Source organism: Nuphar pumila, chromosome 15, assembly GCF_984573655.1.
Source record: "Nuphar pumila chromosome 15, dmNupPumi1.hap1.1, whole genome shotgun sequence".
NCBI lineage: Eukaryota > Viridiplantae > Streptophyta > Magnoliopsida > Nymphaeales > Nymphaeaceae > Nuphar > Nuphar pumila.
Genome location: NC_143263.1, coordinates 24,373,201 through 24,484,106, shown reverse-complemented (window position 1 = coordinate 24,484,106; position 110,906 = coordinate 24,373,201). Strand labels below are relative to the sequence as shown.

Genomic DNA, 110,906 nt, shown 5'->3' with positions numbered 1-110,906 from the left:
AATCTATATTCATATGTTTCAAATTTAAATAGATCTACACTACACATCCAGCATTATACTTATCTGAATCTATCTGAGTTAAACTAAGAGTCATGTGGAATATATTATTAAGTCCAAATATCTAGCTTATTACTATTCATCATAAAACATGAATCAAATCTAAATCCATACAATATATTTGATAGTATAATTTCTAAATTTGTATCTAGATTAAATTTGGGTTCATATCTCATATTTGGGTATTATACAATTTATGAGATATGTCCAATAAGAGGACCCAATAAGGAACTATCCAAAATTATACATGCATCAAACCATACATTGTTCTACATAACCAAGTTAAATAAAGTTGAATGTTATCCACGAAGCACATGTAATAAAATAATATGTAATCATATAAAAAACATTCATAGATCTCGTATGGATCCAACTCACTTGTAAATGTATGAATTTCACACCATGAGTTTTGAATCATAAAACAATTTCGAAATTGGATCTACATACTTGATATATGTTGAGTTATTTGCTCAACGTCCAAATAACCTAAAAAACACATAAGATAACCCATTTAGGTATAATAATTATACAAGAAGGTCTAATAGGTTCAATCAAATCCAATAGCTTGGCTGGATCCAAACTAATCAACTGGATCTATTCAAATCTATTTAAGTTCAATTAGATCCAATATGGATCCAACCAGGTCTATTTCACCTTAGTTGATCAAAACATTTGATCCTATGGATCCTGATCCAATTAAGCTTGATCCATCATAAAAAATGAATCAATACTAGGCATACTAGATCCATATATTAATATGATCAAAATATGATCCAAATCCTAAAGTAAAAGATTATCCACACTTAAATCCAAAACATATTTAACATGCTACTATTCATATCCAAAAAGATACCATAAAAAGCATGCATAATGAATGAATTATGCCAATATATTTATTTTGAATCTCATCATGCTAATTTGGATCTAAACTTACCCTAAAATTGGATCATAATTAGATCCAAACAAGTTTTGTATCAAAATAAAGCATCAAGAGGTTTTCAACAAATCAAACAACTTTTACATAAAATCTAAAAAGTTAGGAGACTGTTTTGGGCAAAAAGAACAAACCAAAACAATAAAACAGAATTTTCAAAATTACTAAGTTAAACAAAAAAGTTCAGGGGGGGTTCAAAAATTTTAGAAAGTTTGAGTCTATTTTGGAAAAAATCACAAACTGCAACACTATCACGGATGTTTGTCGGATATCAAACCCTTTTTGGAATTTCCAAAAAATAGAGCCCCTCTTTTGAAAAATGGAGGTCACATATGGAAAATCAAAAAAAGAAATAGGGGCATATTTGTAATTGAACTTTACAATTTGAAATTAACTAAAAATGTTGGGGGCATAATGGTAAATATACTTTCAAGGGTGTATAAACAAAAAAATTGAGGGTTCTCAATTTTTTCCCCAAACCCTAACCTTGCTCTCTTCTTCCCCCTTATCCTCCATTGTTTTTGTCGTCATCATCTGGTGGATCGTAGAGGTTGTCTGTCTGGTGGAGGGGGTGTCTGCCACCTCCTCTACACTCTCCAGTTGTGTCGCCTCACAATGAACCACACCTAATGTCGGCATGACCACAGGTCTCCTTTGCCCCTGATGCTTGCCGAAAAAATTGATGAAGAATATGGCACCTCCTCTACCCTGAGGCATGACAACGACCTCCCGCCAGTGAAGGGATCTCCTCTACCTCCTTTGTTGTTGATAGTAGGTGTCATCGAAGTCTGGTGACCCCCCGATGGTGAAGGTTTTTTACTTCCTCCCTCCTATGATATAAGCATTAGGGGTCACCAAAATTTGGTGACCTCCTGAAGAAAAGGGTTTTTCTCTTCCTCCTCTATGATAAAGGTGTCAAGGGTAGCTGGAATCCGGTGAACTCCTAATAGAAGAGGGCTCTTCCTCCTTTTTATTTTTGTTTTTTGCTTCACATCCTCTTCAACTATCACCTCTCACGGGTGGCTTTGTTAGGTTTAACCTACTATGACTCTATCAATGTTGCTGTCTCTGGGGTCTAGTATGGCTCTAACTCGAGCAACGACGGTATCGTAGGGGTTCTCCTTTGCCTCCTCTTTTTTTGTTTTTTTGTTTTTGTTGCCTCACACTGGAAGCGAGAACTGTCAAGCATGACCATCCGACGATCAAGTCCTTTCGACGCTGGGCTTCCCTCTACGACAACCAGAGTCTGCTCTTTGGTTGCCATGTCACTCTCCTTTGTTGCCAAACTTGGTCGACTGAAGGCCGAATAAACCCTGGTTCGGTCGACTAAAGGTTGAACTGACCTGAATCCAATGGCTAAACTACCTTGGCCCAACTAAGTTGGCTAAATGGTGCCAAATCGGCCTAGAACAGACAATCAAATTGCCCAGACTGACTGAGTCAGCTAATGGGCATCGAATCAGCATGGATCTTCGTATCACCATATCTCCTGAAGGTCGACCCACCCCGGGTCGAGGGCTGAATCGGCTGATCACCACAGCAAACCAAAAGAACCATCCCAGGTCACCAGATCAGTTGTAGGCCAAACTGACCCTGACAGACAGTAACCCAATACGAAAAGGCTTTCGATGACTGCAGACTTGAATACATTTGGTGATGGTGATTGGGGTGAGTAGGACCCCTCAACACTATCGTTGGACACAACTGACCCCATATGGTCACCAACGGTGGCTGGGGAAAACGTATGCCCCAGAACATCGTCAATTTCTGACTGGCCGACCGCGATCCTCTAAATCCAGTGAGTCAAGCATTCGACCTCCCATCCAGTGTTCTGATCTAAACGGCGACAATCTTCGTCCGGTGCTCGGGTTTCTAAATGAGTGACCCCCCCCCCCCCCCCCCTTTTGTCTAATGAACATAAAAGGGATGAATTCCTTTTCTTCCGGTGACAAGAGCAAGTGACAGTTTGTCCAGTCGGACGAAAGGGTGAACCCCCACCCCCGACTTTTTGGTTGTTCGTCATTCAGTCAAAGAATAAGGGAGAAGGCCAATCGGCCCTCCCGCTAGATGGTTCCATCAACTCAAAAAGTGGAGGGCCGAATGACCCTCCCTTCTGCTTTGTCCGGTGTCACAAAAAGGAGAGAGTTGAACGACCCTCCCTCCCATCCAGGTGCTACCAAATGGCATGAGGAGGGTCGAAAGGCCCTCCTCCACCCGTGCCTAACCATCGATCATAATATATCGTGCCACCAACAAAAAAAAAACATGAAATATATATAAAAAAATAAATATTTCAACGATTCAACAACAAGACGCTCAGATACCAATTGTTGGATTTTAAATCCATCAAAAACTTAATAAATTGTTAAATCGTTTGTGCTAAATCATTGAAAAGAACAAAATCTAAAACTTGATGTGGAAGTGTACCTACATCTATTAGTGCTCTGATAGATCTTCACGGGTATGATCGTCCAAAACCTCTATATGCGGCCTTGCCTTCTTCTCTAAATCTAATGAGAAAGGGATAATTTTCTCTTAATGATAATGGAAAGCCTGAAGAAAATAACCATTATATATGGTTTGGGGACCATAACTTAATTGTAACCACCTTAGGGTCTATTTCCAATTTATCCCATTATAAAATTGAAAATTGACAGACAAAGGGCCCATGAGGTCTTTGCACATAATAAGACCATACCATATGAGATATCATATGGCCCGACCATATGTGATCACTTTATATGGGCCTTAACCTTAGACAACATATAATGTGTGATTAAACATATGTAGGCCGCATGATTTATCTAGCAGTAGAACTCTCCCGACAAATTTTGTATCCCATTTACAAACCAGTCCATTGAAGAAGGATCTTCTCTTCTCATCATAAAATTATTGTAGGAAATGTATCAACATCTTACCATGGACTTCAAGTGGCAGGGACAAATCAAGGTTTGGCTGGATTGAAGCACAACCTACATCTTGAGCCCAAGAACCCACTCTTGACTTCAGAACATCAATAAGAACATAATTAGCAACAATATAAGTGCTGACATGGCTGCCTAGACCAATTGATGCCCTATGAGAAATCTGACCAGCCACAACACTTATCAAACAATTTTCAAATGACGAGTCCAGGCATTGACCCATCCCCATAGCGGTAGCATTTGACCGATTGACAAGCTGCTTCACGCAACATATGACCAATCCTTGGATCAATGTCTCATTTCCTTCAACAATCACCACGATCAACAATCCATGTTTGAACGCTGCAACAAGGATCTATCCTACAACATCCCACCAACAAAAACCTTAGATGAGGCACCACTCATGGTCGTTATGCTCGAAAGTTGCAATAGAGCTCTAGCTTGCAACATCACATCATTAAGAACCTATTGAAACTCACTGCTTACACTAACCCTTGAACATCATGGGATCAACATCACAATCTCGTCTGAACGCATCCAAGTCTTGAGAGGAAGCCACTCGTCTAACGTGATGTGCTTCCTCCAGAGGATCCACCTCCCCCATTGGGAGAGAGAAGGGGGGTAGTTGCTCGACCTCTAGTACCCTCTCTCGACCATGGCTAGGAACCCTAAACACATGAGATTGCACCAGTAGAGTGTCAACCATCAGGTTAGGGCATCAAACACCCAAGGTGGCAGAGAGCAAGCCACACGAAGGCACCTGAATGGCCGAAGGAGGGTTGTTCGGTGATCTCATGAGAAAACGACTGATGAATACTAGAGGGAAAATGACTGACAACTTCTCTCTCCAAAATATGATGTGAATTTTAGTATTTTATAATTTTAACTTTTTAGAAGTTTGCAAGATATTTATGTGACATAAATATTACGTGAATCTCTTTAATTGTATTTTAGTTTTTTAGAGGCTCACAAGATAGTTGTGAAGGTAAGAAGGTTTGTGCAAATATCATGTCAATATTCTTACTTGGATTTTAATCTTTTAGAGGTTTACATGATATTTGTGTGAAGTAAAGGAGGTTTGCGCAAATATTATATGAATCTTTTCAATTAAATTTTAGTTTTTCAAAGGTTCTTAAGATATTTATGCGAATGTCAAGAGGTTCACGCAAATATCATACTAATCTTTTTAGTTAGATTTTAGTCTTTTAGAGATTTGTTAGACATTTTTTGGTATTTGTGAAAATGGTGCTATTTTGAAAGGCAATATAGTTATTTTCTGTTTTTTTCTTTTAATATTCAACTTAAGTGATCTTATCTTGGAAAGGGTAAAAAACTCTTGACTCATGGTATGCTCATAAAAGGTTCTTTCTTGAGACATAAATCCATTGTGTAACATAAATTGAATCAAGTTATGTGTATTTACCTTATTTAAGCATGATTACAACTGAATATAATTAAAAATATATAAGCCTTTTGGATTAGACTTATGGAGGCCTGGATCAAGGAAAATGACTTATGTGTTTTTGGTTATGAGTTAGTGGCAGTGAGTTCTTTAATTTCTATATTATCATGGATATTTTATTTAGGTCTAATATGATTTGAGTATTAAAAAGTTAAGATATTAATTGGAGTCAGGCTGATTTGTTTGGTGAGGGTTTATGGAAGCTCTTATTGGAAAAGTAGGGTTTATGACTTTAATTATGTTTTGATATTTTTCCTAAACTATTCAAAATTCAGTTTTGAATTATATTATATTATATTATATATAAATGTTTATGATGGATATCAAGGTGAGTTTGATTACTATGATTATGGTGTACGGATGCCCTATTTTTGAGAAAAAGGCTCCTACATGTATTGTAATTTAGAATCGTGAATCAATTTAATTATGATAGTTTAATTATATCATTTCTTTTATGATAAACTAATTATAAGCATGTTTGAAAGTGCAAAGCATGTGGAAGATGAATATAAACATGCTGATTTTATTGCATATTGGCTATATGTGTGGTTTCAAAATGCTACATATCTGTGATATTATTGCATGCTTATTTTCTTAATATTGAAAATATTGTGATACTGCATGAATAAATTATTAAATAACATGTTGACATGATTCCTTGTTATGAGAATGCATATTATGCTTTGAGATGCAGTGATTATGAAATGCATGCAGGATGATAGAAATCTCCCAGAGTTGCATGGGCACTTGGTATACTTGATAAATTAATAATTTATAGTTTCAATAGAGGGAATAATGTGATGACAATGCACTAGCCTAAATAGTAGTTGCATTTACCTATGACCTAATTGATAAAGATAACCCTGCGATATAGTTTCAGGTGCCTTTACAAAGGTATGCTGAACTGAAAAGACTGGTTTGGTCTACCTTAGAGAGGGTAGATGGTATGAATTCTTTAGGACCTATTCTTTTTATGCTGCGAGGCGTAATGCTTTGACGATCCCCCAACCCAAGAAATTTAGAAGAGACCATGGCTGTTTCTTATATTATAAGCGAGCATGTCTATAAAGTATTTTTACACAAGTGAGTGATCATGATCATCATTGCGGTGGATTTCACGTTGCCAGGTTGATTTCTCTCATAACACACCACTACCTCTCATGGTCTGACTTTGCTCCTGGGGAATATGACTCAACAATAACTTGAGAAAACTAAGATATATAGCATAATAAATACCCGGGTAGTCTAGTCTGCTTCGAGTCGATCCTACACCGTACTCAGATAGGCCATGATAATAAAGTGAAACATAAAATACTTGCTCACTTTACTTTACTGTACTTTTATTTATGTTCATGTGATTATGTGGATTCATGCATATTAATAAACATCTTGATTTCATTTAGAATAATATTATCGATGCATGAAATTGTTAGAAAATACTTGTGTATGTTTTTCTTAAATAATGAATATCCTGTGAAATAATTTACTCAGTCTATTAGATGTTTGATGCAGTTTTTTAGTTATTGATGCATATTATGCAAGCTTTATATATTGTATCTTGCATTAGCTGTGTGAATTTTACTGAGATTTTTCAAAGTATCATGCTTTTAAAATAAAATATTTTTAAAAAATATGTGATTTGAGGAGCGAGTATAGGGTGTTGGAGATGATTGTAAAGGCTGATGATTTGGATGATCCTAAGAGCTACTTGTCGTATTTTAATTCTAACAATCATCGATTATTTAATTAATTATTTATTTAAACAATTACTTTAATAGTTCGATACTTAAAATAATGAGACTATTTCATATTTAGTTAATTTCTTTTAATGGCACACGTTGGTAGTAATTTTATAATGTAATGTGTCTGGGAGATTTAACCAAGAATCTAGTTATTTAATTGATTTCCAAAAATCAATAATTTCTACTGTGTTTGCTCACACAAGTAATAACTTAAAAAATTTGTCATTTGCGTGCTTTATTCTCAAACTTTATTCTAGAGAGCTATTAAACGCCGGTGTATGCACAAGCTTACTCCTTAAAACATATTTTGGTTAAGGTAATGATAAAAGGCTTAGATTAATAATTTTTTTTTATGTAATTGTTCAATTGGATTTGTTAATAGTGGTAGACTGAATCTCTTACTAAGAGGCTAAGACATGCTCGCATGAGCCGTGTAGTACTTGGTACGGTTGGAACAAGTCTCTTGATGAGACCATTGTATTATTATATTTTAGAAAAGAAAAAGATAATCAATAAGAGGTTAAAAAATAAAATAAAATAAAAAATTTCTAGTATTTTTGAGTTGAAATCTGTGGAGCCGTTACATATGAGGCTGAACTCGGGGTTTTCACTCACTTGGGTGAGGGTTCCTCGTCATTAAAAAAAAAAAAAATTCCTGGTTACTTAGTAAGCCAATAATCATATCCCTTAGCCTCGTCCCAATTCAATCCTCAACCTACCTTTCCTACTCGTCCATTTCCCAGCCCTGTTACAAGATGGGCCCCAACCTTGATCCACTAGCAATCCAACCCAGCTCATATTGGGTTTGAACTGAGCCTAGGTCTTATTTGGTTAAATAACTCGTTCAAACTTGTGAAATAGGATCAGCAAACTGAATACAAAACAATGAATCTTCAGCTCTGCTTGACTCGTTGGGGTGCTTTACTTCGAATAAAATATATTTTATGTCAGCTTAATCAAAGCCATGGCCAGGTCCACTCTTAGGGATGGCCTCTGTTAAACAGGTCGAACTTGGGTCGGAGTTAGGCAATACTGAATCTGACATTTTGAAGTTGGATTGGATCAGCTAAAATAGATTCTGGATCCGAATAACTTAATTTGACATTTATATGTATTCTGATTAGGATATTTGTCGGATTAGGATCTTTGTCAGACTCGGATTCAGATGCAAAAACCAACACCACCTCTGGATTTGATTAGTAATCAGATTTTACTTTGGCTACCAGATCCGACTTATCAGATTTGGATTTGTGTCGTATGTTGGATAATATCTGACTCGTTGACATCCCTATGTTTGACCTGACCCAGAACATATTGGATCCACTCAGCTGGTCAAGTTTGCTATAATTGGATCTGGATCCATAAACTCTCTCTCTCTCTCTCTCTCTCCAACTTCCCCCTCTCCTTCAATCTGTTATGAGATTTGGAGTTCTCAAATCCATATCCCAAAGGGGTAAAATGGATTCAAGTCAGCCAGTCAGATATCAAAACCAGATCCGTGACATCAGCGCCAACCGACCAACCAAAGAAACGCCCTCTCTTCTCCTCAGGGAAATTCTAGAGCCTTCCATATGCGGACAAGATTACCCTTAGAGTGAAAGATCCAACGGTCCACAATGACCCGAAGTTTCAAGAAACCCTCATCTTTTAAACCCTATTCGTCGACCACAAAAAACCCAGTCGTTTCGTCACTCGGCCGGCCACTCTATCCACCGAGAACTCCAGTCCCATCGTTTCTCAGCGGTACCCATCTCGCCCTTTCTCTCGTTTACGGACCTCTGCATGCCACTTTTCTTGGTTTCTGGCCCCAGATTCCTATATTGCCTGTATGTTTTTTCTGTTTCTGTAAATGGGATTCTCATCTTTTGGTTTTTCTTGGGTTTTGGTCGTTGTCATTGTGTCTTACTTCCTGAGACTCTGTGGGTTTTTCTTGCACTTGTTTTATAGACGTTAATTTGTCAACGCCACCATTATCATTAGTGATACTTTTCGTTTGATGGTTGTGTTGAATGTCATCATATTGGCGGGCAAATTGCAAGCTTTAAGAGAAGAACAATATATTTTGGAGAAATTTTTTATTACCCTTCATTGTGGATTATTGGACCCTAGCACATAAAGAGATAAGCTTTTCATAGTTTAGTTTATATGGTGATGTTTTCTGTAGCTGTGTGGAGGTTTGTGGATGCATGTGCTGAGTTACCTTACTTTTTATTGTGTTAAGCTGGTTCTTTGCCTGTCCTTTGAGTTGTGTAAGGTCTTTTGCTGTACCTGAACTACGTATTAGAAAACAAAATTTGGGGTCATGCAGTTTTTGAAAATTCCAGTTTTGTGGGGGAAGCGAATGCTACAGTTGCTATCTCCTGCCATTGTAGTGTACAGATTGATGGTTGGTGAATTGAAGAGTTGTGCTTCTGTTTCAAGTCTTCTCATTTGGTTTTGGTTTCCTTTTTTTTTCCTGTGTTCATCTAAAACTTCTTCCAGGCTTCACGTTTGTTACCCATTCCATGCTTTGAATTGAAATAAAACGACATGCACCAATTTATTCCTTTTTTCTTTGAATTGTAATAGCTGGTGATTTAGAGCATGAAGGCTAATATGATTGGCATTTCCGACATATAATATATGATGAGACAAAACAACTCTTATAAAATCGTGATAGATTGGATTTATCGTTATTTTATAAATTATATTTATATCTGCAACGCAAGAGATAGTCCACTTAGCCAAAGAGAAACTTATGTTTTTTTCATACTTTTTGACAATAATCTTAAGTTTGTTCACTTAAGTTTTTATTTTTCACAGAATTTGTCTTGCTTCTTGTTCTTCTTTCTTATAATTCTTATGACATTTCTTTAATAACTCGAGAACTGTTGAAAAAAAAAGGTTAAAGACCTCACCAGAATTTTACAGTAGTTTGATACACTGCCGTTTTTGCTTTTATTAATATGGTCTAATTCTTGGTTCCCGCGGACTTATGGATATTTTGTGATTGTGTCTGTTGTAGTGATAAACAAAAATGGCATCGACTTTCAGCACCATGTCCACAGTGGGATCTTTGGTGGCTCCTGGAAGCCATGGAAGGGAGAGGAAGATGTCTGTATACTCGGACAGATACATTCCGTTCTCGTCTCTCTCATTGATATCTTTGAGCTCCCTCTCCAGCAGAGGACAGAATTTGTGTACACAAAGGAGGCGTTCTGCAAAAATAAATGCAATGGCTAAGGAGCTCTACTTTAACAAGGATGGATCGGCTACCAAGAAGCTGCAGGTATGTCATTTGTTTGCCTTTCTTTCCCTTTTCATTCTTGTGGGCACCAGTTTTTCTTGTTCGGTGAAAGCCTGGTACCCCATTTGATTGTAGGCTTGTTGTTGCAGGCTGGCGTGAACAAGCTTGCAGATCTTGTAGGAGTTACCCTTGGTCCAAAGGGCAGGAATGTTGTTCTGGAGAGCAAGTATGGTTCACCCAAAATCGTAAATGATGGAGTGACCGTTGCAAGGGAGGTAAGATGTTTTTCTCTACATACTTCAAGTTTTCAAATTCATACTCTGTGAAGCCCGCTTTCTATCTACTGCTGCTTTTAAATGGTTGTTGTCGCTTTTCAAATATGGTTGGCTCGTTTTCAGTTTCTGATGTCCCTGTGTTCTGTTGAGATTTTGAGTTCTTTTCGTTGCCCATGTTGAAAATGAGTTGTTTGATTCGGTTTCAAGCAAAATTGATTTTTTCGGAGACTGTGCGGCATAACATGATTTGAGACTTTAGCCAACTTCCAATCTCGGTGTTTTAGTAGTGATTTGCTTACTCGTTGAGACATGACATAACATTGGATATATCTGAACCATTTATTGAAGTTTGTATTTGTACAAGGTACTTGAAATATGACTTGCATCTAGGCTGTCTTGGATTTCATGTGAAACAACTAATTGTTTACTAGGCCTATACAAATTAATATCAATGTAATTTTTGCTTTTTTGATGTTTTGTCAATGGAGAGTCTTGAAATCTCCAACCATTTTATTTCTCTGTTCTTTTTTTTTCCCACTTGAAGCTAGAACAAGGATGATGCTGAATCCTTTATTAATGTTTGATCCTTTGAAGGTTGAGTTAGAGGACCCGGTTGAAAACATTGGTGCAAAGCTTGTGAGGCAAGCTGCTGCAAAGACTAATGACTTGGCTGGTGATGGAACTACTACTTCAGTTGTTCTAGCGCAAGGCCTGATTGCTGAGGGTGTAAAGGTATGTGCACTGTCTTCTTCACTTTCTTTGATGGATTTTGGAACTTTACCATTCGGTATTATGCTTATGTTAGTTATGCTACCTGGTGAATTGATTGTCTGGTGCATCATAAAGGTGGTTGCAGCTGGAGCAAATCCTGTTCAAATCACCCGGGGCATTGAGAAGACTACAAAAGCTCTGGTTGAGGAATTGAAATTAATGTCTAAGGAGGTCAGTACGTTTGTTCCTTTTTCCTTCTAAAAATGTTTCTGGTGTGTTCCTTTTTCCTTCTAAATTTTTTTCTGGTGTGATCCTTTTTTCCTTCTAATTTTTTTTCTTTCGCTCCATTATTATTTGCATGCCATACAACTTTGTTGGCTTTGTTCAGGCGGCATCAATTTTTCTCAATTGCTCTATCTCTTCGGTATTTGTAGATAGATCCGTTGAAGCATGTTTCTTATCTTTGGAGGTAAAATGGCTGTTTCAGGTTGAAGACAGTGAACTGGCAGATGTTGCAGCAGTGAGTGCTGGAAACAACTATGAGATAGGAAATATGATAGCTGAAGCTATGAGCAAGGTAGGCAGAAAGGGAGTTGTGACCCTTGAGGAAGGAAAGAGTGCAGAGAACAGTCTTTATGTTGTGGAAGGGATGCAGTTTGATCGTGGTTACATCTCTCCTTATTTTGTAACAGACAGTGAGAAGATGTCAGTGGAATATGAAAACTGCAAGGTTTATTGAAGCGCTGCCTTTACTTGCTTACTATTTTGACCCACACATTAATTGCGAGGCTCCTGCAGTGAGATTCTAATGTTATTTAACTAAGCTTTGGTTTGCTGAATCTTGAAGGAATATTTTTTTCCCTGCAGTTGCTTCTTGTTGACAAGAAGATCACAAATGCTCGGGATTTGATCAATGTTTTGGAAGAAGCAATCAGAGGTGGGTATCCGATCTTGATTATTGCAGAAGACATTGAACAGGAGGCCCTTGCAACTTTGGTTGTCAATAAGCTGAGGGGTGCCCTGAAAATAGCTGCTCTGAAAGCACCTGGATTTGGAGAACGGAAAAGCCAATACCTTGATGATATTGCTATCTTGACTGGAGGTTTGTATTTGTGCAAAGCCTAGGATCTTTTCATTGTCTTATTTCAATTTGGAATCTTGAGATGCTTACTGTTCTAAGTCGAACACTGTTCTCTGCAGCGACCGTCATCAGAGATGAAGTTGGGTTATCCCTTGATAAAGCTGACAAGGAGGTTTTGGGAACTGTTGCCAAGGTTGTTCTCACAAAGGATTCAACCACCATTGTTGGAGATGGAAGTACCCAGGATGCTGTCAATAAGCGAGTTGCCCAGATAAAAAATCTTATTGAGGTTGTCTCTTGCCACTATTATTCTCCCTTTTATGTGCATTCCTATTTGTAAGCTATAGTCTGCAAGTGGTAGTGATCAAATGGCATGATTGCTTCTACTGATATGATGTATAACTAGTGTTCGCTTCTTTATCAAGTTTCTGTACATTTGCTACTCGGTCATGGCTATCTAGTCATCTGCTTTATGATTTAGCTTGTTACTTGCTGTTCTGGGCCTCTGTTATCTTTACTACCAAGTACCAACTAAGGAGCGACTGATGGGAGGCTTATTAAAAATTGTGGCACTTTAAAAACATTTTACAAAATGACAAGGTGTGGGTGGGTGGATGGTCATTTATTTTTCGAATTCTCAACATTCTCTAACACTCAGAGGTGCAACACATATCTTTAAGAAGTAAAGGCTGGAGGTGTTTTAACTCCTTTTTAGGAATGTAGTATGTACTATACCATAATCCTGATTTTAGTGGATTAAAAAAGGCACAATTCTTGATTTACATAGTTTCTTAAATTCACATGTACAACAGTAACTCTTTTTCAGTTGAAAGTGATTGCTTGCTTCTTTGATCTAAACCTTTCATTATGAGGGTGGTGTTCATGCTAGTTTTGTGTTTGTATTTTGATGGTCTTTCATGGCTGGATGATTAGGTCATACTGTCATAACTAACGGGGTCTCGGGTTCAAATCCCATGGGGTTATCCTCCAGCTTACATATCAAAAGGAAAAATTATGGACATTATTTCTATCCACAATCCCAACATCCCCTCCCTTATCATGTTCTGGTAACTGAGGATTATTTATGGGAGATAACCACATTTCTAATTTGTATTAATGGGGCTTTGTGGTACCAGTATCAACTTATTGATGTAATATAACTTTGCAGGCTGCTGAGCAAGAATATGAAAAGGAGAAGCTAAATGAACGAATTGCAAAATTATCCGGTGGGGTTGCTGTCATTCAGGTATGCCAAAATATGCTGTTGTTTCATTGAATTCCTGTTAGCGTACACAACTGAGGGGTTTCATCTATACTTACTGACTTACTGTGCATCACATGGGCAGGTTGGCGCACAGACAGAAACAGAGTTGAAGGAGAAGAAGTTGAGAGTGGAAGATGCCCTAAATGCAACAAAGGTAAATCACTAAGCCATCTTATTGAATTGGGAAAGCTGGAGTAATTGTCCTATCTAGGTCCTCACCTTTGATATTAAGACCTTGGTGGTAGCTAGAATAAAACATCCACTTGTAATTGCAAATATCCCAGGCGGCTGTTGAGGAGGGAATTGTTGTGGGCGGGGGATGCACCTTGCTAAGACTGGCTTCCAAGGTGGATGCAATTAGGGACTCACTTGAGAATGATGAACAGAAGGTAAACTCCCTGGTCTAGTTCTGTGCATCAGCTGTACAATTTTCTGAATTATTCTCGTGGAAACAAACCCATTCGCTGCTTATGGATGTCTTATTGGTGTTGCATGGGCTGTTAAACAATTGGCAGGTTGGGGCAGACATTGTGAAGAAGGCATTAGGTTACCCCTTGAAGCTTATTGCAAAGAATGCTGGTGCCAATGGAAGCGTTGTTATTGAAAAGGTATGCTTGTAAATGTGGCGTGTGGCGTGTGGCGTGTGCATGTGTGTGTGTGTGTGTGTGTGTGTGTGTGTGTGTGTGTGTGTGTGTGTGTGTGATGCAAAGAGAGGCAAGAAGTATCACACTTTTGGAACAAATGCACATAATAGTTGGTATTTCAACGATCCAGACATGCAATAGGCATGGACAGCAGAATAAACTTATCCAAATTTATGCATATCTGATGAGGCATTAGTAAGTTGGCAACATAATAGTTGGGGTTTTGCATGATGATCATAAATTCAATTGCTGTTTCATCTCCAGCTTATGAAGGGGCTCAGCCTTGGCTGGAGCTCAGCTCAAGCTCCAGCAGCTAAACTCGGCCTCGGTTTGATCAATTATCAAACCAAACCTTAAACAACGCAAGCTCTGGGCTTGGCTCAGCTTGCGGGCTATAGTAGGGAACCTGTAGAAGCTTATCGCTATCCAAATAAGCCCTTCATGAATGCAGTTGTCTTTGTTGGTGACTGCAGCCTTGCATGTGCTATCACCTCCGTTGGGATGTGAATTACCCTGATTCAGTTCTTCTAGAAACTTCCGATAATTCTTCTTGAGCGTTGGAAAATGGTTGTCTGACAAATCAGGAAGAAAGAAGTTGAATATTAAGGTGTCACCTTTTGGTTCTAAGACACATTTCTAAGAGTTACCCTCAACTCTTGGTAATTTCCTGACTGTCGCTTGACCATATACACATGTGACATGGCTATATATATATATATATAGTAATGGGTAGGTGCCTGACGCTTTTTTGTACCTACTGCATGCTTACCGATCTTTGGAAATATTGTTTCTAAAATCTGACCATATAGATGTGATCTACAGATTGTCGGATTCCAACACCAAGTTAGGTTTTTATAAGATTCAAAACTTAACCGTCTATAATTTTAAAAATTATTCAATGCTTAAAAAATTATTTTTTCTCAAAAAAACATGTTCAAGTGTGATTTTCTAGCAAATTGAACATGAAGAATTGTAGGGTCAGATTTTTGAAAAACAACCCCGAAAACCTCTATCCAAGCTTGTGAGACACACAGTAGGCACAAAAAGCATCAGACACCTACCCATTTCTGTGTGTGTGTGTGTGTATATATATATATATATATCTTGGAGTTAGCAAATCTTTGTTCTTGAAAGTTTATAGACCATCTTCTGTGTTCAGGTTCTGGCAAGCGATAACCCAAGATTTGGCTACAATGCTGCTACTGGGCAATATGAAGATTTAATGTCAGCTGGAATAATCGACCCAACCAAGGTAACCCTGACAATCTTGATGTAAATTGGGAAAAGATTTTGCCATCCACAACATAATGGTGGAGGTTCCACACTGTTCATAAACATATTGGCTGGTTCACTTGAATCAGGTGGTAAGATGCTGCTTGGAGCATGCTGCATCCGTGGCACGGACTTTCCTCACATCTGATGTCGTGGTTGTTGACATCAAGGAGCCAGAGCCTGCTGTTGCTGGAAACCCGATGGACAATTCAGGTCTGCCTAACTAATTCCTAGCGATAGTTACTCTTATGATATTGTTGGTAATCTGGCATTGTGCTCACAATGTGGTGCATGGCATTGCTGTCTTTTGGGTGCAGGATACGGGTTCTAGGCAATCACCGAGGATGTTAAGGGGCCACGGAGGAATAAGATCCATGAAATTATCCGTATGAATCCTTTTTTTCTACACTGGATTGGCTGCATGAGGTGAGGCTAGTGTAGTGGATGGTATTGTAAGAGGAAACTATTCTGTCCTGGTTAGCTGGCCAGAATCCGGCAGGGATGTGAGAATTTGTTTGTAGTTTTTAGAAAAGAAAGAAAAGCAGAGATTTGATGTCTATTTGTTGTTACTTACGCCTATATGATCCAACTGGGTTCAGAATTGGCTCATGTTGAAGCTTGGGTACAACATGGGGTCGTACCTTTTACTAATGAAAATTGTGAGCATTTTTGGCTTAAATGGATAATTTTTATCAATCATTTCCATGAATCCAATCAACCTTTCGGTTTCGGTTATTATTACATTTGACAGCTCCATCCTTTTTCATCTCTTTTGGGAAAATCATGTTTTTTCTAGAAATCATTGAGTATGATGCTTTCTATATTTACTAGTAATGTGCTTGTGCGATGGACGAATAATGTGCAGGATACACGAAAAAAGCAAAGGATTTAGTTACATGCAAGAGAGAGAGAGAGAGAGAGAGAGAGAGAGAGAGAGAGAGAGAGAGAGAGAGAGAGAGAGAGAGAGAGGTTAAAAGGGTATAAATTCAAACATGGTGCAAATGATTTAGTTTTAATCAAATATAGCTAACTACTGAGAACTGCTGACCGGAGTTCCCTCCGTTCCCCCTGATGCTGCACAAGGCAGTCGGGTTTGATCCTCCTGTGGAAGAGTGGATCTGCCTGCAGCCACCTCTTTACGGCGCTGAGCATGGACTTCCGGTGATGATGGCTGGGTTTTACCCTTTTATCACTCTTTACTCAGTCATCACCGTGCATACCCCCTGCTCTCTGATACCTATGATGAGATTAGGATTGGTGTGTATGCAATGAGTAGAAAATATGAATGTAAGAAGAGGTTTTTGGTAAATGGCCTTCTTTAAGTGGATGATGCCTGGTCTTATCCTACAAGTGCAGGGGCTGGGTGCATATAGCCCTCCCTTTGGTATCTGTTTTTCAACCTTAATTTTAATTATGTTTAATTAAAATATAATTTTAATTATGTTTAATTAAAATATAATTTTAATACGATTGAATGCATTTCAATTTATACATTTATATTTCTCGTGAATTAGAGACCACTGTATGTGTTGCTCCTTGAAATTTTTTGTGAGATTGACATGACCACACTAGATTCATTATCTAGATTCATATGGGATGAATAATCATATTATATTATAACCGGTGGATTATGTATTATAGTACTTTATGATAAACATGCACTTAATAAGCCATGCACAATTCTAAGGGTTATATCAATATGCATGCTATTTTTTTATATGTTATAAATTATTTTTCACATAATTATATGAACTTTTTCATCATTCATTTTCAAGTACAAGGTTTTTACACATGCTATGGGTTATTTCATATAGTTAATTGCAGCTTCCTTTATTTTCAACTATGATGTTTTTTTACATATTCTATAGGTTGTTTGTCACATGGTCTTTTCATCATCACATGAACCATGATTTTTTCACATATAATACGAATTTAATCATAAAATGATAATTTCATACGTCATAATTTAAACCATAATCATTAATGTGCAAAACCATATTCAAACAAATACATCATATTGTGAGTCTTATTTAATCATAAATTCTTATGCCTCTTTTACAACCATACTATAAGACATCATTATATTCATATACACATTAGTAGAATACTATGAATTTTATCAACTCATAGATCCATGATAATATATGATTTGCCAAATATAGCAAATACTTTCACTTTTCAAAAATTTCACCATAGTTAATACTTTTAAATATCCATATGCATCACCGTAACATGCAACATTTTTTAACTTTATTTGGATCGATATATCCAAATCCAAATAAACAAAATATAAATACCACTATGTTGCATAACATGCATAAAACTTTTAAAATATAAAAAATATTCATTCATGCATTCAAACAAATAAATCATTGGGTGTATGACTTATGATGATTATTTATCATCATATGCAAATAAACATCTACATTCATATATAAATAATAATTGAGCTCCAACTTTTCTAATGCATTGCAATTAAGCAATATGTGCATTAAGCCATCACAATCTAGAAGCAATATGTACAAAACTATGGATCACATAAGATTTGTTTGTAGTCCAAATCCATATCCTTAGGTTTCAAATTTAAATGAATCCATACCACATATCTAACATTATACTTATTTGAATCTATTCATGTAAATTAAGATCTATACAAAATATATTATTAGGTCTAAATATCCGGCTTGATATTATTCAAATCTATCATAAAACCTAGATCAAATCTAAATTCATGTCCCATGTTTCGGCATAATACTTTTTTAGATTCATCACTAGATACGTTCATTAAGAGGACTCAATAAAAAACTATCCAAAATTAAGTATGCATCAAACCATAAATAGTTTCATATAATCAAGTTAAATAAACTCGAATGTCATTACACTAATTTGGAACAACAATAGATCCATATTGAAATTCCACTAGAGAGGGGGTGAATAGTAAAATACGATATAGATCGATAATATAAAAATTAAAGACAATAAGACACAACACAATAAACACAGGATTTATACTGGTTCGGTTGAGTTACTGATCTACATCCAGTCCCCAAGTAAAACACTTGAGTCTTTTACTATAAAATCTGTGTTACGGGATAAATAGTATAACACCCTCTTCCTCAGAGGTCTACTTCTCTCAACAGAGAAGGGAAAACACCCTCTTCCTCAGAGGTCTACTTCTCTCAACAGAGAAGGGATACAACAGTAAACAGAAAGTTACAACACTTTTCTATAGAACCTTCAGAATGAAATGCAGAGTATGAATGCACGTATGAAGATTTTCAGAATGTTCTCTCTTTTGAAAATAGGCAGAATAATCTCTCATGAGAACAAAATGTTCTTTTTCTCTTTTTCTTTACACACTTGATTCTTTTTGTCAGAGAGCTTTTCTTGACTTTTTCTCTTTCCTTTTCTCTTTCTTTTTCTAAGCTCTTTTTCAGTGTGTCGAGTAGGAATTTTTCTCTTTGAAAGCTCACATGTATATGTTGTTTGAAATATTATTTTGTCTGTATATATAGGTCTTAAAAAATAGTCGTTTCTTTTTGAAATGCTTTTGAAATAATTGTCCTTTTGTGATGTGAGATGCCAGGTTATCTCAAAAACAACTTTTTATGGAAAATTGTGTGAAATGATATGTGTACTATATGTTGCTTTTTCAAAAAATCGTCATTCCATGAATTTAAATAATTGTTAAGTAATAAATGTTTGGTGTATTAAATAATGATAGTTTCTTGAAGTCGTCATTTCTAAATTAAATAGTTTGAGGTACAATATACGTTGGTGTATTTAAAAATGAGATTTAATTTGTAATGGGCCTTTTCTCAAATAAATGTTTTGTAATACATTGAACGTTGAAGTATTTAGAAATGTAATTTATATTGTAATTTGTCTTTACTCAATTTAATGATTTGTAGTACATTAATTGTTTTATTACAAATAGTCACTTCTTTGTTTAAATGTAAGTACAATAAATGCTTGTTTAGTAATTTATTTTACAAATGGTCATTTCTTGAGTAAATGCTTTTGAAGTACCATTTAATGCTTACAAAAAGAATGATGGCTTCAAATATAAGTCATCACTTTTTGAGTGTTTTTGAAATTCTATTTAAAGATTAAAGAATTAAATGGTTATTTCTTAAATTAATTGTTTTGTTCAACAATGAATATTTGTATATAAAATAATAGTTATTTTCTCAAATCGTTATCTCTAAAATGAATGATTTGAAGTCAATAAATGCTTTGAGTAATATTTATATTACAAATAGTCATTTCTCAAATAAATGATTATGTATTATGAACCAAAATTTCTTACGTAAATGTTTGTGTATTATGAACCAATGCATTTTTGTCTTTTCTTATATAAATGCTTTTAAAAATCATGAGCTTTTATATCTTTTCAAGTTGCCTTTTTTCATAAATACTTGTAGGAAATACAATTAATTCTTTTGAAATCATGATCTATTATGTCTTATCAAAAATGTCTTTTTCATAAATGCTTGTAGGAAGTACAATGATTTATTTCAAAAAGATGTTTTTGAAATGCTACAATATACATGACGCATCTTTTTATGAAAGCTTAACTTTTTTGTAAATAAATGACTTGTATGATTTCAAAGCATATAGTCTAATATGAAATATGCATGCTTCTGAAGGTTCTGTTATATAAGACTCTAAAGAAGAAAACAATCTTCATCTTGAAGTAGCCGATCTTCTTGGATAATCTTTAATGCATCTCTTTTGCTCATCAAGCTTTTTCTTCAGAGAAGTATGATTGCATCACATTGTTGTACTTGATCAAGTTGTCTTCACTCTCTTCAAGTGAAATAACCTTGCATCAAATACACGTTAAATACATAGCACATCATATCCAGTCATAATATAACATATCCAATTTTAAATTTGAAAGCATATCATATTTATCATATCTCATGAAAGCATATCATATATTTATCATGTATCACACACATATATATATATATATATACATCATGAAAGCATATCATATTTATTATGTATCATCAAAACATAGTTTTTTAACACATATAACCAAGCAAGTATATCTATAAACACATGCAATAAAGTAATATGCAATCATATAAAATATTCTTATATCTTATATAGATACAACTTACATGTATCATAAACAAATTTCACACCATGAATTTTGAGTTATAAAATATTTCAAAACCAGATCTACATACTTGATCCATGTTGAGTTATTTTACTCAAAACTCAAATAATCTTAAAACTCATAAGATGATACATTCAAGTATAATAATTGTGTAATTTGGTTCTACAAGTTTAACTTAATCCAATGGTGTCACCTGAATCTAAACTTATTCAACTGAATCTATTCAAATCCATTCATGTTTAACCAAATCCAATATTACTTTACTGGATCCAACTAGGTCTATTAGAATTCTACATGTTCTAACTTGATCCAACCTGCTCTCATGTCAGTTTTTTTATCTAATCCAACCTAATCCATCATAAAAATCAGATAAATACTAAGCCACACTAGATCCATATAAATTAGGATTAAAACATGATTCACACCATAAAAAGTAAAGGATTATCCACTTATATCCAATGGTAAGACCCATAGAGGAACCTCTTGAAGAACTTGAATACATCCTGGCCTTGCCGAAAGTTGCATGTGAACCACTCAATTCAAAAGAAGAAAATGATGAGTCATATTCTTGAATCTCATTCTTGAGCCATTCAATCCAATAAGCTTTAGAGGATAAGATGAAGTTGGACATAGCATAAGGCTGGAAATAAGAACTTTCGCTGCTAATCTAGGTCAGATTCAATGGGAGGATTATCTAGAACAAGAAAAAAGGAACAATCATGATCACTAAGAATGAGAATATCACTTAAGGGCACGATGGGTCCTAGACAAAAAGAAATGGCAAGAATTCCTACATCAAGCTTTCGATGATATTCGTTAGGAAATGCGACAATATGGATCACTAAGGCTATTCTTGTAGGAACAAATGCGTAGCCCACCAAAGGTAAATGAAGCAACAAAAGTCATCGATAACTATCAAGCCTAGGATGCAAGGAGTCATGAGTGAGGGCTCCTTCGTATTCTCTAAGAGGCTTTCGTGCATCATCAAGAAGCATGTCATACTCACTCACAACTCATGGATTAAGGTCCCAGACGATGAAAATATGATGCTGTGTGAGGTAGTTTATGTAGGTATATTGCACAACTATATTGTGATAAACAAATTAATCCATCAAACAAGTATTACTAACTATATTTTAATAATTTATTGTAAAAAGAGTTTGATTTAGATAAAGATATACCTGAACATCAGTGGTGTGTGAAAAAGCATCTTCAACTATCATACTAAGGGGTGCGAGAAAGTTTCTACAAGCATTACCAAAAGTTTTAAAACCATGACGTAGCAAAACAACATCCTTCAGAGGGAGTCAACTCTAAAATATGAAAAGAGATTTGCACATTTTTCACCGAAGAGTATTTGATAGTAAATATTGGATATATATTTATAAGTAAATAAATATTTAATTTTTTAGATTTTTATCTACTAATTGATCTTCTTTTGGTTAACAATAAGCATCAATGAAAAATTTGGTGAAGAGAATAAAACAGACGGTCCAACATACCAGTGAATCATCTTTATACCTCTAGAGGTATCATACGTGGGTAAGTTTCTTTAGTATAAGTTTATTTTTTTGCATACACTTATAGTGCTAAATATGCTTGATCTAATAAATTCGTAATTTTTTTATTTACAAACTAAAATAGATGGACAAGAATCGACATCGAGTGTGTTCTACAAAGAGATGTACACCTATTCAAATTACATAACAATCATATGTAGTGAAGTAGAAGACACATTTGTAAGTAACTTACACTTTGTAGTGTCACATGCATTCATTTTATTTTGTACATTATTATTAACTATTGATATATAACCAATTATTAACAATGTATAGACGAAGTTGCAATCTGTAAAAATTGAAAATTCAACATCTTCTTCACAAGAGGCCCATTAATGATGCAACGAGACATCTTTGCCAAGGTCCTCAGAGAGTGGTATAGACATGTAAGGGGGATGAGTGCATTTTTTCTTCCATCCAAACCATCCAACTCCAACCAGACCCAAATTTCACAGGTATCTTCTCAACTGGAGGTGACATAGACAGAGGTCCAACGATTAAGAGAGGAAATAAAGCGACAACAAAAAACAACTAGACATGAAATGGAGCGAGAGAGATGCAACTACGAAGCTCAGAAAAGAGATGCATGCCTTCAAGGATAATTCTTAAACTCTTTGCTTATATGAGAAGTGTATATGTTTTGATTTCTAAACTCTTTGCTATAATTATTATAATTAAATTTTGATTTATGTAAATATTAAAAGTGTATATGTTTGTTGTAGGCTTGCAAATGAAAAAATAAAGTGCACGGGGTTTGTATTTGAAGTGTGTTTGTTGTAAGCCTGGAGAAAAAGTAGTAGGTGTGTATTTGAAGTGTGTCTACTGCAGACTTGAAGAGGATGTAAGGAGGTTTGTATTTTTGAAGTGTATTTGAAGTTTTTTATTTAATGTATGTTTGAAGTGTATGTCAATAGTTTAAAGATAATTACCCTTTTAACATTTATTATTATGGTACATATAACTCTCTTTTTCATTTTAATATGATAACTAATTTTGTCTTTTTATTTTTTGTTCATTTTGTTGAATAATTGGATAAATAAGATAAGACAAACTGTTATATAGTGGTATTTTTGTGCTTTAGATTTTTGACTTGCATGTATTAAATTAAACATTGAGTAAAAACAATATATATTTACTCAAGTTCTCTCTCTCTCCAAAACACCTCTCCCACTCCCCCTTTTTTTTAAAGAATATGACTGATTTATTGCAAAGAGCTCCCGTTCATGGTTCATTAATGTCTTCCACTGAGATTCAAGGGATTATTCCTTAGTCTTTTCTCTTGTTTTTGTTATGAGAATGAGCTCCAAATAGCATCATGCCAAGTTGTTCATCTTCTTCACCTGATTCTATGAGGTTAATTTAGTCAAGGGATATAGATTTTGGTGGCTGGATTGCTTATGATGAGAGAATGTCACCAGTTGGTATCTAAAGCATGTCAAGCAAAATAATTAGTGGAGCTTTTCTTGGTAAAAGGATGCATGGTTGGTTGAAATGTCCCAACCATGTATGATGGGTTTGTTGGGGCTTTACGTGTGGCTGCCAGATATTTTCAAATGGATAAAGTTAAATTGGGTTTAATGCATGAGTAATTGAGAGAGGTGGGAAAGTGATTTTTTTTCATAGGCAAGCTGGGGTTAGGCAGACCCCTACCAGATGTCTCTTAAGCCCCATGTGGCAGAGGGATTCGAACCTGGGCCTTCAGCTTGGCACAGGACTCACTTACCACATAGGATACCACCTCAGTGGATTTAATACATGAGAATTGAGAGAAAGAATCATGTGGATATACTCATGGATTGTGCTGCATGGTCTTCAAAATGTAAGTTTTTTGTGTGGTGGTTTAAACTCACTTATATATTTACCAACGGTTGGTATGAGTTGTATTATTTGTGAGGGTCTGCCTAACCCCAGCTTTCTTCGTCAAAATAAAAAAACTCTCTAATATATATTTGCTTGTCAATTTTTTTTAAAAAAAACTTATGTATTTTGGTATAAATTATGTTGGGCAAGGTTATATTTTGAGATGGTTGCTGGATTGGTGATTTCTTCCCTTTCTTAATAGCCATAGAATGAAAATATTTTATATTGTTTTAAATTTATCAATATATTTATGATTGTCATTATTTTTGTTTCAATATTGATAAATTTATATTATTTAAACCTTTTTTTAACATTTAAGTTATCTTATAGGGCCAAGCCGTTTGGGCGGGCTGATTATCTAGTTAAAAATAAAAGCACCCATTTATAGATGATTTTTTGTATTTTAAAACACTTAAATTTCTCAATTCTGATTAACTTCCTAATTAGAACAAACTTCTAACTTCTAAATTCTAAATATAGATCATGTAAATAGATTCGATATCCAAATAAAACTTAAAAATCTAAAAAACCTAAACACAAAAATAGATCTAAATGGATCCAGTGGACCTAGATCATACCTTACTCTCAAGCTGAAGTAGAATGATAAGATTCTAATTTAAAAAACAGGTTATTCTAAAAAAAAATTAGAAAATAGCTTAATTAATTTAATTGGTAACTTGCTCAAAGTTTAATTATGAAAGATGTGTTGAGGATAGACCGAGAACTAGGGGTGGCAAAATCTGACACGACCCGCCAACCTGCTTCTTAGGCGGGTTCGGGTTTGGATTAAACGGGTTTGTGTCATAAACGGGTCAACACGCCTAACCCGTTTATTAAACGGGTCGGGTTCATGTTAATAAGGGTATGCCATTAATCCGCCAACCCGGCTGACCCGTTTAATAAACGGGTTAGGCAGGCGGGTCAACCTGTTTACCCGAACCCGTCAACCTGCAACCCAGGCGAGCTCACTCGATATATATTTATGTAATATATATATATATATATATATATATATATATATATATATATATATATATATATATATATATATATATATATATATATATATATATATATATATATATATATATATATATATATATTCCCTCTAATTTATGTGGGTCAGGTTTGGGGTTTCATTTTCTCAACCCGACAAAACCTGAACCCGAACCCGAACCAGAGTTCTTGTTATGTGGGCAGGTTTGCATGCACACCGATGGGCCAGATACCTAACCCATTGACAGCCTTAATCTTGCCGACCTGCGTCAGGCCAACCCATCGGATCTTGGCTCAGGGATCATGTATTCTACTAGAATATAAAAGTCCAAGTTTACATAGTTTAAAAAAAGAACAGGTATTATTTACAGAATTTTAGTCACATTATACTTTATTTAGCATATCAACATCCGAATAAAATGTCATATTAAGGAAACTGCATTTGTAGTTCAGTCGGGCTCCATTTTGGTTGCGTGAGCACGCAAGGAACCTTGAATGATACAAAGCATGGCCTTTCAATCAGTCAATTTTATATTGAAACGTCATATTACCAAAAGTTGGACTTATGGCATCCAACCATTATACAATTCAACTCCCTTCACAAGTTCAACAAACTTCTGCAGAAGTGTCAACATCGAATGAAGAGATTATAACGAAATTATCATAAAAAACCTGCTTTGATTCAAGTATCCATTTAAAATTAATCCCTTGTACAACAATTGTCTTTATTTACTTAAGTGAAAAGGCAATTGAAGCTATGTCATAGAGAATCTCCGTGGTTCCTATCCCTTTATATACAAGTCATATTGAAAACTTCATAGAAATGGCTGTATCCCCGTATCTGCAGCCGTATCCATGTGACAAATGCTCATGTCAAATTAGAAATAAGTTGGTGATGCCATGTTGCACTTATAGTAGACTTTAGACTTATAGTATGATGTCAATGGATCAGACCTTTTTTTTTTATATCCAACCCAATTCAACTTTGTTTAGTCTGATTTTGTAAGTTAAAATCATACCCAATTATAGTTAAACACGATTTAATTTTTTCTACTGAATTTGATGGATATCTAGAATTGACAGATATTTCAACCTGACTTCATGTAAAAAAATCAGATTTGGTATGAGTTTTTTACTAATTCAAATGTGAATTCGAATCCATTTAGCCAACATGGGATTAGTCAAATTTAGTATTGGCCATATCCGACCCGAATTTGAAGAAGGCATATCAGCTGCAATCACATTGCATACTTTGAGTGTGCCCCTGCACCTGGCTGTCTGTTGTTGGGCCCTACAACCGACAGGCTGTCAGCTAAAGATGGGGAAACCAGGTACAACGGCACAATCAAAATGTGCTATGTGATTGCACCTGATCCACCCTGCAATCTGAACTGTTTTCATCCTTACTTATAGTGAAAGTTTCCAAGGATGTGTTGCTACTTTCATGGTAAAATAAACACTCAATGCAAGTAGGGATGGCAGTGGACCGGGGGAAGGCGGGGCCCCGCCCCGCCTCACCCCGTTTGGACCGGGGATGAAGGGTATGAAACGGGGATGGAGGCGGGGACGAAGGTTAAAATCCATCCCCGTCCGGGGGTGGAGGCGGGGATGGATGTGCACTTTTCCCCGCCCCGCCCCGTCCCGGCCACGATCCCCACCTCATCCCCGCCCCAACCCGCCCCGCCTCATCCCCGTTTGAACCGGGGATGGAGGACATGAAACGGGGATGAAGGTGGGGGTGGAGGATAAAATCTTGAGGCGGGGCGGGGGTGGAGACCTTGTCCCTAAATGCAAGAATCCTCAACTTTTATAAAAGTACTTTACAAAACCAAGTAGTCTTATAGGCTTGATTTGGCGTCAAGCTCACAATCAAATAATCACTGCTTTAGAAAATGCAATGTATTTCATGTGTTGTATTCATCACTCCAATTCAGACAACAGGTTTTTGTTTATGTCACGCTTGGTTGATGAGTTTTTTCTGATCATTCTATTTTCGTTAAATTTCACTTAGAGACTGAATTTTTGCCTAAAATTCAGAAACAATACCAATTTTTCTAAAAGGATATTTCAAGACTCACCTTTTCAATCAAATTACCAAGGACTTCAGTTTGATTAACTTGGGTTGTTCACGAGTTACATATAATCAAAAGTGTTAAATTGCCTCTAAAGCAACACCACTACAAGAATTTTTTTAAAAAGACATTCCATATCCATGAAACTAACTTCAAGTCTACATTTCACAGTTTCATTCAAAAGTGGGTCTTGAAATGTCTTTTGAAGAAACCTGGTTTATCATTTTAAATATCAAGCAAAGCATGGGCCTTTAATGAATTTTTTCCTTCTGCTTATCACCGAGTGACTGCATGCATTTCATCATCGACATAGCATTTCAAGTGTGGCCTGATTTCATTTGGTGAAACCTCATCGATCCATGAGAAACCAAATGCATGCTATCATGATAATCTTTCCTCTAAAGGTGCTGAGTTCATGATAAGTAACTAGCTTATTGGGAACCCATCCCTAAATATCCTTCATGATTTGCATTGCTATTTGAGCCTTACATTAGGAGCTTTGACCAAGATGGAAAATTAAGTTATTGCAAAAGGCTGGTTATATATTTTTTTTCCTAAATTGTATTATTTACTTCTGTCAACTGGTCGAGGTCAGGCTAGCCCCAGCTTGTTTATAAAAAAAAGTTATATTTTTTAGATATTAATTTATTACAAGGATTTTTTTTTTGGGTCATCCCACCAATCCATGTGTCAATGATCATTTGGGATTCTATGATTTTATATGATGTACCATCTTATGGAAACTAGTCTTATTGCGCATTAACTTGATGGAGATTCCATAAAAAGGAGAAATCAGTTTTGTTTTGAAGTAAGAATGAACAGGTTGGTAACTGAAAATGCCAAAGAGAATAAATCAATTGCACCCAATGTCTATATGTATATCAAAAATGTAAATTTTCAATAGATAAAAGCACAGAGGAACCCTTACAGGCAATTTTGTAATATTGTTTATTTTGCATTATTTGGGTGGTGGGACAATAGTTTATTGAATATATGCTGGCTTGCTTTGATTTTCCTGGCTGTATTCTAACTGCATGTTACTCTGGTTTTGAGTTGGTCCACTGTCCTAATCATCAGACCTTTGTCCTTGTCTAGAAAAATAGATAGCCAAAGATTAACAAACCAATCAACGAATCAAGCCAGAGTAACATGCAGTCAGAAAACAAAAGAAAGAAAAAAGAGAAGCCCGAAATATTGTCTAAAATTTTCCTTCTTTAAACCACCGCAAGTTTCAAGAATAACATGGGTTTGCGCTCATGGTATTTTTCTCCTTTTCTATTTTGTGCCCCCAACTATGATGAAATGAACACAAGCAAGATTGGGAGATTCTCATGACGTCTCACGGCCAATAATGAAAACTAATGTCAGAAACTGCATCAGCTTAGTGATTCACTGATCTGGATCTCTATCATCTGACATAGAAAGTTCGGAAATTATTTATTACATCACAAGATAGTACATAGTATTGTTAATATAGGTACGTTATTATTGGTGAACATACAGTAGATCATACCGACAGAATTGGAGAGGTAAACCTGCTCTCTCTCTCTCTCTCTATCTCTAAGGTTAAAATGACCATAACACCTTTAACAATAATACTTTTAAAATTACATAGTTATTTCTCAAGGTAGAATCATTTTTATTTTTCCAATTCAAATTTTACACACAGTTTTAGCTAAGTAACGATAGATGCGTTTATAGATTTACATATATCCAACCATGTTTTTCTTGAAGTGGCATGAATGGTTATGACATAAAATTCTTACTAGAGTTATGACGCCTCAAAAATGTCAACTTGGAAATATCATAATATTTTAATCCATTTTTTTTTTGAAATGTAACACAACGAAATTAGTTAAGGTTTAAAGTTGGAACTCTAACGAGTAAGAGAAATATGAAGTCTAAGTTGGACTGGATCTAATTTTTACTCAGACTTTGATCCAATTCCACTTGAATCCAGTCGGCACTCAAAGTAGTCTCAACAGAATAACTCTTTTAAGAATCTAATCATACATAACTTAATGATAAAATCAAACATTTCTAAAATGATAATAATATATTCACAATGTAAAAGAAATAAAAAATATCTCAATTTAATTAAGATGAACAAAAGTCCCTAGGATCGACAAGGAGTGATAGAAAAAGGGTCTCTGATATCGCAACCACATCTCACCATCGCACCTGTTCACTTGCATTCTCATAAAAAGAGGTTAAACTCTTTCAAGTATGTAAGATATATCACAAATTATAAAGTTTGAACAATACAATATCATATCTTTGATAATTTAGTTGAATCATGATCTCACAAGTACAATAGTTAACACAATCATGATCTACCTTAATAAGAACTATTACATAACTCACTATCATAAACGATTATAAATGGATAAACCAATGTAAGATTTGTTTTTCTTGATTACACTTTCGGGTATACGAAGGGTGAGTCACATAATGGGTTGAGGTCACTACGAGTGTCGGTTATGCGATATGATTTGTTTGCCCATAGTGCCTAACAAATCGGGTCCTATCCTCTAATCGGGCAATTGATGATTGAAAGAAAACCCGTAAGGTTCTAACATTTAACATAGATTGCAATCCATATTATCAGTTGAGGTATATCTCATGAACAACCCCAACCTCAATAATTTTGAGTGACTGGAGACTTAAGCGAAGCCATTGCTCTCAAACAAGAGGTGCAACATATAGGTGAATCTACATGCGATCGGGTCATTCAAAGTTGTATCGATTTATCGTCTTCAAGAGACCATTAGTGTGAAGGGAGTTACAAGTATTTTTTAATTAATATGATTGTCAATCTAAGTGTCTTCATTCATGAGTCAAGTAAGGCTCATTAGCTCAAACACCCTCTTAGGGTAATAGTCGTGATGACATAGTTATGTATTCAACCTATTCATGCCACTCAGGTGCCTTTAGCTCGTCAATGAGAGTGAGAAATCAATCGAGTGTGGTACGGCCTTGTGTATCTATGGAAACTTTTTTTCGAGCTATCAAGCATAAATATGTTATTACTCATGTGCCTAATTGTAACAATTATATAAATAAGTAAATTCACACGAGTACACAGCTTTACACAAAAAAACAATCACGTAAGCATAAATTACAAACATTTTTTGCATTTATGTAAAGTTGGAGAGTAAGGTTCACACAATTTTTTAGGAGGGCTGCTAAATTCAAGAGGGCCTACTTGGTTTACTGGTGGAGTAAATGCAGAGCCAGCTATCAGCCCAGTAGGACTAGAAATCAACAAGGGAGAGAGAGGATGTGTAGGCTGAGGAGACGTAGGAGCCACCCCAACTTTTGACTAATATCCATTCATTGATCTTCCCCTCTACTGCTTTCCCTACCGACGAACCCGGTATGTCCCATCTCTCACTGCACCGCTCTTCGGTGTGGGTAAATGGACCCACACATCAACTTTTTCAATCATAAAATTTTGGTGCTCTTAAAAACACTAATTTATACATCACAACCCGGAAATCCAAAATATGTTTTCTTTTTTTTATTTAAACAAAACCATATGGTCATATAGATCATCTCAAAGGCTTGTTGCACGAAAACAATCAAGAAAATATGAGAAAAATAGGTGGTTTTTACTAGAGAACATAGGAGGTGACAGTACGAGTGTAACAAATTTACACACACGCAGCTTTTACTTTATATCCTCAAGTGTACCGTACTCTTTAGTAGTTCTATGAATTTTCACGTCACATTGAATGTTTTGCTAAAGAGATCTTTCTTCAAAGTATTTTTTTAGCGAAGAACGTGCATCAGATTGAGAGGTTTTGATGCATATACATGTTTTTTTTATGTCAATGAACCGTCACTGGGGACTGGTCACATAATGGACCTGCCCACATGCGAGGTAAATCTCGGCCCCCCTTAGATAGCTAGGAGTGTCAACCAGTTGGGTTGACTCGGACCCGTACCAAACCCTGTAGGGTCCGGGTACGGTGATGAATAAAAAGACTCGATTAAGACTTGGGTTCGGACCCAAAAGTCCGATTAATACATGGAGCCGGGTATAGTTTGTAAAATTTTATGCTAGACCCAGGCCTGACCCGAGTTTTGATTAAGACTCGTAAATTTTAAATGTAAAAATGATAAAAAATATTATTTTACCAAAGTATGGCTCGGGTCTGGTTTATGTAGTTCTTATCGGTCCCAGTATAGTTTTTCTTATGGTGAGTCTAATTAGACCCAGGTCTGGACCTGATACCATTCCCGAAAATCAAAGCCAAGTCTGATTCCACCTAAGTCCGAACCAAACCCGACCCATTGGCACCCTTATACATAGCCTACCAAACACACCCGGTGGGAGTATACATATACACGTTTTTCAAAACAAAAACAGTGCCCCAAAATTTGGTAACCAAAATATCAAATTTACATCAAAGCAATGTTTCTTGCCAAACAAAACAGTAGCAAAAGACAAAAGTGGGTTTACCTAGAGAGAGAGAGAGAGAGAGAGAGAGAGAGAGAGAGAGAGAGAGTCTGTGCTCCCCATCATCAACTTATGTAAAATGCTTCAGCCGTGGGAAAAAAATTATGTGAACACCCCCAAAGTTTCAACTTTCCGAAATTAGTGGGCCTCTAATCTTTATTGCTCCTCCCAGCAAAAGATTGAGAGAGGGAGGCCTCAGGCTCCTCTCAGCATATCATAGTCATGTTTGTTACCCAGTGGAACCCACTCTCCCCTGCTCGCAAAGTCGTCACTTTTCTAATCCCACCTTCACCCCTACCCTTAACAATCATCTCATTAGGATCATATACCCAACAAAGCAAAGCCCCATTTTCTTCACTGCCCTTTTCCTCCTCCCCTCCTTCTCATCACCCCTCATTCATTCTTCTTCCTTTTTCTTTTGTCCTCTGTACACCTACCATCCTTATTCCTTTTCCTCATTTTCCTTTCACGTTTTCTCCAGCAAGGCCATGGCAGGCTCCATACCTCTAACACCCAACAAAATTTATTACTAAGAATAACCACAGTAGAGAGAGAGAGAGAGAGAGAGAGAGAGAGAGAGAGAGAGAGAGAGAGAGAGAGAGAGATGCCTCCCTTCTTTAGAGAGAGAAGCCTTGGGGAGTCCAAGAGACACATGGGTGCTCCAGAAAACGGTGTCTCCGATCTTGGTTCACCATTTGATGAATTGGGTATCCAGATTTCACCCTCAGAACTGAGGGAGACGGCCTACGAGATCTTCGTTGCTGCGTGTAGGCCGGCCGGAGGGAAACCCTTGACTTACATTTCTCAATCGGAGAGGAGCGGCGACAGGGAGAGATCGCTAACTTCGTCGCCGTCGTCGCTGTCTGTCTCTTCCCCTTCTTCTTCTTCTTCAGCTCCCTTGCACAGATCATTGACCTACTCCGCAGCAAGCACAGTGAAGAAGGCACTAGGGTTGAAGTCCTCCAAGAAGAGCCCGCTCAAGGATGGAAGCCCGTCGAGGTCATCGAAGAAGCCGATGACTATTGCCGAGTTGATGAGGGTTCAGATGAAGATCTCTGAGCAAAAGGATGGTCGAATTCGGCGCGCCTTGCTGAGGATCGCTGCCGGACAAGTGAGTCGAAGCTAAATTGGTCTTTGTAGTGTGATTGTTTATCAAATTTGTTTTTTTTTCTTTTCTTTTCTTCTTAATCTTTTGGATTGGGTTGATGGGTTTTCTGGATTTATGATTTTTATTAATCAATTAGTTGTTTTTTTGGTAGATCTGCCTCTACTATGGTGAGTCATGTGGTTGGATCTGGCTATGTGGATCAATTCTAATTCTGAAAAATGTAGCATCTTTGTCATTGTAGATGTGTTTGTATGCTGCTTAAATATTCTCTGGCAGTAGGAAATCTGATCTCTTGTTGAATTGTTAGTTCCAGGGAAATTCTGTGTCTTTTGAATTTGCTGATTGCTGGTGACTAGTTATTGAAATTGTACTGTTGCTCATCTTAGTTGTCAATTACGAATCCAAGCAATGAGTGAAGCCAATCAAATGAGTTTGTCTTATTACGTGTTTTTCTCACAAATGATTTTAGTGCATTCGTTCCTGTTCTGCACTTCATTTACATACAACTCGTGGTTCTCTGTTAGCTTCATTAATTTCAGTGTCTATTGACTCAATGCTTATTAACCAAACCTAGCCAGACTAAAAAATAATGCAATATTTTGAGTTTTTCTGTTCAGAATTTACTTTTGCAACCTTTGTTTTACTAACCTGGTATATAGCGAAGGACATATCCAGGATGATTCAAATAACTCTCTCAACACCATAATGTTTGTGTTCAAGCCACAGAACAATCTCCTTTTCTTTAGTTATGTTGTAAATACTATTTTGTCCAATTCTTCTTGTTCATTTCAATATTACGGGCCAATAACATAATGCAAGTCTTATTGGCTTAAAAATGGTTTACAACTTTTTGGTCTATCTAAGAAAGTTTCATTCTGTTTTTCTATCAATTCTTTTCTTGAATGTTGTCTTCTGGCATTATTAGTTCTTGAACTGTGATCATTACCTGTAACAGCTTGGGAAGCGCATTGAATCAATAGTACTGCCTCTAGAATTCTTACAGCAGTTCAAGGCTTCAGATTTCCCAGACACTGAAGAATATGAAGACTGGAAGGTCAGGAATTTGAAGATCCTTGAGGCTGGTCTTCTTCTGCATCCTCTTGCCCCTTTGGGAAAAAATGATTCATCAGCAGTGAGGCTTCGTCAAGTTCTAAAGGGAGCTTCTGAGAGACCGATAGAAACTGGAAAAAATTCCGAGTCGATGCAAGTCCTGCGGAGTGCTGTAATGCCTCTTGCATGCAGATCAGTTGACGGATTTCCCTCAGAGACATGCCACTGGGCTGATGGATTCCCTTTTAACCTTATACTTTACCAGATGCTATTAGAGGCTTGTTTTGATGGTCCTGATGATTCTGCAATAATTGACGAGCTTGATGAGGTGTTAGATCTTTTAAAGAAGACATGGGTGATCCTTGGAATGAATCAAATGCTCCATAACCTCTGTTTTTCTTGGGTGTTGTTTCATCGTTTCATTGCAACTGGACAAGTGGAAAATGATTTACTGTTTGCAGCTGAGAACCAATTGGTAGAAGTTGCAAAAGATGCAAAGGCAACAAAGGATCCATCATATGCTAAAATATTGAATTCAACGCTGTCTTCAATGTTGGGTTGGTCTGAGAAAAGGCTTCTTGCCTATCATGACACCTTTCAGGCTGAAACTAGTGACTTGATGCAGAGCATTGTTTCCTTGGGTGTTTCGGCTGCAAGGATACTAGTTGAAGATATTTCAACTGAGTATCGGCGCAAGCGCAGGGAAGAAATTGATGTAGCTCGCAACAGGGTTGAGACTTATATTAGGTCTTCTCTGCGCACAGCTTTTGCACAGGTAAGCAGATTCTAAATTGTTTTATTATTCATGCTTACTGTAATACCTGGATCTGTAGTGTTTCACTATCTTAAGCCTAGATGTCTCAGCTTCCACTTGTGGTGAACCCAGCTTGCCTGTCAATGAAGAGAGAAGGGGGAGGGGGGTGTGGTGGGGGAAGCGTGGGGGAAGCTATGAGGGAAAGTCAAATGCCTTCTTCCTTTTTGTTCTTTTTCCCTTGCATAAGCCAATCTCTATTTTTTTTATTAAAATGAAGAATACCATTGCCCATAAAGAGAAAAAAGGATACAGGAACAATGTGTAACATTGAATGTATCATTCTGCCATTGTTTCCCCGTTTTGCATTATAGATTAGGTTCTGATCGTCAAAATGTTTTCCTATTTTGGAGTTAATAACATCCTAACAATATTTATTTTTGAAAATGCAGAAAATGGAAATGGTTGATTCTAATAGGCGTTCAACTAAAAACCAACCGAACCCTTCTCCGGTTCTTTCAGTTCTTGCAAGGGACATTGGTGATCTAGCAAAATTTGAAAAAGAAGTGTTTAGTTCTATATTAAAGAAGTGGCATCCTTTGGCTGCTGGTGTGGCTGTTGCAACCCTCCATGCATGCTATGGGAGAGAGCTAAAGCAATTCATGTCAGGTGTAACCGAGTTGACTCCTGATGCTGTGCAAGTTCTGAAGTCTGCAGACAAGTTAGAGAAGGACCTGGTAAATATTGCTGTGGAAGACTCAGTTGATAGTGAGGATGGCGGAAAGGGAATAATTCGTGAGATGCCTCCTTATGAAGCTGAATCTGCAATGGCTAATTTGGCCAAAACATGGATAAAGTTGAGAGTTGATAGACTGCGGGAATGGGTTGACAGGAACTTGCAACAAGAGGTATTCTGAAATAATCTTGCTGGGCTTGTGCATTCACACAAGCCTATGTATTTCATTGTATTTGTTGCTTGAAAAACTTGCATGGTTCTACTATTGAGTAATTGTTACATCTATTGTTTATAATTGTGGATAATGATAATCATACACTTGTATTGTGCCATGTCTCACCACTAATTTTGACACTATCCATCTGATAGTGTATTCCACTGTTGCTATGATACAGACAACCATCTTTATTCCTATATTGAGTCGAGCTAAAAGCCATCTATCTATTTTTCTTTTGGTTTCCTCTTGTTAGTTTTAAATATACTTTTGTACGGTTCAGTTGTATGAAGTAGGCTTTCACATGAGTGGACACCCATTCTTACACTGAACAGCAAACCAAAGACATGATTTTCTTGTGCAAACTTTAACTTGCTGGACGTGTTGTCGAATGATAGTTTACAATCTTGGTTTTTTAAATTTTTTCCAGTTTCCTTTTGTATGTGGCAGTTGCATTCTATGCTACTTCACCTACCATTCCCAAGTAAATTTTTTGTCGACAAACAATGATTCTATTTGCAGTTTTTGATGTTAAAAGATATACCCTTGATTTGTGGTTTTCTATATCTGTGAAGTTATGCTTGTGTTTTAACATAGCATATCTAGATCTAAAATTCATGTCTTCTGTAGGTCTGGAATCCAAGGGCAAACAAGGAGAGATTTGCACCTTCTGTAGTGGAAGTTCTTCGCACAGTGGATGGGACAATTGATGCATTCTTTCAGTTACCAATACCAATGCATCAAGACTTGCTTCCAGATCTGGTATCTGGTCTTGACCGAGGCCTTCAGCATTACATATCCAAGACAAAATCTGGCTGCGGTATGAACAGACTCGAAAGGTTCTTTCTCAATGTGGTTTGGAATAATTCTGACTCATTTTTCTGTGCTTTGTAGGAACAAAAAGCAGTTTCATACCCACCCTTCCAGCATTGACAAGATGTACAACTGGTTCAAAGTTGGGAGCTTTTAAGAGAAAAGAGAAGTTGCCTATGTCCCAGAAAAAGAAATCACAGGTAGGCACAATGAATGGTGATGATTCTTTCGGTCTGCCACAACTTTGTGTTCGAATGAATACACTTCATCAAATCCAGGCAGAGTTGGAGCTTCTGGACAGAAGAATAACTTCTCATCTGAGAAATGGAGAATCTTCTACCTCATCCATTTTGAATGGGAAAGAAGCCAAGTTCGAGCTTTCTCTTAATGGCTGTCGTGAAGGAATCCACCAACTCTCTGAGGCAACATCATATAAGGTTGTCTTCCATTGTTCGAGTCATGTTCTGTGGGATGGTTTGTACATTGGGGAACCAGCAAGTTCAAGGATTGAACCATTTCTTAAGGAACTAGAGCCAAACCTTGAGTTAATCGCAAGTACAGTGCACAACAGAGTACGTAGTCGTGTTCTGACTGCCTTAATGAAGGCCTCCTTTGATGGGTTCTTGCTGGTTCTCCTTGCTGGAGGGCCATATCGTGCTTTCTCTCGCCGAGATTCTCAATTTATAGAGGAAGACTTCAGATCCCTCAAGGACCTGTACCTGGCTGATGGGGATGGGTTGCCCCAGGAGTTGGTTGACAAGGCAGCAATACCTGTAACAAATATCCTCCCTCTTTTCCGTGCTGAGACAGGAGATTTAATTGAACGGTTTAAGCATGCAGTTTCAGAGGCCTATGGTCCTGCCAAATCCAAGCTGCCTCTCCCTCCAACTCCTGATAATTGGTCGCCATCAGACCCCAACACGATCCTGCGAATCCTTTGTCATCGGAATGATGAGGTAGCGACAAAATTCCTAAAAAAGAATTATGGCCTTCCAAAGAAACTGTAATTTTTTGGAATACATGTTCATCTTAGAACTCATAAGAGGTTCTCTGTATCTACTGTATTTTCTAGTTAGAAGAAGGTATGCTTAATCTCCTTAAGGGTTTATTCACCAACCTTTGTCCCACCTGATGCAGTTGTCAAAGTAAAGAGCTAGCTATAGCACCTTGGTGGGTTATATATATGCTGGGTTACTGTTGCAGCATCCACTGCAGCCTGAACCATCTGCTTTATGGGTTGATCTGATTGTAGAATGTTGAGAACCACCTGGAGTGATGATTCTTTTATTCATATGACTTTGGTGTTTAATTTGGATGTGCTCTTTTTCTGTAGCCTGTTTATGAGATGCTAGTGTCTGGTAGCATTTACTGAGTAAGTGGAATCTTTTGACATATTTTGGCTTGATTCCTACACAATATATCTGGTTACAGTTACTGAGGGTTGATTGAGGCATGTGGGAAATGACATGATATGTGGGTGTATTTCCCTTTTTTTAGCTGATTGTAAGCTTATTGTTTGCAGCATCTGTTAATGAATGCTCTTATATGTGTATGTGCCTTTGAAATTCGGATAGGTCTGTACGTTTCCTGGCTAAAGATTCATGGTTAAGTATTTCTAGTTGAATGGCCAACTAAGTAGTTGACGTGTAGTTCCAAACGTGGATACATGATTCTATTATTTCTTTTACAGCTACTACGTAAACTTGTGCTAGCTGTAAGCACGAGTGTCCATTTCTTGTGCTGGCCTCTTTCATCTTTCTTTTTCAAGGTGCTCTTTGTACTGAGCCCAATTAAGGCTGATCTAGGAAATTTCTCATTGGGTTGAACCTGAATTGCTTATAGAATGAATCTTTCTTATGGTAAATCATTTGATCAAGGAAAAACATGGCATAGAAGGCAGAGTGCTTGCTAAGTTCAGTTTGGAGTATTGCATCCCTACGGGGATTATTATGTACTGGAGTCTGGAGATGTTCTTTTGACATATGATAACTGACTGCGTAGCCCAAAGTGCATCCCTTCAAGATTGCAGTTGGGTCGTTTCTGCTCTTCAATGTTAAGGAGAAAAGGAATGGAATGTTTGAGATTATGGCAAACAATAATTATGACAAAATGCTCCTTTTTTTTTATCAATTTTTTTTTGTTTTTTCTGACACTTTGTAATTGACCATTTTTTCCCCCTCAAACCGTAATTTATGAAGATACAGATTGTCAACTCCGAAGAAAAAAAATCACTTTTTCCACCCTTCCATGCGTCCTTTCCGAATTGTGACTCCAGAAACAGTTAGGAACGCCTTCAGCCATAGTTTTTATCTGTACACAGTTTTGCAGCTATTGATTCTTTGGCTTCTGCCCTCTCTGCCTCTCCTTTTTTAAGCAGTAATGCTCCCCAAAAGAAAAAGCGCAGTTTATAAGTTACTGCCTCCATGAGGCCACCTTTTACACTTACCACGTGGAGAAAATCAACGCAATCCTGCCATCTGTTTTGTGAATCCGAAGGTCAAGATTGAAGTGCAGTTTGAGGTCACAGACACCAACATACGAGATGCATCAATGGCCATTCCTTTGTCCTTACCTCTTTGAAAGAGAAATCAACCAAAATGTCTGAAATCAAATGCGATAAGAAGATGCCCAAAATCATCATGCCAGACAATCTGATAGTTTAAAAGCTACAACACTATACAAACCACACTTCTTTCCATAAAACCAGTATACTGAACAGATATCAAACAAACGTTTAAACATCCTCCAAGGATTTCCATTCTCCTGTTTATCATCTTCCAACAACACTCACCAAATTACTGCTGGTCAATGATACTAGATTGATTTGATCAGCTCCAAAGCCATAATTTATTACATAATTTTAAAACACTAATAATGTTTCTTTTGACAAAGAAAAAAATTATGCTCCTTCGTTTTTTTTTTTTTTTATGACGAAGGAACCCTCACCGAGAACCGGGTCACTTAATGGGCCCGGCACCCTGCAAGGTAAAATTATGCTCCTTTGTTAGACAATAATGTCTGTTCAAGTGCCAAGAAGATCCATGATACGTCATCAGATTTAGTTGATCATTGGTATTCCTTTCAATCCTCATTTGAATGTTACTGACTGGACTAACTGACGAAAAGCTCAAAGTAATCTTGCATCATAGACTTTAAAAAACCACAAAATCTCAATCAGACTGTCAACCGCAGCCCAAGCAATTAGTAGATAAATGACAAAAAATGAACCTCGGAATTCCCCAACATATTTTGTTGCCAGTGCCATGGTTTCCTCTTATGATCATCACCCTTCTATAAGTGGTAGGCGGGCCTGTTTTTTAGACTCTGTAACAAGAAACATGGTAAGCATCAGGCCAACCTCGAACTTCCAGGGACGGAAACAGAGGAAGGATAGAGGATTCAAGCCATACTTGCTTGACGTGTTTGTTTTTCCTCAAATCCTGCTCTTTTGGGGTTTTTATTTTATAAATCTGCACCATCCAATGATGGGTTGTAAACACCTGAACCAACAATGTATATCAGTGAAAACCAATCTCAAATATATTGGCAGATGATAGTCATAGAATCGTGTTAATTGTACTTACGGTTGATTCTTTTGTGATGGCACTGGTGACAGCGATGCTAGTCAACTCCCTCTTATATATATATATATATATATATATATATATATATATATATATATATATATATATATATATATATATATATATATATATATATATATATATATATTGAGAGAGAGAGAGAGAGCTCAACATATTAGGCCTCATTTCTAGTTCTACCTCATAATTTTGAACTGTTTTATGGTAGATCTGAACCGTTAGATGCGATTAACATGCTCGATTAAGTGGGAATAGACTTGAATCATATTTTTTTGACAAAAAAATATATTTTTATGAGCCAGAAAAACTGGTACCTTCGTAGCCATTGATTTTGGATCACCTAAAAAAACTTGTATAAGTCAAATTCCGGTGATCCAAAAGCTGGTTCTCATTAAACAAAACCTATAGATCACATCCATCGGGTTAGATGTAAAAAAAAAAAACCAAAAATGTGTTTTTGAGGGGGTGCAAAACAGGGCAGAACGAGAAAATGGTCAGAACCAGCACATTACTCGTATATATATATATATATATATATAAAAAAAAAAGACATTGGTGGCATGTGATCATGATTACATGGCCTGCGGTTGAGTTGAAGACCCCGGATCAACCTCACTGAAATGCATGTCCTCTAGCTTTTAGAGGTGGGCCACGTAAGGCAGGGTGGTCGTGGAGCCCCACCCAGGGTTTTCCCTTGCTTTGGCAAGGGTTCTTAGTCATGCAATTTTTTTTTTTATGACAGCTTAAGACTTAATGAGGTAGGAGATCATTATATTGTCCTTTTCCTCCTCAGAGGCAGCCCATTGTTCTTTTCTCATGAAAGAGAAAGGTCTTTTAAGAAAATGCACAAATTTCTAAAAACTCCTGCCAGCTCAACTTTGCTATCAAAGTTCTTTCATATGTAAGGCACATTTGAAAGAAAGAAAAATGTAAGAAAAGTGATGCAAAACGAAAAATTAGTACAATTTTTTCAACCCTTTCAAACAAGAGCATCGTACATTGATATAAACAGCAGGACAACTGCACCTTTTCTTTTTTGATGGTCTGGAGAATTGTATCCCAATCCCAATCAACATATAACATTGGTCGCCATGCCTAGTTAAGCTAAACAAAAAAGATATTCTACCCCATACAATTATTCAATACAAATAAAACATGCTTTGATATAAATAGCAGAATAATTGCACCTCTTTTTAGTTAGTTTGAAGAATTGCATCCGAAACCCAAGCCCAGTATGCAGCCTTCCCCCAAAAAGAAGAAAATCCAAAACCATCAATCTTTGACAAAATTATAATGTACATAAAAATCACATATACCACATGAAGAAAAAGAGCTGGTTTGGAAAAAGAACAAAAAAGGACACAATCAGATCCTACAAAAACATATCAGAGTCTATCTGCTGCAGCTTCAGAAACACTTTCTTCAGAGTGCTTGTATAGTCTGGCAATTTCGCCTGGACAAATGTGGAAAGACCAAATTACAGAGATTTCTATCCAAGAATCAGAATCATGCATCATGTAAGCCTGACTTGTTAAGAAACTTAGAAAGAAACAAAACAAAGCAAATCATACGATTGCAAGTTGGGTTGGCTTAATCCATTTATGACCAAAAGTATGACCAGAAAGAAAATTAGTCATCAACCAGTGAGGCCTCCAATACTGAGAAAGTTGAACCAATGAGTCATGAATGCTAATGACAAATGCCATTTTGGAATATAACCAAGGTTGAGAAAACATACACATGGGTTATGCTCAAGGTATATGGTAGTCAGCTTCTCTCTCGAACCAGCAACTGCCAATCCAATGCCTTCCAATGAGTCTATTTGGTTGTCGTTCAGCCATAGGTCCTCCAATCTGCATACAGCAATCAGTCATACACACATAAGATCCTGTCACATGGATATGGTGGCGGATATGGGGATAAGGTCATTTTTACGTAGTTTTCAATTTGATTAGTATATAAGGGGACACAATACGAGGGCCATAAATGGAGTATCCATATGACATAAGAACAGATGAAAAATGAAAATCGATTCTACCTTGTTAAGTTCTCAATGTCACTAATTTCCGTGAGTTTATTTGATGAGACATCCAACACACGGAGATTAACTAATGTGGACAGTCCTTCCATCTTAGATATGCCGTTATGGCTCAGATACAACTCCTCTAAGGCAACACAGTCCTGCAAGACACCCATATTCATTAGTCACTACAGATTTCAAGGGACACTGTGCTTTTAAAACTTTAAAAAATATCACCAACCAAAGGACAATAAGAACAACCCTCATGTAGAGGATTTCCAGATTCAAAACTAACAAATGGAAGTGCAGAATTCATCAAAGCAACAATGGATCACTTAATTTGAAATGTTTCACCAATTGATTTTCACAAACTTCCACTGCACAATTTTTCATATCAATTCTACCTATATTGGAAAATTTAATGTGATTCAAGCCCCCAGTTTGTCAATTTCTTAATGTCTACAAACTTCCAATAATCCATGACATAAAAAAATCCTGCAAAATTTAGGAAAAATTTGTGTCATATTTCAGAGACTCCAAGTATCCATCATTTGCATAAATCCAGACCAACTTAGGAAGCTTTATGCAGTGAAATATTGATTGATCTTCACAAACTTCCAACATGTTCATGAATTTTGTAGACACAGCTTACTTCTGTAGCTTTAGCTACTACCTATATTTTTCTCCCCAGAAAAGAAGCCACTACTCTGGAAAGAACCTCAATTTCGACATTTGCACTTTGAAGTTGCAACTAAGCTTTACAACATGACTGAAAATTGATCGATTCACAGAATCACAGTATAAAATTTTCTACAGCAACAGATCCGGAAAGAATGAAGTTTATAGGCAGAGCAAAACTTTGTTGTTCAAGACAAAGCACAGATTTTAGTAACAATCCACATGAAACACAACTTGAAGCCCAACAATAATTGGGTCAATTTAACTACAGAAAAGAGGAAAAAGGCAGATACGTGAGTCGATTTAAAAAGTATGTGTCTTCAGCAAGTTCGAAAAAAAAAATCCTAGCAAAAAGAACTGAGAAAACATACTTGAAAGCCTAACATAGAGGTTAAACGGTTGCTCTGTAAGCTTAGTTTCCGTATGCACCGCAGTCCACAAAGATTTACTGTTTGAATGCGGTTCCTACCCAACCAAAGCTCTTGCAATTTTTTCAAATTCTGCAAATTCTCCATCACCTGAAATAGAAAATTAATCAATACATCAGTTTCCATAACTTGAGCACCAATCAGAAATTTGACAAACTCAAGTGATTTGTTTATGATTTTCCAAGTTGCTGGACAAAAATAAAATTGTGCAATGGCCAAATGAGACGAAAACTCTTACCCGCAGTCTATTTGAACCAAGTTCAAGAATTTGCAGTTCATGCATGTGCTCCAGCTCCTCCATTTTAGTCAATTCATTCTTAGAAACATAGAGTTCTTTGAGTGTGCCTGACACTTTAGACAATCCACTCAAGGAAGATATCTCATTGAATGACACATCAAAAACCAGAAGATTCTTGAAACGGCTGGCATCAGGCAATTTTGTGAGTTTATTGTCCCTCAGAACAAGCTCCTGCATAATAAAAATATTTCTCCTTTTAGATAAGCAATAAGGAAAACTCACTTAAGATTACAGTTTCAAGTCAATGAAACTTCACAAAAGTTCAAAGAGAAGAAATGAACCACCATCCTTTTATGGCATTGCACAAATAATCATAAAGCTGCCGATGAACAGAACGTAGCTCTTAGATATGCAAATGATGGGATTATTTATCAACTGACAAGATCTCCAAGACTGCTAATGTATAGCAAAGCCAACAATTAAAAGGCATTAAAATTACACCTCATGGATTATAATGCATTTATCATTTTCTGCGAAGCTAAGCATTCAGGCATACCGTTTATACTATGCAGACATTTCCCCACTGTTACCCTTTTTTTTTCCGTTATTACTGTGAAAATATCTCAAAAAAAGAGATAAAGTGTGCGATAAGCACACCACCACCAATGTGCACAAATGCACAAGAACACTTAGAACAAATGTACACGAAGGTACAATAAAGAAACTCAAATGCACAAAGGCATACAAAATATAAAGAATTTTATTGAGAAGAATGGAGAACAAAAGCTCCAAGAAGTGAGTTTTACAAAGGGGGAACTCCCCTATTTATAAGAGGAGAGGAGCCTTGGAGGGGCTCCACTAGCTGTTGGAGCCCCTCCAACGGTTAGAATTCTAACCGTTGGAGAGGCTCAACAGCTAGTGTTGAGCCCCCTCCAAGTTGACTTTGAGTCAACAAAAAGAAAGAAATAAAAAATGAAAAGAAAAAAGAAAAAAAAGAAAAAAAAGAAAAAGTAAAAATACAAAAAATATTACAACATATTCATAATTATGAATATGCGCAAAAGGAAAGGAAATGACTAAAATACCCTTGCGGGTTTTACAAGAAAAAAAGGAAACATATATATTTACATATATATATATATAAAGATAGATACATATACATATATACATCATGTATATATGTATATGTATCTCTCTTTATATATATATGTAAATATTTACATAAGAGAGATACATTTTAACAATTACTCGATCTTAAATTGTACCATTAGGAAACAATCTTTGTTTGGCTTGATATGGTGGCTAAAGTCAGGGATTAGTTCCTTTCTTACAGATCATTTAACCTGCGAATAAACACAAGAAAATCTCATAGTATAGTCTGGTATTGATGTAGTATTATTACTCTTGCTTGGGTCAAAGTGCACACCCTTTGAAGGCAGGTGCCACATTTCTAATAAATAAAAATATGATTTAAAGTATCCAAATCCAACTAACTTGTCCAAAAATACAGGCAACATATAACAGTTAAATGAACAACCCTTTCCAGATAACAAATATGAATGGGACAGATGCTTTCTCTAAAAATGAAATCAGAAAATAAGGCATGCAGAAAATATCATTTTGTATTCTTGCAATGCTACAGGAATGAGGGTAAGATTTAAAACAAAAGACGTGCATTTATGCACATTCCTCTATTTTGGCACATGTGCAAGGGCATAGATGGTGGACAATCATGCAGATGTTTCATGATACAAAGGCACAGTCATACATCGAAAGAAAAAATATATAAAGATACAGAAAATAGAACTAAGGGAAATTTCAAAATAGGGACCCATCTTTTATCCTATATGACAAAAAGAGACTTAGCTTGCAAAAATAACTTTTTAAGACCTGCCTCTTTGGCCTGTGTCTTAGTTTCAAAACCTCTGTATTGTACTAGGTGTGACCATGTAATGTCCCATAGTTGTGTCCATGGCCATGTGACAGCCACCACCAACCTAATTGTGCGAGAGAAGAATCATGGAGAAGGCTCCATAACTGAAAAACAACTATATCTTAATTGGAAACATCAAAATTGGCCAAAATGCTTTTCATAGCGATATGGGTCTCTTATAAAACAACATGATATTTCTAAAGGGCATCAGTTTTAAGCTTAAAGTTAAGCCATGCAATGCATTAATGAATAAGTTAAGCAAAGCACCCAATACTCATATTAGGCCATCAACATGAGAGCTAGGACATGAGTTACTAAAGGGTCTTCTACATTTACACTAATTTATTATTTGATAATTTTCCTGCAATAAAAGAAACAAGGATGACAAAAATTGTAAATACTAGGCATGATCCAGCATGGAACTAGGCGTCCGAGAAGCAAAGACTGTGACTGGACTAAAGCTTGAAAATCCAATGAGAGAATGACGTTCTGAAATGGTTTTGAGGAATACAACCATTATTCTAGTTAGGTCAGTGATAGATCGTTTAAGATTGATCGCCTTCTCCCCAAAAGTATGACAAATATTGAGATTTTTAGCTTGTAAATTTCTCTTCCCAAACTGATCTGCAGGTACAAACATCTCGATGATGGATGTCAATCTATGAAATTACAACTACCAAGAAATGCTTCTAGAGGTAATCTAATGAGATTGGTGAGCACATAAGGAGGGGTCATCAAAAAGCAAAGAGAAGACAGAGCACAAAAAACAAAGAGCAAGGGAGAGATTCAGCAAACCATATATGGCCACCCTTTCTGTGACATAATTTTGTTCCTTTTGGACTCACCGTGGTTCCTAGCAGCTTGAGGATACATTAACCAATTTGAATAGACCAAGTGTGATATATCTCACTTGGCTTGATCTGAGATCATAAGATTTTATCTCCTCATTATGGTCAAATGTTGCACTTGTTTATAGGCATAGGACATTTTAGGCCTCAAAAGATAATGGGATGGATGGTCATCATAGGCAAGACCGGGAGAAGAGAATCCTATCAGAAAGATAGAGGCAGTCCTAGACCAGATCCTCACAAGTACCATAGCCTAATGGAGACTCTACTCACATAGTGATGCCACTATCTAGTTACCAAAATGCTGGTCAGATTAGCAACGATTTAACATATTTTTTTCTGGCACCAAAAATAACAAGGTGTTTGAAGTGTGTGTGAAAGCACTCTACATTGGCCTGGATCAAGATAATTATTGCAATTACCCAAACTATCCTTAAAGGACATGTACACCAACGTTGAGCAATTTTCCACTGTAATACATAGGGAGAGACATGGCACGGAAGTAAATGAGAGTATCCCAGTGTAATAACCTAAAAGACCTTAAATATGTTACATCAGTTCTAATTGGATGCACTTTGATGTCTAAATTGGCTAAACCCAGGAAAATGCATGGATATATTAATCGCAAGTATCAGCAATATCTCCAAAGTGAGAGAGACATGGATCAATAAAAAAGGAGTCATGGTGTAACATGATGTCTGACATACTTATGAAAGAAACCTACATCAGATCAAATCATTAGAAATATTAATCTGCAAGATGTTTTCTTGAAGTTACTTGCACCACTTTCATTGAACACACAAGTTTGTATATTCAATATGGTGATGTAGACAAATTTTGGTTGTCTTAAAAAGTAGAGTAATGCTTAAACAAGTAACCAAAGATGAAGGGTGGAGGTGGAATCACAGTCATAAGAATATGCTCCACTATATTAAAAGGGAGACTAGAGAGGAACATGAATTGTCCTTGGCTGTTTTGAAATGATTCAGAAACATTTGCTAGTGTTGAAAACTATTAAGTGATTTACAAGTAATAAAAATGTAAAATACACAATAGATAGATTGGTCATATTATGCTTCAGCTAGATCTTTTAGTGACAAGTTTTTCATTTTTAGATGCCAGGATTAGGAACAAGCGTTTCAAGTTATGCACATCTCATTAGAATAACAAACTGTCGTACAAAATATAAGCGTCATAACCTCATAAACATTTAAAGAGTAATGCATCAGAAATTAATATCATTCCCACACATGCACATATATTTGTGTCTATGTGTGTAACTAAATAAATAAATAATATATAAAAGAAGTTGCCAACAGCTTAACAAAGTCAAAGAAAAGGCATGTGAGAACCAAGTAATAAAAACAGGGAAAGGGCCAGCCTTGTCATATCACTAAACAGAACTTGAAATTTCAGCAGAATGCTGTTAAATTGTACATATATATTTATATATATACTATAATACACATATATGTACATACGTATATATCATAGTCACCTATATCGTTAAAGGTAATTTCTCGGCGTTGGTATTTCTCAGAGAGATTTTCAAAAGTTGATAAATCTCAGAAATATCTCGGGAGTTTAAAAAATTGAAAAAAATATAAATAACAACAAAAAAGCTAAGAAAGTAATAAGTTTTGCATTATTTTTCTTCAAAAAATATAAATAAACATGTTTTAAAGGTTTTAAAATATAAAAGAAACAAAAAATAGGAAATGCAAACTTAAAATAAATAAAGAGTTTTTCCCAAAAATATCGCGATAATATCATGATATTTTGTCTGTTGCGTCTGCATTGAATTTACTTGCATATACTGATGCAGATTGGGAAGGTGATCTCAACAACAGGCACTCAACCACGAGTTTCTGTGTTTTCTTAGGTGAATTGTTAATCTCAAGGAGATGCAAAAAGCAATAAGTCTCTCTTTCTTCAACTGAAGCTAAGTACCAAGCTATTACCACAACCATAATGGACGTGGTTTGGCTTAGAAGACAAATGGCTGGTATGGGAATCCAACTGCTAGAAGCGTCAAAAATGTGTTGTGACAATAAGAGTGTTATCTACATTGCCAACAACCACACTTTTCACGAAAGAACAAAGCATATCGAGATGGACTATCACTATGGGCGAAAGGAATATCTTTAAGGGATCATTGGTTTGCCTTATGCCCCATCAGAGTATCAGTTGGCAGACTTCAAGTTTACCAAACCTCTCTTTGCTCCTAGGTTTCACTTCCTTTTAAGCAAACTTTCGATCATTATATCATAAGTTTGAGAGGGAGTGTTAAATTATACATATATATATTTATTTATTATATTCTTTCTTTTTATTTATTTGATTTTTTGGACTGTCTTGGACTAAGTTGACTAAGCCCCCAACGGCTAGATTTCTAGCTGTTGGACTCTCCCAACAACTAGAAATCTAGCCATTGGGGGTGGTCTCTCTTTTTCTCTTTCTTTTGGCTCTCCTTACCCTCTCTCTTCTCCTCTCTTGTGTATATATAGGGTCCTCCCCTCTTTGTAAGGTATGCTTTTTGCATACTTGTGATGTTTAATAAAATCTTATACTTTATATTGTGAGCCTTCTTGTGTATGTCCCTTTGTGGATACTGTGAGTGTGTTCCTTAGAAAACACTTGTGTGTTGTTCACTTGATCTTGGTGGACACTTTGGTTCGTAATTAAAGGCTACTTGGTTCTTTACAAATGACACTGTCTTAGACAAGATGTTTTGTGCTTGTGTCTAAAAGGGTCACCCCAAGATTCTGAGTAATTGGAGACTCAAAATGTTCAACTTCGCATCCTTGAATCCCAAGCTTCTCATACTGAACCTTACTTATCAACATCTGCATGACTTAACCACAAGACTTGGCCTTCTCTAACTAAATCTCGTTTATTGTTATTTGTATCTACTGATTCTAGTATGTACCCTAATTCCATTCACACTAACCAGGATCATGTAAGCAACAAGCAAATGCAGGAGACTCCCTACCACGTTTCCTACTTAAAGTAAGGAATATATCCCCATCTCTTATATTAAAAACACCATTATGGGCTACTCACACCAAAAAATATATCCTTGAAAAGACTAGTCAAGATTTCTTGACTAGACAGGGCACACTTTAACCAAGGATTATTGAGTTCAGATATCATTCTTAATAAAAAATTATTAAATAAACATTGAAAGCTTATTTCATTAGGTAAAGCAAGCAGGACAGACCTGTGATACGTGAGATCAGACAGGGCAGGAAGCATTTGTTGGATATGTTAACTTGTTAAGGTAAGGCAGGAGTTGTATTTCCCCAGGAAATTAAAAAAAAGGAGGAATAATATGCAGCTAGCTATGTCACATAGGTGCGGGTGCGGATGCAGCACTTTAAAAAAAACTTGGGTGCAGGGAAGATGGGAGGGTGTATATATATAATTTTTAACAGTTTTAAGTTAACACTACCGTATATGTGTGCATTTATGTATTTATATATACTATACATAAAACTGGACTTGGTTAGGGTTAACTGAATCTACTTTTGGACAGAAATAGACCTCAGTGTGGTTGACTTCACCTGACATAAAGGAAGACGTGCCCAATTGTCGTGTGGTGCCCTGCTAGAAGAGTTCGTGTTACATAGGCAGCTAGGATACACAAAACAAAAACGTCCTAATGGATGCAATATCTTTCATTGGCTAATCTAACATCAGACTCGTGAATATTCTCTTGATCCACCTTTGAAGATAATCCTTGTGATTCTCTTCAATATGTGATCGACCTAAACTAGGACTAGTAATGATATCGTTATAATTCTTCTCTGTAAGACTGTAAATTCTCTTATACACTCAGTGTAAGACTTTTATTTTAGAAAGATCCTGATGTCGGCGAAAAAAATGTCCAAATACCCATCAACAGAAACTCCATTGGATGAGCTCATCAGATAGAACTAGTAAACATTAGACCATCGCTACTATTACATCTTAGAAAAAAAATCACAGGATACTTATAGAAATGACAAATATTCAAAGTGCAAAACCACTGCTTTGCCCGGACCATTTCACCATGAATTTCCATTGAATTTCTGTCCACAAGTAACATCAGAATTTTGGGGTCGAGCTGGATGGTTAGGTCAGACTACCATAATCTAGCTGCGTCGGTTCAAATCCCACGGGGTTATCCCCCAGCTTGACTATCAAAAGAGAAAAAAACACAACCAAGACAGACATTTCACACAGCAATAGACAAGAACTGCATAAAAATCAATTAATAAAAAAAATAAAGAAAAAAAAATGCTAAACTGCATAATTAAATGCCATAAAGGCAGTCCATTGACACAGAAACTTGTTGGTCGAGATTAATCTTTAGATGGGCTATTTTTTTCTCTCATTTCTTGAATTTCTAAGCATCAAAATTTCCCCCAAAAAAATCTTATTTTTGACAGGAAAAACGAATACCCAACAATGAAAACACCATAAAAACCGCCAATACGATTAATACCAACTAAAAAGGTAACCACCATCACCAGCAGAAACTATACAACAGATTGAAAAGGACCATCAACCAAGGTATTAAAGAAAGAACATGGCTTGAAGACCAAACGTACATCAAACCCGGAAATGGCAGGCCATCGAGAGAGGGGCTCAACGCCCTCATCAGTGAAGAGGTTCTGTCGCAGGCAGAGCTTCTTGAGCCGAGAGAGTTCGGAAATTCTCGGGTCCAATTCCGAGAGCCGGTTCGCCGTCAAGTCTAATTCCACCAGGCCTTTCGGGAGCTCAACCCCGTTGAGATCGTGGAGTTGGCAGCTGGTGAGATCGAGACACTCCTCAGACGAATCGTCCACCGTCTGTTCGTCGAAATCCGACCGGTGATCGCCGAGTTCTTGGTGGGCTTCCTCCATAGATCACCAAAATGGGAGAGAAACCCGAAAAATACAAATAGGAACTAAACACACAATATGGGGTGTCGAAAATATGAATAAAAAACAAGTTTTGCCATCACAGTTATGCGTGTGTGCGAGAGAGAGAGAGAGAGACTTCCTTTTCGGCAGTGAAAAAGAGGATTCGGGGTGGCTCCGGAGAGAGATTCTCAAGCGAGATGTTTGCTTTTTAGCCTGATGGGGTTGAAATCTGATTACACGCTTTGTATTCAATTGGGAACCCGCAAGCTGTCAGCGACACAGCCTGTCAGCCCCACCACACCGTCTAAAGTCAGCACGTTGAATTTTGGTGCATAAGAAAAAAGAGAGTATTAATTATTATAATTTTAAAGTTTGTCCTTTTGTTTTATGTATTCTCAAATGTTTAAATCTTATGTATGATGATAGTTTTTCGAGATTTTTAAAAAGAACAAAATCTTTAAACAAGAAAATCCCCACGCTAGGTATGTTGTACTAGTGACGACCATTGTCTCTTTCTTTTTTTTTTTTTTGAGAGAGATCTATATATCTCAATTTTATCATGGAATTTTCAAACCCCAATGCAATATCAAGCAGCCTATATTTTTAAAACGTCAACTATATCTAATAAAATGTTGACATTTTGTCGATATTATACTTTTTAAAATGGTTGCGGTTTTTATTTTATTTTTATACATATTTCTTATATTGTTACAATATTATATATGCCGATATTTTCCTCCCCACGCAAAAAGAAGATTTATAATTTATCGTGAGATTTTCCATCACCTAGAAAATCCAAGATTTACGACGTCTGTGACAACAGAAAAAACTGTGTCAATGCACCCAATGCATGGAAAACCAGGGTCACCCTTGGAAACAGGTAAAGGTCTTTGAGAGCACAAATCTTTTATAAAGAAAACTGACCACCGGGTCACGAATTCACTCTCCTGCAAAAAGCATGATACTTTTTTTTCTTTTTTCTTCTTGAAAAATGCAGGCAATTGCCACTTGCCAGAAAAAAAAAACTTAATTGGCCTCACCAAGAAGCTTCTAATTCAACGAACCATTCATGCTAAAGTTAAAGTTGAAGTCTAAAGTATAAAGTTAGGCAGCAATGCACAGGCAACACATGGAAGGTTCTGCCAAGATGTCCCTCATAGCCAACTGCAGGTTAATGCCTGCGGATCTTTGGGACTTTGGAGAATATACTTGTCATAAGATACCTGTATCTAATGAGGTCTAAAAACTGTTCAAAGGCACCATAGATGCTTTTCATCGTCAAAGTGAAACAACACCCAAAGAGAAAACAAAAACAAACAAAATGTTGCTCAAAACTTCCATTGAGGTAGTGAAAGCAACTTAAGTGCCAAGCATCATATCCATGACTCTTGACAGCACAGATTTGAAGGTGAAGCAATTGCACCAACAGAATAGCCCTTATTATCATAGGCTTGCAGGTAATAGGGATGAGAGGAATTTTTCATTGGACTCAAAGCCAAGCTTCTCTCAGATGACTGTGGTGGTAAAATCATGAATCCTTGAATGCTGAGTTTCTTGTTAAGAAACTGATGCAGGATTGGATCCAAAGCTTTCACTCCAACAGTGAGAAGACCATTTATCTTTGCAAGAGCCCTTTTAGCATCAAAAATGGTTCTGCACATGAAAAGGGAAAATATTCTCACAGATAACAATAAAACGCCTCCAAATATTTGAATCAGCATAAGCAGCAAACTGAGGATCAGGTAAATCTTTACTGGGAAAGAGATACTATCTGGATATGCATATCACCAAGTAAGAATTTGGCAAGTCCACTTTATTAATAAGTTTAATTCAGCGTGTTCCAGTCATTAAGCAACTCTGGTGTTCAGTAACTAAGCACCTACCAGGGTTCAACCTCCATACAACAAAAGCTCTAGAACTTCCCTTACCAGGATACCATGCCGCAATTATGAGGACAAGCAATGCTAAAACAAATACCCAGAGGCAAGACCCCAAGACAGTCGCATGAAGCCTCTGAGTAGGGGTGTCAACCGGTCGGATCTGGTTCACACCTGACATTGAGGTGCAGGTACCAGGTCCGGATCTGGGTCCACTCAGGTGCATCATGAGAAAAACCATACCTGAGTCCTATAAAGATTACATGAACCAGACTCGGTCCATATGCAGTAAAATAATAGTTTTTATATTTTTACATTGAAAATTCATGGATTTTACTCGGAACTCGGATTGAACCCGGTCTGATATGAAATTTCACAAACTACCCGACTCCATATACTAATCAGATCCTTTGAGTTCGTCCCAGATTATAATTGGACCTTCTACTGCATCACCAAACCCTGACCCTATAGGCTTTGGTACGGGTCCCGTCCAGGTCAAACCAGACTCATTAACACCCCTGCCTCTTATATGTAAGCCTCTATACAACTTAAAGAGGCTCTCAAAAATAACCAACAAATAGTTGTTCTGAAATTTTTATCACATCTTTACTTTTTTTAGGAAAGGGTAAAGAGCTGAAAAAATATACCCAGGCTTCCGATAAAATGAACCAAACCGAAAAAACACATGTAAAACTGTTTGGGATATAGAGGAGGACCCGAAGGGCTACAAAGAATAGGGACACCTTTTCATCTTTTAATGAATTACAGAGGGATAACCTTTAGTTGTTCTAACCCTAATTTTTATTTGAAATAGTATTATTTATTCTTCTTTTAGGGTTTATTTTTTGTCATTCTCTAGGGTTTCTTGTTTAATTTATTTTTACATTAAATCTACTAACTTTATTAGTTATACAATAATGAAGCATTTCTTTTCTATTTTATATTGTTATACTCCACTAAGTTTCTTTTATTTTGTCTCATTATCATTGAGACTCCTCATTGTGTTTATCCCTCTGAGACAAATAGTTTCCAGAGACAATCCCTTCTACAAGCATCATTCCAAGTTTCCAAGCCAAATTCTTCAGATGTCAGATTAAATTCTTATTAAACATATACAGTATTATATGATGTTAGGCTTACAAACAAAGAAATTCTTCAATGTAAGTAATGAAAATCTATATCATTCAAGTGTACAGAAACAAGCACACATGCAAAGCGCATTGCTAACAAAACATGATGAAGATATTCCACATCATTGAAAAATATTATCCTTTAAACAGGTCCAAATGAGAAAAATTATAAAACATATATATTTATGAATATCATTACAAGCATTATCCAAGTACTATGCTCAAACCAATAATTCAAACATGATAACCTTGCAAAGATAAGCCATTCTAACTCCCAAAAACAGTAAATACATGTATCGAATTTGCACGAGAAATCTACAGATTAACATGCTTAAACTCAAAGAAAGCTAAAAAGACCAGCAGAAAGACGTACATGGAAATGACATCGACATGAAATACAAGGAAGATGCCAAAAACACAATATGTGAGAAACAGGTGTTTACTGATATTTAAAAGCTATAGGCGTGAAAAAAAGTAACTACATCCTCATACAAATCCAGACCCACCTTATAAAATTTCTCAATGTCAGCGCCAGTTACACTAAATTTAGTAAAATAATATGCAAGAATAGGATCTTTGCATAACAAATTGACATTGCAAACAGGAGCAAATAATCGAGTTTATTTTATTCCCGAAACTCAACAATGGAAATGAAAACCAAGAGCAAGACCGAGATGACCAACAATGCATTCTCATTGCAAACAATTACGGGCAATTAATCCAAGCATGGAAAACCGATGTTAAGAAGAAAAGGTATGCTAAAAAAGGCAGTTGACAACAACGAAGCTCTAACGACAACAAAGCTTTGATGACAAGTGTTTCTTAGGATAATTTTTTGGCAAAAAAAGAAGCTCTAATGACACCTTAAAGAGCTCTAATGACAGCTTAGGTTGTCATCAGCGCTTTTAGGCAAAAACACTAACGACAACCAGATTTGTTGTCAGCAAAATCGGGTAAAACAGGTCTGACATGTAACTTATTTCAGCCGAACTTCCTATCTGGATGTCTGTTTTAGGTGATTTTTGTTGCGTTGAAAAGTTAACATTTTCAACTTTAATTTATCTTTGAAGTGCAAAGAAATTTAGATAATTTTGATAGTAAAAAATATGATACAGTAAAAAATATGATCAAAGTAGGTCATACCTGAAAAATAGTTTTTTTTACTAAACAAGTATCCTTGTTTTGGTTGTAACTTTCTACTTTGATATCGTATTGACCTGATTTTTAGCTCATTGAAAAGCTGAGATCCTCTAGTTTAATTTATCTTTTTGGACAAAAACCTTGAGGATGCCATTTTAGATGTCAAAAATGAAGTTGAAGCTATAACAGAACCTTGAAATAGGCTAAAAATACTGGATTTTGGTGCGCGTCTCAAGACATAAAATGACTCAGACAAAAATTGTATGTCTACAACTGTATAATGTGTTATGATATACTTGCATGATGTTATGTAATGCAACATGATATTATGATATGCTTATGTGTAACATAACATGAAATATGTGAAGCACAAAAATATGCTTTTGTGCACTGAATGCATGTTTGAATGAATGTTGTAATTCATATATGAAGTGACTTACGTGTTGATGTTAAGTTTGAATTATTGCACATGTAAACAATTATTGTTTGGCCTATCAGAGTATGAGAATGCATGTGTGAATTTCATTTATGAGGATTCAGTTGAACTTGATTAACTGTTGAATGAAGTCTAATTAAACTTATGCAAGCTTGTGCTCAGAAGGTAGTTATGCTTGTGCTAGGAATGTGGCTATTTTTGTGCCCGAAAGGTGGTTATTAACCATGTGAATGGTTAACTATGATTAAGCATGATTGGCAAAAGAATTAACTAAATAAAAATAAAATATATAGTAATTCTCTAGGGGCTTACAAATAGAGTGTAAGTGGTATTCTAAGCTCCATGAGAGTTATTTATATCATAAAAGGTTACTTTTCTCCCACCACGAAGAGAGGGGACTAGGCTACCACTCAACTTCGGGGTGGTATATATGGACTTTAGCTGAAGAGAATTCTAATATATCAGGTTGGTGGATTGAGAACTCACTCCATAATTGATCGCCTCATACCCTAGGACGGGTGAAGATATGCAACGTCAGGTTAAGAAGTCACAAATTAGTAGAAAATACATTCTGGGTTATTGCCTCTGATCCTATGTAGATCTGTATAATACATATAGAATGTGTTTATGATAAAGAAATAATTTTGTGTTGTACATATAGCTAAAAGCATTGCATGCATCATTTAAGTAAGAAAGATAATAAAAATAAAAAGCTATCCATGCATAATTGTGTTTCGAATGTTTCGGTAAATTCATGCATTGATTAATTATTCATGCATAAATGTAAAATATGTACACATGTTTGAATTGTTGAATGTTATGAAAATGATAGTCCTTAGATGTACATGTATTAATTATCAATTATATCTAGTTCTGATCAATGCATATTATAGTGAAGTTATTAAATATCTAGAATTACTTGAAGATATCTCTAAATGTATAATGTTTGTGTGAATTCTTTCTATACTTGGGGACATTGTTCTTGTGTTAATGATGATTTATAAATTCATAGAATTTATTATAATAGTTGTTGGTTTGATATTGTATTTGTAGCATTCCTGATTTCATATTTTTTTCACTCTTTATGTTTTCTTGATAAAGAGTTATTGTCCTTGGATGCCTCTTTCTCGAACTTGGTCCTAGTGGGTTATTAAATGCTAGCACTTTCCCACAAGCTGACCCCTAGAACTTAGTTTGGTTGGAGATATTATAGATAAGGTTTTGCATTAAAAAAAAACACTTTAAAAATCAAGTTATAGATGGAGGGCATTACATGGGGACCTAGTCTAAGGGCTCTAGTGAGGCCTAGGGACATAGAGGAAGGTCTAGGACACGTGATAGACAGAGGGATAAGCTACATGAGGTTAGGGAACTCAATTTAGGCGAAATGACTAAATCGAGAACCCGGTAAAGTATAATTTTGGGTTTCGAGATCTAGAATTTAGAGGAAAGTAATTCTAAGGCTATGAATAGTTTCTAAGTTTCTTTGGAATGTGTGCAGAGGTATGGTACATGCTCCATAGGTCTATGATTATAGGCAAGGCTCCAGTGAGGATTGATGAGGCTAATTAGTCAATTCCATGTGGGTCTTCCTAATCGATATAGTCATTTTGGGGAGTTCAGGTCTAAGGGTTATCACAAGGGTTCAACGAAGCTTCTTAAAGTTAGGTGACAGTGTCTAGGGCATGAGGGAAGGTTTAGACAAGGGATGATCAGAGAAAAAAGTTGTTTGACAATCTAGAAATATTGGATTCGCCCAACGGATTGGTCGAGTTCTTAACAGGAAACAGTTTTGGTCTTTGTGTTATGGAAAATGACCAAAGGCTTAACTAAGGATAAGATTAAGAGTTTTGTACCACTTACAAGTCTACAACAATAGAATCACAGCTGAGGGATCCTCACCACAGTGACATCTAAAGAGGACAAGAGAGAGAGAGATGTCTAGAAAGAGACACACAAAGAGAGGAATGTTGAAAGAGAGAGATAGAGAGAGAAAATCAACTTTAATTCATAATGTTATAATTTCAAACAAGGGATACCCCAGGCCTCTATTTATAGTGTTTGGCCTTGATCTAGGTCTAACTCCAATATAAACAGTAAATCTAACCTATTTACTTTATACACACTTTAATTGTCAAAATACTAATTAAAAATTAGAAAACCTACCTAAAAGCAATAATAGTAAAATGATTACAATATCCTAGTTGTACCAACTCTAACAAAATAAAAAGTAGGAGAGAGGAGGGCCTAACTCCCTATTTAAGAAAGTGGGGGACGTCTCACCCTTTTCTTTTTTTTCTCCTTCACATGGAGTACCTCCCCATGTAGGCCCCACCTTATAGACTTGGTAGCTTCTCTTTCATTCCTTTGTCTCCTCTTCCCTCCATGTACCAAGTGTCCTCTTAAATAAAAAAAAGTTTTTCCTTTTGTAGGGTTCACTTTTCAACTAAGAGAAGAGTCTTGTTAGCATTCACACCACCTTCTTGGGCCCCACATTGACTTGGAAAACTCCTCTTGACTGGATAAAGTGACAATTCGATCTTGGAGCACAGATTGGATGTTTTCTTTAGATTTTGGAACATAACAAATCCACCATGCTCTGGTACACCGTGCCTTCAAGGTGTTATGTTTGAGAACGTCCCTTCCAAGGCGAAATCCCATTTTCGCATTGTTGAATATCTACCACCTTATGATTTTTAGGACAGTGATATGTCAGGGTCGAAGCTCACAAAACTCCTTATGGGGCATATCCATAAGAATTGGAGGCTCACTATGGCATGGATTAAATCGAAGTATATAAATAAATAAATAAAGCTTCTACCTCTTCGAGCATTGCAAGTTTAACCAGAGGACCACAAAAAAAATGGGAAACAAAATTGTCACATCAGCCCACCATTAGTTAGCTGACATGACACCGTCATTCGGCTTATATGTGTGCGTAACCGGTTAAGCTCCTGCTCAGCTCTTGCCCACAAACTTTCCTTGCAGACTTTCTTCTTGTCCACTATATCACCCAACACTCATGTGCCTTGGTTGCACACAAGAGGTATGCATGGGTGGGCTGTGAAGGATCCCACCTTACCGATAGTGTAACTACAGTCAGGTTTCACCTAGATCAAATACAAGGTTTTGGTAAACCCCATATGTTATAGTAATTTTGTGGTTGTTCTCTTGTGGTTTCATAACCGCTTCCCAACTCTTAAACCGTGTTGAGTCTGGATGGAGTTTGGGACCATGTTGCATCACAAACCCAATTAGATTTGGATCAAATTCAATTGGATTTGAATCAAACCCAATTGGATTGGATCCAATTGATGATCCAATGTGTAGTGACTTTGTGTTGGGAGTTTCAAAAAAAGAAATTAAAGAATTAATAATAATAATAATAATAAATATTATATTTAGCATCTAACCAGACTAGAGTTGGGTTTGAATTAACTCATTCCAATGGGGTGGGATGATTTTCAAGAGGATGCCCTTGGAAATCGCATAGAGGAGGAGAAGAGGAGTGGAGCCCACTTGATAGGGACCTCTTACTCTCTTCTCTCTATCCCAAAAGATCCCTCTTTTTTTCAAAATAAGGACCAAAACTCAATACCTATGTTAATCTCAAATAGGTAATTCTCTTTTAACTTTCTTTCAACTTGTTTTTATTTTTGTGAAATTATGAAAGAGTGAGAGAACCTTGAGAATTGGTTTTTGGGAGAAGGGGTTTGACTCAAGCTCCACCCTTCATCTCTCGTCATTTTCTCTCAACCACATATCATCACCTACCACTCTCCCTCTCTATTTCATGATTTTGGAGGGGGATCATGCCCAACCCCTCTCATTTGTGTGGTGTTTTCTCTCTCTCCTCTCTTCTCTCTCCCCCTCCACCGATTTTTTGGAAGAACCTTAGAGCTCCTTTCCTCTAACTTCACTTGGTGTAGTGTGATGTACATATTGGGACTTCATCCTACACATTTTGAAGAGAAGATTTCTTTGTTTTTTTTGTGGGTTTTCATCTAATCGATGTAGGTAAAAATCACTCTCATTTTGGTTGTTGATGTTATGACATTTATCTACCTTATGTATATGTATTTTTTTGTAATACATATGGATATGAGTGTTGATATATATAGAAAAGACATACTAATGTTTTTTAAAGCTTTCAATGGTTAATTTTTTTGTATACTAATATTGTTTATAGAGTTAATGATTTGTATTTCATTCTATGTCTCTCTCTATATGCTTATATGGATAAGTGTTCATCTAGATGCTTATATGGATGAGTGTTCATCTAGATGCTTATAATGTTCATCTAGTTGCTTATATAGATGTATGTTCATTTAGATACTTATATGAATGTATGTTCATCTAAATGCTTGTATGAATGTATGTTCATCTAAATGCTTGTATGTATGTTAGTTTCATCTAAATGCATATGAATGTTAGTTTCATATAAATGTAGGTGTATGTTAGTTTCATTTAAATGCATATGTATATTAATTTCATCTAAATACATATAAATGTTAGTTTTATCTAAATGTATGTGTATGTTAAATTCATCTATATATATATGTTAGTTTCATCTAAATGTAGGTATATGTTAAATTCATCTAAATGAATATGTATGTTAGTTTTATTTAAATGCATATGTATGTTAGTTTCATCTAAATGCATATGTATGTTAGTTTCATCTAAATGTATATGTATGTTAGTTTCTTCTAAATGCATGTGTATGTTAGTTAATCTAAATACATTTTTATGTAGTCTTTATCTAACTACATTCTTGGTGTAATTTTGATTTAAATACATTTTATGTTAGATTTTTCTAAATACATATAGTGTTAGATCTTTTTAAATGCATTTTAAGAAAAAACCAAGTTTCATGAAAACTGTTTTCGCTTATGGATCACTTTATAAAAATCAGTTTTCATGTCCATGTGATATATATATATATATATATATATATATATATATATATATATATATATATATATATATATATAAGTTTGATTGAATTTCACTAGATCTGAAATCAGTTATATGCTTTTGATATTCCAAAAAAGTGGAGAATGCATGTGCATAAATGCTTAAACTTAATATGCAATGATGATGTATGCTATGAAATTGAAGCATGACATGTATGATGTTCTATGTATGAGATGCATGATTATTTCCTGTGATGGAGCGAATAGTTCAAAAAACCTTCATGATGCCATGGGGCATAATTGTGTAGATGGTATTGTTGTGAATTTACTGTTGTGATACTCGTAAACCATGTGTATTTACTATTGTGATGCATATAAACCATGTTGGTATGCTTGCTAGCTTGTGTACGAGCTTGGGTCTAGTAAGAACCCATGAGGTGCTCAAGGAAGCACCTGACTCATGCATAACATTCACATGCTTGACTTCTTATACCCCTCTTCATCGGCGGAGTGCTCATATGGGCTAAAGGCGCCAGAGCAACACAAAATAAGTTTGGGTAAATAATGTTGCATCATGATATGACTATTGCCCAATATGGTTTCTTAGGTTTTTGAGCTCTGATTAGCCTCGTGGAATGAAGTACATAAAAATGATAAAGCATATAACTAAGAAAACCATGTAACCCATTTATGATCTATCTTTGAGAAGGTATAAGGTACAACCTTGAGTGATACCAGTACATGTAGATTCACCTATATGTCTTATTGAATGCTTATGAGAGCAACTGCGTCCCTTTTGGTCTTCAGTCACGCAGAGTTAGGGAGGTCGAAGATATTCAAAAGTCCTAGGTGATATACCCCTACTATTACAGATAGTCCTCCATGCATCTTACTAAACAATTTTTTCATTGCGAGAATTTTTCTCAACCATGGGTTGCTAGTTTTGGATATTTGATTTATTCGGCACTTTAGAAAAAATGATTTATGTAGCATAATAAACACCCATCATGACCTCATCATATACGGAGATTATACCCGAGTACCAAGAGATGTTAATTAAGAAAAATAAGATATGCATTGACAAAAAAAATATTATTTATTTTTTAATGTTGAGATACATGTTTTCTATCCGCATTGATGTTGAGATACATGTTTATTCTTTACTCTGCCTCAATTATATCATGATATGTTAATTGTTAAATTATGACATTATGTTTGTGATGAAGGTTTTATCATGTGCAATCTTAATGTTAGTGGTATAAACTTATTGATTTTCAAAAGTCTGGCCTCGTTTCATGAGAATTTTAGATGATGAATGACCCACAGTATGGTGGCGCAATGTTATTGCAAGGCCAATGAACCATGTTTATAGCCTTCTAGTGATCCTAGGATATTTTTGTCTTTTTGGATCTTAGTTAGACTGAGATGATTTTAGCTTTTATGTATGAACATGTTTTTGGTTCAAATGATTATTGATACATTATAATTTATGTTGGAATGCTATTGCATTTAGTTCAATTCATGTTAGATTTTTTATGAAATCTTTTAGTGTGTGGACCTGGATCCACATCCAAATAAGAATTGGATCAAGTTCATTTTAGAGTTGTTAGTTTTTGTAACCCACTCAGGTTATCCAATTAAAAAACCAAAACTATTTCTACAATGTATTGATCCTCTCCTTTTTTTGGATTATATTTCAAAAAGAAAAATTGGTTGAAAATTTCCACTTATTTCGAATTGAAAATTCTGGGGCATTATACTTGTCGTGACCGGGTATGGCTCGTTCACCCACAACATGAGTTGCAACCTTATTAACCTTGCAGTCGACTGCGTTTGGCGGCTGACCAGGCCGAGCAAGGAGCGGATCTGTTTGGGTGTCTATCACACCTAGTAGTGCTCTGGTCATTGTAGGTTGGAGACCCTGGTTTGTGGCTGCACACAAGGGTGTTTCACTGTTGCATACAAGAGAATCCTCCGCAGATGCGGTGCTACTGAAATCTTTATCGTTGTTGTCATGGTTGCATCCATGTGCTGCGAGCTGGCGGAGTTGCCGGCTTGGCTGGACGTGCTCTCAACCTGTGGCATGCAGTTGGCATTGGTGATGGCCATGACGAGGGAGGAATAATCACTAGTAGCAAATTTGTTGGCAAGGTATTCAACTTTGTAAATCTACCATGTAAGGATTGGGGTCTCTTATAGCCTTGCAGTTGTGTCATGCACACATGAGTTGTGCACGGACTGAGCATCGATACTTTCTTGGTATGCATGCTACACATGATCTCCTTAGTAGCTCGCTTGGTTGCCATATCGGGTGATGATTGGTTGTCTGTGTGTAACGCTCTCTCCAATCTATTTGGAGTCTCACATGCATGCCCTATAGTGTTTGATCCTTTTGTCGGCAAAATATCACCCATAGAAGATCGATACTCGTCAATCATCCTTCTTCATTTGTATTCGCTTTGTTCAAACATACAGAGTAAGGATTTGAAGTGCATCCCGGGCACCTTATTATGGACTATCCACAACAAGTTTCCTATGAACATATTCATCCTTCACACATGTATTCCCTCTATTAGATCAACTCTGCCCGAAATATGATTTCCATATAGCATTTGAGATTCTCAATTGTTTTTATCAGTATGTCTTGTCCTTGCATTTAGACTAAATTCCATATCATGCAATTGTTTCACAATTACAACTATATCTGCATGTAATATTCGAAGCAAGTTGCAAAATTCATTTCTGTCCTTAATTCTGGTCTAACGATTGGACAAAATTTGCAATCGATGTTGTCTTAATTCCATCATGACACTGTGGGATACCCTGGGAGGGTGAGGACACCCGTTTGGGGACAATTGACTAGGTTGACACAAGTATAAGGGTTAATAGGTGGAAACTGGTTAGGTCTAATAGGTTCAGTCCACCTGATTTTGGAATCAACTTGTTTTCTTAAAAAATCATATTGCGACATATGGACCACTAAAAATCATAAAATTTGGTTAATAGCTGGCCAACATATACACGAGCTCACACACCAAAAATCATGTTTAAATTCCAAGGACTTGGGTGTTATGATCTTTTAGATGACCTTTTCACAGAGTGAAGTGCAAGATATGGTGTGGACTGAGCGGTATGCCACTCTTCACAAGAGCATTGCATCTTGTCAAGATCAATATTGTAATTGTGAGATCGGTCACGGGCCTCATACAAATGTCGATGGTAATGTATGATAATTACACATAGTTATTATGTCATTATCTTTTGTGCCTCTATATTTTCTTTTACATTAAGCACAACAATGCTTGACATTTTCTACCTGATATTCTTTCTTTTCTCTAACAATGTCAGTAGCGTGAGATTAAGTCTCTCAAAAAGTCACTAGGGGCTTATCACGTATGGAGAGAATCTAGGAATCATAGCACTTTGCTATATTAGATATCAAACACCCATATCTTTTTCTTAGAAAGTGAGATATAGCCCAAAAATGTGGTTTTATGTCAGTGGCAATATGCGGTTGTATCTTGCTCATGGATTTTATCAAGAAAATATATGCATTGCGGCTTCATGGCTGCTCAAATTGTACTCTACCAAAGTGCATTGAGTAGTGAACCAAATTTCTTTAAAAAGTTCTTCATCAAATACTTCATACGATACCCAAAATGACATCTAGGAAAGGTATGCAAGACGATATACAACAACCCTTGGTGCCTATATAAGATAATAATCAATTTTGTTTTCTCTCTAAACCTGTTAAAGTGTATGAATTCATGCTTCAAACACTTTAAAAACTACATCAATGAATCCTTCAACTCCTTATCTACAACTGCAAATGCTATCAAAAATATCTCATTACAAGGATCAATACTATGAGCCACCAACAATATATCTATGTATTTTTTTGTTAGAAATATATCATCTACCATAAGAATTAGAGGACAACCTTTTAAAAGGTCATCAATGCATGGACGAAAGGATAAAAATATGTACTTAAATCAATCTCTCTTATCAATCTTAATGAATCCTAGTATTCATGGGTTTGTGGTCATCAAATGATCCAAATAACCAAAAAGCATCTTGAAGGAGTTTTCATATGAATCATATAGCTTTTCCTTCATACCTTCATGTTCGCACCATACTTGTTGGTAACTAATCTCAAACCTTCCTCATAACTGATGCCATTAATAAATTTTTTTAGATTCTGCCTAACCCCAGCTTGCTTTTCAAAACAAAAATTATAAAAAATTCATATAAAAAATCTTTCTTGGAAATGGCATGTAACAAATACTGATTCAAACTGGCCCGAGTTGCTCAAGTGGTAGCGGGCTTAGGGAGGTGGTGGTGAACTCACAAGGTGTGCGAGTGCCTAGACTTCGGGTGTCCGTGACTTCACCTGGAGATTACCCGCTTTGCTAGGAAACTTCGTCTTAAAAAACAAACACCCCTTAAAGAGTCATGATATCACCTATGACTTAACCACCACTTTTCAAGGCATGATATGCTTGATTGGGTTTTTGATTTTCCAAGAAGTGATGATTGGTTCCAAGTTAGTTAGGGTGAGTCATGACACTAGTTCTACTCTTTTTTTTTATATTCCATTAACGTTTTCTTCATATCAAGATTGGTTGTATTATTCGATAGAAAACATGGCATTTTTGCTTTTACGGGTTTCTTTTTTTTGACCTTACAGCTATAAGCTATACTTTATATGATTTGTTTGGCTGAAAACAACTTTTTTTTTCTCAAGGGAAGGTTGAAGACTGGTAGGTCATAAGAATGTAACATATATGCAGATTCTTTCAAGTGCTTAAAAAGTCAATATTCTGACAATTTTCGTGATTCATAAAATATCTCATCATTTGATATAGGATAGGTTTTGTCTTATATTCAATCATAACTGTCTAACCGATGGCTAGGCTTGGTCCACATTCTCACCAGGATGTGGACTAATCCTAGCCGTCTTGATGCATCTATTGGAATGCTAAGATTGACATCGGACACTTTGTATCCTGTATCGAAGGATAGGATCCTTTTTGGGGTCATGTTTTTATGCTAACATATATTCTCACCTGTTTTTTTGGGAGCACCATCATAAATCCGGCTAGTACTTTGCAAATCCATTTTTTTTTTGTAGTTTCCTTTTCAGCTACCATGTTTCCAAATAACTAGAAATATAATGTTATTTGTGTGATGTGTTGTATTTGGTGTGAAAAAAAAAACCTACCAACTACCATAGACGAAGATATCATGAATACTCTCACGTTGAAGAGGTTGAACTGTTGTTTTTGTTGATAGATTTTGGGATTTTACAAGATTTTGGGCCTATCTCGTATGTGCTGAGAGTCTTACCTCTAGTTCTGTAAATACAAAAATTATTGCAGTACTCAAGGTTCTGTAAACTATGATGTAATTCCTTACATTCAACAAATTTTTAACAAATTTGGATAACTCCAAATGTACAAAATTAGAAGGAACACTAATTGCCAATTTAACAAATGGATTCAATAATCGATTCTAACTGTTGATGTGTATAAAAAAAATATCCAAAGCATTGTATCAAACAATTGGTATTTATGTTCAATGAACTGGTTTAAACCCTAAAAGCAGGAACATTGAACCAGAGCTTTAGAAACAGAAGAAAGAAAAATCAAAGTCTCCCTCTGTGTGACAAATGGCTCTCTAGAAGAGGTAGAAGGGGAACATTGTTGCAACAGCCAACCTCACAAGCTATGGTTTCTGTAAGATGGTAGAGAACGAGATAAAAGAGGTTTTGTGAAGAAAAAAAAGAAGAGAAAAACGGCTGGCTGATTAGGGTATTTGCATGGAGTTAAGATGGTAGTTGGGGAGTTAATGTGGAAGGTGGAGAGGGCATCTGAAAAAGTACTGTGACCATCGAGAGATGTTGGTATATGGCCATGATTCATATCCTTCTTGTATCTCATAATCGTGGGTGGCTCACGGTTATGAGTTTTACGGATGTTTTCAAAAAGATAATTCAAAATCAAATTTTCTATTTTATAAAACTGTTTTAATAGAGATCATGTGCCGCTTTCCTCTCAATGGCTTAACTGCCAAGACCTGGCAGTAGGGAATCCAAGAGTGTATACATATATGCCCAGCACGTATAAAAAAACATGATATAATACACAACACTCTTGAAGCAAACCTATAAAAGGCATATACCTTCATATTCATCTTCTACTCTCCATCTTCTATCACTACAGGCTGCTGAGGTGAATCCTGATTACTGCTCCTTCTGTTGTGCCAACAGTGGTATCAGAGCCTGGTTGGTGCAGGGGACCTTATCTTTAATCGGTGGTACTCTTCCCAACGGGTGGTGATCAGGCTTCGAACGCTTGTCTCGATTGTGAATCATAGTTATCCGCTTCAACTAGTCACCAGCAACCAGATTAAGCGTATACAAGTAAGTCACGACTTAATAGAGAAGCCCTTTATCTGGCAGTGCATGAACAACACGCGCACAAATTCTTTTTTCTCTGTTCTTTGCCTCTATGAACCGAGGTTGATAAAGTCTTTAACTTTATCTGTTAAAACAACTACCTTAGTTAAATACCAGTACTATTTAATGCATGAGGGATTGATTGAACCTAATTTTTTTTCGTGCATATTGATTTAGAAAGAGAAACATAGTAAGTTTTCTTTAAACAAAACAAAATAAAACAAAAATAAACTCTTCATTGAATCATACCTAATTTTGTTGAACTTTAATCCATCTGAATTTCTGCTTCTTGATTTTTTTTCTTGGATTCTGTTTAGAGATCTTTTTTTTTTAGCTTTCGAATTCCGTGAGCTTTTATTGTTCCTGGAAAAAAAAAAAACACAGGGGAGGAGACCAAAACAGAGTCATTAGACTCTTTCGTCTCAGATCCCAAAAGAGGCACATAAGCCAGGGTCTTCTTTGTAGACTGGGCCTTCGGCCAGATTCGGCCTCTTCTTTTGGTGTTAAAACCACGCTGACCATCATCCTAATCACAAAAAAAAAAAAAAACGGTGAAGGCAAACTACAATAAAAAATAAGAGGAAGGAGGAACTACAAATTTTTTTTTGGCATTAAAACATGCTGAACGACTTCTGGCATCAGGTCCATCAGACGTCGTCTTTTTGACATCGTAGATCGCATCTGGCAAAGGAAGCTGAGAATCTTCCACAGAAAGCCTCTAAAAAAAAGGACAGACAAATTTGGCTATTTTTTCCTTTTTTCCTTTTTTGTTCTTTCCTTTCAGCAGAAATTAGAAAACATCATCTGCTCCCTGGTGGTCTCCTGTGACTATCGGCTTTGACCGGTGGTTTCAGCCTTACGACAGAGATCCATCACACCTGGGAATAGCAGCGGCTAGAAACACCCTCTGCAGGCGTTGTCACCGGCCCAACAACATTTTTTTTCTTTCGATAGTATTTTCAACCATTCGAACACCAACCAGTGTTTTTTGCTCTATTTTTTTCTTTTCCGGTATTGTCGATCGACCATCGATCACTCTGACGGTCGATCTCCTTAAGACGTGATTTCTTTTTTGCAAAACCCTGAAACACACACACACACACAAAAAAAAATGCAGAGAAGCTTCGTGAATAAGCCTCTGAAGAGAGAGAGAGAAAGACGAGAAAAAGATGCGTCTAATAAGAAAACAAAAAAATGGGTTTTATACCATTTTTTAGAAAAATTTCAATTTTCCTAGGAATTGTTCATTTTTTTAAAAAAAAAGGGGTGTTCAATTGTGTTTTTATTTAAGCCGCCACCTTTTATGTTTTTAGTTTTTGCAAAAAGAGGTCTACGTTAGAAAATTTCTTGTAAAAACTGAAACTTATAAAGAAATTCCATTTGAGTACCTCTGAATTTCAGAATTTAGCAGAAAATGTTTTATTTTATCTTTTTAGCCGTGGACCATTATTCCAAATTAAACCTATTACTAATTTATTTATTTTTACCCTTCAAGAATTATTTTGCTTCATTAAGTATCAACCATCTTGGTTTCTTCAAGTAAAACTAATATATTTTTTTGTTGTTCTGTTAAACTTGCTATAATAATAAAAATTTAATATTCAGAAAATGGCAAGTAGGGTGTGTGCGTCAGAACTTGCTAAGACCGATAAGCTAAATGGGACCAACTTTCCCATTTGAAAGCGTAGGATTCCCTTGGCATTGACTCTAGAAGGCCTGGAGTATGTTCTCCAGAAAACTATGATTCAACCTGGGGAGACTGCCACTAAAGAGGAGGAAGACAAATATGACAAATTTAAAAAGGATGACTATATGACTATGACCATCATGTTAACGTATATGGATGATGATTTAATTAGAGTCTTTGAGGATTACAAAACTGCAAAAGAAATGATGGATGCCATAGCTGCCAAATATGATACAACATCCAAAGTCCATATCCAATTGCTCCTTGAACAATACAACTCATATAGAATGAAGGAGCCCGATAATATAGTTGATCATGTCAACCGAATGTTGGTAATGACTAAAGACCTAGCCATAGCAGGTAATGTTATACGAGATAGGATGCAAGTATCCAGTATTTTGAATAGTTTGCTAGCTTCCTGAAAGATGGTAACCATTGCTCTTAGGCTAAACTCCAAAATCCTTAACCTGACCGAACTACCCCTTCAGTTGGCCATTGAACAAGAACATATGGCTAAAGATAAGAAATCCGAGCTAATGGTAGCCCAGACAAGCCCTTCAATAGCCGAGTACCATTTAAAGCCAACCAGTTTAAAAGAAAGGGTAATAAAAATAACAAGTTCAACAGAGGTCAAAATGCAAGTTTTTGAAGACCTCAAGGGAATAACGGATCTCAAGTGAAGTGTTATAAATGTGGAAAGCTGGGACATATCCAAAAAAACTGCAAGACAAAGTTCTCCAACAATGGGAACCATGAAAACTATGGGTACAATGGGAGAAACAACAACATCAACACGAGTAGAAATGACAACAAAGAAGTCATCTGTGTAGTGTTTGAATGCTTATTTGCAAATAAAGAGTTGTCTGGATGGTGAGTAGATTTTGGAGCTACTCGACATATATCCAAGACCACAGAAGGGGAAGTGGATATGAAAGACTTTGGTCCTGGTGAACATAAAGTGTATATGGGAAATCATTCCTACTATGATGTAATGGGTATTGGGTCTTATAGACTCAATGTTGGGGGCACTAGTGTTTTATTAAATGAGATTTTGTATGTACCCTCCATGAGGAGCCTAGTGTCTATGTTAGCTTTGACTAGTAAAGGTTTTGAAGTCAGCTTTGTCCCTGGTAAGATCACAATAGGAAAGCATGGCAGGATCCTTTTCGAAGGAAAATTTGTAAAAGAACATAGTATGTTCAAGTTATGTGACAATAAAAGATTTGTTTCTACTTATATTGACTATGCATTTAATGTTGGGTCTAGCATAAAAGGCTAGGACATATAAGTATAAAGAAAATGAAGAAATTAGCACAGTAAGGAATAATACTTGCCCTTAATGAAACTCACTTTGAAAAATGTGAGTCTTGTATTTATGGTAAGATGGCAAGAAAACCTTTTCCATCAAATGTGATATGTGCTACTGATTTATTAGAAATTATCCATACGAATATTTGTGGACCGTTTAGAGTCTAAACCCATAGTGGCATGTTATATTTTATAATGTTTATTGATGATTTTTTAAGATATGAATATTTGTATCTAATCAGACAAAAGTCTGAGGCTTTTGAGAAATTCAAGGAATATAAAAGTAAAGTCGAAAGACAACTCAGAAGATATATTAAAGTAATAAGGTTTGATAGAGGAGGTGAATACACCTCAAATGAATTTTATGAATATTGTAAGGATCTTGGGATAAATAGACAAAGAACAATGCCTAGAACACCACAACAAAATGGTGTTGTTGAGAGGTGTAATCGAACCCTCTTGAACATGGTGAGATCCATGTTGGCAGGAGCATAATTACCCAAGGTATTTTGGGGGGAAGTTGTAAACACAACTATGTATACGTTAAATAGAGTGCTCTGCAAAGCAGTCCCAACTACCCCTTATGAAAGATGGACTAGTTTGAAACCAGATCTGTGTCATCTCAAGAGATGAGGTCCTGTAGCACATGTGAAGATCTTAGATCCAAAGATGGATAAATTGGATAATAGATCTGTAAGATGCATATTTATTGGATACCCAAAATGATCCAAAGACTACAGATTATACCATCAACATATGGGACTGATTGAGAGTAGATATGTAGAGTTCCTAGAAGAACTCAATAATGAATCCATTGATCCAGTGGAAGACCAATTTGATTTACTAGATGATCTAAATGAATAGTTAGACAATGAACCAACTGTAGAACAGTTAGGCAATGAACCAATTGATTTTGGTGCCTCTACTTCTCAAAATTGGGGTGGTCATAAAAGGTCTAGAGCTCCCCCATCCTATTTGGATGATTACTATGTTTATTTAACTAAGGAGATTTGTTATTCTGTAGACCTGGATGAAATGACTGATAATCTAACATATAATGATGTAATAAATTTACATGAATCGTCAGATTGGAAGGAATCCATGGATGAAGAAATTGAATCCATTAAAAAGAACCAAGTTTGAGAATTAACAGACCTTCCTAAAGGAAGAAAACTAGTTGGTTGTAAATAGGTTCTAAAGAAAAAGTATAAAGTTGATGGAATAATTGATAAATTCAAAGCAAGACTGGTAGCAAAAGGTTTCTCTCAAAAAGAAGGTATTGTCTATACATCAACCTATTCACCAGTAGTTAAGTTTGCCTCCATTAAGATAATTCTTTCTATAGCAGATTTCTATGATTTAGATGTATGACAGATGAATGTAAAAACTGCCCTCCTGAATGGTGACTTAAAGAAAATAATATTTATGAAACAACCTGAGGGATATATTATTGATAAAGATAAAGTGTACAAGTTGAAAAAATTCTTATACGGGCTAAAACAATCACCAAGACAGTGGTATTTGGTTTTTCATAAAGCTATCACAAAGATTGAATATGTAGCCAATCAATTAGACCACTGTGTATATGTTTGGAAAAGTGGGAGTCAATTTTGCATTCTGTCTTTATATGTTGATGGCATATTATTGACAGGAAATGATGATGACATGATAACTAAGACTAAGCATTGGTTGAACACCAATTTTGAAATGAAAGATATGGGTGAAGCATCCTACATTTTAGGAATTAAAATCACCCGTGACAGAAAGTCTAAGATCCTTATTCTTAGTCAAGAAAAATATATTGATTATATTTTGAAGAAATTTCAGATGCATGACTCCAAACCAATTGGAACTCCGGTAGCTAAAGGAGTTAATCTAAGTAGGAGTGATTATCCAGATTAGAGACAACAGAAGCTAAACGTACCTTATGCTCAAGCTATTGGCAGCTTGATGTATGTGATGATGTGTACAAGACATGATATAAGTTTTGCAGTAGCTCTTGTTAGTCGATATCAGGGAAATTCTGGGTGGCCTCACTGACAAGCTACTAAAAGAATATTTCGATATTTAAAAGGGTTGAAATTGGTCGGATATTCTGATGCTGACTTTGCTGGATGCAAAGATGATAGCAAGTCTACCTCTGGCTATATCTTTTTGTTTGGAGGTGGAGTTGTTGCTTGGTCGCGTAAGAAACAATGATGTGTTGCTCAGCACACCCAAGAGGCTGAGTATATCGCTTGTAATGTAGCCACCACCTTTGTTGTCTAGATTAACAAGTTTCTAAAAGAACTAAAGTCGAAAATTGTGAAAGAACCTGTTCAATTATATTGTGATAATCAAGCAGCAATCTCATTAATGAAAAGTAGAGCTGATTGCTCGAAAAGTAAACACATAATGGTAAAATATCATTATGTACATGAAATGATTGAAAAAGGTGAGCTAAATGTTGACTATTTGCTGACATTAGATATGGTGGCTGACCCTTTGACTAAAGGGATCTCAGAGGAACTGTTTACTAAGCATGTGGCCCATATGGGGGATAAGATATCTGTGAATGGATTACGATGAAAACCATGATATGAAAAATCCGTAATCTTTGTTGGGAAGCCCATGGAAGTGGGAGCAAACTAGCAGTCTCATGGCCAAGTGGGAGATGTTGGTATATGGCCATAATCCATATCCTTCTTGTATCTCATAATCATGGGTGGGCTCGCTCACGGTTATGAGTTTTACGAATCTTTTTAAAAGATAATTCAAAATCAAATTTTCTATTTTATAAAATTGTTTTAATAGAGATCATGTGTCGCTTTTCTCTCAATGACTTAACTGCAAGACTGGGCAGTAAGGAATCCAAGAGTGTATACATATATGCCCAACACGTATACAAAAACATGATATAATACACAACACTCTTGAAGCAAACCTACAGAAGGCATATACCTTCATATTCCTCTTCTACTCTCCATCTTCTATCACTGCAGGTTGCTGAGGTGAATCCCGGTTACTGCTCCTTCTGCTGCGCCAACAGAACTGGGGTGGGAGTCGTCGACTACCACCTCCTTATGGTGATAGTCGATTTGTGGAATTGGCATCGGTAAATGCCTTCCCAGTTACCTTTTTCCTGTTTTTTCTTCCATCCCAAACGCTTTTTTGGTAGCTGAGTATTCAACAATTCTGATATGATTCACAAAGAGGGCCTTAAGTGCTTTAAAAGTAAATAGTCGACGAATTTCATGATTCACAAAATCATGTTTTTATGCTGAAAACATACGATCAAAGCCAACAAAGAATGTTATCAATATTGGTGCCGATACACATCGTATCGTCAGAATTTCGATACACTGTAGGGCCGATTCAGCTATTTTTAATAAATGTAAAAAAATATTCTATAATATTTTTTAAAATTATTTTAATAGTTTTAACATGTGTCACGTTGGGATTGACACATAATAATTGTTTATTATTTTTTAGCCGATAAAGAACGATTCAGCTGAGTATCGGCAGATACAGATGAATCGGTGCCCAACGATTCAGGGCCGATACCGATACTGATAACTTTTAACGTTTAACAAACCATACTGAATACGCCTACGGGTCTGAGACTGATATGATTTTCAATTAAAAGGTATCGTACATTCGACAGCATACGGGATATGCCCAATCTGATAAGCAATTGTAAGCGTTGGTTTCCCTTCGTTCTTGCCCCTTCCCTCCACCTCTCCCTCTAAACCATAATTTGAAATTTTGAACTCTCCCCATCACTCATGCGAGCCTTCTTAAATGCTAAAACCCTCCCAATTCGCCAGTTTCCTGAAGAATAAGGCCTTGTTTCGACCGAATCGACGCAACCCAAATGGGTTTCTCCTCCCGTCTCCGCCCTTCGGCCTCAGAAACAGGTCCAGAAGGGCCACTATCATCGATCTGCACCGGTTGTGCAAGAAGGGTGACATGAAAAAGGTGGTGAAGGTATTGGACCAGCTCGGTAAGCAAGGCATTAGGCCCAATTATGAGACGTGCCTCCGAATCCTTAGGCGATGCATCAGCGTTAACGCGCTCCAGGAGGGCAGATCGATCCATTCCTGCCTGATGAGAACTGCCGTCAACCTGGATTTGTTCTTGAGGAACACCCTGATCGGCATGTATAGCCGATGTGGTGGTTTTGGAGATGCCCTTGAAGTGTTTGATAAAATGCCTGAACGAAATGTCGTCTCTTGGACGGCCATGATTTCTGGATTTGTTGGAAGAGGGCGTGAGGAGGAAGGTTTGAGGTACTTTGGGATGATGAGGAAAGATGGAGTGGAGCCAAATGCAAGCACATTTGCTACCCTGATTGCAATATGTTCCAAACTGCGTAGGGGTGAATTTGGCAGAGGATTGCATGGTTTTGTTGTGAAGCGTGGTTTTGATAGCGATGTTTTTGTTTTGAGCAGTTTGGTCAGTATGTATGCAAGCTTGGAGTGTTCTGATGATGCACGGCGGGTATTTGATGAGATGCCGGCAAGGGATGCAGTTGCTTGGAATGCAATGATTGCTGCTTATGTGCAAATTGGGTTTAGCAGAGAAGCAATTGAGTTGTTTTCAGTTATGTTGGTTGAGGACCATCGGCCCAATAATTACACCATTGCTAGCATCCAGAAGGCTTGTGCTGGTTTGGGTTGTGTAAGAATTGGCAGTTGTATGCATGGCTGTGTAATCAAACTGGGTTTTGATTTGGATGTATTTGTAATAGGGTGTGTCATAGACATGTATTCGAAATGTGGTTGTTTGCATGAGGGTCGTCGTGTTTTTGATAGGATTGGTGATAGAGATATCGTGGCTTGGAACACCATGATCAGTGGCTATGTACAGAATGATGATGGTGAAGAAGCGCTCCAACTCTTCTGCCAAATGCCTCTTGAAGGTTTTGTGCCTAATCAAATAACGTATGCCAGCATTCTTAAAGCAGTGGCTATGCTAGAAGATGGTTGGCAATGCAAGTGCTTCCATTCCCAAGTAATTAAGGGTGGGTTTTTTTCCGATATTTTTGTGGGCACCGCTCTTGTTGATGCATATGCAAAATCTCTGTTACTGGAGGATGCACAGAAAGTATATGCAGAGATGAGGAAGAGGAATTTGGTCTCATGTAATGCTCTCATAACTGCGTATAGCCTTACAGGGGAATACAAGAATGCCTTGGATGTTTACTTTGAAATGCAAAAGGTCCCAATGAGACCAGACCCCTTCACATTTACTGGCCTTCTTTCCTCATGTTCTGCGTCGAAGGCAGTAGTTGAAGGAAGTCAACTTCATGCTCATGCCATTAAGGTCGGTTTGGATTCCAATGTCTCAGTTGGGAACTCTCTGTTGGATTTGTATTCGAAATGTGGGTTAGTGAATGATGCATTGAGGGCTTTTGAATATGTAGATATGCCCAATTCTATTTCCTGGGCTGCAATTATATCTTGTTTTACACAGAATGGTGTGGAGGAGAATGCAGTCCGGTATTTCTGTGAAATGCATAGACTGTCCCAGCAATCTGATGAATTCTCATTCAGTAGTGTCCTAAAAGCATCTGCTAGTTGTGCCATCCTGGAACAGGGGAAACAAATCCATGCACAAGTGATAAAAACGGGTCTGGAATCATCTGTATATGTAGGAAGTGCACTTGTTGATATGTATTCAAAGTGTGGTCAATTGGAGGATTCGTATAGAGTTTTTGAGATCATGCCTGAGAAAAATGTTGTTTCCTGGAATTCTATGATAATGAGTTTTGCTCAGCATGGACGTGGTGACCAATCCCTTCATCTATTTGAAGAAATGCAGAAGCTTGGTATGGCACCAACATGCATCACCTTCATCGGTGTACTTTTTGCTTGCAGTCATGCAGGTCTGGTTGAGGAAGGACGCCATTATTTTGACATGATGATTGTTGACCGCGGTATTGATCCAACAATTGAGCATTACACGTGCATGGTTGACCTTCTTGGCCGTGCTGGCCATCTCAATGAAGCAGAAACTTTTCTCAAGAATTCACCCTTTGCATTTGAAGCTGTGATCTGGCGGTCTCTTCTTTCTGCTTGCAGACTTCATAGAAATATAGACATTGGCACTCGTGCCGCTGATCAGTGTCTGTTTTTGGATCCATTTGAACCTTCAACATATGTGCTTCTGTCAAATATGTATGCAACAAAGAACCGGTGGCATGAGGTGACAAGAGTAAGAGCTTTAATGAAAGAAATGGGTATTGAGAAAGAGCCAGGCTGCAGTTGGATTGAGGTCAGAGGCAAGGTTCATGTATTTGTGGCAGAAGATAAGTTTCATCCTCTTAAAGATGAGATTTATGACAAGTTGGCTGTGCTGATGCCACAGATGAAGATGGCTGGTTATGTTCCTGATTTAAGCTTTGTGCTTTGTGATGTTGATGATGAGTCAAAAGAACGATGCCTTCTCCATCACAGTGAGAAATTGGCCATTGCATTTGGACTGATTTGTACACCATATCCAATGCCAGTTAGGATTTTCAAGAACCTCAGAGTCTGTGGTGATTGCCATACTGCTGCAAAGTATATATCTATGATTACAGCACGGGAAATCATAATCAGAGACACAAACCGTTTCCATCATTTCAGTCATGGTATGTGTTCCTGTGGGGATTATTGGTAGTCTGCCATTCAAATTGTCGGGTCATTTATCTTCTGGGATGTTTATAAGCGTAACTGGATATGGCAGTCGGCTTAGTAACCACTCCATCCTAGAGTTGCATACAGCTTGTGGCTTGACCAGTTCGGTGAACTTCAATCTCAAGCTGGCATTTGGTCCTGGGCAACTCCAACCTACTGGAATCCAATTTATTCATTATTCATTCGTTATTCTTCATTTCCACTGACGAACCGGGGAACTATTCCACTTGTGATTTCTCTCCGGACCTTGGAATCAGAATTACCTGTTTCAAATATTGACAGAAATTCAATGCCTGATTAATTAAGAAAGAAGAATTGGGAATTTTTGCATTGCCAGTACCCACACTGAAGAGCAGGAAATAGTGCCCTATGAAGATGAAAGAAACATCAAATTTTGAAGGTCTCTCGGATGTGTACAATAAGTTTCATCTTCAACTGATCAACATGGGGAATTTGTTGAATGATCTTCAAGTAGGCCTAAATGAAAAGCCAAAAAAGATCTTCTAATTGAATACTTTTGACATTGGTTGGTGAGAATTTAGATTGAATGATAAAATTTTGAATGCCAAGCCAAATAATTATTTGTGTACTTAAATAGAAGGCATTAATAATTTCTATACTCACTATATTCTTCTCCTTTGATTTGCTCTCTCTCTCTCTCTCTCTCTCTCTCTCGTGTGTGTGTGTGTGTTTTCTGCTTTGGTGTTAGGTGATATTTGGTGCTCCTTATACATCAATTTTTTTGAAGTTTTTGATGTATACAGTATTCAGGAAATGTAAGAACAAATACCATAAGAAAGTAAATGATAAGATCAAAGAATTTCGATGCCAAGCTATTTTGGCAATAAGTTGTTTTTTATTTTATTTTTTGTGGTGACCAATGACTGACAAAGTTGTTTCTGGATATGGTGGTGATGGTTATTGGTGGCTATACTTTTTCAAGCAGGCATATGATGTCAGTGGATCGCGTTTGGTTCTTATATCTAACACGCTGATTACCATTTACATGAATACAACCAGCACCACCTACTTAAAATGTTGAATCTGGACTGGGATCTTCAAATCTAAATTTGACCTACATCTGGAATTGGATATGATGTAATTTTATTGCTGGAAAACGGGATGGGCTGCTCATTATTCTGTTGGGATCTTGGCTCAGGATTTGGGCTAGGCTAGCCGAGCTTTGGGCCAGCTCCTATAGGTAGCCGAGCCCAGCATGAGCGGCAATGAATGCTTTGGCTCAGCTCAGCTTGTTATATATATATATATATATATATATATATATATATATATATATATATATATATATATATATATATATATATATATATATATATATATATATATATATATATGCCCAACAATGCCATAAATTTCGGTAATTAAGGTTTATATTACAGCCAAATGGGGGATTTGAAAAACATATCACTAATGGGATCAATGTTGGTTGAGTTAAGTGAGACATGTTAGTGGCATGTTATTTGATAAAAGAGTACCTCTACGATTGAAATGACATTTCTACAAAACTACTATAAGACCAACACTATTATATGAAGCTAAATGTTGGGTGTCTAAAAAGCTACAAGGCAAAGTGCATGTTGCAAAGATGTGTATGCTAAGATCGATATATGGGGTTGCAAGAAAAGATAAAATTATAAATGAATATATTAGAATGCGCCTAGGAGTTTGACCAATAAAAAATAAAATAAGAAAATGCCGTTTAACATGATTTGAACATGTACGAAAACACGCTTAGGGCGCTTGTGAGAAAAGTTGATCTTGTACAAGTGGAAAGAGCTAGGAAAGGTCATTGAAGACTTTGAAGGAGGCAGTTAGAGGTGATATGAAATATTGTAAAGTAACCCACGTTTTAGCTTTAGATAGACAAAAGTGAAGAAATGAGACTCGTAAAGCTAACACCATGTAATTGGGATAAGGCTTGATGATAATATATATTGCATTATTATATATATTATACATATATTTTATTATATATGTATTATCAAGTTTTAAAAACACTTAAAACAATCTTTTTAAATAAACGAACCAGCTTGTGCTTGGCTCGTCAGGGGTTCACCCTTAGAGTCGAGCCCAAACTATGCAAGCTTGGCTCGGCTCGTTTACCAGCCCTAATTCTATACCTGATTAGGTAAAAAACTATCGATCTAGAGCTTGTGAATTTTCCTCAAAATCTAGACCCAAATCCATTAAGCTATAAAGATCATCTTGGACTCTCTAATGCTTAATTCCAACCAATATTCAAACTATTTCTCTCTCCAAGCAGGCACAAATCTTTATGCAGATATAAGAAAATGCTGTTTGAAAATTTGTCACATGGACACTGACATGTACACAGACTCATTATAGATATGCGACATGTACTTTTAAGGAATGTCCAGATCCCAAAGTATGATTTTGCAAGTTTTCTTTTATAGTACCTTGATGTAACACGCATGAGAGTGAAAAAGGTTCAAGAATCGACTTTATAAAGGCAAAAAAGAAAGGATGCGAACCAACTATATAACATCTACATTGCAAATTCAAGTTTTGTATAAATCAATTATCTGATCCATTTCATGAGCTGCCTGTAATAACAAATTTGCAAAGTGAATTTGCTTTACCATAAAAGAGATTTATTGTTCTTATATTAACACCAGAATCACACATGTGGTAGATATTTTCGATAAATATTTATGCAAAAAAAGCAATGAATTGAGAAAAACGCCATATGAGAAGAAATCCCTAAAATTAGGGCATGAGCCTTTCAAGTTAGCTTCATGTTTTCATTTGACAATGTAAAGGAATGTCCAAGGTATCTGCATTCAATATTTTACCATACGTATGTAACTTTATATATCATCATCCTCTGGTGGTGTAACAACCATTACTTGTCTTTTTGAGATTTATTTGAGTTGTTTTGGTACTCAAACCTGCTTCTTTATAATAGACAATGGCTAAGAGAACGAAGCAACTTACATATGAGCTATACAATCAAAGTTTGCATTTTATGTACTAGTTGCCTAAATTGAAATGATATTTCATAATGGGATAACATTTGCTACCCTCACGGGGAAGGAACCCTTGAAATTCAAAGGGATCTGTTGTTTTGACCAAATCTAACCTTATCGATGTGTTCAACGTGATCAAAATAGTAGGAATCAACTCTTGGATCATAGTTTTTTGACCTAAAAAACTGTTTTTTTTTTTTTAGGTTTGAAAATTTGATGTATTGTAGCCTGCTAATTTTTCAACCTTCGTAAAATCTTATATATACATCGTGAATGTATGATTCAAAGGTCAGTTTCTACTAAAATTAATATGTAAATCACATCTAGAGGGTCAGGTGCAAAGAAACTGAAAAAATAAAAAATATTACATTTTTTCACTCGAGGGTTCCTTACCTACAAAGGTAGCAAACATTGTCTCTTCATAATTATTGGCTTATGAATTAGATATTGGTTGATTTCATGGTTAATTGTCTTTAATGATATTATTTAGCTACAATAGTCTCTAAAGGTGAGAACTAATTACATGGCATATGCATTGCTAATTCAAGTATTGCATACATTATTCATCTGTTCTAGTTTAGGAATTATTCATAATAATCAATTGCAAAACCAAATTGTTTATAAAAAAAAAGAGATTTATTGTTCATATGTTAGCATGAAACTCACAAATGGCATAGATATTTTATCCATATCATGTTTTGAAACCTTTTCATTTCAAAAAAAAGGCTGGTAAATTGAGAAGAACATCATAAGACAGTGTTTTCACTACTTAAAAAGAGGGGGGAAATCCCTAAAATGAGGAGATGAGTTTTTCAAGTTAGCCTCATGTTTTTATTTGATAATGTAGGAATGTGGAATATATCTACATTAGATATCTTAAAATGTGCATGCATATTTCATCATCCTATGGTGATGTAACTGCAACTGCTTACATTTTTTAGATGTGTTGTTTGCATATTCAAACTTGTTTTTTGATAAGATACAATGACTAATAGGATAAAGTAACTTATGTATGAACTTTACAGTCAAGTTTTTATTTTCTTGATAAGATACAATGACTAGCTAGAAATGTTGGTTGCCTAAATTGAAATAATACTTCATAATTAGATGTTGCGTTGTTTGATTTTCTTGACATGGAATAAGTTGTTGGGTTGTTTGATTTTTAGTTGCCTTTTGTCTAAGCTTGATATCAATCACCATATTTTTTTAGGACCAATTCAAGTTTGTGCATCATTTTGTACTACTATAACTGTTGTTTTTTGGTTTTCAATGTTTTCCATTTGAGTTGTCTTTTGCAACCCACCCTTTTGCTAAAGTCTAAACGTTTCAAAGGAGTTACTAAATTTGGCAAGGCGTTATAATTTGGTTCTTAACACTATCAATATTTTGCACTTTAGTGTTTCCCTATACTCTTCTATGATAATTTTATTTTATATGAATAAATTGTAACGACCCTAACTCATACCAATGAAAAAGTGGCAAATTTTTTTTAAACAAGTGTGAAAACATTCTTAGAAACCTTGAGTCTTACAGTTAAATACAAATACCATTACAAGAGATCTTATACTCATCTTTCATACCAAACCAAACCAAACTTTATTTATTCAAATGCATAGAGTCTAAGACATAAGCAAATAAAATCGTCCCAAGAATCTGCCATGCAGTCATGTAGTCTCTCTGTGACTCTTCTCAAAAGCAAGTCCTCCCCACTAGACATCTGAGGCTGCAAAAAACTTAAAAAGTAGGGTGTCAGAATCTAAAATCCTGCGTACGAATCTCTTTAGTGAAACAAATAACTAAAAAAACATAAATAAGATTCACGCAATATTTTAGAGGAATGCAATAATGACAAGTTCATAATTTAAATAATCATTTAAGATGTAGGAATCAATTGCTAAACAAGATAAAACAATTATCAAGCATGAAGAAATATTTAATAAATAACAGTGATCACAATTTAAGCATTAAAGACATTTAGCATGCATTAATGGGCAATGATCATGCATACATTTCACATGTTTATTCATCTTATTCTATGCATAATCCAGTGCAAAATCGCATTAAAATTTCATCTTTATCATTGTTTTCGAGAAATTGCTTCGAAACCCAATTTTTGAAAAAAAAAACGTATTTTTTGATTTGGCCCTGTGTTTTTCGGTATTTTTATTAGTTAGAATGTTTTAAATTCATAATTTAGTTAGATTAAAACTTAATTTATTACTTTGAATTAGTTTTAGAAAATAGCCCTTTGAAAAACACATTTTTAAGAGGGGACCTGTTTTGGAAATTGAAAAAATATTTTAAGCTTCTTTTGAAAACTTTGTTTTTAACCTAATTAGGCTTATAAATAGTAGTTTTGAGGGATGAAAAAATGTTTTTTCAGCAGCCCTCTTACCTCCCTTGCCTCTTGCCTCCATCTTCCCTTCTTCCTTTTTCTTCTTCATTCTTGGCTGATTTCTTTTCTCATTCTATTTCTCTTTCTTATTCCTCTTCTTATTCTTTATTTCATTGATCCACTAAACCACATCTTCATCGGCTTTTCTTACCTTCTTCGTCGGGGAGGCGTGTATGCAACTGGATCAACCATCTTTTCTTCTCAACTGTTCCATCAGAGGCGATCCGTGATAGATCATTTCTTTCTTCCTCTTTTTCACTGTAGATTTAGTTTTTGCATAGCATACCACATTGCATCACATATACTTTCGTAGATCATCACATCATATGCATATTTAGTTTAGCTTAAGTTTATTGCATCTAAAAAAATAAAATGCACAAAAATATATTTTGTTTGACATAGCTTAGTCGTTCTTGATTTATAAATAGAAAAGCCATGATTTACGTAGATCATAATTTTAATATAAGTTTTATTTTCTGCTTTCACGTTTCTTGATTCTTGATTAGTTTAGGATTATATTTAGTTTAGAATAACTAGATACATGTTTTCTTTATTGTATTTTTTTTATCCATGAAATAACGTTTCTTTTTTTATTAGCCGATTAGTTTTCTTTTTTCTGAAATTCGATTTTGACATCAATTAGTTTGTTGTTTATTTTCAATACCAGATTAGTTTAGCTATTGTTAATCTATGTACGTGATGTTTTAGTTAGTTAGGTTACTTGTTTTAGTTTTAGTTTTTTTTTTGTTGTTTACTTAAATACATTGCTTCAACCAATCCAGAATTCATAGTTTCAATTATTATTTTAATGTGATTAGTTGTAGGTTACTTGTTGCCCTAATTTATTAGTAGCCAACAACACTTTTTTGTGTTTGTCTTTTTTTAGTTTTTATCAACTAGTGCAGCAATTTTTATTGTTCTCAACCAACGTCTTTTAGTTTTAGTTGTAGTTTTTTTTTCCTTTTCGTGCTCATTAGAATTACTTCTTAGTTTTTTTACCAGCGAGTCTTAGTTTTCTTGTAGTGTTAACAAAGTCTTTTAATAGTTTAGGTTAGTCTACTAGGCTAGTTGTGGTTTCCGTATTATTTTTGTTTTGCTTTATTGTTTATTAAGTAGTTGAATTCTTGAATTAGGTTAGCTCAATTCTCTAAAATATTTTTTTTATGTCAGTTAGTTCAAGACCACATAGTTGTTAATTCGCTTGTTAGTTAGTTAGCTTAGTAAACTGTTAGTTTTAATTGATAATTCATAGTGAGTTAGTATATTTCTTTAATCATTCCTTTAGTTAGTCATTAATCATTAGTTGGCTAGAGTTTAATTCTTGATTGTTAGTTAGGTAGTTTTACTATTTTGCCTTCTAGTGTAGATTGTTACAAGTTGATTTCTTGAAATAGTTATTTCATGTTTAGTATAGTATAGTTAATTCAAATATTGCTTTAACTGAATTTTTTTTATCATTATTAGTAAATTCTTGTTAGTTTTCATCATACTGTTTCTTGTTTTGTTTTTGTGTTTTGCAGGAAAGCGTTGGAACGTGTTGTAGATCTCTTTTTCTGCCCTTAAAGTACCCTCTGAGGTCCCCTCAAGCCCTCAGAAGTGCCCTCAGGGAGTCCTTTAGCAAACTATACAAAAGTGTTCAACCTAAGTACCTAAAGGGTACACAGAGGGAAGATTCAAGGGAAGCAAATCAATCAAAAGGGGACACGAAGACCTCAAAGCACTGAAGACCTTTGCTTTTATTTTTAGATTAGGATTTATTTTATTATTTCATTGGGTTTTTAATAAAACCATTTATTTATTTGTTTAAGCCCTCTGCGTAGGGTTGTACTCCCTTAGTTAATTATTGAATTAATTCTTTTTATTTTGGCAATAAAGAGTAGTTTAGCTTGTGTGTTTGAATACAAGTATTTCTCATTCTCTGAGATCGACCTGAACTCCACCACTCATGCGAGCTGGTTTTTAGTATTTGATGTCTGGCTTTCACACTTGTTTTTCTTAAAAATATTATTTTAAAAAGGGTTTTCCAAAACTCACACCAGGCAATATTATGCATTTGCTAATATATCATCATTCACGGAACAAGTGAATATGCATGATCTAATGCATAACAAGAATATGTATAACTCTAGTGCAATGCATGAATAAATTATTATTATATTTTATCAGAATTTTTTTTCATATGCATGTCCCTATTAAATACATACAATTTAAGTTCCTATTTTTATTTACCGTTGTCCGTGGGTACTCCAAACGATTAAAAGTTTTCGAGGTCAAGTAAGGTTCTCAGAGTAACTTAGCACACAAGTTTTATTTTATTATTGGGTTCCAAATTAACTTAGCCTCTGACCGATATCAAAAATAAACATCATCCATCGAAACATTGAAAATCAACAACCAATGTCGGGACACTATGAAAATCAATAACCATAATGTTACTTTTCTTGGTATACCAAAATAACATATGTGTTTACATACCAACTCCAGAAAAAGTGGCAGACTCTTCTTAAAATCGTGGTCAGGAGAAGAACCTCAATATTGGGTTCAGGGGCAACAACAATGCACACAAAGTTTTAGTATTCTCATGGTTTCCCAAAACCGTAATGTCTAAGATTCTTACACTAAAAAAGGACATCAAAGAAACGTAGATTACACTGTTCTTTAATTTCTTTTATCTTGTCATTAATTCATCTTCTTTTACATTTTGTAATTCAACATGCAGAATTAATAACATAAGCTTGAAAATCAACATGTGAAGCTTTTCACGGGACCACAGCCTGCGGCAACATAGAACAATGCAATAAAACAATGATATCACATTTGGTTTTTAAAATGCATAGAATAGCTAAAACAAAGAGCAACATATGCTCAAGGCTCGCACAAGATGATCCATTTGATCATCGATGCATTCATATGAAAAAATCATAAATAACATGCCACTATGCATTCTTTTTACATGTTTTTCAATGCACATTTGTTTATGTCAACTTAAGGATGCACATGAAACAATAAAATTTAGATGCATGTGCATGAGTTCACACATATCCAGGTTAAATGCATACTTCTATTCAATACCCATATTCATGTTCAATGCAGCATTTAATACATGTATTAATGTCAAATGTATGCTTTCAGTCATGAATCACCTCACTTAAAATATATGAACATGCATGTCGTTATACATACAAAACATGTCTATCTCACGTATGCATATGCACATGAAAGCACTACATCTTATTATTTGGAAAATGCATAGCACAACAAATCTAAGCATGTGCAAGAAAATCATTATTTTGCATACTCAGAGCTAAATATAATATGAATGGCAAAAATCTGGAATTTTACAAACATAACTGAAAATACTATATATATACATACATGACCCTCTCACTCATGCACCGGTTGAGTCTACCCCACACATGAAAATTGCATGTATAAAGCCAAGTAAGCAATGCATTCATATCTTAGAATTCTTTTTTTTTGTTCAAATCTGTCCAAACTGAGCCCAGTCGACTGGGGCTCGACCCTAGTCCAGTAAAATGGGCTTAGACTCTGCCCAGACAGCCTGCTGGCTTAGCCTAATCAGAGCCAATTGTCCAGTCGGCTGGGGTCCAAGTGATACAAAAAAAAAATCTATTATGCATCTCTCTTTTTTTGTGAAAACTACCCAGTCGAGCCCTACTCGGTCGGGTTCAGCGAACTCGGCTGGCCTGAAAAGCCAGGCCAACTGAACCCAGTTTAGCCAGGTTTGACAAGCCGGCCAACACATGAAGTGGGTTTGGTCGGTTGGCCAGCCAAGCAGAGCTCGACTGGTCTGCCGACCAGACCAACTAGTGCTCCCTGCTAAACTCCCTTCTACTATATATATATATATATATATATATATATATATATATATATATATATATATATATATATATATATATATATATATATATATATATTTGAAAGTATATCAACATATAACCAAAGCAGTGGCATGAGTGAAAACTTGTATATGCAGGAAATAAACATATTTATATACAATTATGCACTGTTTCATAAATCATTAAACCTGCATATGCAGCCCTTTTCATTTAGATAGGTTACTGCAAACATATTATATACAAGTATGCATGCATATTCTTATTTTCACATTCAAATACCACATAATACCCATAGGCACCAATACACATTGTTCTAATCATGAACAATAATGAAACCTCTATTCCACATGACAATAAGCTTGAACATAAATTCTTTCCTAACTATGCATATTTCATTGAATCTTTTTTATTTTTGTTTTTTTTTAAACCTTAAACACAAGATCTGGACCAGATCTGCGCTTGTTAAATACGTGACAGATCGATCTTGTTTCATAGCTCCACAACACATTAAAAATTGACATATACATATGTAAAAACATATATATACATAGATATGTAGAGATTTTGAAAGAGAAAAAAAACATTGATCTCAACCATGATCCTAAAGTAAATATTAGATCTACCCCTTTCTCATGGGTTTTTCTCAAAAACATCACATGAAAATCAAATCCATGTTCTTTTTTCTCATCTGAAACTAGAGAGAGACATGTACCTTAACTGTAGATCAAAAAAGAAATATGAATTGATTGGAGAAGAAGTCATCTTCTTCTTCCTCTTCCTCTTCCTCTTCCTCTCCCTCTCCTTTTCTCTTTTTCTCTCTCTTTCTCTCTTTTTCCTTCTCTTTCTCTTTCTTCCCCTTTTAAAATCTATTTATAGAGCCCTAGATGGGCTGGAGAAGAGAGTGCAGTCTGAGCTTGAACTCTCTTCTCTCTCACCCACTTTCCCAAATTTTTTGAAACTCTTCAAGTGTTGACTTTTCCAATTGAGTATTTTTAAAAGTCCTTCTTAAAGCTTTTAAGGCATGAACAAGGGCTCTATAAGGAGTCCTAAACACTCTTAAAATAAATCTTGAAATTAATTAAAATTAAATAATTAAATAATTAAATAATTAATATTTATTAATAAATAAATACCTAAAAGCTTTCAAAAAATTATATTATTGAACTAGAACACTTCTAAAGTGATTTTATATGGGTTTAAGGGCTCTACTTAGATTCATACACAAACCTTAAAATAATTTTCCAAAATTACATGAAATTAATTAATTATTTAATGTTAAATATTAAATAATTTCTAGAAGCTTTCAAAAATTACCAAATTAACTTACGAGGTTTCTTAGCATTAATAAACCCCAATTTAAAGGTTTTTGATAAATTTAAAGTTGAAAAAAATATTGGGCATCATCTCAAAAATCCATATAAGACTTGGGATGGATCAAAACTAGATTAATATGGTCTTGGATAGAGTCTAAATCCATATTAATTTGGATCAAATCCGTCAGATCCGGTCTAATCAAAGTCTGGATCTGAATCGACAAACTGCTCAATTTTTTAAAAAATGTGATTTTTAGGCCAAACGTAACCTGAATCAAGGAAAATAAAATATCGTTATGCTCAGAATTTTGAGACACATCCAACGATATATAACTCAAATTTTGCTTCCGAAATTCCCTCGAAAATAACCTGAATTTTGCTTGAATTTAAATGTCAAAAATAAAACTTTCTCTCACATTTCGATTGGCTTGTCTTGACCTTATCGATGAGACCAGAGCCAAGACGAAACTCAAAAGATGACAACTAATATCAAGGTTTTACTGATTTTTCTTTTATACTTAGCCAATTTTTCAAAAATCTCAAATTTAACAAGTGTGAAAATATGCAATATTATGCAAATAGTAAAAATAGTGTAAATTTTTTTGAAAATGTCATTAGAAATATACCTAACATTAATAAGTTGATATGTAACTGCAATTTTTGTATGTGTAATTTTTAAGCCAGTGATAGAAAGCAGGAAGCAGTTGGTCACCATGAACGGTAAAAGTTGGATTCAAAAGGATAGGCATTTATGCCAACAAATAAGATTCTGTTGTTTGAAAATAAAAATCTATGATATAATGTACATTCATGCATATAATGGTGATTATGTTTTGTATTTGATAGGAATAGTGTTGCGTATTTGAATAGAGTCTGTAGCTTTGTCACCATTCTTGACGATAACAATACAATTAATGATGAAAATATAAGGTGTTTGTGTGTAAGATGAAACAATTATTGCAATAAGTCATAAGTGTTAATCAATTTTGTTCAAAACTACACATGTGGGCATCATCATGGTGAATATGTGATCCCACCTACAAGACAACATGTTGATGCATGTGAAGATAACATAGATGATATAGATGAATTGATACCTGATGCATTTAGAATAAATGATTCTCATTGTGATGGAATAGATGAGTCTATTGAAAGTCAGAGTAAATGACCCAATGCAACCTTCTGTGAATTGTTGAGTGATGTTGAACAAGAACTATATCCCGAATGTGCTAGATTTATAAAGTTGTCTTTTATTGTTTGCCTGTTTCATATAAAATGTCTTAATGGATGAAGTAATAAGTCATTTGATATGCCCCTCAACTTATTGAAGGAGGCATTCCCTGAAGGTGTGCAATTACCAAAGTAATAAATCATCTGAGACAAGCAGACCTCATAATGCATGGTTTATGATTGACATGAGGATAGTATTTATGGCAGAGTCATTGTTTTTTCATTGTTCTTACAGAAACTTGCCCGAAAGAGAAGAAAACTGTTCTCGTGAACCACACACTAGATCTATAAACCAAGAGATGAACTCCTATTTTCATGCAATTCTTTTGAACCAGTCGGCACTGGCTTAGCCATTGTCTATGTTTCCTGCAGAACTTTAGGAGAATATGTAGATAAGGAACATTATTTTTGCTCACAATTGAAATTAGTTGGAAGGGAATATAATGTCACAAAGTTGTAGGCTAATCTATAGCTTGAATTAGAGTGATTACCTTTTCTTCTAGGAAAAATTTATATTGTTTACATTTATCCTGGTGCTTGTGTCTTTTGTTGTAGATGATTGAAAGCAGTGCCCATGGTGGTGACTATGACGGGGTTATTTTCTCTCAACTTGTAAGTTTTTCGCTTCTGATTTTAATTAAAGGTTATACATCACCGGTACTGATACATCATTTTTCCATAGAAATTGATTGATTTAGCTGATTCTGAGAGCTCAGAAATAGAGACAACTGGACTGCGTAGAAACGAAGGTTCCTACATAAACAAAAGCTTGTTAACAATAGAAACGGTATGCAGTTCTTTTCTCTAGGCTATGACCTTCTCATCACATTGCTATCCAAATGATCTGTAGTTTGTTTTCCTGCTTTACTAAGATTGCTCTTTGTTTCTTATCATGTTTGAGGTCCAATTTTTTATTCCCTGGTCCAAACATGTTTACACGATCATTCTTACCAAGTCTTATTATGGTACTTGTAGTGAATCATGCTCTATTGCTGAATTCAGTCAGTCATTACACATTGTTCCTTATAGTTCAGTTTGGAAATATATACTGCTAAAGATTGGAAGCTTTTTTATACTTGTGATATTTCTTTTATTAATAAGTTGTGATTGTCTGTCTATCATTGGAGGACTATGATTTTGTTTTTGTGAGCATTTTTATTTGATTTATGTTTCTTGCTTCCTGGCCATTTTTCAATGTACATTTTATTTTCTTGAACGTGACCTAAATGCTCTCCATCTAGACTAGTATGTGTTCATATCATGCTCATTAAAAATGGAGTTTCCTGTTTAACCCTTAACTAGTAGATCTATAGTAACTGTTTGCCAATCTCTTTGGTGCGGTTCAATTTATGCTGATATTTTGGAATCTGGATCAACAAATATAAATGTGTTAATTCATAGTCTAACAGGTGAAACTGATCCAATTATCTTGAGTTAATCATGACTTATGAGGTTGTATTTTTGAGTTCTGTACAAAGGAATCTTGTTCTTCACCTGGTTGCTAGCATCTGCCATATGCATTGGTGATATCGAATGAGAAAATGACAGTGCTGGTTTCAATGACAGTCTTTGTAAAAGGAGCATGTCAACTTCCGAGTGTAAATGGGTTTTCAATATGCTTGTTGCTCTGTATTCATCACAGTGGCTTTTGTTGTTGCATGTCTTGTAAATTTGATACTTGGATATTACGTCGTTAACAGGAAACTTGTATTCATTCACATTTTTTTTCTTATGTATTCTTCTTGTTTTTGTCCAAGTTTCATAATTGACGGAAATCTATTGACATCTAGGTATATATTGACAGGGAATATATAATTTCATAGTTGCTGCCTCTTGTATCTGCTATATATTGACAATATATTGGTAAGAAAAAAAATAAACGTTTTTACTGGTGCAGTTTTAAACTACGGCATTCAACACTTTTTGTTGGCGCAGCAAATGTGAGTAAAAAGCCCTTCGACACTCTTAAAGACTTTTAGTGATGTAATTTCTGCGCCAGAAAAAGTTTTTTCAATTTCGTATCAGATTTTTGCTGGCGCAGACCTGCGCTAGTAAAAGTTCTTTCAATTTCGTGCATGAAAGATTAATTCTGGCGTAGAAATGCGCCAGTAAAAGTTCTTTCCTGTTAAAGATTTTTTGCTGGCGCAAATTTGCTCCAGCAAAAATGATATTTCCTTTCAGTGTAAAGTTGCGCCAGAAAATGCATTACCGGTGACACCTTACTGCTGGCGCATTCTTGCACCAGCAAAGGTTTTTACTGTCTCTATTGCTGCACCAGTAAAACCCTTATTTCTTGTAGTGTGGTACCAGATTTGGGTCCGAGCCCAACCAGACCTACCAAAGGCAAAACCATACTTGGTCTTATAAGGGTTAATACAAACCAGATCTGAACCAGACCCCGTAAAATGCTAGTACATTTTCCTTTAGCAAAATATGGATCATAATGAGGATGTGGGTCTGACCTAGGTCTAGTATGAGATTTCATAAACCATATGCGGTTGTATGCTAATTGGACCTCGTACGCGCGTGCATGTGTCTGGCATTGGACTTGAGCTAACTAATGACAACATCGGCAAATCTGTGAGCATTTGCTGTTTCAGCCTAACAAGTTCTAGAAACTGACTGAAATTCAATGAGGTTTCCCTTTACGATCATCGATTTCATATTGGCTGGCGTCCTGTTGGTAAAACCCTTGACCTCCCTGCCAACTGGGAAATACACCCAGCTTTGACCTTGCGACATGAGATGTCATCCATGGGTTTCGAACTTGTGACGTTCCATCCCTTGTGTGCATGAAAAAAGTTATGATCTTATAATTAACAGGTTTTTTGATACCTGAATATGATCATGTTTAAACCATGTTCAATTGTCAAGTCAAGCCAAAACTTGCTTGATCCTTTTTCCAGAAGGATCCCCTCAATTGTTCATAATTCATGAGTAATCTTGACTAGTGCAGTTCCAAGGAGTGGTTGATGGCTATTATTAGACAGCAGCCAACCTTTTGACCCATCAATTGAGTGTTAGGTACCTTCCACACACACATTCAAGCACGCATTCACACATGAACAAAAACCAACTTCAGGTACATTTTTGGCAGTCGATTAATCTAAAACTTGTATACTATATATGATGGCAGGCTTTACATCTACCAACTCTGGCACCTAAACTAAGCAAATTTTTAGCAGTAGGGAAAAAAGTCAAAATGGAGCTGTAAGGGGGTCCTCAATATGGGTTTTATCAGGGATTTCTTCTGCAACATCACCAGTGGAAGCGCACATCTCGCAGGATCTGTTGGTCTTCTCTTCTATTTTCCCTATCAGTTTACCCAGCAATTCTTTCTTTCGCAAGTCTTCCACTGGCGGTTTCATCCCCTGCAGCCCAATACTTCTCCATGAAAAAGTTAGTAGTCGACTTATTATATATCTAGACTTGGTCAGGGTTTGGCCGAGTCCATAGGCTAGGGTTGCACTCAGTAGACCAAGTTTTGACTCGTTTAAGTACCTAGAAATCTATCTGTGAGCAACCCCTCAGCGAGAGAGAAACTTAATTAGACTTACTAAATTGAAACACAGCATTTGAGTCAAAGTTTCTTATAGACACCCATTTTCTAACCCCTCGGCGAGAGAGGAGTGGACCTGAGTAGGTGCCCATGGTGTAAAACTCCATGAGTACTCCCCCGCCCATCTGGGATAGTTTCTCATTTCACTTTTTTTCTTATGGTAAATTAAAGCTGCACATTTCAGGTAGCGAACTCTTAACCTTCTTCAACTTGAAAGCTTTTAGCCCACCCACCTGTCCAAGTGTGTGGAGCCCTTGTGGGCTTGGGCTTCCTACTCTCACTTGAAGTAACTTGTGAGCCTCCCGTTTGGCTATGACCCAAGAAAATTTGACATTTTAGAATGCCAAAAAAGGAGGTAGGGGATAAAGCTCAAGCATAGTTGAATGAGTGCGTGCCTAATTTGCACTGCCAATAAAATATTTACTAGGACCTAAGCCTAATTTGTTTAATTTACTTAAGACCACAGTCATGTGGTTTTCAGCTAATATGGGAAGTGAATTTCCAAGATCAGCTTCTAAAAGCACATAAACCTTTTGATCATTGTTCAATATTCTTCATTGAACATAGATTTCTGGCAAAAATATTTGTAAATTCTGCTTACCGTTTGGGCACCTCTTGAAGGAACTTCAAAATTTTGGTGCCTTTTTTTTGTATTGTTTCTTTTGTATTTGAAACCAGCCAATGCATTGTGACATTTTTTTTTTTTGAAAGGCAAGCTGGGGTTATAGGCGGACCCCTACCAGAACAACAGCCACCCCATGTTGCAGAGGGATTCGATCCTGGGCCTTCAGCTTGACATAGGACCACGCTTACCACATGGGATACCACCTCGTTGGTGCATTGTGAGATATTTAATTCACAAATTACCTCAAAATTTTCTAACTTAAGGCGAGATTGATTACCTTGGTGAAAATTCTCGTTGCTTCTTCAGGAGTCTCCTTCTTGAGGACATCTACTGCTTGTTCCTGCATGGATTTCTCATTCAGAGGAAAGTTTCTTTTCAATTGAACAAAATGAGTCATTTCTGTTTTGACTAAACTAAGAGGATCTTAAACATTTTTGCACCACTAGCATGCACACACAAGTTCCTGTGTGATAACCAACACCATTAATCTTCCACTAACAAGGCCGCAAATGAAGATACCTTAGGATTTGAAGCATTAACAACCTGACATCCACCAGGCCTTGTACATGGCTTTGTCATCGAGAAACCGTTAGTTCATTACTGGATATGATAAAAAAATAATAATAATAATAATTTGTTAATGCACCTCCTGTTCTGATCATGCACATGATTTGTCACCGAGAAACCATTAATTCATTAACTGAATATGACAAAAATTATGCCAATGCAGCTTCTGTGCTTATTATGTACATAATTTTGTCATCGAGATACAGTTAATTCGTCACAGGATACGACAAAATGTATGTCAAATGCAGCTTCTGTTTCTCGTCTCAATAATGATATCATATCTAACATAGATACATCCATTCAAAAAGGCTAAGTTTGAGCTCAAACACAAAGAAATTGCTCTCCTGCTTTTCTATCTATATCTACATTATATGGTTGAACCATGACAGACACTTCCTGCACCTATCCAGGTATAAGGATTCATGCGCTTGCCTATGCGCGTCATGTTGGCCGAGGTTGTATTCATCTCTCTTAGCATGACCTACTATAAATTGAGCAAGTGTTTGGTCCACTACATTTCCAACCTTGCTCAAACCTGACACTATATATATTGCAAGGAGAGAGAGAGAGAGAGAGAGAGGCTCACCCTTGCCATTTCTAGTTGCTTAGAGCGCAAGGTCCTTGGTTCCATTTCAATGGAGCAAGCTAGTGAATCCATGATGAACCCAAAGCTCCTTGGTCTAAGCAAGAGGGGGAGGATGACAAAATAGGTTTGTCGTCTGAGAAATTAAGTGAAACCGAACCAGTGGTTCACGATGGTGCTGACTTGAATACAAGGGGAAAAAGCAAACCCCTCGAGTCCAGAGCTTTACACCTTCTCTCTCAAGATCCCCGTGTAACCTTTTTCGAGGAAAAGAACAATTACCATATTAGTTTGAATTTTGAATGCCAACGTCAGCATTTTTTTTTTTGACAGAGAAAGCCTGGCTTAGCAGACCCTTACCAGTTATACAACCATATAAATTGGGATTCGAACTTGCAACGTCCCGTCATAAGGTGACCTGCACTAACCGCTAGACAAGCGGAGCCCCCGTTTGTACAACGTCAGCATCTTATTAGAATAGTAAAATGTAAAATGAAAAAAAAAAGGAAACAGAAACCTTTTTGATCGACATCATTGCATGACCAAGGAAACCCCTCTCTCTTTTCTAAAGTATGAGAGGGATCCCAGTCTCACATGGCTGCTTTCTAGTCTCTAGAACTGAAAAGCGTTAAAGGCCTTTCTTCCATAGGTTGTGCTGCAAAGTGTTTGTGCTGTAAAGCTTAAGCGGTGGAGATTGAGCATTGATTGCGTGGTGCAAACACAAGGTTGAACAAATCAACGTCTTTGGCTTGTCTCCAATGTGCTTCAAAATTTCATATATTGGGAAAATACAAAAGCAGCCAACAGCACAAGGGAAAAATCCACTTTTTTTTGCTGAGAAAGAGAAAAATCCATTGGGGTATTAGATTCCTCACAGGTTTGAAAATTAGCCTTATCACCAGCAAGCCTTCCCCCCTCATCCCGTGCTAATCCTTCAAAACATTTATGGCCACGAACACCACCCAGGGCTTGCCCTCTTAGCACAAGTACTCATTTTCTTCCCAATTCACAACATATAATCACAAATTGACGGCTACATTACCAAGGGTGAAGGTGAGTAATTCCTATATTAGTAAAAACAAGATTATGAGAGACCGCATAGGCGCAATGCAAATGGTTGTAAACTCACGGAAGAAGGAAGCAACTGGAGTTAACAGCTTGCCAAGACATCTCAACCTCCAAGAAATCAAAATCATCTGATCGCCAAAACTTGTTCCTATTTCAATATTCTTGCCTTCAATTGGACTCTGGTTCAATTCGTGACATGGATCATCCATCTCCACATGGATCCTTGTTGCATTTCCGCTCTTTCTAGAACTTGAAGTCCTTCTTCTTCGGTTTCCCTTCCTTCTCCTGCATCTTGCGCTTTCTTTTCTTCTCAGCCTGCACCGTCCAAGTAGAACAAATTAAAAGCCAAAGAGAGCAAACCAATACCAGCATGTTCCTATTTGCTTGTTGATGACCACACCTCTGCCACCATGTCGCTGAAATCCTCTCGTTGATTCCGTAGCTTCTCCTCTTCCCTTGCCTCCTCATACCTGCGGGCGTAACCCCAAGTATGAATCAATAAACAATTAATATCCACTCAACCAGCAAAAATGCAACTCTTACTTGGCTGCCAAAGTGACATCATCCAAGGCTTCCAATTCCTCAGGTCTAAGGGTGACGTCCACTTTGTCTGACTTCTGTCCTCGAAGAAGATCAACCTGCTCTCACGATAAACAAGGTGAATAACAAGGTAAGAACCCCACAAAAAAGCTCTTCAACTCACTTGACGCTCTAGCCAAATACAGGAAGATTTATTTTTCAGAACAGAGTGGACATTGGAACTAAGAACCACTAACCCCCCTCTTTGGATGACTTAATAAATAGCCCCTTGCCATTTACAGTTATTTCAAATAGCAAGTTTTGGTGTGGTTCTTCCATTTTTATTTTTTTAAATAAGTTTTATAAATTTAATTATTTGACTAACTTATTTTCTCCTATTCCACCAACATCACCAAATTTACAAACAATGTCTGATTTGGTGCTGCAATCCCTTTTGACCAAGAATATGATTGTTTTGTTAAAACATAAAAGCACTGCATCACTGACTAAACCAAAATATCATCACACGATGCACCAACTGCTTACCCTTTTAGGAGCATTTTTGTCTGCCGTGCCAAGCACGTACCTGCATTGAAGGTGTATTATAAGCTTCAAAAAATTAAAGGGAAAGATAATTCCATATCGATTTCTTTTATTCATCAAATGAAATGTTAAGGGCTTACGTGTGTGTTGTGCCAAGAAGGGTTCCTGGTGCAATCCTTTCTTCTTTTTCCTCAAGAACCTGTTGTTCATAAAAGATTCACAGACACGAAAAGTTAATCACAGATTGAGGGTTAACTAATGTACGACACAAACTCTCCCCATTATACTCACTTGATATAGAGGCTTTTCAGGTTCTTTGCGCTGTTGCTTCCGGAGATCAATGACATCAGGGGTCTCCACACCAGTTGGCGTACTGAACAGAACACATAAATTCAACAGTAAATGCATGAAATGGCGAAACCCCTATAAGACACATTGAACAGTACAGTACCTAGAAAGGCTGTCCACTGATTGAATGCCTGCCTCCAGCTCTTCCTCTTCGATTTGCTCTTCCTCTTCCTCTTCCTCTTCCTCTTCTTCTTCTTCTTCTTCTTCCTCCTCCAAATCACCCCAATGTTTGCTTCTGTCAACAGGCTCTTCCTACAACCAGGAGCACATTCAGCGCATTATTGAAAACAAGTTGCATCATGCTCAAGTGTAAGAAACAAGAATCATAATCTGTGAATTTTTTTCATTCGTGCAGCAGAGAAAAACAATCTCTCAAGGATGCCATAATTTACACACCTCATAGCTAGGTTGTTCTTGCTGATAGACTCCAAACACATCTCCATATAAGGGAACTCCATCCTACACATGAAAGACAATACATAAGCCCAAATAACCAACAAACTTGATGTGCAGTCTCTCTCTCTCTCTCCCCCCGAGACCCACACATATATGTACACAGGGGAAGGGGACAGGGATAACCAACTCACTTTATCAACCGGAGGCTTGCCCCAACCTCCTGGATGATAGCCAAAGCTAGCCCCTGGTGGGATAGGAGCATTCAGGCCAGCAATTTTTAGGTGTGGATAAGATGGTGGAGGGCCATATCTCTGGAAAGTCAGATTCAGTAAACAACAAAAGATTTTATTTTATTGGCATGCACATCATCAGTGAAACCTTTTTTATGCACCTGCATATTGATAAGCCAAGGAGGAGGTGCACCTTCAGGCATCCCCAAAGCTTCTTTCAGTTCCTGAGACAGAAAACCAGGCTTCATCTCTCTTAGTTTTACCTGTAAAGCCATACCAATCAGTAATAGTAGCAAACATCCGATATAATCTAATGAAGAACATGATCCAGAAAACTAATAAAAAATTTATGAAAGTGGTGAAGGTATTGGACCTATACTAGTAGAAAGATAAAACAGAATAAATGATGCAGGAAACTAGACAAAAACAACATAAAATGGAGACAGGACAACCAGGATTGGAGTTGTGATAGCTGGCATTATCTCACAAAACTACACTTGGTTGACAGTTTCCAACCAAGATTCTAAATATTTTGTGTAAACCTAGAAAGAGAAATAATGAAGGACGTTCAGAAGTGCATTTCTATACTTCATATGCTACTCTCTGATGTCTTATTGCAAAAAGTAGGGTTATATGTCTCTGGAAAGATAACGCCCAGATTGGAAAGGAGTGATGGAAAAATGACCATAACAAAAGTTGTGTCCTCTGTTTATTGTAAATTTTCCTATACTAATGAATTTTCGTATGTGGCCGGGGGGAGGGAGAGTAGCATGAGTGTGTGTTGCCTTTATAACCCCAGCTTGCTTTTGTTGAAAAAACAAGCAAAAGCATATTTGATTAATGAACCACAAAGGTGTTACCTCAAACTCTTTTCCTTCATAATAGAGATCACCATGTGTGGTAAGTTTTGGTTTTGTCTGGTATTTAAAGAAGGCATCATGAAGAACCTGCAAAAGAAAATGGCACAACAAATTACCATCAGATGTACTCTTGCAAATTTAAAAAAAAAAAATCATGGACAATCGGACAGCTCAATTATGTTAGCTGGGTAAAAAATATGCCACATAGCAGACTGTGGCAAGTTTACTCCATACAAATACACAAGACTAAGGGCATTGTAAGTACCTGGTAATCAATATCCATCTTGCCCATCTTGGGCTGCATACGCTCCCTCTGTTTCTGTTTCAATTTCTTGCTGTCCTCCTTCTCAATATATGCCTGAAGAAGAGTTTGACCAAATATAAACAAGAAAAAAAAAGTTTGAAGTAGTGTAGAAAGATCAATGACTTGCAGAAATCCACGGTATTAATTGTAGCATGCTTTAGTGTAACCTCTCACCTGTCTTAATTTTTCAATTCCAGTTGCAGCAATGAAATCAGGAAGTTGAAATGGGTGTTTCTCAATACCACGCTTTCCCTACAAATAATCGACAAAGGTAAGGATCATATTTCCAATTATACAATAAATACAAAATGTAGTTATTTCCCATTCTAGTCATGCCCACAATCACAAAGAGAATCTTAAGGTGATGACGAAGTCCACAACCTCTGCAATAGCAAAAAGAATTGATTCAGTCAAGTATTATGCAGAAGTTTAAGTTCAAGCACCATGACAAATTGCATGAAACAACTATCCCAGGTGCAGAACCAAGTATAGTACTCCACAATGAGCATCATGATTAAAACCTATAGCCTAGTGTGAAAGTGGCATAGTGCTTTCATTTTGCCAAATGCATGATAGATGCTCACTAGACCCTCACCCACCCCAACATTTAATATCAAGAGAGAAACCATTCAAGGTTCTCGCTTTGCGAACAATGACAAGTCCTGGCTCCATGATTTGTATGGCTGGTGATCAATGCCCCTGCAAGAACCAGGTATACAAATAAGAGGGTGAAAGCTTATCGATCTCTATCCTCCCTCACCCCCTTATATGTTCCACTTCTTCAATATGCAGAATGCACCCCTCAAGCATGCCACATGTAAATGTTTATATCTTGTTGATAGTTGACATGATACTCACCTGTAGGAATTTGCGTTTTTGACACCAATGCCTTGGCACAGGAACAGTATTACGGTACGACTTCAGAAAAACTAACAACTTCGGGTCTGCCGCTGTTGCATCCCAAACCTGCATGGAGGAATAATATGATTAGATGATGCAATTAAAAACAAAACTAGCCTAAGAAAATATGAACACCAAGGCTATTCTAATGCCAAATTTGTTCAGAAAAAGTAGCATGACAAGCATCCCACATTTTCAACCATCAAGGATACTGAACCCAACACAACTGAAAGTAAAAGAGAAGTCTATTCTCATGTTCCATTGTTAAAGTCAACCAACTAGGAATAGGTTTTGCATCTAGTGATAGGCTCCTAGTCGACCTAGCACTAGTCAGCAGATTAGGTTAACTAGTCGTTCCCTAGACAATCCTCACTTGGTCAGCAAGACAGTTGTTTTTTTTTCAAAATAACAAATAAAAGATGGGGTAAGGGGAGTGAAACCTTGATCTCGATCTCTCTCATGAAAAAGATAAGGAAGTAGAGGGCACTGATATGCCCTCCCTCTCTCATGAAAAAGAGAATGAAGAAGTAGAGGGCCCTGGCATGCCCTCTCTCATGAAAAAGAGAAGGAAAAAGTAGAGGGCCCTGATATGCACTCTCTCTATCATGAACAAAATAAGGAAGATGTAGAGGGCCCTGATATGCTCTCTCTTATGAAAAAGATGAGTAGAGGCTGATATGCCCTCTCTCTCTCATGAAAAAGAAAAGGAAGAAGTAGAGGGCCCTGATATGCTCTCTCTCTCTCTCTCTCTCTCTCTCTCTCTCTCTCTCTCTCTCTCTCTCTCTCTCTCTCTCTCTCATTTCCGTTGCAACCCCCTGCTATTTCGCTCAGTTCACACCTACCCATAGATGTTTTGGTTTTTGAGTTGAATTATGATTTCTTGGTTCATTGTTCTCCCTTCCATGATCACGGTCAGTATTTTGGTTAAATTAGGTACCCATGCAATGGATTTTCTAGTTATTCATCTTCCTGAAGTCATGCACTTTTTTTAGTTGTTTGTTTACTTATAATAATGTTAGTTAAGTTGTAGTGACCCCCTTTCATTCGCTTTTTGTTTTTTCATGGAATATGGTTGTTGCAGCCAATCTAATGAAAATTCCTTTATGTTTGTTGTTATTAGTACGAACATTATTGTCATCTTCTTTGGGCTATTTTTAACCACTTCATTTTTTTCAGGATAAAAATGTTACTAGCAAAAATTTTAACCACTCAACGTTGTTTACTTTTTCAACACGTGTAGTTTTAGAGTTTTGGTATAATTTTCCTATTTTTCTTAAACATATTTTTTTTGGGTCCCTAGACAACTGATTAACCCTGCCAGGAGCAAACTATGTGATTTAGGGGGCCTGGCACCTAGGCACCGACACACTTTTGACTACATTGTTCTCATGTGAGAATGTTGGTGGTCAAAAATAAATAATTGCATCTCTCTATCACATCAAGTGATACATGTGGAAAGAGAATGCTGTAGAATCTTAAGATGAGGTGATAAATGATCATGTATCCATCTATGCAGAAAAAGCTACACATCTTATAAATTACAGAAAGAACCACAAACTTATGAATAGTGCTCATACTGTTTAACAAATGGAAGCATTTCCTGAGAGTTAATTTCCAAGCTACTTTAAATAGCTTCTAGCAACAATTGCAGAGAAAAACTGCTTTATCATGTGACCAAGAAAGATTTATATGTCAACCTAAGTCTATTGAAGAACACACACTCGTAAACTAGACCTATCACCTCAACCACTGTGTGGAACTCTTTATATGCAATAGCTCTTAGAAACGTTCCTAAGGTACAGGGGGAATAAGAAGACCAAAGAGCTAGAGTTAGAAATATAAACATGGCCCTAATGATTTCTTGTGCGAGGGTTGACACACTACTATTATTTTTTATTGAAAATGTGTACTATGATACGGTAAATTGCCAACTAGAAATAATAAACAGATAAATTATAGTTATGAATTATACAATTAATACAAAAGAGTGGTAAAACAATAATATAACTATGAACATGACACCACTAATCATATTACTGACATGACACTGATAGGCATCGGCTGCTAGCTCCTTTAGCCTCCAATGGATAACAAAACTAGGCCCACATTGATCCTATACACAGAGTCATAACCAAGGTTGTCAGACTAGGAAGTGGAAGCAGAAAACGATACAGGAAGCAGAAGCGATAAGCGGCACATTTTAAAATGTATAGGAAGCGAGAAGCAAGGAATAAAAGACAATATAAGAATTGAATGATAATCGAAATGGAACACAAATAAAAACTAAAATAAAAGTGACTAATATTAAATTTCATGATTTTTTAGTGTAAAAATTATTTTTTTAACAAAATCTAAAAATGATGAGTGCTAATTTAGAGAGAACACATGGAAGTGAGTGAGAAGCGTGAGAGGAAACACATAAAAAACATGAAAAGTAGAGTGAGAGAATATATAAGAAGAATAGCTGAAGCATGTGAAAAGCATAGGAGTAGCACGAGAGAATCGAGATTCCCATCAAGTTTTGGAAGTGAAGAGTATCAGGGTTCCCATGCGAGCTTCTGGGAAGCAAGCTTCCCACCTATCTAAGAAGCTTCTGGTACTCCCAGTCGTAACCACCCTAGAGCAACAACTAAACAAGATTATTATGGGGTGACAAGAATGTTCAAACCTGGAACCCTTGTACATGCCATATAACAGCATTAATTATCATACCTGATTAAGGAACTCAGAAGTACGAAAAAGAAAGGAAACCCAAGACACGACTACTAGAATTTCACATTTTGGTAGTCGAAGAACACAACCGCCATCTATACAACAAAAACAGATAAAGGATCTCCAAAGACAGAGTAGAAATGAATTGTGGATCACAGAACCAAGTGGTTCTGAAGTATTAAATTTCCATTACAAGCCCCCAGAATTTATGGAAGCAATCAAAACCTTTATTTTCTTTTCCAAAATCCATTGTCAAACTACACAGTGCTAACAAATAACATGAGACTGCTGAAAAGAAATCTTGGTATTTACATATGAGCTTCCTCATACTGCTTGCCCAGCTTCTTTCATCCTGGCTGACCATCTTAAAATCATTTGAATTTAAGTAAAGCAAAAGTTATGCAATTTGATACCATTTGTGACACATATACTAGTGAAAGAGTAAACACATACATGTGCTGAAAAAATAAGAGAGAAAATACCATAATCAGGAAAATAGGTAAGGAAAATGAAATGGTTGAAGGATAATGAAAAGTGAAAATTGAAATGAACTGACAAGAATATGGAAAGCATACCTCAACCACATCGGGCTTTGAGCATATCTGTTTCAGTTCTGCTATCTTCATTCGACGTTGAAGCTGCAAAACAGCACAATCTACTGAGAACAAGTTTGCAAAGTTAAAAACAATAAGCAAAGACATTTTTTATTTGGGCAATGGCCAGACCTTTTTCTTTTTATTTGAAATCCCCTTTTCCTTTTGCTGCACATCCTGTTCATCTTCTTCAGAGTCTGAATCAGCTTTTTTTTTCGATGCTGCATCCTGTGCAGCTTCGTCTTTCTTATCACCATCCTACAAGTAAAAAATAGTTGTATAAGAACACTTCAAGGGATGATGGGGAAAATCATTTTCATTCCAAAATATGCACATCAAAATTGAGAATAAAACAACTGACTGATACCTCTGCAGCTCCAGCAGCGTCTGTAAAACTGAACCGCTCAAATACTTTTTTGAAATCATCAAGAAGATCATCATCTATATCAGCTGTTTCAGGCATGTATTCCACTTCAACTTTTTCTAAACCCTAATAATTGACACATCTCAGTGACAGAACATCCAATGAACCAAACATAATATATCAACAAATAACAACAAAAGCAATCAACAACTCCCGCTCCACAACATGAGGCAAGAAAGAATATAAGTTGGAAAAAAAACACAAATTTGCAATGTTATGAATTATATGTACCATATTATGCAAGTTTGAAACATTAGACGGGACTATTGGCACCCTTGGGAAAGAAAAGGTAGCAATAATGGTAAGTGAAAAGGTAGCAATATGAAAAAAATTATATTGGGTTCCTAAAAATGAGAAGTGAGAACAAGTTTTTAGGGGGTATAAAGAGAGCTTTCATTCCTTTCACACCATGTGTTATTCTCTCTTTTTTTTCTTCAAAAGAATAAGAGCATTTCCTTATTCCTTCAGAGCACAACAGGCACCTATTCAACTCCACCACCAACTAAACAAATGGAAACATCAATCATAAAAAAAATGTCATAAATAGCACCATACAAGAACTATACAAACAGAAAACAAAAAGATTAAATTTTCAGCGAGGAAAAAGTAGCAACCAGAAGCTCCAGGTACTCCAATACAAAATATGGTAGAGCCTTTTACTTCCAAACCCTGTTCACACTTCCAGTGTTTGATTGACTTCCAGCAAACCATAAAGATGACCAAGTTCCAGGTGACACTCTCAAAAATCTGAAATTCTATAAAAGAACCCTAAGGATGCGTTTGGGAGGAGGGTGTCAGAGGAGATGAGATGGTGTTGAAGACAGTTATTTGAGTTGGACTACTCCAAAAAAAAATGGAGGCTGTTTGGGACAAGGAATGCAGGGAATCATGAATTTAGGTTGGGATTCAGGAGGTTAGAAATCTCCACTTTTACCCTCTTTCAACTCCTTTCACAGTGAGGAGATATTTACAACTCCTTACTTTGAAGGGATTCCGGTGGGTAGTTACCAAAAGACGTTCACCTCTGGTAGGTAGTTACCAAAAGACATTCATCTATCTCTCTCATGTTAGTCGTTTCATATTCAATTGGATCTAGGTAACCCAAATCTCACACAATGGTCAGGCATTGGATTTGGATCAAAAACAATATTGACTCCATAACATTGATGCATCCTATTTTGATTTTGAGTCATATCTGAACCTAGAATCTTTATATAAAATCCATATTTAGGTTGAATATCAATTGGATTTTTATTTTGTCAAATCTAACTTAATGGACTCATATTCAATTGGATATCTGACCCATATCTAAATTCCTTGGGTTCTTAATAATAGGGTAAAAAATGGATTGGATTTGTTCAAATCTTTGGTCTGAACCTAAGCTTTGTTTCTGACATCGATTTAGATTTACATATTCAAAGTGTTTGGGATTAAAATCACAGTTTGGAATCAGATATATGGTTGGATTCAGATCTAATCCAAGTCATCAATAGCTTGTAGATGTAGGTTTTTTTGTTATTATTATTAGGAAGCTTGAGGTTGATACTTGGGTGGACCTAACAAATTAGATAGTTGATTGAAATGATAAGCAATATCCGGTTCAATTTTCTAATGGCACTTATGCTTTTAGTTTGCATTTTTCAGTTAGTTTACCTTTATTAAAACTGAATGCATCAATTATTGGGTAAAACTTAGTAGCTTTAAAAGTATACCTAATTTTTTTGTGCATGAGATTCAACCAATGTTATATGTAAAATTGTTTTCTACACAAGACAATGATTTAAATATTACTTGTTTTTTCAAAAAAAGTTAAATGTCAATTATGCAATTAAATGTGATATATATTTTCTCTACATTCTTTGCTACTCAAATACCATGCTATGGGTTCCCAAACAAGGTGAGGAATCAAGAGTAGTTGAAAGCCTGAATCCTTGAAGGAGTTGTTTATTTTTCCAAACAAAAGAGGGAGTCCACAACTCCTTTGAAATTCATTTCCCTTCAAATACAGTAGTTGTACTTCCCCCAACTCCTTCCAACATGGGTTCCCAAACAGAGCCTAGTGCATCTAGCCAATACCTGAGTAGGGAAAATAAGTGACCAGAAAATCCAAATTAAGGGTGTGTTTGGATAATTTGGAGGAGAATTCTCATGGAAAGGTGAATTCTCAATCCAAAAAAATATCAAGAAAGGGAAATTCTCAATCCCTATATTTTATATCGTTTGTGTGACTCAGGTATCATAAATGATTTCTTTTGAGAATTCTCATGTTCTTGTCTGGTATTATTATGTCATTCATATGAGAATTCTCAATCTTTGCTGCCAATGCCTTTGAGAATTTACACAGATCTCTTTTCAGAATCCTTAGTCGAATCAGAACATTATGGTCCTAAATCTAATGAGACATGGTCCAAATTGTTTATATTGTATAAATTGCATTCAGTTTTGATCTTTGTGGATTCAAGTTTAGGTCCATGAAAGACGGTGCAGCTCTTGGTGGCTGAGCATTTCTTGTCCTAATAGGACCAAGGTTCAGTCTAGAGAGTTCAAGTCAAGGTCCTAGCTATAGCGTTGCAAATCTTGCAATGCCGAAACTGATTCAGCATGTTTGGTTTCAGTCATCTAGGTCTTAATGGATCTGATACAGGGTCCAGCTTTCTTGCTATTCATTACCAAAATCTCAAATACCTGTAATGTTGAAACTGATTCAGCATGTTTGGTGCTTGTCTCAGGGATTTCAACAAATATTTGGTACATCACAGCAACCTCATTATTTCCGATACGCCCATTAACTATCATTATCCAAAGTGCAACATTCCTTTGAGAACTACAATCAAACAGTTTGGGAGCAGTGACCAAATCAAGATTTGACGAACATATCCTAATAAACAGGCTCCGATAAAAAACATCAGAATCATCGATGATGCCAGATGTGATTACGTCACATCAACCTGTTGCCCAAGTTTTCTGGTGGGATCAGATCGAGCATAGGCTTTGATCAGTGCTGGGAAGGTGAGTTTGTGCTTGCTCCATATCCTCCAAAAGCCACCAGTTGTCAGTGGTTCTCTAATTGCCGGAAAAATATGAGAGATAGAGAAAAGGAAGAGGGGAGGAGGAGGAGAAGATGACTCACACGAGCAACTGTTGTTAGGATGTGGAACCCGATACTTGGGAATCCTAATGCACTCCAAGGGAACCTGAGTTCTGTGAATTCATGTTCTGATCCAGGTAGGTGGGAATTTTTTATTTGTTTTTTAAAGAAGGTAGGTAGGAGTCTGAAATGGAGAATTTGAAAAAACTGAGAATTCTCAAAATGAATTCGCAAGCGTGCCCAGACAAAAATCCAATGATGCAAGAAAAAGGATTTCTATTTCTCCATATTTCCACTGTATCCAAACATAGGATAAAAGGAATTTTCAGACAACAGATCCAATAATGCGTACTTAACCACATAAGAACTTCAAAGAAGGAAGACAAAAAAATTAGAAGCAAATTATTAAAAAAAAAATCAGAATAACAGGCAACTACAACCCATGCTAGAAATTGCTTGAACCGAATCATTCCTACCAAAAGATGAAGCACGAATGAAACAGAAACCACGAAAAATCCAACAAATCAAATAAGAATTAAATTTTTTCCCGAACTCACAAGCATGAAGCTCGTATAGAATTGAGAAAACCCGACTAAAATGCCACGTTTAGAACCGATAAAACGGATTCACAGCAAAAGATAAGGGTTTCGTTTCAATTCCCGAGAGATCTTCCCCAAGCCCACAAACACGCAACTCGTAGCAAATCGCGAAAACCCCACTATTTTGGAACCGGTAGAAAACATTTACAGAAAGAGAGGAGGGTTTCAATGCCGGACAACCTGATATTTTTCGCGGGATTCACCGTCGGCCCCCTCGCTCTCGTCCTTGCCATCGACAGGGGCGGAGTCGGGCTTGTTGTTGTTGGCCTTCTTCTGCTTCCTCCGCCTCCTCCGCCGCTCGCTCTCCCTCGCCTTCTTCTGCGACGCCGCGCCGTTGGGGGAAGCGGCATGAAACCCTAGTTCCGCTCCACCGCCGCTGACGTTAGCATGCTGGATCCCGTTCTCTACGACGGCGGTCATCTTCTCCACCAATTTGCTGGATCCGCTCCAGCAAAAGAAACAAGAACGACGGGGAGGGAGCTTATTTATAGGGCATTCGATCTCTGTTTTTTATTCTTCAGTTTCCCACCAGCGAACTTTGCTTTGTTTTCTTTACTGGCGCTTTTTATCGGAAATATATCGAGAAAACAAACTTTAGTAAACACAATCAGATACCTAACTGAACCATATCCATCTTTGAACTATCTTAATAGTATAGACACTAGCCTTTACTTTATAGCATTGTTAATACAACTAACTGTACTATCCTTACCCTTGGAAATAATGACATTTAGCCAAAAGATATTGCAAACTCACTCACCCGATTTTAACTGAATTTCAAAGCATTTTTTATGATTTTAAAGTGCGAGGCTTTTTTTTCCTTAGAACTTCATTCTTTTCACTCTGTCCCATCACATCATCCTCATCACTACCACCACTTCTCTTTAATAACTACCACCACCACTACCACCACCACCACCACCACCACTGTCATCATAATTGTCATCATCACTACCACCATTGTCATCAACACACCTACTTAAATAAAAAACTATTCAAATCTTAAAAATATACATTAGTACAAACAAAAAATCAATTACAACTTCACTTACAAAAATAGCAGGACATTATAATGATTTACCAAAATAGCAAAACTCAATTATAATTATTTAAAAATTATTATACTAAATTATAATAATTACTTAAAAACCATAAAAATCACTATTGTGGATACTTTAGGCATACTATTTACTTCTCAATAACCTGATTCTTGTTAGTAATCAAGTCAACTTGAGTCTGTATAATGGACTCTTTTACTTAAAGCAAATCCTTCATTATGCAGTTTTCAGCTATTGCAAGAGTCAACTCTATATTCATTCCACCTGCTGTCTTTCTATGCTTTAAACTCATTGTCACAACTTCATCCTCCTCCTTAGTGCCCCTCTTTGTAGAGGGATTGCTTGCAGCTACATTGTCATCTTCGTGGGTAGGTATCATAGATGACAAGTGAATGCCATCGTTTTCATCGTGTTAGTCTTCAAGTTCAATTTTGAACAACATGAGATAATCTTTGGCATGATCCTTTATGCAAAAAGAGATATTTTTGCTATTTGTGTTAAGGCGACATGATGATTGCTAAATAAACCCAAATTATTGAACCATTCGATTGGCCAATTGGCACTCAACTTCATTCATGTTTTACAACCAAATGTCCCTTCTTACAATGTTCATGGCTTTCACAACCTTATCCTCCTCCTCCTTCTCCTTCTCCTTCTCCTTCGCATATGCGTATTCATACGGACACTACGTTACCTACAAAATAAAGTTTCATTCATGGTTAGTCTTATATCACATTATTGATAACAATATAAGAAATTTTTTCACATGCTTACTTACAAGTACCATGGTCAACCCACGCAACTTTGCAAAGCAAAGTGTCTTTCCTATATGAGGACCCTACCATCTTTGATCATTCTCCTTTTATTTGTTGCATTACCAACTCCACATTTCAACAAGTAAAAATTTAAGAACAATCGCATATCAAGGGCCTTTCAATAGATATTAGCTCTTATATCAAAACCTATAAGGATTAATACACAATATAGTACATTAATAATGTTAAATCATAGTTTGAATATAAATAAAAAATTAAGAAACAATGAATGAACAAATATCTCCAACACCACCAACATAACAGTGATATTTTTTCTTTCATGCCTCATATTACTTAAACTTGCATATAGGTGTGCAAGTGAGGTTGCTCCTCATGTGTATTTATCAACACAATCGCGGTCTAATAACAATTGTGTGTATGATGCATGTATCGTCTTTCCACCAATGTTGATGAATATGCATATACCAAAGAAGTAGAACAAGAATGATCGCACTTTCTTGTCTATCCTAGCACTACTTGATGCATTCTTAGACCTAGGTTAAGATCTTTTTGTCCGCATTAGGCTCGGTTAGGTCAAAGTCTAGGTCAATAATCAAGCTTGAGTAAAAGGGTGTACATTTCTAACATGGTTTGCTAGAAAAATTAGTTCACCCAAACAAAACCACAAAAAAATCCTAAATTTTAAGGGATGGTTATGAAAACCTTGAAATAGTTACAGATCCCTTTTTAGGGCCAGATGACACACGAGTAGGGAAAACAATTTTTTTGAAGTAGTCGGACAGACAAGACACGATAGGGGCAAACTGAGTATACCCGAATTGAAAAATAGAGATTTATTTACAGAAAGCTCTATAAATCCTTAAATTCGAAGAGTTGAAGCTAGATATCCTAAGGTATGCTAGGTCTAAATTTGACATAGAGACTCCTTACAAAAGGCGAGGTGATTTTTCTAAGTCTAACAAAAATAAGGGTTCATCAAATTTTAGGGTTTGGTAGATTCACTAAAAGCTATAGAGAGAAAGAGCAATATAGAAAGACAAATTCAAGGGGCTAAGAACTCATTAGAAGATATATAGAGAGAGAATGAAGCCAAGAGAGACACTTGAGCTAGAGAGAGAGCAATACCGAATTCATTCATACTTAGGCTAAAAAACAAGGGCCTATATATAGGCCAAGGGTGGGCTCGTAAAGCCTACACAAGTTACAATATAAAATAATTAGAAAAACCTTAATTTTAGATAAAGCCTTGAGAGCCTAGTCTATCTTTGGATAAGCCTACTTGGACAAACCTTAAAATAGGGTCTTACACTCCATTTTTAGAACCTTATTTTGACTTATCTTTTTCATTCTTAGAGAGGCATTCAAAGCCCTCTACACAAGTTCCACAAACCCAATGTGTAATTTTCTTATTTGGCTTTTCCTATGATATTCCAAAAGTAGCACATAGTATGGGTATGGGCCCCACCGAGATAGTCTCTTTATTCATTATTTTATAATAAACATGTTCAATATTTTTTATAATAATAAAAAAAGGAATAAAGGTAAACATGCAAACAATAGTGATAGGGAAGAGGCTATTAAAAAGGCATTAACAAGAAAATTATAATAGGCTATTGAAAATGTTAAAAAAACTCAAAAAAGGATGCAAGTGTTCCCCTACTCATGTTTATAATACAAGAACACATAGACAACCAATTTAAAGGATAAAGACATACCAATCATTAAGTAAACAAAGTGATAAATAAACACTTAATGACAAATGATTTTAACAAAGAAAAAATGGAATACACTATTGAATAAACAAATATAACTTGAAAACCATGTGATTCTTTCACAAAATAATGAACTCATGCCAATGTTTTAATTATTTACTGATTTATGTTGTTGTTTTAAAAAATAACTTATTCAATTGTTACTTATTGAAAAAAATCATTGTCGATGATTCTAAAAAAGTCACTGATGATCTGCCATCGAAGAAGTGTTGCCAAAAATAATTGTCAAAAAATTTTGTTGGGGGAAGAACGTTAGGGACCACAAAATGCTAGTTTATGCGACAATAGCCTTGGAATGCGAATGATCACTTTTATATTGACGATCATCACATTTAATGCTCATACAAATATTCACAAAAACTAGAAAAAATTGTAGGCTCAATTTTGCAAATGTTCAAAAACTCTGCTAATGAGTCAGAACTTTCGCATATACAGAGCAAATTCGTAAACACTATATGTGAATTTCATAGGGTATTTGCAAACCTTCTTGAGGATCATTTAATTAAAAGAGATTTGCATGGAGGTCGCGAATGTCGTACTATATATGTGAAGTTAGTACCTTATTTGCGGAGATCGATCAAAATGCGAAGGTCTAAGACATTTACAAACATTAATATGCAAATGTCACCATATATTTGCGGACCTCCTTGAGGATCAATTATTTAAAGTAGATTCACACAGTAGCTCACGAATGTCGACTATATATGTGAATTTGTATGTTATTTGCTACCTCCTTGAAGATCATTTACTTAAAAAAGCTTCTCATGGTAGCTCGCGAACTTTAATGACATTCACAAACATTAATATTTGAATGTCTCCACACATTTGTGAATCTTATTGAGGATCAATTACTTAAAGTAGATTCACATTGGCTGGCCTCCCGTTAATAAAACCCTTGAGGTCTCCTTGCCCACCAAAAAGTACATCAGATTAGGGATGCACAATGAACTAAGCCAGCTTAAGCTCGGCTTGGACTTGTATCATCCCATAAT

At 36.2% G+C, this 110,906-nt stretch overlaps 4 protein-coding genes, 1 long non-coding RNA gene and 1 pseudogene across 7 annotated transcripts; 3 read left to right on the top strand and 3 right to left on the bottom strand.

The window, feature by feature from the left end:
• Positions 1 to 8,781: 8,781 nt before the first annotated feature.
• Positions 8,782 to 16,291, top strand: LOC149814842 (ruBisCO large subunit-binding protein subunit beta, chloroplastic). 3 transcript variants are annotated; one of them, XM_089989967.1, is made up of 15 exons: positions 8,782 to 8,862; positions 10,124 to 10,387; positions 10,495 to 10,620; positions 11,215 to 11,352; positions 11,467 to 11,562; positions 11,819 to 12,061; positions 12,199 to 12,433; positions 12,532 to 12,701; positions 13,581 to 13,658; positions 13,759 to 13,830; positions 13,961 to 14,065; positions 14,192 to 14,284; positions 15,480 to 15,572; positions 15,682 to 15,805; positions 15,910 to 16,291. In XM_089989967.1, the coding sequence occupies exons 2-15, from the start codon at positions 10,136 to 10,138 to the stop codon at positions 15,921 to 15,923; spliced, it is 1,839 nt and encodes a 612-aa protein (XP_089846093.1). In that variant the 5' UTR covers positions 8,782 to 8,862; positions 10,124 to 10,135; the 3' UTR covers positions 15,924 to 16,291. The 3 variants fall into 3 exon arrangements, with proteins under 3 accessions (XP_089846093.1, XP_089846094.1, XP_089846095.1); XM_089989968.1 differs by having other exon boundaries at positions 8,783 to 8,945; XM_089989969.1 differs by lacking the exon at positions 8,782 to 8,862 and adding an exon at positions 9,022 to 9,038.
• Positions 16,292 to 31,978: 15,687 nt separating this feature from the next.
• LOC149814841 (protein unc-13 homolog) lies at positions 31,979 to 37,906 on the top strand. The gene is made up of 5 exons (XM_089989966.1): positions 31,979 to 32,780; positions 33,733 to 34,602; positions 35,031 to 35,486; positions 36,159 to 36,348; positions 36,423 to 37,906. Exons 1-5 carry the CDS (start codon positions 32,274 to 32,276, stop codon positions 37,346 to 37,348), a joined length of 2,949 nt encoding a protein of 982 aa, XP_089846092.1. The 5' UTR covers positions 31,979 to 32,273; the 3' UTR covers positions 37,349 to 37,906.
• Positions 37,907 to 41,109: 3,203 nt separating this feature from the next.
• Positions 41,110 to 51,173, bottom strand: LOC149814840 (protein phosphatase 1 regulatory inhibitor subunit PPP1R7 homolog). Its single transcript, XM_089989965.1, has 6 exons — positions 50,681 to 51,173; positions 43,308 to 43,538; positions 43,013 to 43,159; positions 41,982 to 42,124; positions 41,682 to 41,796; positions 41,110 to 41,396 (listed from the first exon to the last, which is right to left on the bottom strand). Exons 1-6 carry the CDS (start codon positions 50,972 to 50,974, stop codon positions 41,316 to 41,318), a joined length of 1,011 nt encoding a protein of 336 aa, XP_089846091.1. The 5' UTR covers positions 50,975 to 51,173; the 3' UTR covers positions 41,110 to 41,315.
• A 996-nt stretch (positions 51,174 to 52,169) lies between these two features.
• LOC149814839 (uncharacterized) lies at positions 52,170 to 72,937 on the bottom strand. The gene is made up of 2 exons (XR_016428054.1): positions 72,863 to 72,937; positions 52,170 to 52,627 (listed from the first exon to the last, which is right to left on the bottom strand). It is a non-coding gene; the product is annotated as an uncharacterized LOC149814839 (long non-coding RNA).
• Positions 72,938 to 73,638: 701 nt separating this feature from the next.
• On the top strand, positions 73,639 to 76,564 carry LOC149814838 (pentatricopeptide repeat-containing protein At4g14850 pseudogene; annotated as a pseudogene).
• An 18,153-nt stretch (positions 76,565 to 94,717) lies between these two features.
• On the bottom strand, positions 94,718 to 106,755 carry LOC149814837 (uncharacterized). The gene is made up of 18 exons (XM_089990138.1): positions 106,489 to 106,755; positions 102,565 to 102,687; positions 102,330 to 102,455; positions 102,180 to 102,242; positions 98,851 to 98,958; positions 98,167 to 98,244; positions 97,954 to 98,046; positions 97,689 to 97,775; positions 96,990 to 97,091; positions 96,790 to 96,909; positions 96,599 to 96,661; positions 96,306 to 96,454; positions 96,146 to 96,227; positions 95,995 to 96,053; positions 95,858 to 95,897; positions 95,336 to 95,430; positions 95,193 to 95,262; positions 94,718 to 95,107 (listed from the first exon to the last, which is right to left on the bottom strand). The coding sequence occupies exons 1-18, from the start codon at positions 106,726 to 106,728 to the stop codon at positions 95,036 to 95,038; spliced, it is 1,770 nt and encodes a 589-aa protein (XP_089846264.1). The 5' UTR covers positions 106,729 to 106,755; the 3' UTR covers positions 94,718 to 95,035.
• Positions 106,756 to 110,906: the final 4,151 nt, after the last annotated feature.

Excerpts from the sequence above, each read along its gene's own strand:
- LOC149814842 (XM_089989967.1), top strand. The coding sequence starts at position 10,136 with ATGGCATCGACTTTCAGCACCATGTCCACAGTGGGATCTTTGGTGGCT. Across the intron at positions 10,388-10,494 it reads CGGCTACCAAGAAGCTGCAG|GCTGGCGTGAACAAGCTTGC; the intron begins GTATGTCATTTG and ends TTGTTGTTGCAG. Across the intron at positions 12,702-13,580 it reads AGATAAAAAATCTTATTGAG|GCTGCTGAGCAAGAATATGA; the intron begins GTTGTCTCTTGC and ends ATAACTTTGCAG.
- LOC149814841 (XM_089989966.1), top strand. The coding sequence starts at position 32,274 with ATGCCTCCCTTCTTTAGAGAGAGAAGCCTTGGGGAGTCCAAGAGACAC. Across the intron at positions 34,603-35,030 it reads TGCGCACAGCTTTTGCACAG|AAAATGGAAATGGTTGATTC; the intron begins GTAAGCAGATTC and ends TTGAAAATGCAG. Across the intron at positions 36,349-36,422 it reads CAAGACAAAATCTGGCTGCG|GAACAAAAAGCAGTTTCATA; the intron begins GTATGAACAGAC and ends TGTGCTTTGTAG.
- LOC149814840 (XM_089989965.1), bottom strand. The coding sequence starts at position 50,974 with ATGGAGGAAGCCCACCAAGAACTCGGCGATCACCGGTCGGATTTCGAC. Across the intron at positions 43,160-43,307 it reads TTGGTTCAAATAGACTGCGG|GTGATGGAGAATTTGCAGAA; the intron begins GTAAGAGTTTTC and ends TTTCTATTTCAG. Across the intron at positions 42,125-43,012 it reads CCTCTATGTTAGGCTTTCAA|GACTGTGTTGCCTTAGAGGA; the intron begins GTATGTTTTCTC and ends GGTGTCTTGCAG.
- LOC149814837 (XM_089990138.1), bottom strand. The coding sequence starts at position 106,728 with ATGACCGCCGTCGTAGAGAACGGGATCCAGCATGCTAACGTCAGCGGC. Across the intron at positions 98,047-98,166 it reads GAATTGAAAAATTAAGACAG|GCATATATTGAGAAGGAGGA; the intron begins GTGAGAGGTTAC and ends ACTCTTCTTCAG. Across the intron at positions 95,263-95,335 it reads GATGTCACTTTGGCAGCCAA|GTATGAGGAGGCAAGGGAAG; the intron begins GTAAGAGTTGCA and ends TTACGCCCGCAG.